General features: G+C 34.3%; 2 protein-coding genes across 10 annotated transcripts in view; one reads left to right on the forward strand and one right to left on the reverse strand.

Annotated features, from left to right (window-relative positions):
- Window positions 1-24406: 24406 nt before the first annotated feature.
- LOC123526518 (tyramine receptor Ser-2-like) lies at window positions 24407-112807 on the reverse strand. 9 transcript variants are annotated; one of them, XM_045305708.2, is made up of 3 exons: window positions 112496-112807; window positions 27645-27875; window positions 24407-26773 (listed from the first exon to the last, which is right to left on the reverse strand). In XM_045305708.2, exons 1-3 carry the CDS (start codon window positions 112689-112691, stop codon window positions 25665-25667), a joined length of 1536 nt encoding a protein of 511 aa, XP_045161643.2. In that variant the 5' UTR covers window positions 112692-112807; the 3' UTR covers window positions 24407-25664. The 9 variants fall into 9 exon arrangements, with proteins under 9 accessions (XP_045161643.2, XP_053378988.1, XP_045161639.2 ...); XM_053523013.1 differs by lacking the exon at window positions 112496-112807 and adding an exon at window positions 95083-96029; XM_045305704.2 differs by lacking the exon at window positions 112496-112807 and adding an exon at window positions 90211-90697.
- A 30748-nt stretch (window positions 112808-143555) lies between these two features.
- Window positions 143556-144179, forward strand: part of LOC128548264 (uncharacterized) — a 3444-nt gene continuing 2820 nt past the window's right edge. Inside the window, exon 1 of the mRNA XM_053522748.1 lies at window positions 143556-144179. This exon is cut by the window's right edge and continues 2820 nt beyond it. Within this exon, the coding sequence (XP_053378723.1) occupies window positions 143747-144179 (433 nt within the window). The 5' untranslated portion in view covers window positions 143556-143746.

The following is a 144179-nucleotide window of genomic DNA, read 5'->3' on the forward strand; positions in this document are numbered from 1 at the left end:
ATCCCCTTTCTAAATTCCAGTTTGTTTAGTTTTGCCCATTGTTTTCTCGTTTAGGGCAAACCCATTATTTTAACTGGGAACCATACGCCGCTTTTCATTGAATTACACACTAATGTACAATTGAAGGTTCCATGTGCACCGCCGTATGAACACATCTGCAGATGTCCCTAAATGGTCTTTTGGGGTACTTTTAGCATGTGTAAATGTTGAGTTCTGCTCAACCCGGGGCTAGAGGGCGTGGACGGTAGCATACATTTCCACTACCGTCCATGAACAGGCTCAATCAAACCGAGCCTGCAGCATTTTCATGTTTGTTGTGTTGAGCGACCTGTAGATGTTCCAATGGCTAATTAAGCCGGACAAATTAACCAAACTTTCCACAATTTTACGTTGAGGCTTTAATAGGTTCTCAAAAGGTTTGTGGGTCAGAATATTTTTACAACAATGTCAAAATTGCTCTTGTGCCATATTTGAATAAAAGACGCTTCCTGCAAAAAGAACTGTGTATTTGACACAGTGATTGCTAAAATTCGTCAAACTCCCCCATCAAATACTTCACCATCTGCCTTTATTCTTTCGGCTACCATAGCAGCCTAATGCGTACCATAAAAATGGGGGAAGGGGGCGGGGTCCCATTTCATTGCTTTCGAGGGCATCACACATGGTAACGTGAGTGCAAGGGCAATATACACACAAGGAGTTCTATCTATGACGGAAGAGCTTTGATATCTCCCAAGAAACCTGTTCTTGAGATCTTCCGATATGATTAAGCAGTATAGTCACGTTTCTCGTGCATCACAACCCGCAAATATTTATACAAGTTCTAGCACATTTAATCCAATTTTAAAGTCAAATTCTGTACGTTGTGCGCGACCTTTACGGACGTTTATGACTTTTGATTTTTCTGTGTTTACGAGTACTCGCCATCGCTTACACCAGTCATGCATTTGGTTCAGCATTTCTTTAAGATCTGCTTCCGTTTTGGCGATAAGGACTATATCATCCGCGTAAAGTAACATCGAAACAGAAGCGTCATCTATCTTGACCCCAAGGTCAAGGCTGTTGATTTCGGCTACCAGGTCATTGACAAAGACCGAGAAGAGCGTAGAGGAGAGGTTATCTCCCTGTTTTACCCCATTATCGCACTGGAACAACACTGTAAATCGCTGTAAATAATGGAGGTTAATGACACAAAGGAGGAAGTAAAAGAAGTCAAGTCAAAGGTAAATGAATTGGAAAGCAGTATTAACTACCAGGCAGAGCAACATGATGAGTTTGTAGATCTACAAAATACTAAATTCAGTAGAATAAACTCTGAATTTGATGAAATGAAAAAGCAAATCTTAATATTAGAAAGGCAAGAAAGAAAGTATAATCTTCTTTTCTATGGATTCAATGAGCAAAGTGAGGAAAACCTGGATGTCACCATGAGATCTTTCTTTAAAGATAAACTGAATATTAGTGGAGAAAGGGTAGACAAAATGCAATTCACAAACTGCCATAGAACACCATATGAAGGAAATGGTCCTAAACCTATAATAATAAGATTTCAGTCATTTAGTGACAGAGATTTAGTATACTCTAAATTTTTAAGTCCAGTTCTCAGAGAGGAAAAAAAGAGGATACTTACTGACTTACCAATTGAAATGAAAAGAAAAAGAGCAATGCTAGCTAGAGAAGCATATAACATAAGGAAAAATGAAGGGATGAAAACTAGGATTATGGAGAAGGGGCTCTCTGTATTCGTGGAAGTAAGGAGATCTGCAGATGACAGTTGGAAAAGAAGAGACATTCACTGAATGCTTACTGACAGTTACACAAAATGAAACTCAAACTTTATGTACATTGTCATCTGAAATACATGTATGAAATGGGCAACTTTAAGTACGTTTTATAATCTTATTTGTGATAGCCATGCAAAACTTTGGCGATCGTGAACTACTTGTTTGTTAATCTAACTTATTTTCAGTTACTCTTATTTATGTCACTATATAAATACATGTACATAGTTTAATGCTATAGGATCAAACAAGACTAAGACGAAGAATTTGCAAGATCGTCCTTTTTGGCACGACCCACCAAAACATAGATAAATTTAGAAGTCAGTTTTGTATAATTAATCATGAAAGATTAGTATGACTATTTAAGGAACTTACCATTGCAAGTTGTGTAAATATCCATTTGTTTCATTAAAGTAATAACACACAGATTAAAGGTTACACCAACACACGACTCACTCATTTTGTAAATCTTATTTTTAATTATAAACAAACGGATACATTTGCATCCGTATTTAAATACTAGTTTTGTCTATTAGTGTTAAGTCGAAGAATATTTTTATTGAAACACGTAACACGTGGTATAAATATTTACACTACAGTATGTTATGATAGTATGTCGCGGATCTAGGTCATAAATACAGGTAACCCAATAAAATTCAAGCGACGCTATTCGTTGTCGAAATGAAGGTGTGAGCAAAACAACCAATCGAAAGCTAGCAGCAGTGTAGATATATGTCAAAAGTAAAGGATAGTTTAATAACTTTACACGCTGTCACCTGTTGTCACAACGAAGGTGTGAGCGGAATAACCAATCAAATTGCTGTAGTACTTTATAGGCCAGAAAGTAAAGTATAGCTTAATAGAAAAAAAACTCCTGGTACCGGATAGTTTAGATAGGTTAAAATATTATAGCATAAGACAAATCTTATAAACACTTGTTTCAAAATAACCGTAAAATTTGTTAAGAAAGTGAAACCGATTGTTTCGTTTTGACAACCAACGGAGAATTTACTGTTTGTTGTTTATTGTTGTTTACTACTTTCATATTAAGTTGTGTTAGTAGTAGGGGCCTACATTGAATTATTTTGAAAAAAAAACTCTCATAATATGTAAACGTAGAACTATACATTGTCAGTCAGTATTTATATACATTTACAGTTATCCGCGTTACACCGTATAGTGGATAACTGTTGTCCTGTCATAGCTGCATTACAAAACATGTAGAACAAGTTTTGGTATAGCCAAAGGCGTGGCTTTATGCTATATAAATAGAAGTAATAAGGGGGGTATTCAGTTCTAGCGAGATTTTTCTGGAGTCACCTTCTACTTTTCAACATGGACGAAAGAATGGAGAATATGATACAGGATAAAGTTCAGCAGGCATTTACGATGCATAAAACAGATATGTTGTCGGAGATGGAATCCATGTTCAATAAGATAAGTGAAAATTCTAACAGTTCTCAGTTAAATAAAATATCTGGTATTGTGAAGTCGTCAGTTGGACAAAAATTTAAGAGAAAAAGCAATGAGGAACAATTTAAAATTAATGAAAGTATTTCATTAAAGTTAGATGAAGCATCTGAATCCAACAATTTGCAAGAGGCACGCTCAAAAATCGCGGAAGGTAATTGTTTTATTCATATAGTAGAAAGTTTACATTTGAAAGTTTTGATTCTTTTATCTTGTACATGAAATTTGTGTTAGCACGATGTCGAGAATATTAAATACTATCAAGGACAATTTGGTGCATTTGCACTGAAATTTGCAGAAATTTATCGAATATGTATAGATATACATATCTTATAAATCAGAGAGCAACGTACCGTAGTGGTAAGTGTATTGGCTTAGTAAACTAGAGTTCTAGAGTTCGAGCCCGGAGAGGGAAAATAAAACTTATATATATATATTTTTTTTTCATCTATAAAATAAATAAATAAATAAAGCAACATCTGGATTAATTTCTAACCTAAACATCATGGTGGTTTTTATTAGACAATAAACAAAAATTGGACAAAATGATAAAAGTTCATAGAAATGTTTTATTTTGTAGCGAAGACCATGATAACACACAGACAAAAGCTGATAAGATTGGCCGATTCGTCCGAGCTAGGATGGAAACTCGTAAATGAATATGAGTCAAACCCTCTAGCCAGTGATTCGGACGACGAAAAGCGTATATACAAAGCAGAGGCACGGGCCAACCGTAAAGCTAGAGCGGAAAAGGTTAAGAGACGATCCCAGTTTAGGACAGCACCTTATCGTAGGATCGAGCCTAGCAGAATTGATCAAAGCCCACGACAGCAAAACCAAAGTCAGCAAAATTCAAGACGTTTGCCAGGGTTATGTTTTGCTTGCGGAAAACCAGGTCATTGGAAGGGATCACAAGAATGCCCAATGACCAATACTAACAATAAGATAAGTACTTATTTTTGCAATAAGATTTGTAAGCAAAGTTCGGAAAACTTTTCAGGTGTCACCAAAGGTTTAGAGCAAGAAACAAAAGGTGAGAATCTTTCGAAAATAAGTTTGATAATAAGTCAGAAGACTTTCAGAATTCCGGAAATGAAAGAGATCAAAAACAGGTAAAATCACCAGTAGGTAGGCTGAAAGAATGTTTTACCGAATGGGAAAGCGCAACTAGCAGTCTTTTTATCAAAATATTGTAAAAGAAGGTTACAGACTACCTTTTAAAGAAATACCTAGCAGCGTCGTGTTAAAGAATAATAAATCGGCTAGAGAGAATCCAGAATTTGTTCGTACAGAAATTAAGGTTTATTACAGAAAGGTGTCATATCAAAAACAGAAATCTTCCACATGTAGTAAATCTCTAACTGTAGCATATGGTAAATCTGGAAAACCAAGGTTGGTTCTAGATTGCAGACATATTAATCCGCATTTGCACTTGTTTAAAGTCAAGTTTGAAGATGTTAATGTGGCTAAAGACATTTTTGAAAATAGTTCTTTCTTATTTACATATGATCTAAAAGGTGCATACCATCATATTGATATTTTTGAAGAACATAGAACATATTTAGGATTTTCATTCGAAAACACATTTTATGTATTCAATTCCTTGCCATTTGGAATTCGAACAGCAGGCCATATATTTACGAAGCTTTTGAAAGTAGTTGTAACAGTATTACGTGAAAAAGGTCACCGAGTTGTAATGTTTTTAGATGACGGTATAGGTGGAAATAGAGATTATGAGACCGCAGTTAGGTCAAGCAGATGTGTTCAAAACACAATAAAGTCATTTGGTTTTCTTTTCGCAGACGAAAAATGTCAATGGCAACCGACACGGAATGTCGTATGGCTAGGTCATGTAATTGATATGAATAAAAATTTGTTATTCATAACGGAAGAACGAATAAGGATTTTAGAAATAAGATAAAATCACTTGTTTTGCAAATACGATTGGATAAATGCGGAATAGTACCTGTCAGATTTTTAGCTTCAGTAGCAGGCCAAATAATCTCTATGCAAAGTGTAATCGGTAATAAAGTGAGATTATATACAAGAGAGTTGTTTAAGTGTATAAACGCAAGAGCTAGCTGGAATGCACCGGTAAGGGTATCAGAACAAGCAGTAGGAGAACTGCTGTATTGGAAAGAGAAAGCACGATCACTTAATGAAAAAGGGAAAGATTTAAAGTATTTCCCTAAGAGTGATTTTGTATTATACGTGGATGCGAGTGCCACGGGGTACGGAAGTTTTCTAGAACAAGATAACCTTAGTTCATATGCCTGTTTTGTTAATGACAATACATGTTTCCCGGAAGCGGAATCGGAAGGTAAGTGTAACAGTGTAAATGTTACAATCAAGAAAACATTAGCTTTCCCGGAAGAGAAAGTATGTGTCCCACCGGAAGTGGAGAGAGAAATGATACGTATGTCCCCGGAAGTGGACTCAGTAAGGAAAAATAGTTTCCCTGAAGTGGAATTAGAAGGTAAGTGTAACAGTGAAAATGTTACAATCAAGGAAATATTAGCTTTCCCGGAAGAGAAAGTCTGTGTTCCACCGGAAGTGGATAGAAAAATAATACGCATGTTCCCGGAAGCGGACATAGTAAAGAAAAATAGTTGTCCGGAAGCACACACAATAAAGAAGGTAGATTCGATTAACAAAAAATGTTTAAAATTTCCATGTAGGGAGATAATAGGAGATTGGTCGCTTGAAGAACAAAATAAAAGTTCTACGTGGAGAGAGTCTGAAGCTGTATATAGATCAATGAGAACATTTGCAAGTACCTTGAAAAATTCACATGTTACGGTATATTCAGACAACAAAAATGTAAAATCAGTTTTGTTAAATGGTAGTAGAAAAGCAAACATTCAATCAATTTCAATTGATTTCAATAATATTTGTCAAAGAGAAAATATAAAAGTAAATCAAGAATGGATTCCCCGAGAAAGCAATACTAGAGCTGATTTTTTAAGTCGGTGTACAGGTAGTGATGGTTGGGAAATATGTGATGATATTTTCCACACTTTTGACCTAAAATGGGGAAGATACACCATAGATAGGTTTGCTTCTAACCTGAATAATAAATGCAAGAGATTCAATTCGAGATGGTGGGTACCAGGCACAGAAGCAGTTGATGCTTTATCGCAGAAACTGGTCACATGACATAAACTGGATAGTTCCGCCACCAAGATTGGTTATGAAATGTTTAGTAAAAACTCTCGAAGAGAAAGCTAAATGCACATATATACTACCAAAATGGACAAGTGCGCCATATTGGCCATTATTGATAGACAACAGAGGAAATTTTAAATGTTTTATTAAACAATATATAAACCTGAGCAGGTCACATGTTGTAAAAATGGGGAATGAAAACCACGGATTGTTTTCACGTTCTCCATTAGCATTTGATATGATTGCCTTAAATATTGATGTATAAGGAAAAAGTAAATTTATGTGAAGTAACCAAATAACATCTAGTTTACATGTAAAAGATATAGACTGTAATCATTCATACAGTATTATTTTCAACAGGTGTTGGCTTAAAGAACGTTCTTAAGCGGAAGTGCGAGGATGCTGGGATTTCTTCAGACGCTCACGATTCTACTCTTAACAAGATGTCAAGTTATTTACTGCAATCTAGAGCGGACAGTACAGTTACAAAATATAAAACTCATACAATCAGTTCCAGCGTTATTGTCAGGAAAACGACTTTATTTCCATGCCAGCCGAATCTATATGTGTAGCGATGTATCTGACTCACCTACTTGACACGGGAAAATCAGACAATGTAGTTACAGCAGCATTATATGGTATAAAGTGGGCGCACAATTTAAATGACTGTAATGACCCTACAGAAAGTAAACTAGTGAAAACTTTACATGACACCGCAAAACGAATTGCTTCAAAGCCAGTTAACAAGAAGGATATAGTTAGCAGCGAAATGTTACAAACTTTATGTAAAATTTTTGCTGAAAGTTCAGATGTTGTAGATGTAAGAGATCTTGGTATGATAATGTTAGGTTATTCAGGGTTTTTAAGGTTTAATGAAATCAGTAATTTACACTGCAATGATATAGAATTCAAAACAGATCACTTAGTCTTAAAAATAAGAAAAAGTAAAACGGATATATATAGACAAGGAAAGGAAGTCTTGATTTCAAAAGGTTCATCAGTAGCTTGTCCGTATTCACTTTTAAAAAGGTACATGCTTATCTCGGGTTTAGAAAATAATACAGAGGATTTTTTGTTTAAACCCGCCTTTAGATCAAAAGGCAAAGCATCACTTATAAAGAAAAACAAGAAATTGAGTTATACACGAGCAAAAGAATGTATAGTCAAGAAGCTTAGAGTTGTCGCTCCTGATCTTAAGTTAGGAACACATACTTAAGGGCTAGTGGAGCAACAGCAGCCGCAAACACACCCGGGGTGAATGACAGATGTTTAAAGCGTCACGGTCGTTGGAAAACGGACCAAGCCAAAGATGGCTATGTTGAAGATTCTTTAGAAAAGAGGCTGTTTATTACAAAATCTTTAAATCTATAATTGAGTAGAAACGTGATTTATCTGGATTTTTTGAAAAGATTCTCTATACTTTGTATTGTCTATAAATCATTCTCGCACCATGCACAAAAGTGTTTAGTCTTTTGTTATAATAGTTATTGTAAGGAAGCTGAGAAGGGACTGTTTGTTTTTCGCTTTGTGCCTAGTTTTCTCTGTACAGTATTTAATTGTTTAAGATGTATTGTTTACGTCACAAGTTTTGTGGCGTTCCTGACAGTCATCTGTTTCATTTCTTCCATTTATTTTTTTACATTAGAAATTTAAGTTACCTATTCCCTTATCGCTTTGTTAACTTTCTACTTAGTAGTGGGTATTGGATACACTCATTTTTCAAATTACCTAACAGATGATCATGTAAAGATTTTTTCGCAAAATTGCCAGGGTTTGGGAAATACTAAGAAAAGAAGAGATCTATTTCATTTTGTAAGAAAGAAACAGTATAATATTATTTGTTTGCAAGATATACATATAACAAAACAGATGTGTAATTACGTAAAGGCTGAATGGGGGAACGATATATATTTTAGTCCATACACCAGTAATAGTAGGGGTGTAATGATACTTTTACAGAATAATTTCGAACAGAACGTGGAAAACATCTTTAAAGACGAACATGGAAATTACCTTATTTTAGATATAAATATTTATAAACATAGGATGACCTTAATAAACATATATGGTCCAAACGAAGATAAACCAGAATTTTATGAAAATATTAAACAGAAAATGTATAATATTGGAAATGATCACATCATAATCTGTGGAGATTGGAACCTGGTTATTAATCCTACTTTAGATTATGAAAATTATAACTCAGTCAATAATCAAAGAGCTAGAAAAGTTGTCACTAATCTTATTGAAAATGGTGGTTTTGTAGATGTTTGGCGAATTCAACATGAAAATATAAGGCAATACACATGGAGAAGATTAAATCCAAATAAGAAACAGTCAAGACTCGACTTTTTTTAATAAGTGACAGTGTTATAAATTTTGCAATAGATTCAAACATCACTCCTGGTTATAGGTCGGACCATAATGGCATAACTTTAACACTAAAATTTAATGATAACCTACGGGGAAAAGGTTACTGGAAGTTTAACAATTCCCTTTTAAAAGATGAAAATTATATTGTATTAGTTAAAACTACGTTAGCAAATCTAATTGAACAACATAAAACCGAACGAAACGAATTAAATGCGGATAATACAAACGATAATTCTTTCAAATATCAACAGGTTCAATTAAATATCAATGATCAACTATTTTTAGAAACGTTTTTAGTTATACTTAGAGGTGAAACTATAAAATATTGCTCGGAAAAAAAGAAGAGAGAACGTAAAAGAGAAATAGATCTAAAAAAAGATATCGAAAATTTAGAAAAATATGTCAATGAACATTTCATGACTGTAAATGAAAATGCAATTAAGGAACTGCAAGAGAAAAAGTCTGAATTAGAAACTTTAAGACAAAAAATCATAGATGGTGTGATGGTAAGGTCAAGATGTAGATACGAAAATTTAGGAGAAAAGCCATCGAGCTACTTTTTCAACCTCGAAAACAGAAATTTTACAAACAAAACAATAAATAAACTTATTGATGAAAACAATGTTCACTATACTAATACTAAAGATATTTTAAACTTTCAAAAAGGTTACTATGAAAAGTTGTATAAAAATTATCTGAATGTTGAAGAAACGCCACTTGTAAATATCATTGGAAATAATCCAAGGGAATTAAGTCCGTCAGAGTCTTTAAAACTAGAAGGTGAATTAGATATAAGTGAATTAAGCAAATCCCTTAACGATATGAAAAATAACAAAAGCCCTGGGTTAGATGGATATACTGTTGAATTTTTTAAGTTTTTCTGGAAAGACATCGCATATTTTGTTATGAGATCATTAAACCACGGTTATAATATAAACAACTTATCAGTAACACAGAAACAAGGGGTCATAACCTGTCTTCCAAAACCAAACAAAGATAGATGTTTGATAAAAAACTGGCGACCAATTTCTCTTTTAAATGTGGTTTATAAGTTAGCATCAACAGTGATAGCAAATCGATTAAAACGCGTCTTGGATAAACTTATTCATCAAGATCAAAAAGGTTTCGTAGCCGGTAGATTTATTGGGGAAAACATCAGACTTATTTACGACATCATGTTTGAAACTATCTCTCAAAATATACCTGGCTTGCTGCTCTCCATAGATTTTCAGCAAGCATTTGACTCAATCTCATGGGCATTTATACATAAAACTTTAGATTTCTTTAAGTTTGGGAACTCATTTAAGAAGTGGATACGTTTATTTCAAAATGGGAGTGAAACATGCATTTTACAAAATGGTCACCTCTCTGATTTTTTCTTCCTTGAAAGGGGTTGCAGACAAGGAGACCCAATTTCTCCTAACTTATTTATTTTGTGTTCTGAGATGTTAGGGCTAATGATCAGACGAAATAACAGTATTGTCGGTATTAATTTGCCGTATAAACAATATAAAATCAGTCAATATGCCGATGACACCCAGATGTTTTTAAACGGGTCCGAAGAATCGCTAAGACACTGTTTGATAACACTTAATAACTTTTATACAATGTCAGGTTTAAAATTAAACATTGATAAAACAAGAGCCTACTGGATAGGTTCATTAAGAAACTCTGCACTTAAGTTATGCACTGATCAACCATTAGACTGGAGTCAAGAACCCATTAAAATACTTGGTGTCTGTTTCTCTGCAAATGTTTATGATATTTGGAATCTGAATGCACCTGAAATTTTGCTGAAGTGTAGAAACATACTTAGTGTATGGTCAAAAAGAAAACTTACCCTTTTTGGAAGAGTAAGTATTCTAAAATCCCTCGTCTTATCTAAGTTCGTCTACATATTTATATCACTCCCCGATCCCTCGGATGAATTTATTAAACAATTAGAAACTATTGCCTATAACTTTTTATGGAATAACGGACCAGATAAAATAAAAAGAGTAAACGCAGTCAAAAATATAGAATCCGGAGGACTGAGAATGGTAAACTTCAAAGCTTTTATTATAAGCCTTAAAATTAGCTGGATAAGAAGATTAGCTATTTTTAACTGTGATACATGGAATTCTCTTTTGACATTTTCATTTGATAAGACTATTTCTTTAGGATCGCAATATTCAAAAATACTCGCTATGGAAATACAAAATCCTTTTTGGCGAAATGTTCTTAATAGCTGGGGTAAATTTATTGAACGGTGTGAAATCAGCAACTTAGAAGACATTCTGTACTCACCTTTATGGTATAACCACCATTTCAGAAATAAAACGGAATACATAGAGAATTGGTATCGTAATAATATCGTATATGTAATAGATTTACTTGATAATGAGGGAATGTTTTTGAATTTAGAAAGTCTGAAAATAATTTTCACAATAAATGGAACCTTTTTAGATTTACATCGCATTATTTCAAATATACCCATAGACTGGAAAAACAAAATAAGGCAAAACGCAAATGATATAATTCAGTATAAAAACAATATGTATTTAAACCCTTATCTAAAAAAGTTGATTGAAGAAAGGAAAGGGAGTCGTATTTTTTATGATACATTTGTTGATACGAAAAGTATAATGGTACCAAATAAATGGATACAAACAATGGGAATTACCGAGTCAGAGTTTAAGGAATACTGTAAAAATCTACAGACAATAAAAGAAGTAAAGCTAAAAGATTTTCAGTTTAAAATAAATCAACACATACTTGTTACAAACACGTTTTTATATGTCATTAAAAAAAGCGACAGTAATATATGTTCCTACTGTAAAAATCAGAGAGAAACGATTGAACATTTATTCAATCTATGCCCATATGTTCAAAATTATTTAACAGAAGTGAAAAATTGGATAAAAAATGAATATGAAATAGTCTTAAATATACAAGAAAAGCAATTTCTTTTCATATGCTAAAGATAACTATAAAGGAAATTTTATATCTTTGCTACTTAAATATTACATTTATAAGTCGAAGTTTAAAGAAAATTGTGTACAGTGTCTAAATATTCCATTGTTTATTCAATATTTAAAACAAAAATTCATAACACTGAAATATATAGCTAAACTTAACAAAGAGTATCAAAAATGTGATAAAAACTGGTCAAAACTGGTTCAAAAACTTAATATATGACCAAACCTTAATACGTAGATTTACAGATTTGTATAAAAATACTTACATTTGCTACTTTTCAAATTACCCACACCTAATGTAAAATAAAGGGTTTATATTTGAGGATATCAGGGAAAGGTACCCCCCCCCCCCCATTTTTTTTATCTCAACCTCCCCACCTTTTTTTTTTTTTTTTTTTTTTTTTTTTTTGGGGGGGGGGGGGGGGGGGGGCCAGCAGCTTTTCTTATTTCTTTTTCAGTAAAAAAATTTTGAGGTCCGTCTGAGGGCCACCTCCATACAAAAAAATCCATTTTATCTTCGAATTATCTGAGAAAGTCCAATATGTATGGTTTTGTTTTAATATCAAGTAAATATCATGTGTATCATATATATCATATAATTATGCATTTATGCATTTACTGTGTATGTACTTGTATTTGCTGGAGTTTAGAAATATACATTGTTGAACTATATAATCTCATAGTATACATACATACTGTAAGGTTCAAAATATATATTGTTGTATTGTATTATTTCATAATTTCATATTGTATATTGTAACCATATATATTGTAAGGTTAATAGGTGGATGGCTCTCCGACCCCTATTATACCAGTTTACGGGGATAATAAACGGGGTTACCATTTGGGCCTCAAAAAAAAAAAAAAAAAAAAAACTCTGTAAATCGCCGAATAATACGTATGCAGGACACTGTGTGGCTGTATATACTCTTTTATAGAGTTGTATAGTTTACCGTCTATTCATTAGCATCTCACGGTCTATACAATCAAAACATTTGCGGAGGTCGATGGAAGCTGCAAATACTGAGTTATTGTCCCTTGTAATACTATCTAAAGTGAAAACATGGTCTTCACATGAACAGCCTGCTCTAAACCCATTTTGCTGTTCGGCTAGAATATCATTGTCGTCAAGACAAGAAGTGAGTCTCTTGTTAATAAAGGAGCTGTATAATTTGCTGACACATGACAATAAACTGATACCCCTATAGTTTATTGGTAAACGAGCGTCGCTGGCTGGATCTTTCAGGACTGGACAGATTATAGAATTCCGCCATACTGTAGGTATTATACTGGTGTCCATTATCAGTTGGAAAAGCTGCTGTAATACTAATATAATGTCGGGGAATTTCAGGACATCGCATGGTATTTGATCAAATCCGCATGCGGGCTTCGACTTCGACGTCATAACGATGTGTGTTATTTCATTTATGGTTATGTTACAATTTAACTGCTCATTTTGAGAGTATAACGGGTCTAATAGATTCAGTTCCAGCAGCTGCTTATGAACCTTGTTGAGATCGAAGAATTCCTCATCAAAGTCAGAATTATCGCTAGTGTTATACAAATTTTAAAAATCTGACCGCCAACGCTCGAACACAGACTCTTTGTAACGACATACACGCCCGTTGCATTCTACGTTTTCTCTACAGGTATACTGCTTTTCTGTCTAGGCTCAAGTTTATTTACTTCATTCCAGATTTGTTGATATGTCTTTAATATCAAGGGCAATCGCCGCCCGGTATTGGCGTTCCGCGGTTCGCAGTTCCTTGTCAAACAAGTTTCTTGCCACTATATACTCCCTTCTTAAAGCATTTCTCACCGTTGGAGCACCATAACATTTCAAAAACAGTTTTTCTTTTGTTCTTACATCACCCCACTGCTCTGACAGACGTTCACTCCAATAAGGCTTTTTGTTCTTGTATTTGTTCGTAACGTGTTTAGAATCTCTAAATGTAGGTACAGAGTTATTCATTTCAGTTAAAATGCAGGAGCAAATGCTTATCATAAATACAGTCGATCTGCGTTTGGTTTCTCTACACCTTTCAATACTTGATTTATGGCCGGTTGCAAGACAACTATAAACTAGAGTTACGCGATAGTTATTGTGATTCGCTAATCAAACAAGTTGCATGAAACGCCTTCTTGGGTAACCATTACAATTCTTGGCCAAGATATGGCTGGGTTGCGCGACGGTAATGATTTCTCAGTGGAAACGTCTTGTACAAACCTGGTTGTTAGTAGGTTTATCGCCGAGTCAAAGCATATTTCAATTTATATACATGGTTTGTTTTCAATTGTACATGAGATAGAAAAAGTATGTGTGTGTTTGATTACCTGGATATGTTTGAGGAACTTTAAAGAGTTTAAATATAGTAATATTATAACAATGATGTTACCATTTCGGTCAAAGCCCTCTCCTGAAACAATATTTTCGCATTGTTGCGTTTGCTTTCTATGATCTTATTGTACTCTACAAGCTCTATAAAAACTTTTTTCTCATAAGGAGAAAATAAAACGCCCCTTTGCCTAGGCATCTTCAGTTACTCGCCATGAGAAAACCAACATAATGTATTTGCGACCAGCATGGATCCGCGAAGTCTGGTCAGGACCCATGCTGTTCGCTTTCAAAGCCTTTTACAATTAGAGAAACCGTTAGCGATAGCATGGATCCTGACCAGACTGCGTGGATGCGCTGGCTGGTCTGGATCCATACTCGTCGCAAAGCCACAATGTTGGTTTTCTTATGGCGCGGTTCGTTTGTTTCCAAATGAGCGTGAATTTTGAATAAATCGGTTAACAATAATCAGTGTATTATCTTATTATCCAAATCTGGAACATGTATATTATTTCATGGGACAGACTTCTTAATTGTCGTGAATTAATCTTTGTGACGTATGTTAATTTTTTTTAAAACATAGTTATTGTTATACTTATAACTTGTGTATATTATGTTTATTTAAGACTTATATAATTTGAGGCCTGTTTGTCGGAGAACATTTAAGTAATTCTGATATGTGCATTTTTGTATAAATGTATAATTATAAATTGACTGTATGATTGTGTAGATGTGTGAATGTATATGCAATTTAACTGAAGGCCCTACTGGAAATAAATTGTATAATATTTGTATTTGTACACTATTGCCCTGTTTTTCAACTATTAAGTAAAGACTTAAGCTCCGACTTAAGCCGTGTCGGATATATTTACAACGCTTAAGTCAGCACGTGAATAACGGGGATCGACAAAAGTTAAACCTTTGATTGAATTTTTCTACTTTGAGCGGTGTCAGCAATGGCTTATCTTTCTATTGTTATTTTAAACCTGGAGCATAGGTGGTTTAAGAAAAGATGGAGGCGGAATATTTAGACATGGACTTAAATTTCCAGTATGAAGTTAAAGCAGAAATGTTGAGGAGGGAGGGAATGATACGAGACTGAGCAAACCCTTTCGTTATGTGCGACGATTTGGACTTTTGGATAGATTTCGTCTCAGTAAAGCTAGTATTAGAGATGTTTTACTTTATTAAAAAAAACTTAAACCAACGGCGACGCCGACGCCGACGCTGACGCTGGGGCGAGTGCAAAAGCTTTATTTTTCATTCGAAGAGTCGAGCTAAAAATGTAACAGATTCAACTCTTCAATTTTAACTTAACTAAATTCGCTACGTTTGTATACACGTTTCAAAATATATGTGCAAGCATAAATATATAAGTGCATGTAATTAATAATAATCACATGTAACGCAAAAAAAATATAGTTGAACATATATATATATATGGATACGCACGTCTACATATACACGTCTCCTTTCAATGACGTGTGGATTTTGAAATTCATGCATTTGCAAGTGCAGTTTGAGTACCTATACTATTAATTTAAATTTACAAATGCATTCCTAATTACAAGTGCATACTGCACGTGTTTTGTACATGAAAGGTGGGACATTTAGGAATAATGAAAACAATAAGACAATGAGCAAACATAGGAATGCTTACAAGTAGTCTTACCTTGAATTAAATTCACCTTTCTCGGCATTTCTTTTTCATTCATTAAACGGGCGCTAGTGCTTTTGTGTTTTAATGTGTCTTTGTATTTTTCTATGATTTCTATGAGAATTTCTTTTTCGAAAGTAGTAAATCACCAAAGTAACACGTTTTATATATGTAAAAATACTGCGAAACTGTCCGATGACTGTATCTACATGTTCAAATGGCCGGTTGCAAGACAACTATAAGCTAGATTTAAGCGATAGTTATTGTGATTCGCTGATCAAACGGGTTGCATGAAACGCCTTCTTGGGTAACCGTTACAATTCTTGGCCAACATATGGCTGGGTTGCACGACGGTAATGATTTCTCAGTGGACACTTCTTTTACAAACCTGGTTGTTAGTAGGTTTATCGCCGAGTCAAAGCATATTTCAAAAGTGGTTTGTTTTCAATTGTACATGTGGTAAATTAAAGTATGTATGTGTTTGATTACCTGGATATGTTTGAGAAACTTTATAGTTTAAATATAGCAATATTATAACAATGAAGTTACTATCTCCGTCAAAGCCCCCTCCTTCTGAAACAATATTTTCGCATTATTACATTTGCTTTCTATCATCTTATTATTCTCTGCGAGCTCTATAAAAACTTCTTTCCCACAAGAAGAAAATAAAACGCCCTTTTGCCTAGGCATCTTGAGTTACTTGTATTAACAAGAATTTTGTTGAATTAATGTTATTTGAGCCGCGCCATGAGAAAACCAACATAGTGGCTTTGCGAACAGCATCCGCGCAGTCTGGTCAGGATCTTTGCTGTTTGCTTTCAAAGCCTATTGCAATTAGAGAAACCGTTAGCGAACAGCATGTATCCTGACCAGACTGCATGGATGCGCAGGCTGGTCTGGATACATGCTCGTCGCAAAACCACTATGTTGGTTTTCGCATGGCGCGGTTCTTTCGTTTCCAAATGAGAATAAATGTTAAATATTTCGGTTAACAATAGTAATTATAAATGTATTACCTTATTATCCAAATCTGGAACATGTATATTATTTTATTGGACATACTTTCCTTTTTGCACATTTAATTGTCGCGAATTAATCTTTTCGACGCATGGTAATTCTTTTAAAACATAGTTATTGTTATACTTATAACTTGTGTATATTATGTTTATTTAAGACTTCTTTAATTTGAGACCTGTTTGTCGAAGAAAATTTAAGTAATTCTGATATGTGTATTTTTGTATAAATGTATAAATATAAATTGACTTTATGATTGTGCAGATGTGTCAATGTATGAAATTTAACTGAAGGCCATACTAGAAATAAGTTGTATAATCTTTGTATTTGTACACTAAGTATGTAACCTCCAGAAAATGAAATTAGTATTATCATTACTATTAATTTTATAATGCTATACCGTGTATACACATACACCCACTATACATGTGAATGCTTAAATAAACATGAATCGCCGATCATCCATTACTCAATTGAGTAAGACTAGAAATTTTCATGCGCAACCCATTTGACTCCGGGATAATCTGTAGATTATAGGTAGATAACTCAACCCGCCGCTCAGCGTTGATCCGCGAGTTATCGGATGATCTGTCCTGCAACCGGCCAATAGTGTGTGACCAAGGCTTAGCTAATACATCGCAAATATACCCGCCGAGTATTAGTAAAAACCCGTTAGAAAACAAGGTTGAGCGATGGCTTAACTAATACTAGTTTAAGCCTTTCTTAGTGCTAGAGTTGAAAAACTGGCCATAAGTATGTAAGTTATAATGTAACCTTCAGAAAATAAGTTAGTATTATTATTACTATTAATTTTATAATACTATACCGTGTATACACATACACCCACTATACATGTGAATGCTTAAATAAACATGATTCGCCTATCATCCGTTACTCAACTGAGTAAGACTTGAAATTTTCATGCGCAACCCATTTGACTCCGGGATAATCTCGAGATTATAGGTAGATAACTCAACCCGCTGCTCAGCGTTGATCCGCGAGTTATCGGACGATCTGTCCTGCAACCGGCCAATAATGTCTAATAAAGCCGACCGTGATAAATCACTAGCAATGAAGTCCACGGGAATTCTTTGCAGATTGTAACGGGGAATGCTAATCCGCTCGTGAATGTCACGCGTTTGGCCTACACTGTCACTCATTGACGTGTTTAATTCCGTGATAAGTATACTATGGTCCACAATGTAACTGATGTCATTGTTTTGCAGTAACTGTTGATTCTTTTATCACGAATCCACAGCCGATTTGTGTTATCAAATTGTCTTATACGTCTCACCCGGAGATCGAACTCTCAGACCCCCGATTCATTGTTTTTAGTTTAACCTGAAGTCATTTACAAAATATTAACAATTATGAATTTAATCTATTGATTGTACAGACACAACCCGATAGTTTGGCATATACACCTGTAACAGTGGTTAAACATTAGTCATCAAGATATTATTTCCTCCAGAAGGTCAGAGACCCATGAGGAATAACAAAGCATATATACAAATATGGCGAGACAGTAAATATGATATAACCAAAAGGCATCATTACATGTGATTATATAATTAAATTATCACTTTTAGACATGCGTTCTATAATAACAACGTCAACAAATTAACACATACATCGTATTTATTATAACTACACGTTCTTTTTATAAAGTACGTAAGCGGGTATAACTGATAAGAACTATATGTTTCCAGCTGATGTAAGAAACTTCAACGGTCATATCTTTCTTTACGATTACAACTTGAGCCGTGCCATGAGAAAATCAACATAGAGGGTTTGCAACCAGCATGGATCCAGACCAGGCTGCGCATCCTCACAGTCTGGTCAGGATCCATGCTGTTCGCTAACAGTTTCTCTAATTACTATAGGCTTTGAAAGCGAACAGCATGGAATGCGCAGTCTGGTCTGGATCTATGCTGGTCGCAAACCCACTATGTTGGTTTTCTCATGGCGCGGCTCATTTAATCTGCAAGGATGATTACAAATAATGAAACATTATTTACTTAAACGGAAACAAAAACAATATATAGAAAATTATCCGTAACAATATGACAGAAGTAAAATATACAGAAAAAGAAACATTGTCCGAACGAACGTATACATTCTATAGAGTTTCTATAATTTCAGTCCTCTCATCCGTTTCTGGTGATAATGTCTTCAAATAGAATTTTCCAAGTGACACCTCAGACCTATTTGACTGCATTTTACTTTAAAATTTGATTAAATTTAAACAAATGCTTCGCTTTACGTATGCTATTTAAGTCTTTTCAACCGATTTATGACAAATTAATTGCTGCAACGCATTTTGATACAATTTGTTTCATTTCGCTGCATTCAGTATTTAGATAATAAATTAAAATGAATAGCGTTGAAAGCTGACACCAGATCGGAAGAGAAAGGACAGAGTTCGATATTTTGTGAAATCAATTAAAGCCTGTTTCATTTACAAGTTCTTTTGTTATGAACGATCGGATATTAAAAACCAGAAAATATAATTAACATTTTAATCAAATGACGTTTTGGAGATGGTGTAATATGTACAAAAAATATATTTTGAATAAATTTATAACAATATACAATCAATAAACTAATGATAAAACTTTAAGAATTACTAAGGGGCTAATACTTGTTGTTTTCCTTTTTTATACAATTACATTGTATGTTGCCCGTCGAAATATCATTATGAAATATTTGAAACATTAAGGCTCTATATGAATGGCAAAACCAATTTTTACTCTCAAATAAGCTTACTGATTTATAAATTGAAAGCTATTTTTACTGCCATAAACATTGTCGAAAACAGCATTTAGTTTCGTATTTTTTTATTTTGTCCAAACAAACTTTTAGTAGCCTCAAATAACCAAGGCAACTGTCGTCAGTCCATCAGTACCATTACCATGGCCTTACAAAGTAAAGAGTTAGATTAAAATTTACACAGTCAATCTTCGTTCCCTCGAACTCGACGGGATTGACAAAATGTGTTCGAGTTATAAGTAGTTCGAATTCGGGCCAGCGAGCAATATACATTATACAGCGACTTTGCCGGGACCTGACGATGAGTTCGAGCGAACGAAGTTTAGCTGTAGCTGGCGGGTGGTTTTTAATTTGTATATGATCAGAACAAGCCTACCCCCCCTTTGTGCTGTTATGGTAATATCATGTCATTCAATACATTAAATTTTCAATGTTTGCCTTTATGATTTAAATTGCACCATCATTGCTATTTGCATGATATAATGTAATTTATTTTCAAAATTCGGAGTGCATTATGAATCAGAATACAGTGAAGTTCAGAAATTCCTCGCTTATTTATCTTTTCGCCTCTATTAAAAATGATTAGGCGATAAGCATGCATTGCAATTCAGACGCTTTTCCATCACTGCGCATCGCTTTCATTATGTTTCTTTTTTCAAATGCTCTGAGTTGTATTGTTTTCAGTGTATCAATAGCTATTAGATACCAATTTGTGTATTCATGAAATGACCATCATACGAAAGACCCGTGGTAACATTTCAATTTCATTATTTCACGATTTCTGCTTCATGATTTCACGATTTCCACTTCATGAATTCACGATTTCTGCTTCCTGATTTCACGATTTCCACTTCACGAATTCACGATTTCACGAAAAAAAAAAACTTCATGATTTCTTGATTTCACAATTTCACGATTTCTTGATTTCACGGATTCACGAAAAAAACTTCACGATTTCTTGATTTCATGATTTCTTGATTTCACTATTTCCATTTGGCCAATCCATTCCGTTACTCTTCATTCAATGAAGTGTAAACGTAATGAATGGTCTGGGTTACAGAGGATGAGTTTATACTCCTGCATACGTCTGTGTGGAGGTTGGGGAGGGATATTGGTGCCTGTAACAAGACACTTTTGGGTACTTTCAACACTAAAACATGTATGAACAAAAAAAGATGCCCAAGTAACTTTACTGTTTTAGACAATTCCACAATATATAAGTATGTTTATTATGCCCCCTTCATTTATGGTGACGGAGCATTTAGCCTTGCAGTTGTTCGTCCGTCATTCCGTTATTTTGGAATCCATCTTTCCGTCCATAGACACATTGGTTTCCGTTCATTTAAAAAAGAATGCTTGCATGGATTGAATTTATATTTTGTATATATTTTCCACGCCTGTAACGTAGTAAAACGTCTAAGCCGCTTTTTTACGTTTTAAATGGCCCTCGTGGAAAGGCCGTACTCTTAATCAACTCAGTGTGCATACCATTTACACAGCAGGTGACAATAGCTTACATGTGAATAAGATGCATCGCTTTTCATTTAATAGAACAAAGATGGGGAGCTTTCTAAAACCGAAAAAGGGACTGGAACAATTTCACATTTAAAGCAATATTGCATTATAAAAGTATTGTTTGTAAGTCTATTTCCTCATCAGCTGAGGCATGTTTGGCCAGTTTCCACTTTCAATACCTAAACCTGGTTGTACAAATATATAACACGCCATCTTACATGTAGCGAATATTACCCGCGGTTTTCTTCGTCATACATTAGTCATGTGACTAATAAGTCGCGAAAAGTTGAAATTGTACTATAATAATGAAATCGTGAAATCGAGAAATCGTGAATTCTTGAAGTGGAAATCGTGAATTCGTGAAATTTAATGGTGAAATCGTGAAATCATGAAGTTTAATGGTGAAATCGTGAATTCAGGAAATCGTGAATTCGTGAAGTGGAAATTGTGAAATCGTAAATTCGTGAAGTGGAAATCGTGAAATCGCGAAGTGTTTTCGTGAATTCGTGAAATCGCGAAATCGTGAAGTTTTGTCGTGAATTCGTGAAATCATGAATTCATGAAGTGGAAATGGTGAAATCAGGAAGCAGAAATCGTGAATCCATGAAGTGGAAATCGTGAAATCATGAAGCAAAAAGCTTGAAATAATGAAGTTGAAATGTCACCACGGGTCTTTCGTATTTTACTGATACTAATTTTCCTTGTCTAAACATATGAAGTGTTAACGTTCTTTCACTGTTTTAGTCCTAATTATCACATTAGTATGTATAAATGAACATATAAATGAACATGTCCCGTTAAATTATTTTGTTATTGATATAAACGGTTGCAGGCTATAATTCCTATATATGGTTGTTATGACTCCCCGGTTCAGCTGTGTTCTTGGAAACAATGCGTTGGCAAGCAGCAATGATACAGAATTATTTTATTACAGCGTCCATTGTTGTTTAATTGGGACTCGTTATATTGTGGCTTCTATTTCTTGTTGAGATGTTTTGAATGATAAACACATGTACTCTTAAATTGTTGATTCATGAATCTGTTCAAAACTGGATTACACAGGCTGTTCGCTACGATTTCAAGGTTGTCTGGAAGCTATTGCCTTTTTTATGAGAAGGAGAGTTGGTTAATGTTACTGTATGAACAGTCCCCTGTTAACAGCACGTTATACAAAGTAATTCAATTTAAAACTGGTGACTTGTTTCATTTTATAAGTAACTGGACTACTATGTCTGTCTCAATCAAAGGACGAGGCCACATAGCATGCTACCAATAAGTTTGCATTCGGCATTTACGTCGTTATTTCATAGTCAAATAGTTATAGTTTGTTTCCAGTAAAACATTCTAACACGACCAGCAAATAACCTACATACATGTAGAGCAAAATCTATTTCGGGTTATTCTGCAATACTAGTAAACCACTCGCGTGCAATGACGTCATCCGATCCAGGCGCGTAGCACGGTCATAAAAAGTAGTTACCACTTTTTCTAACACTTTTTATACTAGTTTGTCGTGTTAGAATCGAAATAATAAGTACCCAAGTGTGATTTGTTGTAGAGTAACCCGAGTTTTTCGTTCTTATGCGAAACAATACATCACTCAAGCCTACGGCCTTCGTGATATATTCTTACGCATAAGAACTCAAAACTCGGGTTATTCTACGATAAACCACGTTTGGGAACTTGTTATTTCTTAAATATTCATTGAATTAAAACTTGGTGTTAATTATAACACATGATAACACTGATAACTGTGTATCTTTGAGTATCTTACAGTCAAGAATGGCACTTTACTGTTACTTCGTGCATCGCCTTTTCGAGATAACTGGCGTTGTGTAAAGTTTCTGTTTAAGTACTAGTTATAAGCAGAAAGGAGTCAGTTTGATTGAATACCAAAATGTTTAATGAGGACCTTTTCCCAGCGCAAGTCTGTCAATAACCGATAGTGAATTTTCATGTCAAAAGAGATAGTGTTAAAGTTCTATTATTCTTCCGCCATTAGTCCCTTATGATTGAGTGTTAATTGTTGCTCATATATAAACGAACACGCAATACAATTATATAGTTGTTGCGTGCTATTATTGCTAAATTCTATTTTTATTATTCTTGTTCCTAGCGTTTACCGTGTTGCCTGGAAACAGCGTGATGGCAAAGATAAATTTGGAAGATTTGGATATTTATGGTGGTTTTATAACATACAGATATTGTACTGTCCAGTTTTTGTTCCCTCGGGACGCAGCATAGCATGACAACAACAACAATGATTTTATTATGACTATTTATATGATGAACAAATTTACGTGCACAATGCAGTCCTATTATACTACCTTTCTTTCAGAGTTAATGGCTTAATGTCATATTGAATATTATGCATTCGCCTAGGTTCAATGTGAACTGGCAATGTATTGATTGATCGACATTGCGCTAGAATTTGTGTAAGGCACATACATACCTGGCATGCATCTTCGTGCAAAACGTACATCGGTGGAGAATGTTGTATTGAAAATTTTAAGTAATAAGGGAACTCACATTTCTCATCAAAGTGAGAATCCAGTCAGAGAACGGTCAAGTTCATTTTGTCTAGAAGACAGCTAGTATCTTGTATCCCACTGAAAACAAAATGATAACTAGCTTCGCAAAATCTTCTTGCAAGTTGAAATATAATTGAGCCGTGCCATGAGAAAACCAACATAGTGGCTTTGCGACCAGCATGGATCCAGACCAGCCTGGGCATCCGCGTAGTCTGGTCAGGATCCATGCTGTTCGCTAACAGTATCTCTAATTCCAATAGACTTTGAAAGCGAACAGCATGGATCCTGACCAGACTGCGCGAATGCGCAGGCTGGTCTGGATCCATGCTGGTCGCAAAGCCACTATGTTGGTTTTCTCATGGCACGGCTCATATGGCTTTGGAAAATCGTACCTCGCTTGGGAAGTAGAAATATTATTTTAATTATTTATGTGAGGAATCCATCCAGCTGGCTTGCGGAAAATCTGGGGTTCTATCCAGGTGGCCTTCCCTGCCAAAAACAATGCTTGGACGGGTACCTTGAGCCTTCATCCAGCATCAAATGTTGGTAAAGTCACTATATAACTTAAAAATGTGTCTGTGTGACTCCAAACACAACAACTACACTGAGTTGCATTTTACTCAAGCTCTTACACGTATGCAAAGAGTATCTGTTGTGAGGTCCAATCTGAACACAATAGAACATAGCGCAGGTGGTGCATGAACAATTCTGAAAATGCCTGGACTGAGCTTTTGATCACACCGGATGCGCTTTTCGAACTTCAAGAAAACGCAGAAATAACATCTGATTATCGGTCGCTTGCTGAAATTGACCTTAAATAGTTAACAAATGAACAAAAAACTTGTAAATATTTATTCGTTTTTGCAAATATTGCATACAAGTCCAAAGCGTAAAAAATAAATAGGTTATTCATAAAAAATGTAATATAATATACTAATAACCATATGATTGAGCATTGTTGTGTTCTGAGATACTGCAAAACTTAGACCAATAGACAAAATTGCAAACAAGCAGTTTCACATTTTAAGCACTGTTTGATTCACCCGCTCAGCTCAATTGGTAGAACTCATAACTTCCAATCGAATGGTAATGTTCGATGATATATTATCTATGTAACTGGCTGAAATACGTTCATTCTTCCTCCTCTCATGTGAGGAAGTTACTTGCACGAGTCCAAGGACAATAGTTGATTTAACTACACTGTTGTATATTACTGAAATTTTGAAATCTGATTTCTGTTTAAAAGGGTCCTAAATTCAATAATTAAACATAATATTAAAAACCAGCGAATGTTATGTCGATAGTTCATTCGATTGCGTTATATATTTATTATTTTTATTTTGTAATACAGCCCTTTTTCTTTTTCATAATCTTATAAACGGATATACTCTCGCCAACTTTTGACTTTTCTGTTAGTACCTTTAAGACTAAATCATCTTTGTTTATTAAAATAGAAAAAGTGGACTCTCCACAGGTCGCTCAACACGACAAAATCGAAAATGTAGCAGACTCGGTTTGATTGAGCCTGTACGTGAACGGTAGTGGAAATGCATGCTACCGTCCACGCCCTCTAGCCCCGGGTTGAGCAGAACTCAACATTTACACATGCTACAAGTACAAAAATAATTTAGAGACATCCACAGACGTGTTCATACGGCGGTGCACATAGAACCTTCAATGATACACTTGCATGTAATTCCATGAAAAGCGGCGTATGGTCCCCAGTTAAAATAATGGGTTTGCCGTAAACGAGAATACAATGAGCAGAACTAAACAAACTGGAATTTAGAAAGGGGATCTGAGGTTATGGAGTTGAGAAATCAAAAGAATGATGACAACTGCAGTAACAAGTAGCTGAATAATTGTCCCTCATTACCCTGTTCTTTTTCAATATCAGGTTCACATATACCATCAATCACATTCAAACGCTTTGTTGCCAGTATGATAAACACGAGCATATGACTATTTCAATTCTGATCAACTGATTAAACCACAACTATTATCTGAAGATTGGTTCTTTAAATAGATATCTAAAGGATCGCTTGTACACAAGTGTGAAACTAGCCATTTGTACACAACGTATTTTCGATAGGATTTTTATGAATTGCTACTTAGATTGAACACATGTGTTTTCCAAAAGCAAAATAATCTTTTGAATCCAACCTTAAATCTTTGGTTCATTAATCCATACACAATAGGATTGCACCCGCTGTTTGCATAACCAATTAGTAACGTGAACATGTGGAATTCCCTGGGAACACTTCCATGAATGTATATAGATAATAACATACTTATACAATATGGTAACCAACATATCACAAACAAAACAACAACAATTATTAATGAAAATGCTAATCTTATTTCCTCTCGTCTCCTAATTCTTGTTGGAGATCTTAATTTCACACTTGTAGGTTTCTCTGTAACTGACATTTTGTCATTCCTTCTTACAGTATCTGTGCATGAATCCAAATTTACAGAGGGTTCTTTTGATATCTCTGAAACACTCCTTCTTTTCCATCGTGGATGCAACAAATTTGTGTCAATATTATTTTGCTTTTCTGTTGTGGGACTTTCCGGTCTGACTAAAGATTTCAATTTTTCTTTATTCTGATTTCCCTCTTCGAAAAGTTGATTTCGTCGTGGGCTTTGCCTACCTAGCTGGCTTATCAAAGCGGAATTGGATTCGTTGGAAGAGTCATCTGACAAACTGTCTTGCATTGGACGTTGTTTTAAATCTTTGTGTTTATGTTCATCATATTTATCGTCATACTTTGGTATTTGTAATTGAATATCAGCATGTGCATGATCTCTTTTGATATTTTCCTTGCTTTCTGTATTGTTATTGTTACCTAATTCTGTAACAGCGGTTGATGTACTTAAATCTGATTTTCTAGCGTCAGTCATATCATATTCTTTGTCCTCCTTTTTCGACTGGTATTCGTAAACACTGTTATTAGGAGAAGACATTGTAGCACGATATGTAGATCTAACTTTTCTTCTACTTTCTCTTACTGACCTAATAATGCAGATATTGCAAAAGGTCATGACACCGAACGGTATTCCGAAGCAGCAACCAATCATGAAATAGGCATACGACTCATAGTTAACCCAATCGGCGAAACAGAAGGAATGCGTAGGTGTGTACACATATTTTGACCAGCCAAGAAGAGGAGGCGATGACAAGAGAACAGCACAAGTAACGGTCGCTGAAAAGAGAAATCTATATTGTAATAAAACAATTATAAATCACATAACCCGAAAGACAAACATATTTGTTAAATCAGAAGTTGTGCATAATAAACAAATGGCATGCGTTATGCCTCGATGATGGCGGTCGTTATATATCATATGTATGAGCCCATGCGTAAAACATGTGAGAAATCGCACATAACAAAATGTTAGACATACAGTTTTGAATACCAGGTGTGTTCCATAACGGTTTAGTCTCCTCAATAAATTGTGTCATCACGCAATGATATTTATACATTACAACGTTTACATTTAATTGAAAACCCATTTTATTTCAGGAGATTTGCTTGTATCGCTGTTATAGTGACCTGTACACAGGACCCATTGAAATTGAGATTGAAAATTATACAACTTTATCCTTCAGACAAAACATGTAAACCACAAAATTATTACATTTGGCCTAATGGGTCGTGTAAAGGCTTATATTTCAATAAGTATATATAAAAAATGTTTCGTGTCTAAAGAGTCAGATGCATATAAAATATATTGCTAGGTTTATCTATCTAAAGAAACAGTAAGGTGCCGCCGTGGCCGAGTGGTTAAAGACATAGACTTCAATTCACCTGCCCCTCAACGATGTTGGTTCGAGTCTCGCTCTTGGCGTTGACTTCTTCATGTGAGGAAGCCTTCCAGAAGGTTGGTGGTTCTACCCAGGTGCCCGCTTGTAATGCAATAATTCAAGGAGAGGCACCTTGAGTCTTCCCCAACCATTAAAGCTGGAAGGTCGCCAAATGACCTATAATTGTGTTGGTGTGAAGCCAAACCCAACAAAATAAATAAATAATTAAAAGAAACAGTAAGATGACGCTCATCTGCATGTTGACTTACCAATTATCATTAAGATAGCATTTCTAGTTGTATAAATGTCTTTGAACTTTCCCGGACGACAAACCATGAAGAATCGATTTATTGAGATGTTGCATAGGGACAAGACGCTTGTAACCAAGGTGAGCATGTTAATGAAACCAACTGCTACGCACGCGGTGTTGGAGAGCATCCAGTAACCTTCGATGATTGTGAATACAGTCAACGGCATGTTCACAGTAGCGACCAAGAGATCTGAAAATAGTTTGAAAAATGATAAGATGTATGATATTGAAGGGAATGATCGTTCATTGTAATGTTATATATATAATTCTCTGTTAAAATTGTGCAAAACCTTTTTATGCAATAATAAAATAAACAGTACTATGTACTCCGCTTTCATTACAGGAGTCAGCACCGTGACTGACCAATTGTACAACCACATTACTGATATCAGCATGAAACTAGAGCTGCTTTCGAGAAAAGCAAATATCTCCCACAACAGCCTTATCATCTAAATAGTAGTATATTATGAATCAACCATGCACCAAGAGCACAACTGCCTAATCCTCTAACATAATTAAATCTTTGAGACATAAAGGATCCATATACTACTATTTACACTAATAGTATATAGTTCCTTTATGTGCCCAAGACCTAAGCGAGTTTGGTAATTCAAGGGCTATAATTCCAAAGTGCCTCAGCCGATTTGGCTAGTTATCGAATTTGGCCGAGGACTTACAGGAACACACATTTTGTTCAAGTTTAGTGAAGATCAGATGAGAAATAATCGACTTAGAATACGGACAAGATTTGTGATAGACAGTCAGACAGACAGACAGACACCCAGCCAGAAGTAAATCAATGTCTCCCGCGACACTCTGTAGTGGGAGACAAATTCTAAAAACGCTGTAATCGTCTCCTGCTTACGAACTATGATAAGTATACGACAGAAAAAGTCATGTAGCACAAACATGGATTCTTCAAACAATAGCATTATTTGTATTAATGTATACACTACTGCCGTAATCACAACAATACATAAACAAACTAAAGCATGCTATTCGATAATGTTAGGGAACAAACAAATGCACGGACATAGTGGGGTATCGCCTTGAAACGGTCAGAGGCAAAACATCATCAAGCCTCACTCTTGATCCCCACCGAACAATAACAAGTTCAGAGAAATCCTGCAGAAACAGTTAAAAGTGACTGTATGTGTACATGTACATTGTTGAAGATACGTCACTAAATAAATTAATGGTTTCAATACCTTTGTTAAATTGAATAAAAGCAAGCCTAAAGAACCATCATTTCTTTACATATTTCCTGTACTCAATGCCTTTGTATAAGACAGAGCTTCATGCGACACAGCATTAAGGGCACGTTCAAACAGCTCAAAGGAGGGCTGTCACAGAACTGCTCGGTATGGATGCTTTCATCCGTTCCGTCAGATACATTCACGTTCAACTAACTCTTTAACTTGTGGTTTGTCTCAAACCCTTTTTTAATATTCAACTCAAAATGAATTTATAAATTTTGTGTTTTGCATCGTTTTCAATAGTATTTCAGTTATGCAACGGGAGTGGGAAGGAGAGGGGCAGTTTTAAGCTAACTATTGTTCCTGGATCTCCGTACTTACTTTTTCAAACATATTCAGAAGAATAAGAAGCGAAGGACGAAATTACTTCAGAAACAATGTCTATAATCAAATCGTCGTAGAGAACATACGCTCCACTCGGGGACCGAACTCAGGACCCTGTGATCCTATACTCTACGTTGTTCCTACTAAGCGCAGCGGGTAGGGATTCATCTAAATGAAAAATATATTTGAGCCGCGCCATGAGAAAACCAGCATAGTGGGTTTGCGACCAGCATGGATCCAGACCAGGTCAGGTTCCATGCTGTTCGCTAACAGTTTCTCTAATTGCAATAGGATCTGAAAGCGAACTGCATGGATCCTGACCAGACTGCGCTGATGCACAGGCTGGTCTGGATCCATGCTTCTCGCAAACCCACTATGTTGTTTTCCACATGGCGCGGATCATATACAATACTTATATGAAAATCACCTATCTTGTTCCATTGTTTTATATAATATAATAACGTTATAATACTATGTACAGAATGGCAAATAAAAATAAAAATGCGAAGGTATCCGTAAACTTTGTAGTATATAGGTGTTGTTTGTGAGAAGTATGCACCATTCGAGCAAAATACGGAAATTCTGTCTGTAAAGCAATGTAATGCTTCATCAAATTACAAACAGTACTTCCAACAGCTTAAATCAGAGGGATATGTGATCTGTAAACGTGAATATACTAATAAAATATTCACTGTATCAAAACAGAGCATCTTGTGATTAGTATATCAAATTGCACGATCCTCATTCTGTCGAGAACAAAACAAGTTCAAGTTAAACGCATGTAAAAGAGAAACACTGCTTTCATAGTTAACTAGATCTAGTTTAGTATCTAAGCACACTAGTTTTTATATTTTTGTTTGCCGTGTCATAGCAGAAATTTATTCATTTCACTTGTCTATCGTGATTTCTAGATGTGAAGTCTTGTTTTCATCAAAGTGGTCTGTGTAAGCCGCACAAAGTATCATATAAATAAGCAGTATACACTGAATAATGTTTTCATAGCATTTCTGTTTTGGTGATAAATAAAAGTACAAGAACACTTTTATGAAAAAGCAGATAACGTTTGCAAACTTGTTTCTGTAAACGATACATAAAACAACGAAATGGGTATTTAATTTCAACAGTGTATACAATTGACTGTACGTCACACAAACTGAGCGTTTGTAGTCATAACGCACCCTTTATGAGTATTTTTATATTTTATGGACCTGTATTATCTGACTTCTGAAAGGAATCCATTATACCATTTAAGTTTACGACCTAAAACTTGTGATATGTGTGGTATATATTTTATATATTATTAATTTCTACGATGACTCGCAGTTTTTGCACTGTGGGATTTTTCCGTCTGTCGTTTATATTTGAGCCGTACCATGAGAAAACCAACATAGTGCATTTGCGACAAGCATGGACCCAGACCAGCCAGTGTATCCGCGCAGTCTGGTCAGGATCCATGCTGTTCGCTAACGGTTTCGATAATTGCAATTTGCTTTGAAAGCGAAAATCCTGACCAGACTGTGTTGATGCGCTGGTTGGTCTGGATCCATGCTGGTCGCAAATACACTATGTTGATTTTCTCATGGCGCGGCGCATGCAATGGTTGCATGTTGCCAGTGCGTGTTCATACATTATCAGTTTGAGTTGCCGAGTGAACAAAGACCCATCTGGTTAGCATGTTCAGAAAAAAATAAATCCTTATAGTGAACAATCTGTTTAGGATAGACAGTTCGGATCGTGTAAACTTCTTAAAACTGGAGTTAAACACAACAATGTAATAATTGATTCGTTACGATGGCAGCCTTCTCCCGAGCCTTTTCATGGGGTGAACCTCTCACGCACCTAACACCGGCTGGAAAAGAAATTTCCGTATATAAATGGACTGTATGATCCTTATGGATCAGACATATAATAACATATTTTTTTTTATCAAATTGACTGGCTGCCATTACGTAAAGGCTTATACATGTACGTATTGTTCTCAAAGTAAAAGGACAAACATTTTTGAATATTTACATTTCCATTTTTAGACATTTTCACACGGGTAAACAACTAGAGCTTGTAAACTAAACAGTGTTCACATATTTATGAATTCAAGGTTGAAATGTTCTTACATATGCATATAACTATAACTGCAGTATCCTAATGTATGAAGTACGTCTTAGATATTGTAAAAGTGGTACGACAGTCTTGGTCATGTGAGCTGCCTTAATTGAAGACTTGTTTAAAACCTCTAACGTCTTTAGTTGATGTCGTGATCTGTTTTCTGAACGACGTTTTGGTTGAATACATCCATAATCGCATATTAAACGGTTACAGAATATATTTTTCACTGTTACAGTGAAATATCTTTTACCAAATGAGAACAAGAAAGAATAGGTTGACAAGTGAAAATGTTACATGTTATTTTCTGCATAGCACAACACACGCAAAACTTACTGACGTTTGACCCCATAGTGTGACAATGACCCTAAAAGCTATGGTACTGGGTGTGTCTGATTATGGGGAATGTTTGAAAATCACTGTGCAAAGTAATAGTAAAATCATTTCATAGATGACAAAGTTACAGGCCAGACAGGAAATCAGGACAAACGAACGGACATACAGACGGACGGACGGATGCTGCAGTTATTATATTCCACCCAGCCTATCGATTATTGGCCGGAGGAATATTCTTCGATATGAAAGATGGGGGCATAACAAGATGTTTCAGATGTTTTGCTAGACAGGCATTTTTTAAATTAATTTTATATTTATCTGTACGGATACACAGGAAATATCTCGCACATACATATTTTAGCTAGCTAACGGATTGATCTTCCACGTCAACGTGAGAAAATATTATGTTTATATAAAATAAGGCGAAGCCGACCAACCGTTTTGTAATCACAAAAGATGTTTTGAGGTAAAATAATCAAACTTTATGAAACTTAACCTACTGCTATTTTCTCACGATTTGAACATCTCCTCTCTTAAATATAAAATTATTTAGCGATTTAAATTTTTGACCATTTATATCATAAAATCAGTAAAATATAGCTTATTTAAACAATATTGTCATTCTTTGTTTTTTTTTTGTTTTAGAAAACTTGCACTTAATTAAAATTCTAACACGACCAGCGAATAACCTACATACATGCAGAGCAAATCCCTTATTCTGCAATAAACCGCTCGCGTTCAATGACGTCATCCGATCCAGGTGCGTACCACGGTCATAAAAGTAGTTACCATTTCTTCTAACACTGTTGATACTAGTATGTCGTGTAAGAATCGAAATTACAAGTTCATTAGTGTGATTTATCGTAGAATAACCCAAGTGTTTCGTTCTTATGCGAAATAATATATCACTAAGGCCTACGGCCTTCGTGATATATTCTTACGCATAACTTAAGAACTCAGAACACGGGTATTATTCTACGAAAAACCACGCCTGGGAACTTATTATTTCTTAAATATAATTCTAAGGTTATCCTCTAACTAATATCTATTGACAAATAGCTACATCATCTACAGATAGGTAGATTCATGTTTGGGGTACTTCACAATTCCCGTCACATGCATCCTTCAAATAAATTCTGGCTACTAACTTATTAGACACAAAGCACATAATCATGTCTAGATATTTGACTCCATTCGTCATATTCTTTATTTCATGCGTATTTAACAATTTTCCTATTTCTGTAACCCTTTTTTCTGCTAGTCTTCAAACATGCCTACTGATGTCTATTATTGATGAATCATGACTTCACGTTTCGTTAATCGTAACTATCACTTGTTTATTATCTACTCGTCATATTATTCTTTAAAGTGATGTAAAATTAAATCCAACGTAAAAATCGATATGTATGTATACGCTAAAATAGCGGTGTACAACCCAACAAGTAAAAAATAATATGTGATTTTAATATAAATCTTATCTTTAAAGAAACGAGGCGTTGTTAGATTTGTAGAAATGTATTAGTTTGAGACAATAGTAAAACGATTTTAGTTTATCAACAATGCAACATCCTCTTAATGTCAGAAAGTTGACATTTCTATTTATCTCTATTTTATTACTTTTAAGTCCATTTGAGAAATAAGCTACATTTCCCTGACTGAATGCGCAGGAAAACTCCTTTATTGGGTAATAGCTATATTAATTAGAAAGAGAGATACTTTTATAAATCGGGAAATTCTACTTAAAGGTCCAATACTAAGGAAAGTGAACATTTTAATTTCTTTTAAAAAGCACAGAAACTATTTCATTTTATTGGAAAATGAAAGTTGGTATGTAGAAATTCGAAATAAATCGCAGTATATGTACAATTATTTTTCTATGAAGTATGAAGAAAGTTAAAAAGACCTGGGGGGTCATTCTGTCGATTCATTGAAATTTCAACATAATACACATACATTTCTTTGAGTTCCAAAGACCTTCTGTAAATTTTGGCCTGCCAATCTTCATTATTTAGTGTCTTGCAGAAGTCTATGCACTGGCTATGAAAAAAATTGCCAACTCACTTTCCCTTAGTAATGGACCTTTAATCTAATCCCCAAGTGTCGTCAAGGCGCGCTTAATCAGTACGGCCACTGGCACTTTTTTTTAAACCGCTTCAACCGCTGATAAATTGCTTTGATATAATTACTCTGATTACTGTCCGTGTCATAAACGTATTATTGATACAAATAGTTTTTTGTGTCGACACGACGCGCAGTACGGCTACGAGCAGTTAAAAAAAAAAATAAAAAAATAAATATATAAAAAATAAATAAAAAAAAAAACGCTTCAACGGATGATAAATTGCTAAGATATAATTACTTTATCTAATAACTGTCAGTATCATAAACGTATCTTTGACACAAATGGTTTTCTGTCACAATTTAGTATTTTAACAATGCGATACTTTACTTTCGCATGTTAAAAGAACATTTCTGTCCAGCATTCGCTAAATTCCCCGTATCAAATTTTGTTTTATATTCTAATTGTAGTTTTAGTTGGGTTTTTTTTTTTGTATTCTTACCATAATTTTGGTAATTAGTATTTTAACATTTTGATCTGAAGCAATTTCAGCCTACTGGTGAATTGCAACTGAAGTCAAAGAAATAAAAATACCGCCTCTACAAAAGCTTCTATTGTCCATTTAAAATCGTGTTAACATCAACATGCTCCCTTTTCTTATGTCTTATTACATATTCAATTGCACCATTCCAAATGTAGTTAAATTAACTATATTCATCCATCTTCAGTGCAAATGTTAACTAAATATTTCCGTGTTTGTATCTCACGAGATAGAAAAAAATGTTGACGAGCTAGAACACTATTTGCCTGCTTTACACCGGTTTATATCTCTCTAACCCAAAGACATTTTATTTAAGGTAATGCACACGTGACGAAACTCGGCAATTTCCGTATGATTATTTCCTTCATTATGTAATTCGGCATTCTTCGGGCATAAATTCAGCTGAACGCGCACGAGACTTGCCTTAAAAACTGAGGAGAGCCGAAATCGCATGCGGAAATTACGTAATTGGCGGTCCACTACCTAAATTAAGGCGGTTAGTATTCCTTGATTATGTTTCATTATAACTGAGCTGTGCCATGAGAAAACCAACATAGTGGCTTTGCGACCACCATGGATCCAGACCAGCCTGGCATCCGCACAGGAACCATGCTGTTCACTAACGGTTTCTCTCATTGCCACAGGCTTCGAAAGCGAACAGCATGGATCCTGACCAGACTGCGCGGATGCGCAGGCTGGTCTGGATCAATGTGGGCCGCAAAGCCACTATGTTTTTTTTCTCATGGTGCGGCTCATATTATAACGAAAACGTCCTAGACACAAAAACATTTTTTCATACAAACAAAAAAATATTACCTGCGACAGAGAGACCGAGGATGAACATATTGGTGACTGTCCTCAAGGCTCGAGACCTTAGCACCACTATCCAAAGTGACACATTGCCAACAACACTTAATGTGATGATAAACGACAACACTAAAGTCTCAACAACTTTTGTTCCTGTCGAAATTCTACCGTTGGTGTCGTTCGCAACGTCAGATGTCGTCGTCATTTATATAATTAGAAGAACGTGTTCTGATCTGATACCAACTCTTCGGACATCCAAATGATTATTAAACTCTGTTTAAAGCGATAGTTTATGTATAGATATATTCAGTGTGTCTAGAATTACAGTAATAAAACGGTTAGCCCTGATAATCCATTTTGTTTTATTAATTTGTCATTTGTAGAGATGCTCATTGATCAGATCTATTTTATCACACACTAGTAAATTACATTCCTTACTTACAAGAATCAAATGCTCAGTAACTTAGTATTTTTCACGTGCATATTGCCACTTCATTAGTCCCATGCCATTAACGTGCATAAATACTACATATTACAACATCTTCCAGACGTAACTTTATCATTAATGTTTTTATATACCTGATACTCCGTATCACACCTAAATATCCTTTATAATTCACGGCTGCAAAATAAAGACCTTGTAAAAAATATTTCAAATATATCAAATAACCACAGCAATATATTCTAATTTACTGGTTTTTCTCGATATACAAGTTGACTGCGAACTCAACAGCGCATAAAATGATCAGATAAAAACTGACTACCTCGACACTATCTGTCACTATTATACAAATCTTTCGGTAGCTTAGTTCATCCTATTTTACGCAAGAAATAACAGTAAATGTTCACTATCCCCCAGCCGCTTGATCTTTAAAGCTTCAGTGTCGTATCTATTTACTTCTTTACTTCAAATTCGCGAAGCTGCGCTGAGTTAATGTTGATATTGGCTTTGAATGTTGTATATCATAGCAAACTTCATTTGAACGCTCTGTCATTCATCGGTTTTACTTCAACCATTTAACGAATCCCCTAATTCTAAAATTGTATTTGCATTAAATACGGACACAGTTGGAGTTTACCGCATTTTACATTATCATTTGTCTTCCTTTGCATTTAGATTGTTTGTAATATATTTGAGCCGTGCCATGAGAAAACCAACATAGTGGGTTTGCGACCAGCATGGATCCAGTCCAGCCTGCGCATTCGCGCAGTCTGGTCAGGATCCATGCTGTTCGCTTACAGTTTCTCTAATTCCAATAGGCTTTGAAAGCGAACTGCATGGATCCTGACCAGTCTGCGCGGAATCCATGCTGGTCGCAAACCCACTATGTTGGTTTTCTCATGGCACGGCTCATTTGTTTTTAAGTTAGCAAACATCTTCAGTCATGTGTTGTTTTCTAAATTAATACAAATATAACGAACTTTCCGCATATATATCATTTTTGTTTCGGTTTATTATATACGAGATTGATTAACGTTGTTCAAAACAGTCATATATCTTCATTAATCTCGAAAAGTGTATACTATAGACCCAAATAATATGAACAATTACTTCATATACAACATTAAATCTTCATTATCTGTAACCTTCATTCAGCCAGCAAAATAGACACGATCAATTGATGTGAAACGACTGAGCTACACAAATTAATGATTATCTTGATCTAATTAGTTGAGGTTACACTAACTCCCATTTCCTTTAGAGAATAATTTCAAATGCATACCTGTCTTTATTTCTATTCTACGATCCTTTAAAGCCAAATTTGCTCAGGACTAGTGAGCATAATACTTATGCATGTGGACTAATACAGACGATGTTTTTGTAAATGAAACAAATGTTCTTTGAAAAGGTCTTCATCTCAATTCAGCAATATTTGACATAGATTATCGAACATGAAACTGCATGGTTTAATATTAAATAATACTGAAACTAACACAAACATTGCCATCCAGAGGGTTCGAGATTTCAAATTTTCTAAAAGAATATTAAATGTTAAAAAGTGAGCATACTTAAAAATGCAGAATAGTTTAGATTCTGGAATTTCGGTATGCTACGTAAAATGTGTGGTGACCATACTGTTTCTGAAGTATTTTCAGAGATAGTGATGCTATGTTTATTCAAAATATGAATTATAACTAGATGCCGGGCAACATGTCTGACCCATAACTGTGACCTTGACCTTTGAAATAAAGTCCGTCTGATTGAGTTAAACATTCATGCCAAATATAATCAAGATTTCTCATGCATGTCAAAGTAATGGGCCGGACATGACATTTGAGCTCCAACTGTGACCTTGACTTTTGAGATAAGAACCTGGGATTTGCGCATGACTTTCACTGAGGTTAGCATTCATGTCAAATATAAACAATATTGCTCCATGCATGTCAAAGTTATGGTCCGGACAAACAAATCCGGACGGACGGATGCAAGCGTGCACGCATGTACGCACGCACGCACATATACAGAAAAGCCATTTTCGCTTCCGCAAGCGGGCTCGACAAAAACTGAAGGGAAAATGTCCAAAATTATTTCACCACAGTACGAGGTAACATAGAATAAATCTGAGCAATAAATTGTTGAATATATTTTAAAATATGACGTTTAAGGCACTCACTTAACGCACACTGTCAGTAAACATCAAGAGTAATATTGTATACTTATTTCTATAGAAACGATACATTTAAAAGGAAAAGGGGTATTTTATTGAAAACTATTTGTGTATTCAACTGGCTATAAATCCCAAAATTGAGCATTTATAGTTATAACGCATCCGTTTGAAGGTATCTTTTAATGTATCCTGTACTGTCTAACTTCTGAAAGGAATCCATTATATTACTTTCATTATTTTACTTTTAGTTAACGACCTTGTAAAAAAGAAAATGTTAGGTATTTAAAATGTATATATATTGACGATGACTCAAACGCATGCCTGTATATACGTTTTGATTTGCTATGTGAAAATACAATATCTGATGAAAATTGTCAACTTTTTACATTAACAGTATGTTATTACTAAGATTATACCGATTTATCTATTTATTGAAATACTTTTAAATACGTATTTGGCGATTTAACCTGCATATGACCGCTTTTAGAAACTCCTCTTAAAAGGAAAATGTAGATAGAATTAGTAAAAAACGGAGCTTAAAATAATATTGCCAGTGTAGGGTATTTATTTAAAAAAGAAAAGAAAACAATCAATACATTCTGTAGTTTCTTTTTGATTGGAGTTTATAAATTAATAATACAGTTCTAGCTACTATATGTGGTTCGAGTTCAAAATTCCGACATTTTTGTTCGATGTCCGTCTTCATTGTCAAGCACGTATGTCTGAATATTTGATTAAATCACTTATTGCAATCAACAAAAATCGGTCTAACCAGTGCACTGGTGATAAATATGTACCCATGACCCCAATAACATAACAAAACTCGCTGAAAAGGATCAGGGACCTGTAATGCTCGCACTAGTATAATAATGGGGTTGCCAACTCGAAGTCCGTGCACACACGTAATAAATAATCGTTTATTGCGCTTCATTCCCCGTGTTAAGTAATTTTGTCAACAATTCTGTTACAGTACTTTGTATGTTTGTTGGAACGTGGCTAACACTAAAAAATATATGCGTATTTGTAAGATCCTAAAACACTGAAAATAAATACCAGCTATAACATTGTGTTAGGATTTGTATTAAGTGTATCTTGACAATTAAATATGACCTTGTGTTTTATTACATTGTTGCAATACTGCAATTCTATTATACTGCCCATGCTGCAATACTGCAATCCTACTGCATTGTCCATGTTGTAATACTGCAATTTCATTGCATTGCTCATGTTGCATGCAATACTGCAATTCTATTACATTGTTCATGTGGCAATACTGCAATTTTATTACATTGTTCATGTTGCAATACTGCAATTCTTTTACATTGTTCATGTTGCAATACTGCAATTTTATTACACTGTTCATGTTGCACTACTGCACTTCTATTATATTGCTCATGTTGCAATTTTATTACACTGTTCATGTCGCAATACTGTTCATACAGATTAACTTTTATAGTCTGAATTTCAAAACACGAGAAAGAAAAAGGACAAATCCAGAATTTGTTTTATTAAGTATCAGAAACAAAGTTTAGTATGTTATTTAAAAGAAGTAGTTTTTATTTGATTTTGTCAAAATTTTTACACTTTCATAGGCGTTTCTTTTTTGGCTTTATGAAAGTGTGTAGCAGTATGAACATGGTCTTCCTTAAGTTTGACTTTAAATATTAATTTACCTAATTATGAATAGACTGTAAATTAAGGTCCCTCATACATCAAAAGAAAAACTTCAGCATATTTATGCTGTTGCAAACCATATAATGTAGATACGATTTTTATAAACTTATACACTGTATATGATATGTTAATTTCACACATTATGCAGATATATCAAGTTGTGAAAAGCGTACATTACCATAACATTGAAAGTGTAAATGAAGCATCAAAATTATCACTACATCAAAACTGCGCCGCGACTTATTTAACAAATAATCAAGGCCTTCGAATGGTTTGTCGTCCGAGTTCAGATGCTCAGGATTTGAACCAAGAAGGCGTTAGCTCCAGTGGTTTAAAATCCAAACATCTGAACGGTAAATTGAACGACAAACAACAAGAAGGCATTGATTATTTTCATTCTTACATATTCATTGAAATATTTTAATAAAAATTATGCTGGACTTCATTTATCCGAGCAGTACTGAACCGGCCTCATGCTGCGATTTGACATCATAATTGACGTCATAATGTTCTCTCACCAATCCATGCATCGCAGAAGCTTGAACTCCTTTGTTTAACTGGCCATGTTAGAATGTATGTTATATTTTATTATCTCTGTCTCGACACCCGGAATGAATGATTTTGGCTCAAGTAGTGCAACGCCACTGTTGCAGAGCGCTTCTTTTAAGTCCCGGGAAGTGGTAGCTTGGAGCCATTAGCAAGAAGACAACTTTGGTATCGAGTTTCTTAATTTGCATATTTGATGATCAGCGAATTTACGTAGTTCGGCAAGCAAAGTAATCTGTTAAAATTACTAAGACAGATTGCGTTAGATATTTTTTATTCATATGACAAAATTAGCATAATATGTTTATTTCGATTGAAGTAATTCATTTTATTCATCATTAAGTTAATCACTTCGTTCTATACCAAAAACGTTTGTTTAGGATGAAAAGAAAAAACGTACTTGACCGACAACTAAACGTCGCCGAGTGTCAGTAAGTGACGAAATGTGTAGGAAAACCCGTTACAGTTAACAGCTTTATTAATCAAGCCATAACAGATATATTTGTTTTTACGTTTAATGATAATCTCTTGATAAACACGTAATTAAACATAGGTCTGTTTTATGTTATTCAAACAATAACCTTGATCACTAGGACGTTGTTGACTGAATTTATTACATAACTTGCAATTTCCGTGTTGCAGTTAATAAGTATCATAAAAATTGAAATTTACCTTAACTTTAGAATTATGGCCTTTATTTCTTTCATTAAAACACCTGTAAATAACTCCTTTACGAGCTTGATGGATGGTCTTGTTTTCTGTAATAAACATTTTTTTTTATAAGTTTGGGTTGACTAAAGGTGAAATACAGCTGGTCGAAAATAGGAAAACCTTGTCCCCATGTACATAAAAAAGTACATAATCGTCAATAAGTGCGTTGACAATTTCATTAACATCACTATAATCCATTTATAGGTATCTTATTACATGTATTCAGTCTCGTTTAAAACTGAAACAATATGCATTGTATGTAATTATCCGCATAATTAATTTTAAACTAAATTTCTGTGTTTCCGTTACTTCAGATTAAACATAATTATATTGACGAGCTGGAATAATATCTGGCTTGTTTAAATACCTATATGGAAATTTCTCTGACGGTATTTTCATAAGTAAGGAAGTAAGAATTCATGTATTCTGTTTGAGTAGTTTGAATTGCAAATATGACTGAACTGTCTAAGCCGGTAAAAAAAAAATAACATGGAAATATTACCTGCTGCCGAGAGACCTAGGATGAACATATTGGTGACTGTCCTCAAGGACCGAGACCTTAACACCACAATCCAGAGTGAAGTATTACCGATAAGACTAAACACGATTATTATGCACAACACTAGAGCCTCAATTGCCTTTGATCCCGTAGATGAACTATTATCGGCGCCGTCGGGACCGTCTGAAATTGTCATCATTTTTCCTGTAACTTTAGGAATGTTGTGTGACACCCACTCGTCGAAAGGCCGAAATGATAATAAACTGTTAAGTATGATAGATTTACAAATAGATAAATACGGGTATGCAGCAATCCTATGTTGGTCATATAAACAATCTGCATTAATAATCCTTGCTTGGTTCATTGATTATCTGTTATAATGTCCATTGATTAAACATATTTTTACTCACGATGCTACCAAACAAGAGCGGTTATTGACATTTACGAACTATCACCTCCTAAATTGTATTTAACAACAACGTGCTTTGATCAACATCTTAACGTACATTAACTGCAAATATAACATGGTGCTGTATCAAAAAAGTAACACTATTAATTTCACGCCTTTATGTATACACATATTCATATTATAGATGTTTAGTTTAAGCTTTTATCCAAGCAGCGTATGAAACTGACTACATCGACACAATCTGACACTGTATACAAATCGTTCAGTCGTTAAATTCATTCCATTTTACGCAAGTGTACCGGAACGATTTTTTTTCTTTACATCAAATTTCTACTTTAATGTTTTATTGTCGTATACATTTACTATTAACATCTCCTATGTCAGTTGCAATGCAATACTGTTATTTCCACCGCGTTTATTTGAAATTTCGTTATTTTGTTCACCATAGCAGAATTATCATCAGTTAATCTGTTAATATTTAACGATTTAACAATTCGCTTAAGTCTAAAATAAACTATAACAGTTCAATTATGCGTTTGGCGCGTAACATAATATCCTTTCACTTTACTTTTACAACTTACTTAGAAATATGTGTTTTAATATATTCCTCCTTGAAGGCATATTAGATAGTTACTTCCTGATACAAAGATTTTCTTATAAACTTCATAAAGGATAAACATACGTATCAAACATCAACAACTTAAATGACAGGTTACGATGAACACTCTTAATATACCAACATCCATTTGAAAAACAGATAAAATGAGAGTTTTCCGTCGCATGAAAAGTACAACATACAGTAAAACTTATGTTTACTTTATTGTGTTGAACAGGAAGAAAACTTTTAACAAATTTTGTAACAGCCTAACACCGTCGTTACAAAAGAATCTTGTTCTGTTATCAGATAAACAGTCCGATATTAAGTGAAAAATCGACTTGAATTAAAGACGTTGTAAAATAGAAAAAAGATCTAACAGATATTTTTGTTTTGTTGATATATAACACTAGCTGAAAATTATCTCTCAAACGAGGCAAAAAAACCCAAACTTTTCCGCTGCTAAGTTTCGCATTATGGATTCTTTATTTTTTCACAAAAAAAATCATATTTCTAAAATATTCCTATTGTCATACATTGCAGAAGTTACTGCAACTAAGTGTTATATACCCTGCAACTCTTAAAACGAAGAAAAACAGCATTTCAGGATGAGATAGGCATATCACAGAACATTAAACGTATAGAAGCATGAGGGGAAATCTTTGACGATTCGTTGAATACGATGTTATTAAGTACATCAATTAAACCTGTTTGTTGTATATTTGCTGATCTTATGGTATCCTGTACATGCCTTATGTGACTTACAAGGTCATGTCGGGGTTACTGCACCTTATTATGTCCGTTGTCATGCCGTCATCCTATTGTGACGAAATTTGTTGTGTTTATAAAAACAACTCGTGTCATGTCGGATCAGGTTTATCAAATAAAAGTCTGTTAATTAAGAACCTATTAAGTACTATGTTTTGAAATGATATTGGACAAAACATTTGTAAAAATAATTTTAACGAAGAAGTTTATAATTATTTTGAGATTGCCTATGCTAAATACAGAATTTAATCCGCACTTATTAGTAATTTATGTATCCCTTTTCAAATTTATGTGACTTTTTAGGTAAGTACGAATATAAAACTTTTTTACCTTTTCACCACGAGCGATAACATTTCATGTAGTTTTTTAATATTTGCGACGACACTCACATATTAAACATTATAATTTACACGTTATAGTACGCAAATAAAATATATTAAAATATAAGTATTTACTAGTCTTAGAGGCAGTTCAGAAAAATAATTTCTAATATCGTAATTGCTGAAAGTTATACAATGCCCCGTTTACAAGCATAGTATTTTTAATTCATATTTGTATTTTTTGTAACATGTCAAAATCTAAGTATTTCTAGTTTTCGTACCAGTTACAAATTAGCTCACAGGTAAAGCGTACTGGTTATGTTCAACAGATATTTTGTTTTATTTTTACACCAAAAAAAAAATAGGTAGGTCAGGCTGTGATAGGTCTTTAAGATACAATAACGGTTCTGTTATATACTTAGTATTATGTAAGAAATAATAATGATAATTTTGATTTCAAAGGTAAAATGGTACATATTCAAACAGTGCTGTCGTTTGATAGACAGTTATAAACGGGGATTGGTGATTTCTTAGAGCGAATGTGCCGTTAGGAAATTACTTTCATGATTTGAATGGTGTAGATATGCTGTACTGTTTGCCGAGCGTTAACTTCGTATTCACGTGTTTTAGTGCAATTTAAGAGCTCATAGACAGAAAAGCACTCTTTTGCAACCTTTGTGTGCCTTTTTTGTCATTTGGAGGTGATGCCCCGAGAGAATTTCTGAAAAAAATCTCTTTACATCCAACAGATTGACAGGGTCTTCTACATGTAATTCTTGACCATGAGCTATGTGTTTAAGTGTACTAGAATTAGGGATCAGTAATACAGTGGTATATATTGTATTTGAAAGAAAAGTGGATGACATATTTATAACGCTACCGCTGCTCACTCACATAAAAAAACGAAATGATAAACATTTCAAAATATATGATCATTTTCTGCAGGAAATGTGGGGTATTTTCCTACCCTCTGTAAAATGCATTGCATAAACTTTGATAAAGGTCGAATTTTCTGCAGTACTCCCACAGATAATTTAAAACACAATACAAATAATCTTCGGTTAAACTTTCAAAATTTATTATCTACAGTACGTAGTAAAATATAAAATGAAACTATTTTTTTTTTTTGCTTTTAAAACGATATAAATAAAAAGGAAATTTGTAATTTATTAGGATTTCAGTGTATTCATCAAGCCATAAATCACAAAATTGATCATTTATAGTGATAACACATTCTTTTGAAAGTATTGAAAGTATCTTTTTATGTACCCGTATCATCTAATTTCTGTCTCAAAAGAATTCATTTTATTACATAGTCTAATCCTCATCATTAATATTTAGCAGGTGTTTAATTCTTGCGACTCGTATACAAATATATTGATATATTGTTATTTGCATAATATTATAATTCATAAAATATGCTCCTGTGTGGTGGTTTCTTTTGTGATAAACTGAAGTGTGAACTTTGTCATCAGTGCACACGAAGAACGTTTTGTTTAAATTCATGTTCTACAAAAATTCACGTTTTTCATATACTAGAATAAAAAAAAAATGATTACACGTTGAAATCGATTGTAACTCCATGAATAACAATATTTTCCAAATTTGCCGATATTTTTCTTTGAATTTAACTTCCGTTTACTAAAGTCAATATTCATGTCTTGTCTTTTCAAATTCTTTAATTGAATCACTTTAACGCAACAAGGCCAAACACCATCTAGTAAAGTCAGCGCGTAATAGACTAAGTCACGTATGCATTGATTTATGTAGATGTTTAACGTTTGCTAGGTGATGACTGAATAACTCAGAAGAAATTTATGCCACATGCCAAAGAAACACTAGAGGTTGCCTCGCTTAGTTTACTTATCATATCATAAAGATTATAGAGTTATTTTCAGGCGTTATTAAAATACTACATTCAGCCCTATATTTAAATCATTATATCATTCAATTTGTTTAACTATTTTGCATTTCAAAATGTGCTTCTTAGTTCTTTGTGTACTAGTATGACTATTTTTATATGTTTTCTGTTAATATTCTGATTAGAAGCGAATAGAAGACTTATTGCAGCAGCTGAAGTCATAGTAATTCCCATTCACAACATAGACATTTGGTACTCATTTTTGCACTTAGTTAGAACCCTGCAATCAGACTCTTTTACTTTCATTAAATCAACTGTTTGACTACTTGACATTTTTAATATATTGCAAGACACTTTTGTATGAATTTATCACATTTTTGAATATTCTGATTCCAAGCAAATTTCAGATCCATGGTGAATTGCAACTGAAGTCGAAGACAGAAAAGTAGCGTCCCCACTTTCCCTCCAAAAAATCTTTATGACATATCCAACAACAAATTTCAGAGAATTTCGGTCGACTGAAATTAAGACACATACAGGACGTTAAGGCTACTTAAAAACAAAAAGTTCTAAGTTGGCATATCTAAGTATCTCTCTTTTATGGACCAAGCTTTTTTTAAGTCATTATATGACAACAAAGTTGTTCTGGGTGCATACTAAGTAAATACATTAGTCGGACTGATTAAATCGAGACCATAACAAAAACTATCATATAATCCCCAAAATAGTCCCCAAAGCGTGGTTATAAACAATGAAAAATGCATTTTACAAAAGGCCAATGAAAAAATGAAAAACCTAAATAAACCAATGTTTTGCAAAGATGATACAAACAGGTTTTATGATCTCACTTAATTCTGGTATCATTTACATTTTGGTATGATTTGCTGAATCTACATTTGGTGTTTGTTACAGTTTATAAGTATCATTACCATATTAACACTGATACTAAATTTCAAACTTAAATAGAATATTACATTCGGATCTTGATTATATTCGTTAAATCCCCGAAATACCCATAACGTTTTAATGCAACAGTTGGTGGTTTATGTGTTGCATTGTTAGCATGATCAATTTCATACCACTGTTGAATTATAGCTGAAAGGAAAGGGACGCTCCCCTCAAATTCTTTCATTCTTTTAAAACTTATTTGCATGATATAAACACCTGATTTATTTGTATTGTATATAAGTATCCCAAATATTAATTTTACAAACATATTTCAGGGATTACGTTGATGAGATACATTGTTAATGTTTAGCTTGCTGAGGAGGGTTTATAGCAATTTCTCTAAAAGTGTGTATTTATTTAGGCGGCTAGTGTTCTTTGGTTCTGTTTCAGTACTTGAACTAATATACAGGGACGGGTAAGATTACAAAAGAACAAATAATATATTACCTGCTGCAGAAAGACCCAGAATAAACATATTGGTAACTGTCCGCAAAGCTTGAGACCTTAAAACTACAATCCAAAGAGAAGCATTGCCAATAACACTAACGGCGATTATTATGCACAACACTAAAACCTCAACCGATTTTAATGCCGTCGAAATACTACCATCGTCGCCGTCGGTACCGTTTGAAATCATCGCAATTTATGTAACTAAAAGAACTACTCAGTCTTGTTTGAATTGTATATATGTGCTATTCTATATGTGGGATAGTGTTGAAGCTACATGAATGTTGTCTGATATCTACTTGTCAAAATTCCGTAACGATAATTAGCTGTTAACAGCGACAGATTCAGGTACAAATAATAACATATATCTGACAATAATACCGGTTATGCTAGTAATTTAAAAGGATTGTCCTGATATTCCCTGCTGGTTCTTCGTCCATCGATTGATTGAATCTATTACCCACCGACTTCTGAATCACATTTCGACTAACAAGAAAATAATAATACATAACCAAAATTGTCATCTCATACATTATTCACCTTATTCAGTGTCATTCATTTTTACACCACTGCCATTTGCATGATGCAAAATGTATACAACACAAATATTTAATGAATGGTGCACATATATGTCCACTTCAAGTTAAACATTTACTTGCAAACATAATGTTTAGGTTTATTGCGAATCACTAAATCTGATGTAAATAAGATTAACTTAGTTTTAATCCAAACAGAGCATGAAACTGGTTGCTTAAGTATATCCTATGTTACAGTGACTTTAGGCTACCGTTTGCATCATTGCCTGCAATCATTTCATCTTAATCACTTCATTCCCGCTACTGAATTATCATCGTGCTGTACATTATATAATAGTTCAGTTGTATTCAATGCCACTGATTTATATTTTATATATACCTTGGTGTTGTAACATGTTCACAAATACACTTTTAAGCTCACATTTCCGTATAGATTACACACATATGGAATTAAACACGTTAGTAGGCAGAATGACTTTTCCCGTAATATAAATACTTATATAAACTACTTCACAATCTGCACTGATATATTGTATTTACTTTCCATTCGTTTTCTGGTCCTGTTGACGTTTGTCCAATAAATACTTTACAAGTGTACGATCTAGTGCTGTGAAATAACTGAGCTACATAGATTAATGATAAGCCGATACTAATAGAAATTCAAATATGAAGTTTAACCAGAGACTGACATTAAAGACCTCTTACATTTTCATCATATAGTAACAAACTCAGGTATTTAATGAAGTTCTTTAATTTTCCCTAACGTTTTAACAATATCAATTTCGTGAAGTAGAAGTAGAGGAATTTGATAAATTATGATGTCTTTTTCTTTATAATTTGTAATCTTATCATTTATACTAATTCGTGGCCTTGCGTGTGAACAAATCTGTCAGGTGTTGCATAAGAGGAAAAAGAAAAACCAATGGGCATTTTGCACTGTGAAATAATTTCTTCCATCATGCTTTTAAATTATGTTGAAACAGATGATGCAGCAGCGCAATTAAATAATATGCTGAATGACGTGGCCGGTAAAGATGCACAAAACTTTCTCAGTCATAGCCGTAAAGGGAGGTAATAAAACAAATGGTTCAAAAGTACTTAAAACTGTGTTAAAGCAAAATTTTACCTCTATATCTAATATAACAATTACAAATAAAATAGAAATATAAAGTAATTGAAAATACTTCACATTAATATCAAAACATGTGGCAGATACATAATAAACAAAGCCATTATGACCATTTTAAATGTAGTGTTTACTGTACAAAAAAGGTTAAACATAAACTTTTGCATTTTCTTCTAAAGATACGATGCATAAACAAGCGAAATGGGTATTTTATTTTTCAGAGTACATAACAAATTTGAGCGTTATTAGTAACAAAACATCCTTATGAAAAGAATTTATCATACGGGTTTTAGTTTACGACCTCAAAACTTACTTTTATACTAAATGTTAGTTATATAAAATACTTTGAATATTTACGATGACTGGCAAAATTTGCATTTCATGACAGGACCAATTGTTGCATAAAGCACAAATTAACATACTTTCTTTGGTGAGACTTTTTGATAAATCTGGTATAATAATAATAATAATACCATTTAGCAACATACCGTGTTGAAACCTGTAGAGAATACTTTCGTTGGTCGTTGATTACAACAAACAAACGCTGATTGTATAGCTCGTAAAGAATTTTAATACAAATCACATAATTTACGCAAAAACAAATGAAAGGAAATTATTTCTTGAAAACTTCTTTTGCAAGAAAACATGTTCCATCGTTAAAGCGACAACTTAGCCTGTAACTCTGTAAGTGTTCTTGACGTAATAGTGTCAGATGCCACACTGTTATGACATCACTGCTAAAACTTGATACATATCTTTGGTCCAGTGTACGGACATAACCATGTGTTACCATGCCAATATTTGTTACGACCAATGAAAGTTACAAATATTTAGAAACGCCAAAAATTATAGACCATTTACATATTGACTTATTGTCATTACCTAACCAAATCGCAAACACACAGAGTTCTGTATGCATGGAGAAAACAGCTAAGGTTTATTAGTTTATTTCAGTCTCTTCCATTTACATGCTTACAATATAAAACTTGATATATACATACTAAAACGCAAGTAATTCATATTTGAACTACATGAGACTATATGTTTATAAAATTTCTACATATCACATATTCTTTCACATTTTACTATATCCTATCAATCTCTCATATCACATGTGTCATGTTTATTATAAAAAAAAGCATCAGGAGCATGGCAGCTAATGCAAGGGGCGTAACAAGCAATGCAGATCACCAGGAACAGAACTACAACATCCTCTCACACACCACACCGCGATTGTTGTAGCTGATAAGAGAATACTGCAGTCACTCATTGTATTTAACTCTCAAATCCAAAAACAGTTTTAAATTGTAACTATGTGCTCAAACCTGTCACGGAGAGTTGTTTTAATTACTAAGTTATAACTTAATATACATTGTCGCTAACTTTGCCTTTAACATTTTAGTTTATATTTAACCATCTTCTTATGTTTCGGAAAAGGAAGTGTTATTTAGTAAATGTTGGCAAACTCTTAATTGGATCATATGTTTGATTGTAATTAAATGTATAACACTTATTTACCTACTTTAGGATATATAATGAATTGTTATTATAGACTTTGACATATATACTGAGAAGGGTTTAAATGTTTTTGTACGTGATCGTATTTCATTGTATGTATACTTTTATCAAGCAAGGTGAGAGTTACAAACCAAAACAAAAACTTCTGTTTTTCTTACAAAACCGGAAAACGGAATTAAAACAGAGAAGATAGTACAAGCAAAATCTTTAGTAAATAAACAGAACGTCTTTTAAAGGTGATCGGAATGTTAATAGTCTCTTCTCACATAATTATTAAAGTACATAAGGTTAAACATATGGTAAATGTCATAAAAAAGTTAAAAATCCAACAATTAAGAAAAACATACTCTACCGTTCCAAAACAAGATAAAACTGATATCTCAAAAACATAGTTATTTCAAAACAATGTACCAGTCTTCTGATTTACCAGTCAGACATGATTTAATTTTAAAACTCGGTTATGTTTTTATTGTGTTAAAACTGATGATTTTGTTTCATTTAAACAATGCAACAGAGAATGTTAGGAAGTCCCTGCCTGTTTAAGATGAAAGTAAAAACGTATTTTACCGACGACAGCATGTTCTAATTTGTTCGAAAAAACAGAACGTTAATGTTAATTTATTGGCAAACTGCTTCTTAATGGTGCGTTCTTCATGATTCCCCCAAAACTCAGCAAGAATCCTGGTTCTTATTTCGTAATTTTTAACTGACAGGTTTAATTGGGAAGAGCTTGATGAGACCACAATCAAGTGATGAAGGCAATTTATTAATCAGACTCATTTTTTGTGGTGTACTTCACAGGAAGGCGGTGACATATTGATATTATGAATTTGTTTGACAACAACAATTTCATGGTCAATTAGGAAGGTCAGATTTTTTCACCCCCACATATTTGCCAAAGGGTAGGTAAGACAACTTACCTATACATGTATAATCGTCAAATTAAGGTACACAGAACAAGCAGACCATGAAGTTAATACTTCTTTCTCTCTATTTATCGAAAAAGCACCGTTTTTTAAATGCATGGTTGGGGAAAGTCTTATAAAAAATCTGAAAAATATCATCAAAGCATTGATAGAAACCTTTTTATATCTAACAAATACGAGCATTAAACTGACTATATAGACAGAACTTAGTTACATAATTTACTTACTCCCCGGGAGTCTTTTTCGTTTTGAAGGTTAAATGTGCTTGATCAACATTTCTGTACCCATAGGATGAAAAACATTAAAACGATACAAATAGCAGAGATTGACTGTATGCATTTGATTTCATCACTTTATTCCCGTACGTCTAAATTCACTTATTGTAGACATGGATCAGTTGGCTGTTAATGATTGTAATTAGATACTCTATGATAAAATTTTGATAAGCACAATCGCATTAAATTGGACTATTATAGCCATACATTTAATTTATTCATAAAATCCCATTGCAGTTCATTGTATTATGAAAATGAAAAAATGATACTTTCATTACGTAATAATGATATTTGGGAAATGCATTCATTTACTATATTTGATTTCAACGAATACTCAAGACCGCTGGCGAAATGCAACTAAGCCGAAAAAGGGAAGCTCTGTAACAGATTAAAAGTATAACACTTCAATAAATATTTGACATCAAGATTAGTCCTATTCCTGTGTCATATTTCATGCAAAGTACGATTAACTTAAATCTGATTTATATTAAGTTCATATCCCTATCATAACTTTAAGGTCAATTGTTTGTATTACATGACTGAGATGATAAATTTCGTTCAGATAGAGCAATATGTTTCTTGTTTGATATGTTTTATTGCCTTTTCTTGATATTTACATCATGCGTCGCTTGTTCCGTTTGAGTACTTAAATGTAAATATAAATTAAACTAATGTAAACAAGTGAATGAAGTATCGCCAAGCAATACGAAGTCCCCTACTGGAAGGCACCTAATTTCTCTATAATTGCAGTATAACATAATGAACTGATATCTGTCAATGATGTATAAACAATATTGTACTATATATACAATATAATAATATAACAAAGCACTTGGATTAAAATTTGCATATTTAAAAACGTACAGTTGTTTTCATTTGGAATTTTTTTGGCCGATTATACAAATGTTATCATAAAAGTTATTTATAGTAACAACAAAGTGAAATTAATCCTAAAAAAACAAAAACAAATTCTATAAAATGTAAGTCCACAAGAAAATCTTTACCAGGTAGAGATAGATAAAAAAAACACCTAAATATTGGATGTAACATGCATGTTGTACCACAGAAAAGTGGTCTCGTTTTTCCCCTACGGCCAGTAATAAAAAAGTTACAATGTAATCTATTTATAGTAACAACAAAGGGACGTAATTCTAAAAAAGTGTGCCTCATGGTGGTGAACATTTGTGCCAAGTTACATCAAAATCTCTCCATGCATGAAGAAGAAATGCTCCGGACAAAGTCATTCTTGAATTTGACCTTTGACCTCTAAGTATGACCTTGACCTTAGACCTAGCAACCTGGTTCTTGCGCAAGACAATTTGTCTCATGGTGGTGAACATTTGTGCCAAGTTACATTAAAATCCCTCTATGCATAAAGAAGAAATGCTCCAGACAAAGTCATTCTTGAATTAGACCTTTGACCTCTAAGTATGACCTAGACCTTTGAGCAAGGGTTCCGGGATTTGCGCATGACACGTTGCCTCATCATGGAGAACATCTGTGCCAAGTAAAATTGAAATCCCTTAATGAATGAGTTATGGACCGGACACGAAACAGACCCTGTTCATGCCATGTTAACATTTGACTACTAAGTGTGACCTTGACCTTTGAGCTAGGGGTCTGAAATTTGTGCATGACACATCGTCTTATTATGACGTACAATTTTGCCAATTGATATTAAAATCCCTTCATGGATGAGAGAGTTATGGACCGGACAGGAAGAAAGCCCTGTTGACCTTTGACCTCCAATTGTGACCTTGACCTTTGAGTTGGGGGTGCGGGTATTGCGCATGACATGTCGTCACATCATGGGGAACATTTGTGTCAAGTAATATTAAAATCCCTTCATGGATGAAAGAGTTATGGACCGGACACGAAACAGACCCTGTTCATGCCTTGTTAACATTTGACTACTAAGTGTGACCTTGACCTTTGAGCTAGGGATCTGAAAGTTGTGCATGACACATCATCTTATTATGAGGTACAATTGTGCCAAGTGATATTAAAATCCCTTCATGGATGGGAGAGTAATGGACCGGACAGGAAAAAAGCCCTGTTGACTTTTGACCTCCAGTTGTGACATTGACCTTTAAACTAGGGGTCCGGGTTTTGCACATGACACGTCGTCTCATCATGGGGAACATTTGTGCCAAGTAATAATAAAATCCCTTCATGGATAAAAGAGTTATGGACCGGACACGAAATTGCGGACGGACGGAATGACAGAATGACGGAGTGACGGAAAAGCGCATTCCTACAGTCCCCGAGACTGGTTTTCAACCAGTAGGGGACTAAAAAGAAACAAAATATTACCTGCTGCAGAAAGACCTAGGATAAACATGTTAGTGACTGTTCTCAAAGACTGAGACCTTAACAATACAATCCAAAGTGAAGTATTGCCGATAACACTAAACCCGATAATTATACACCACACTAAAGCCTCAACCGCCTTTGATCCTGCCAATATACTATCATCGGCGCCGTCGGCACCATAAGGAATCGACGTCATTCGTAAAACTTAACTCGTGTGATAACAGTTTAAACAGCGAGAGATGCATACACATATCGAGTGCTTGGTGCGAAACTATTGTAAGTGTATATAAATCAAGAACAAGATACAATAGTTTTCCGCCAAGCCCTCGATATGTCATTCGAGTAGACTTCCACTGATAATCCCGATTGTAATAATTCATCATCGTAAGAGATGTCCATTGATTAAATCTGCTTTTTTTCACTAATATTAGATAGCATTTTAATATTACAAAACAGTTATGTTTTCGACATTTATGAACTGTTCACTAATATAACATATTTTGCAAGTCGTATATGCAAACAACGTGCTTTTTTATAGCTAACGTGCTTCACAATTTTCCAAAAGTGACCTTAGCATCAATTTATTCGATTACCAAATGTTATGCGTGACATAAACTGCATCGTTTTAAATGTACTGCGCAATATATTATACATGTCTCCACTTCCTATTAGATATGCTTGCAAACTGATCACTTAAACTGACACAAGATTAAACACCAACAGCGTATATAAAATAATCTAATGAAAAGTGGTTACAGTGACACAATTAAATTGTTGAGTCATGCAAGTCATCCTATCGTATGCAAAATACATTCCTATCCTTTTCAAAATACAATTACCGAACTACGTTAATAACTTTTTCTGATGTTGATCCGTTTTCCTCAAGCAAGTTAAAATCGTTATTGTCGTTTGCATACATTTACTATTGTACTGTTGTTAATGTGCAAATATGTCCTATAGATACTTCCTTTTTATTTGATTTTACTTTTTAATTCTGCAGATATCAGTGTTACCATAGTACAATTTAAAGAATCACCGTATGTTTGAATTGTGTAGCTTAATGCAAATAAGAAGTTTGGTGTTTTCGCCTTTCTTAAATTTAGAGCTTGTTTTTATATAATCCTAAGGCGGTCAGTCAACTGTTCCTTCCCATTAAGTAGAACTAATGTCAAGATGTGCTTATGAGAGTTGCATGCGTTATCAAATCAATATTGCATCTTTCGTTGCAGTGTGTGTAAGAAGAAATAATGCTAGCTACCTCATGATTAGATTCATTGGCAAACTATTTTAGCAATTAGACGTACCAATCCACCTACCTACCTACCTACCTACCTATCTATCTAACCGATCGGTCAGAATTTATTAGGACGGAAATGTACGTAACAGATATTCGATTCATGTGTATTAAAAATATATATACAACTGACAACATCGACACTTTGTCACTGTATTGCGATCGATGAGACATTTAAAAGATCTCTATAAAAATGGATGTAAAAACCAAACTTCCTGAACGAATTTTGTCACGTTTACATCCAATTTCCAAGGAACAAGTTACTTCTCAGACATAATCAAAGGAAGTAAATGACTTATGTTTCCCATTGACATTCAGTTGTTATGAAATGATGGAGTCACCAGATGTATACCGTATACCGTAATATAGAAAACCTCAAATGACGTTAAACGTAAATGTTTGTAATCGTGTCAACATCACACACAAAAGTGTTTTGCAACGTAAAGAAGGTGGTGATTAAATGAATTACAATACAGGCACCAGATGCTCATGTAACAAAGGTCATGCTTAGACCGTCCTAGACTAGCATCAGTCGTTAGAGTCATTAAATGTAAAGCACTTGGCCATAAAATCAATCCTCTCTGATACCATTTTCTGAAAAAATTTACAATATCTCTTGCCTCTGTTGAGATGAGCCTAGAGAGAAAATGTTTTTCTGAGAAAATATCAGTGTCAGTATGAAGAAATTAATGTTATTACAGATCATTTGATCTCAACAGACTTTGTAAGTCTAAAACTGTTCTAAAGGATGGATGTTGCATTTTTACTTTTTGAGAGTATTTTCAGAACATGAGGCTAGACAAAAAAAATCTCAAGGATGAATATTCATTAAGAAATACTACGTTCGAAGAAAGAACGTCCACCACAAACAAAACCCCCATATCAGTGATTGTATGGATGTGTACATGATTAGCGTTACACTTAATATACATGAACAAAATAAAAGAAAGAAACGGACACACAAAGGAATAAAAGGGAGCACAGATTTGGAAAAGTCAGTTGCAAAAACACCACTTTGGAATTAAACCAGTAAAATATGTAGTAAGCCTTCCTCCTAATCCTTCCAATTTTTCAGAGTTGCATGACAGTGCGAATAAAGACGTGCTGGCAAAGTATGTACAATACAAAATGTTCTTGTTCCTATAGCATGAATAGAAGTGGGGACAAAGATGAGCTGATATTTACAATACTAAGTATGTTGCTGCAAGACACAACATGAAGCATACTGCTGCTAACATCATTTTTGAAAATATTAGAATTTTCTAGCCCCTTTGTGGCTATTTCATTAACTCCACCATGTTTCTTTCCATTTAAAGTAATACATTTTTTTATCATTAAGTTTATCACTAAAGCAAAAAGTCGTTCTATACCAAATACATTTGTTTGGATGAAAAAGAAAAAACGTACTTGACCGACAACTAACGTCAGCCGAATGTCAGTAAGTCATCTAAAATGAAAGACGAAATGTGTAATGCGTTACAGTGCTTAGTTATTACATAACTTGCAATTTCCGTGTTAGCCCTACAATAGGTGAATGTTGCAGAATTTGGTATGTGTGATTGTAGGGTCTAGTACACGTTTATTAAATGTAAATGACCTATGTAATTAGATATTATATGTTCCGTGTTTCTTTTGTGTATGGGCCGGAGGCCTTATTATGCAATAAAGAATGAATTGAATTGAAATAACAAAATAGTGAATAAATAGATAAACTGCATAAACTGCATATTAAAACTGCTGTTAATAAGTATAATGAAAATTGAAATTTACGTTAATAAAAGAATTATGACCTTTATTTCTTTCATTTAAATACCTGTATATAACTCCCTTAAGAGCTTGATGGATGGTCTTATATTCTGTAATAAGCATTTAGTAAAAACGTTTGGGTTGACCACAAGTGAAATATACAGCTGGTTGAACACAGGAAAACCTTTTCCCCACGTATATCAAAAAGTACATAATCGTCAATTAGTGCGTTGACAATTACATTACCATCACTACGATCCTTTTTCGGGTGCATCAAGTATTCAGTCTTGTTTAAAACTATATGCATTGTACGTAATTATCCACAAAATTAATTTTAAACACACATTTCAGTGTTTCCGTTACATGAGATTAAATATTTGTTGGCGGGCTAGAATATCAATTATCTTGCTGTTTAAATACTTTTATGGAAATGTCTCTGACGATATTTTCATTAAGTTATTGTATTCCGTTTGAGTAGTTTGAATTGCAAATATGACTGAACTGCCTAAGCCGGTAAAATAAAAAGAGAAATATTACCTGCTGCCGAAAGACCTAGGATGAACATATTGGTGACTGTCCTCAAGGACCGAGACCTTAACACCACAATCCAGAGTGAAGTATTGCCAATAACACTAAACCCGATTATTATACACAACACTAAAGCCTCAATTGCCTTTGATCCATTAGATGAACTACTATCGGCACCGTCTGAAATCGTCATTTGTCCTGTAACTTGAGGAATGTTGTGTGATACCCACACGTCGATAATTCGAAATGATAATAAGCTGTTAAGAGTGAAGGATTTATAAACAGATAAATACGGGTATGCAGCAACCCTATGTTAGTTATGTAAAAGGTTTGAACTGATAATCCTTGCTTGCTTCATTGGTCATCAGTTGTAATGTCCATTGATTAAACATACTTTTACTCACGATACTACAGAACCAGAGCGGTTATTGACATCATATATTGTATTAAACAACAACGTGCTTTGATCAACATCTTAACGTAAATTAACTGGAAATATAACATCGTGCTGTATTAAAAAAGTAACAATATTAATCAACATTCATATTAGATATGTTTAGTTTAGCTTTTATCCAAACAGCGCATGAAACTGACTACACCGACACAATCTGACACTGTATATAAATCGTTCAGTCGTTAAATTCATTCCATTTTACGCAAGTCTACCGGAACGATTTTTTTCTCGTTTACATCAAATTTCATCTTTAATGTTGTATTGTCGTATATATTTACCATTAACGTCTCCTATGTCAGTTTGAAATGCAATACTGTAATTCCCAATGCGTTTATTTGAAATTTCCTTATTTTGTTCACCATTTTCGCTCAAGTCTAATATAAACTAGATCAGTTTAATTATGCGTTTAGTGCGTAGCATAGCATCCTTTCACTTTACTTTTACAACTTACTTAGAAATATGTTTTAATATATTCCTCCTTGAAGGAACATTCGATAGTTACACCCTGATGCACAGATTTTTTTTTATAAACTTCATAAATGAGAAATCTATGTATCAAACATCAACAACTAAAATGACGGATTACAATGATCAAACTTGAGATACCAACATTCATTTGAAAAACAGATAAAATGACGTCTCATGAAAAGTACAACATACAGTAAAGACTTCTGTTTACTTAACTGTGTGTCGTACAGGAAGACAAACATTTTAACAAATTTTTGACGCAGACATACATCGTCGCTATAAAAGAATGTTGTTTTGTTATCAGATAAACACTCCGATATTACGTGAAAAATCGACTTGAATTAAAGACGTTGCAAAATAGAGAAAGATCTAACAGATATTTTTGTTTTGTTGGTTGCGTAACACCAGTTGAAAATTATCTAAAAAAAAATTCCGCTGCTAAGTTTAGCATTATAGGTTCTATGTTTTTCACAAAAAATCATATTTCTAAAATATTCATATTGCTACACATTGCAGAAGTCATTGCAACTAACTGTTATTTACCCCGCTATCTTTAAACGAAAAAGAATTGAGATAGGCATACCTTACATGTAGTAGTGCTCTTGTTTTGGACTGAAAATTAAAGACACTGTCAATTATTTTATATATACAATGTACTTTTTTTACTCTGTTTCTCTGCCATTTTTCTTTATAAATAATAAATAGTAAAAATGTAGAATCAGTTAAATGTAGAAGCATTAGGTAAAATCTTTGACGATTCGTTGAGTACGGTGTTATTAAGTACATCAATTAAAACTGTTTGTTTTTTTTGTATATTTATTCGCTGATCTTACGGTATCCTGTAGATACCTTACGTGACTTACAAGGTCATGTCAGGGTTACTTCATTTCTTCCCCAACAGCTAATTATGTCTGTTGTCATGTCGTCATCCTATTGTGACGAATTGTAAAAAAAAAATCTCGTGTCTTGTCGGATTAAGTTTTATCAAATAAGACTCTGTCAATTAAGAACCTATTAAGTACTACTTTTTGAAATGATATTGGACAAAACATTTGTAAAAATAATTTTAACGAAGAAGTTTATAATTATTTTGAGGTTGCCTTTCCTAAATACAGAATTTGATCCACACTTATGAGTAATTTATGTATCCTTTTTCAAATTTATGTGACTTTTTAGGTAAGTACGAATATAAAACTCAAACTTAATGTTTACCTTTTTACCATGTGCGATAACATTTTAGGTAGTTTTATTATTTGCGAGGACACTCACGTACTAAACATTATAATTTTATAATTTACATATTACAATACGCAAATAAGATATATTAAGATATAAGTATTATCTAGTCTTAGAGACAGTTCAGAAAAACATTATCAAATATCGTTATCGCTGTTAAAGACTGCTATAAGTCATACCATGCCCCAACGATAACGTGATGTGTACAAACATAGGGAATTCAATTCATATTTATAATTGTTTTTTTTTTTGTAACATGTCAAAATCTAAGTATTTCTTGTTTTAGTATCAATTACAAATTAGCTCAGAGGTAAAGCATACTGTTTATATTCAAGAGAACTTTTCTAGTATGGGTTCGGAATTCAGCGACGGCAGTTCATTTTTGTTTTATTTTTGCACCGAAAAATAGGTAGGTCACTAGGCTTTGTTAGGTCTAAAAGTTACAATAACGGGTCTGTTAAAAGTCATACCATGCCCCAACGATAACGTGATGTGTACAAACATAGGGACTTCAATTCATATTTATAATTGTTGTTTTTTTGTTGTTGTTTTTTTTGTAACATGTCAAAATCTAAGTATTTCTTGTTTTAGTATCATTTACAAATTAGATCAGAGGTAAAGCATACTGTTTATGTTCAAGAGATATTTTCTAGTATAGGTTCGGAAGTCAGCGATGGCAGTTCATTTTTGTTTTATTTTTGCACCGAAAAATAGGTAGGTCACTAGGTTTTGTTAGGTCTAAAAGTTACAATAACGGGTCTGTTGTAGGGAATCGATCCCTCTTCGGTAACATGCGATATACCGAATGAGATATATACTATCGAATTAAAAACTGTGTACTTCTGGCACGTGCACAGAGCGTCTGACTTCGGATTTTTTGGAAGAATACGCTTTTTACTTGTGCCTAATAAGCGTCTACATAACTTGTCCGAACCGCAACGTCTTGCACATCTGTACAAATATGGACATATGGTATATATACACGTAGTGTGCACTTGTAAATAAAAGCACCTGGTGAGCACAGTTCATATAAATAAATATACCTCTCCTGAGGATGCGCCTATCCAAGAGAAATTACCTGTAATACAATACAATATGAGCAATGTTGTTTTTATTCCAAAACCTACCTTTAAATTGATAGGGAATTGATCCTACGCGTAGAGACGAAAATCGGGATCGATCCCTCTACGGTAACATGCCATATACCGAATCGAATTACTAGAGACAGTTCTTTTCAAATGTTATGGGATGAGTTGAAGTCGGATCGATTCCCGACTGAGGCAGTGCCTTATTTCATATTATACTTAGTGAATTATGTAAGAAAATAATAATTCCGATTTCAAAGATAAAATGGTACGTTTATGTATTTACGTGGAGTACAACTATTCCAACAGTGCTGTCGTTCGATAGTTATAAACGGGGTTTGGTGATTTCTTTGCCGTTAGAAAATTACTTTCATATTTTGAATGGTGTAGATATCTTGTTCTGTTTGCCGAGCGTTAACTTCATCTTTACGTGTGTTAGTGCAATTCAAGAGCTCAGGGTCGGAAAAGCGCCTTTTGCAGCCTTTGACGGCGTTTTTGTCATTAGGAGGTAATGCCCACGAGAGATTATTATCTCAGTTTCAGACAAAAATTCTCTTTACCTCCAACTGATTGACAGGGTCTTCTACATGTAATTCCTGATCATGAGCTATATGTTTAAGTGTACTAGAATTAGGGAGTGGTTTTCCAGTGGTAATTATTGTATTTTTGAAAGAAAAGTGGATGACATATTTTTAACGCTACCGCTGCTCAAATAAACAAGAAATATCTTTAAAAATGATGGTCGGCGAATTGTAATAAGGAAAGAAGTTTATGAATTTTTCATCTAACATTCATCTTTCATCTAACATTTTTCATATTGCAAAACTAAACACCGCACTTTAACAATTTAAATCGTTCTCTTTTAATTTTTCGCAAAGGTTTCGTAGGGTTGCAATTTTGTTTCGTTTATCCTTAGACTCCTTACAGCAGTAGTTTGATGAAGATTCATGAAGGGGTTCATGAGAAGAGGTCATTAAACGTGTTTATATTTTAGCTAAATTGGTCCCTATCCCCATTTGTAACAAAATAGCAGGAGACCTTACGATATTGTTACACATCGAGTTTGATAAAAATCCATTACATTTTAGTGGTTAATGCGAAGAAAGGCATATCTACTTTTAGCTATAGTGGTCCCTAATAGGGCCCAAGTTCCTATATAAATAAATTTGGAAGAGGACCTTATAATGATGCTCCAGATGCTTTAGACGCTGTATAAAGGCATTAATTCTAGTTTTACCTCTAGCAGCCCCTAAAAGGGGTCAAATGTCTCAGCTGAACAAAGTTGGCTGCGGGCCTAATAAAGATGCTACAAATCAAGTTTGATTAGAATACATGAGAAAAAATCAATTAAAGGATTTATTTATTTATTATTTTTATTTATTTCTAAAATAGGCCAACTGATCCCGCTTTAACAAATAGCATATTCGCTATTCCTGAATCTTTGGACAATGACGTCACACCTATAAAAAAGTGAAGGTCAAGCAAAACATAAAATTGTAATTATTTCAATATTTCTGTTTCATAAGCAAAGTTTGACCGTAGTCATATCACATAGATAAACTGTATGCAGCGTACCTTCATTTCAGTGTAATGAGATTCAGTCATTATATAGCATATATATAATAAAACAAATTTCAGCTGAGTTCAATATTTGCATACCATACTAAAGAAAAATATTCATATATAATAAATCAGTTACATAATTTATAACAAATATATCAAAGCAAACAAGTACTCATTTCAAGATGCAATCCGAATAAGTCACAAAAGTAAGAAACCTTTTCATATACAGACGACAATTGTAACAAGGAAAATCTTTTAAAAAGCACTTCTCTACATAAAAGACTCTTATCACACCCTTATTCATGTGATACCCAGACCGTATTCAGCTCTTTCTTTAATTTGATATATGTTGGTATTTGAACAGGTTTTTATCATATTTATTAAACTTACTTATCATTTTGAGATATATCAATATTCTTGCTAAATATACTGAGCCAAAGTTAGCTTTAAAACTGTGAACAGCGTCGTTTAGGATAAACGCTTTGTCTACATTTCACTCAGCGTAGCACAATCAACAGAGTGAAAGAAATTGACACTCTCGTCCAGTCAGGCAGAGTGTTGCATAAATCTTCCATTTTGATAAATTATCTATAATGCGTTATCAAGTAGTTTGATTTGCAAGCTGAAGTCACGTGGCATAGGTAACGAAAACGAATTTAGACGGCGTCGCCGAAAAAACGCAATGATGAGCATTTCAAAATATATAATCATTTTCTGCAGGAATTGTGATGAACTTTCTTACCCTCTGTAAAATGCATTGCATAAAGGTCGAGTTTTCTGCAGCACTCCCACAGATAATTTAAAACACAATACAAACAAACATAGGGTAAACCTCTACAGTACAGTACGTAGTAAAATATATAATGAGACTCAATTTTTGCTTTAGAAACGATACATATAAAAAGGAAATTTGTATTTTATTTGAATATTCAGTGTATTCATCAGGCCATAAATCACAAAATTGATCGTTTATAGTGATTACATTTTCTTTTGAAAGTATCTTTTTAAGTACCCGTCTCATCTGACGTCAAAAGAATCCGTTATATATGTACTATAGTATATTAGATCAAAATCTTTTTACATAGTCTAATCCTCATCCTCATCCATAATATATGGCAAGTGTTTAATTCTTGCGACTTGTATGCAAATATATTGTTGTTTGCATAATATTATTCATACAATATGTTCAAGTGTGGTGGTTTCTTTTGTGATACTTGAAGTGTGAACTTTGTGCACAGGAAGTTCGTTTTGTTTTAATTCATGATATGTAAAATTCAAATTTTTCATATACTAGAACAAAAAAAAATGATTACTCGTTGAAATCGATTATAACTCCATGAACAACAATATTTTCCAAATTTCCCCGATATTTTTCTTTGAATTTAACTTCCGTTTACTCAAGTTAATCTTCATGTCTTGTCTTTTCAAATTTTTTAATGAAATCACTTTAACGCGACAAGGTCAAAGCATCCAGTAAAGTCAGCGCGTAATAGACTAAGTCACGTATACATAGATCTATGTAAATGTTTAAGGTAGTGAGGATACGTTGTTAGGTGAAGACTGAAAAACTCAAACGAAATTTAAGTCACATGCCAAAGACACCCTAGAGGTGCGATATTTTTGTTTTCTCGCTTATTTAACTTATAAGTGTCATAAAAAATACTGTAATTTTCAGGCGTCATTAAAATGCTACATTCAGCCCTTTATTTAAATCATTAAATCGCTGTATAACTATTTTACATTTCAAAATGTGCTGCTTAGTTCTTTGTATAGTGGTATGACTGACTTTTTTAATAAAATTTCTGTTTTAAAGCGAATGACTTATTGCAGCAGCTGAAGTCAGAGAAGGGAAGCCCCCACCCCTCCAATTCACAACATAAACATTTGGTACTCATGTTTGCACTTAGTTAGAACCCTGCAATCAGACTCTTTTACTTTCATTAAATCAACTGTTTGACTAATATACATTTCTAATACATTGCAAGACGCATTTGTATGCATTCATCACATTTTTGAATATTTTGATTCCAAGCAAATTTCAGATCCATGGTGAATTACAACTGAAGTCGAAGACCGAAAAGCCCCGCGTCCCCACCTTTCGTCCAAAAAATGTTTATGACATATCCAAAAACAAACTTTCAGAGAATTTCAGTCGGCTGCAACTAAGACACATACAGAACGTCCATGCTACTATCATATCAAAAAGTTCTAAGCTGGCATATCTAATTATCTCTCTTTTATGGACCAAGCTTTTTAAGTTAATATGTAACAACAAAGTTGTTCTGTCTGCATACTACGTTTTTCCATAACAGATACATATGTCGGACAGATAAATCGAAACAATACCAAAGACTATCATATAATCCCCAAATAGTCGACAAAGCATTGTTAAAAACAATGAAAAATGCATTTTGCAAAAGGCCTATGAATGAAATGAAATGAAAAAAATGAAAAACATAAATAAACCGATGTTAAACTGCAAAGATGATACAGATTTCATAATATCACTTAATTCCGGTATCATTTACAATTTTTGGTATAAATCGCTGAATCTACACTTGGTGTTTGTTATAGATTATAAGTATCATAAACATTTGATACTAAATTTCACATTTAAATGGAATATTGTATTCGGATCTTTATTATATTCGTTAAATCCCTTGAAATACCCATAACGTTTTAATGCAACAGTTGGTGGTTTATGTGTTGCATTGTAAGCATGGTCAATTTCATACCACTGTTGCATTACAGCTGAAGTAAAGAAACCGGGGAAGCTCCGCTACAATGTTTTCATTTTTTCAAACTTAATTATTGTCCAATTTAATTGACCTGTCAAAACATGTCCCCGGCTTTCATGTTAATCTTCATATAGGCTCGAACAGAATATAACGAAAGCCGGGTCCATTTTTTGACAGGTCAAATAAATCTGACAATACATCATATAAACACCTGCATTTACATCCGTGCGCTTCATTACTTACATGTTTCATCTAGTTTAAGTCTGATTTATTTGTATTGTATACAAGTATTCCGAATATTAATTTTACAAAAATAATTTAGGGTTTGCGTTGCGTGAGAGTTTAGCTTGTTAAGGCCGGTTTATCACAATTTCTCTAAAAGTGTGTTTTTATTTAGGCGGCTAGTGTTCTTTGGTTCTGTTTCAGTACTTGAACTAATATACAGGGACGGGTAAGATTACAAAAGAACAAATAATATATAACCTGCTGCAGAAAGACCCAGAATAAACATATTGGTAACTGTCCGCAAAGCTTGAGACCTTAAAACTACAATCCAAAGAGAAGCATTGCCAATAACACTAACGGCGATTATTATGCACAACACTAAAACCTCTTTTGATGCCGTCGGAATACTATCATCGTCGCCGTCGGTACCGCTCGAAATCATCGCTATTTATGCAACTAAAAGAACTACTCAGTGTTGTTTGAATTGTATATATTTGCTATTCTATATGTGGGATAGTGTTTAAGCTACATGAATGTTGTCTGATATCTACTTGTCAAAATTCCGAAACGATAATTAGCTGTTACAGCGACAGATTCAGGTACAGATAATAACATATATCTGACAATAATACCGGTTATGCTAGTAATTTATAAGGATTGTCCTGATATTCCCTGCTGGTTCTTCGTTCATCGATTGATTAAATCTATTATCCACCGACTTTTGAATCATATTTTGACTAACAAGAAAACGATTCAGGAACGACTGTTGCATAAAGCACCAGTTAACATATTTTCTTAGGTGATCCAGAATTACTCAGACTTTTGATCAAATAATTCCATTTAACAACATACCGCGTTGAAACTTGTAGAAAATACGTTGACATGTTATAAATGAATGAAGAAAATGCTAATTTTGCAGTCTAAATATCTTTCTGACATTGCTTTACCTTCCACAAGATTCTGGCATTTTCTTACGATAAAAGGTGGTCATATGGTGACACCCTATATTTGCGTGGATGGTCAGTAGATTTTCATGTCGTTCTTGGCTAAAAATACGTGGTCGATAAAACAAATCGGTTATAGGGTTTTTATATTGTTATGAAAGAGACTTTATGTTGAGCCTTTCTCCAGATACGCAGGCAGATATTATAACTGCATTTAACAATACATCACGCTATCTGGATGATATTCTTAATATGGATAATCCGTTTTTTGGTCAAATGGTGGATACTATTTATCCTAGGGAGCTTCAGGTAATTAAAACTAACAATTCGGATACTGATGCTTCTTCATTTTTAGATTTACATCTCTCTATTTATGACAATATTATACATACCAAAATTTATGACAACAGGGATGATTTTAATTTTAGTATTGTAACTTTTCCCCATTTGGATGGGGATGTACCTCAGGCTACATCTTATGGGGTATATATTTCTCAATTAATTCGGTTTGCCAGAGCGTGTAGTCATGTCAAGCATTTCAATGAACGTAATCATAATTATAAATAAACTTCTTCAGCAAGGCTACCGTTTTACAAATTGCGTAAATATTTTGCTAAATTTTACTATCGTAATTCTGATTTAGTTTTAAAAAATTCAATAGTATTTAAAGACACTTCTGCGAGAAGGTATTTCTAAATCCGTTTTTATTGGGATTGGTTTACAAACTTCGTAAGATCTTGGGTCATGGTAATTTTCCAAATGTATTTGGTAAAATTATAAAACGTTTCATTAAAAGAGGTTACGACCCAAATGTTTTGAGACATACCGCATGTTTAGTGTTCAACCGTTTACAGTTAGACACTACGCTTCCGTCTTTGATTGTGTCTGACGGAAGAGGGGAAGGACTCTATGATAAGCAGTTTTTAAATCCTACCAGGACTGAACTGTTCTAATATCTGTCTTCTGGCCTGTTTCGTCGGGCCCTTAAGGGTGTTTCTCTTGTTGCTCTGTCTTCTGAAACGGCATTGAGTACATACGTTTTTGGTTCTAAAGGAAAGCTTTTTATATATTTATCACTAGCATTTTTGTGTTTTACATGCCATGCCTTTTTGTTTCCATTACGTATGATAGAGATTCACCTGGAGGGGATTATTTTTATTTACACTGTCCCGTGTCTTTGGAACATGGTGGGGGTAAGAGTGAGGTTGGGTGCGCACCATAAACAGGTTTAAGCTCCCTAGTGGTGTTTTTGCCACTGACCGTTCCAAGGCGGTGCCCCACTGTGTTCCTTTGTTTGTTCGTTTTGTCCTCATGTGTTGCTTTGTGTGTGAGCGCGTGTACATGTATGTGTGTGTGTGTTTGTGGTGTGCACGTCTGCGTGCTGTGGGTTTCGTTTTGGGGAGGCTGCGTTTTTGGTACGTGGCATTCCTGTTTGATATTTGTCTTTGTTTTTTTTTTGTTAGTGGCCCTCCATGGAAATATGTGGGTCAGTAAGGTAAATAGGGAGACTCGGCTAACGCCTCGCCCCCACATTTATCATACTGACCCCACATATTTCCGTGTAGTGTCACTAACAGACCCAATAATCAATAATGGCCGCCATTGCAACAAACAAACGCTGAATGTCAATACACATGATACAATTTACTCAAAAACAAATGAAAGAAAATATCTCTTGAAAATCTTCTTTTGCTAGAAAACATGTCCCATCGTTAAAGCGACAACTATGGAAGCCCTGGAGAGACAATTTATTTCCGTACTTCCCACTTCTGTCTTCTAACTTTTGCAATTCTCACTTCCAACTTCTTGACTTCCTACTTGTAACTTCCGCACTTCTGACTTCTAACTTCCGCACTTCTGACTTTCAACTTCCTGACTTTTGACTTCTGATTTCCAACTTCCACACTTCTTTCTTCCGACTTTTTGACCTCTTACTTTCTTCTTCTAACTTTCGCACTTTTGACTTCTAACTTCCGCACTTCTGATTCCAATGACAGCAGAAGTGTGGAAGTAGAAGTCAGAAGTGCGGAAGTTAGAAAGTAGGAAGTAGGAAGGCAAGAAGTTGGAAGTGAAAAAGTGCAAAAGTTAGAAGTCAAAAGGGGGAAAGTACGGAAGTCAATTATCCCTCCAGGGCTTCCATAGACAACCTATATATAACGATTAGTCGGTAGCTGTAAGTGTTCTGGACCGTAATAGTGTCAGAATGATGTCACATTGTTATAACATCACTGCTAAAAGTTGATACACATATTGGTCCAGTCACAGACATAACCATTTTTACCATGACAGTTTTTTGTTACGACCAATGAACATTACAAATATTAAGAAAGCCAAAATTATAGACCTTTTTCATATTGATTGACTGTCATTACCTTACCAAATTGCTAACATACAGAGCCCTATACGAATTTGATTATTAAATACTTCGTTTGTCAACATATTCACACAGAAAGATCTGATCTTGTAATTTATACGATTCCCAAATTTATAAATTCAGGATAAGCATCTTGGAGAAAAAGCAACATCCTTTCTTTTCGTATCGTAAGTTTGCAACTTGCTCGTGCTTCTTCTACTTAGATACTTTGGAAACATTTATAAGAATCACTAAAGTTTACAAACACACTGTAAATTAAATCAACTGATTCAAGCACAGTCGCACGTTTTCCTAAAAATACATAAAATGATATTTCCGTAAAACGTAAAGTTCACATAACAATAGAAGGGGTGTTTTAATAGACAGACTTTGTTCTTCAAGGTGATAATCTCGGTTGACCCAGAGATTAAAACCCTTTTGCTTCAAAAACTTTGTAAGTTTTCTTTATCGAAATTTTAAATTTAGAAACGAATTCATGCATTCATAACAACATTTTTTTTTACATTTCATCGTCCAATGATATAATAAATTGATAATATTTGGGAGTTTGTATCCACGTTGTCAATGTGAATATTCGCATAAAATATCATGCACAACTGCCTTCTCTTCAATAGTATCATGATCTAAACATAATAGAATAGAATAAATAGAGAATAGAATAGAATAGAACAGAATATTTTTTAATTTTCCCAAATTTTGGGCACTCTCGGGCATGACAATTTTGATATATACACAAAGTTTTAAAAGAGGCAAACACTTACACTACAAATCAATAGAAAAAAATATAACAGTAATACAAACAATTTAAAGCAATACTGGCAGAAAGTTTAGAAAAAGTTTTTAAAGGTCAGGTTGTATACGACATGTATAAAAAATATTATTCATACAATATGTTCAAGTGTGGTGGTTTCTTTTGTGATACTTGAAGTGTGAACTTTGTGCACAGGAAGTTCGTTTTGTTTTAATTCATGATATGTAAAATTCAAATTTTTCATATACTAGAACAAAAAAAAATGATTACTCGTTGAAATCGATTATAACTCCATGAACAACAATATTTTCCAAATTTCCCCGATATTTTTCTTTGAATTTAACTTCCGTTTACTCAAGTTAATCTTCATGTCTTGTCTTTTCAAATTTTTTAATGAAATCACTTTAACGCGACAAGGTCAAAGCATCCAGTAAAGTCAGCGCGTAATAGACTAAGTCACGTATACATAGATCTATGTAAATGTTTAAGGTAGTGAGGATACGTTGTTAGGTGAAGACTGAAAAACTCAAACGAAATTTAAGTCACATGCCAAAGACACCCTAGAGGTGCGATATTTTTGTTTCTCGCTTATTTAACTTATAAGTGTCATAAAAAATACTGTAATTTTCAGCGTCATTAAAATGCTACATTTAGCCCTTTATTTAAATCATTAAATCGCTGTATAACTATTTTACATTTCAAAATGTGCTGCTTAGTTCTTTGTATAGTGGTATGACTGACTTTTTTAATAAAATTTCTGTTTTAAAGCGAATGACTTATTGCAGCAGCTGAAGTCAGAGAAGGGAAGCCCCCACCCCTCCAATTCACAACATAAACATTTGGTACTCATGTTTGCACTTAGTTAGAACCCTGCAATCAGACTCTTTTACTTTCATTAAATCAACTGTTTGACTAATATACATTTCTAATACATTGCAAGACGCATTTGTATGCATTCATCACATTTTTGAATATTTTGATTCCAAGCAAATTTCAGATCCATGGTGAATTACAACTGAAGTCGAAGACCGAAAAGCCCAGCGTCCCCACCTTTCGTCCAAAAAATGTTTATGACATATCCAAAAACAAACTTTCAGAGAATTTCAGTCGGCTGCAACTAAGACACATACAGAACGTCCATGCTACTATCATATCAAAAAGTTCTAAGCTGGCATATCTAATTATCTCTCTTTTATGGACCAAGCTTTTTAAATTAATATGTAACAACAAAGTTGTTCTGGCTGCATACTACGTTTTTCCCATAACAGATACATATGTCGGACAGATAAAGTCGAAACAATACCAAAGACTATCATATAATCCCCAAATAGTCGACAAAGTATTGTTAAAAACAATGAAAAATGCATTTTGCAAAAGGCCTATGAATGAAATGAAATGAAAAAAAATGAAAAACATAAATAAACCGATGTTAAACTGCAAAGATGATACAGATTTCATAATATCACTTAATTCCGGTATCATTTACAATTTTTGGTATAAATCGCTGAATCTACACTTGGTGTTTGTTATAGATTATAAGTATCATAAACATTTGATACTAAATTTCACATTTAAATGGAATATTGCATTCGGATCTTTATTATATTCGTTAAATCCCTTGAAATACCCATAACGTTTTAATGCAACAGTTGGTGGTTTATGTGTTGCATTGTAAGCATGGTCAATTTCATACCACTGTTGCATTACAGCTGAAGTAAAGAAACCGGGGAAGCTCCGCTACAATGTTTTCATTTTTTCAAACTTAATTATTGTCCAATTTAATTGACCTGTCAAAACATGTTCCCGGCTTTCATGTTAATCTTCATATAGGCTCGAACAGAATATAATGAAAGCCGGGTCCATTTTTTGACAGGTCAAATAAATCTGACAATACATCATATAAACACCTGCATTTACATCCGTGCGCTTCATTACTTACATGTTTCATCTAGTTTAAGTCTGATTTATTTGTATTGTATACAAGTATCCCGATATTAATTTTACAAAAAATAATTTAGGGTTTGCGTTGCGTGAGAGTTTAGCTTGTTAAGGCCGGTTTATCACAATTTCTCTAAAAGTGTGTTTTTATTTAGGCGGCTAGTGTTCTTTGGTTCTGTTTCAGTACTTGAACTAATATACAGGGACGGGTAAGATTACAAAAGAACAAATAATATATAACCTGCTGCAGAAAGACCCAGAATAAACATATTGGTAACTGTCCGCAAAGCTTGAGACCTTAAAACTACAATCCAAAGAGAAGCATTGCCAATAACACTAACGGCGATTATTATGCACAACACTAAAACCTCTTTTGATGCCGTCGGAATACTATCATCGTCGCCGTCGGTACCGCTCGAAATCATCGCTATTTATGCAACTAAAAGAACTACTCAGTGTTGTTTGAATTGTATATATTTGCTATTCTATATGTGGGATAGTGTTTAAGCTACATGAATGTTGTCTGATATCTACTTGTCAAAATTCCGAAACGATAATTAGCTGTTACAGCGACAGATTCAGGTACAGATAATAACATATATCTGACAATAATACCGGTTATGCTAGTAATTTATAAGGATTGTCCTGATATTCCCTGCTGGTTCTTCGTTCATCGATTGATTAAATCTATTATCCACCGACTTTTGAATCATATTTTGACTAACAAGAAAACGATTCAGGAACGACTGTTGCATAAAGCACCAGTTAACATACTTTCTTAGGTGATCCAGAATTACTCAGACTTTTGATCAAATAATTCCATTTAACAACATACCGCGTTGAAACTTGTAGAAAATACGTTGACATGTTATAAATGAATGAAGAAAATGCTAATTTTGCAGTCTAAATATCTTTCTGACATTGCTTTACCTTCCACAAGATTCTGGCATTTTCTTACGATAAAAGGTGGTCATATGGTGACACCCTATATTTGCGTGGAGGGTCAGTAGATTTTCATGTCGTTCTTGGCTAAAAATACGTGGTCGATAAAACAAATCGGTTATAGGGTTTTTATATTGTTATGAAAGAGACTTTATGTTGAGCCTTTCTCCAGATACGCAGGCAGATATTATAACTGCATTTAACAATACATCACGCTATCTGGATGATATTCTTAATATGGATAATCCGTTTTTTGGTCAAATGGTGGATACTATTTATCCTAGGGAGCTTCAGGTAATTAAAACTAACAATTCGGATACTGATGCTTCTTCATTTTTAGATTTACATCTCTCTAGTTATGACAATATTATACATACCAAAATTTATGACAACAGGGATGATTTTAATTTTAGTATTGTAACTTTTCCCCATTTGGATGGGGATGTACCTCAGGCTACATCTTATGGGGTATATATTTCTCAATTAATTCGGTTTGCCAGAGCGTGTAGTCATGTCAAGCATTTCAATGAACGTAATCTATATATTATAAATAAACTTCTTCAGCAAGGCTACCGTTATTACAAATTGCGTAAATATTTTGCTAAATTTTACTATCGTAATTCTGATTTAGTTTTAAAAAATTCAATAGTATTTAAAGACACTTCTGCGAGAAGGTATTTCTAAATCCGTTTTTATTGGGATTGGTTTACAAACTTCGTAAGATCTTGGGTCATGGTAATTTTCCAAATGTATTTGGTAAAATTATAAAACATTTCATTAAAAGAGGTTACGACCCAAATGTTTTGAGACATACCGCATGTTTAGTGTTCAACCGGTTTACAGTTAGACACTACGCTTCCGTCTTTGATTGTGTCTGACGGAAGAGGGGAAGGACTCTATGATAAGCAGTTTTTAAATCCTACCAGGACTGAACTGTTCTAATATCTGTCTTCTGGCCTGTTTCGTCGGGCCCTTAAGGGTGTTTCTCTTGTTGCTCTGTCTTCTGAAACGGCATTGAGTACATACGTTTTTGGTTCTAAAGGAAAGCTTTTTATATATTTATACACTAGCATTTTTGTGTTTTACATGCCATGCCTTTTTGTTTCCATTACGTATGATAGAGATTCACCTGGAGGGGATTATTTTTATTTACACTGTCCCGTGTCTTTGGAACATGGTGGGGGTAAGAGTGAGGTTGGGTGCGCACCATAAACAGGTTTAAGCTCCCTAGTGGTGTTTTTGCCACTGACCGTTCCAAGGCGGTGCCCCACTGTGTTCCTTTGTTTGTTCGTTTTGTCCTCATGTGTTGGCTTTGTGTGTGAGCGCGTGTACATGTATGTGTGTGTGTGTTTGTGGTGTGCACGTCTGCGTGCTGTGGGTTTCGTTTTGGGGAGGCTGCGTTTTTGGTACGTGGCATTCCTTGTTTGATATTTGTCTTTGTTTTTTTTTTGTTAGTGGCCCTCCATGGAAATATGTGGGTCAGTAAGGTAAATAGGGAGACTCGGCTAACGCCTCGCCCCCACATTTATCATACTGACCCCACATATTTCCGTGTAGTGTCACTAACAGACCCAATAATCAATAATGGCCGCCATTGCAACAAACAAACGCTGAATGTCAATACACATGATACAATTTACTCAAAAACAAATGAAAGAAAATATCTCTTGAAAATCTTCTTTTGCTAGAAAACATGTCCCATCGTTAAAGCGACAACTATGGAAGCCCTGGAGAGACAATTTATTTCCGTACTTCCCACTTCTGTCTTCTAACTTTTGCAATTCTCACTTCCAACTTCTTGACTTCCTACTTGTAACTTCCGCACTTCTGACTTCTAACTTCCGCACTTCTGACTTTCAACTTCCTGACTTTTGACTTCTGATTTCCAACTTCCACACTTCTTTCTTCCGACTTCTTGACCTCTTACTTTCTTCTTCTAACTTTCGCACTTTTGACTTCTAACTTCCGCACTTCTGATTTCCAATTTGACAGTCAGAAGTGTGGAAGTTAGAAGTCAGAAGTGCGGAAGTTAGAAGTAGGAAGTAGGAAGGCAAGAAGTTGGAAGTGAGAAGTGCAAAAGTTAGAAGTCAAAAGTGGGAAGTACGGAAGTCAATTATCCCTCCAGGGCTTCCATAGACAACCTATATATAACGATTAGTCGGTAGCTGTAAGTGTTCTGGACGTAATAGTGTCAGAATGATGTCACATTGTTATAACATCACTGCTAAAAGTTGATACACATATTTGGTCCAGTCTACAGACATAACCATGTTTTACCATGACAGTGTTTGTTACGACCAATGAACATTACAAATATTAAGAAACGCCAAAATTATAGACCATTTTCATATTGATTGACTGTCATTACCTTACCAAATTGCTAACATACAGAGCCCTATACGAATTTGATTATTAAATACTTCGTTTGTCAAACATATTCACACGAGTAAAGATCTGATCTTGTAATTTATACGATTCCCCAAATTTATAAATTCAGGATAAGCATCTTGGAGAAAAAGCAACATCCTTACTTTTCTGTATCGTAAGTTTGCAACTTGCTCGTGCTTCTTCTACTTAGATACTTCGGAAACATTTATAAGAATCACTTAAAGTTTACAAACACGACTGTAAATTAAATCAACTGATTCAAGCACAGTCGCACGTTTTCCTAAAAAAATACATAAAATGATATTTCCGTAAAACGTAAAGTTCATCATAACAAATAGAAGGGATGTTATTAGATAGACAGACTTTGTTCTTCAAGGTGATAATCTCGGTTGACCCAGAGATTAAAACGTTTTGCTTCAATATCTTTGTAAGTTTTCTTTATCGAATTTAATTCAGAAACGAATTCATGCATTCATAACAACATTTTTTTTTTTACATTTCATCGTCCAATGATATAATAAATTGATAAATATTGGTAGTTTGTATCCACGTTGTCAATGTGAATATTCGCATAATATATCATGCACAACTGCCTTCTCTTCAATAGTATCATGATCTAGAACTGAATAGAATAGAATAGAATAGAGAATAGAATAGAATAGAACAGAATATTTTTTATTTCCAATTTCGGGCACTCTCGGGCATGACAATTTTGATATATACACAAAGTTTCAAAAGAGGCATCACTTACACTACAAATCAATAGAAAAAAATATAACAGTAATACCAAACAATAATGCAATACTGGCAGAAAGTTTAGAAAAAGTTTTGAAAAGGTCAGGTTGTATACGACGATGTATAAAAGTATGTTGATTAAACACAAAAGGGTGGTCAACCATTTAGCATATTGTGACCTATGATGATCACAAAATATCTTTTCAGGTTAAAAAAATCAAACTAAGTAAAAGTGCAAATGTATTCTTTGCTATTTTCTCACTCACTGAAGATGTTTGCTCATAACCCCTAGACGCAGTCGATTTAGCCAAAACAACGGAATCTCATGCCAACGGAAAAAGTTAATGATTTCCCACTGTCTGCCTTAAGGTAGGGCGTTGCAGTTATACGTCAACAAGTGCATGTCTTTTAAAAACTTTTTTTCTTACACAACCGGAAAACGGAATTAAAACAGACAAGATAGTACAAGCAAAATCTTTAGTAAATAAGTAGAACATCTTTAACAGGTGAACGGAATGTTAACGTAATTATTAAAGTACATAAGGTTAGACATATGGTAAATGTCACAAAGTTAAAAATCCAACAATTATGAAAAACATACTGTACCGTTCCGAAACAAGATAAAACTGATATCTCAAAAATATAGTTATTTCAAAATTATGTACCAGTCTTCTGATGGCACGATTTAATTTTAAAAATCGATTGTCTTGTTATGTGTTGAAACTGATGATATTGGCGCATTTAAACAATGTAACAGAGAGTGTTAGGAAGTCCCTGCCTGTTTAAGATAAAAGTAAAAACGTATTTTACCGACGACAACACGTTCTCACTAGTTCGGAAAAATAGAACGTTACAGTTAATATGTCCAAAATAATTTGACGTAAGGTACACGGAACACGCAGGTCATGAAGTTAGTGTGTGTGTGTTTTCAACAATTTTTTAGTCATGAAGTTAGTACTTCTTTTAAGTACTTCTTTTATATCGAGATGGATAAAAAAGACGTTTTTTTTCTAAATGCATGGTTAGGAAATGTCTTATAAGAAAACAAGAAAAATATCATCAAAACATTGATAGAAACCTTTTTATATCTAACAAATACGAACATTTAACTGACCATATAGACAGAATTCAGTTACATAATTTAATTACTCCCTGGGAGTCCTTTTCGTTTTGAAGGATAAATGTGCTTGATCAACATTTTTGTAACCATAAGGTTAAGAGAAAACTTTAAAACGACATTTATTGCAGAGGTTATAGGCATTTTATTTCATCGCTTTATTTCCGTACGTCTAATTTCACTTATTGTAGACATGGATCAGTTGGTTGTTAATGATTGTAAGTAGATACTCTATTATAAAATTATGATAAGCATTATCGCATTAAATTGGACTATTATAGCCAGATATTTAATTTATTACATTCATAAAATCCCATTGCATTTCTTTTTATGTGAAATGTATGATGATTTTGTTTTGTTCGCATATATATATGTAATAATGATATTTATGATATGCATTCATTTACTATATTTGACTAGAAGTAATGCTAAAGACCACTGGCGAAATGCAGCAAAGCCGAAAAAGGGACTAAAACATTTGACATCAAGGTTAGTCCTACTCCTGTGTCACATTTCATGCAAATTTCGATTACCTTAAATCTGATTTATATTAAGTTCATATCCCTAACATAAATTTAAGGTAAATTGTTTGCATTACATGACTGAGATGATAAATTTCGTTGAGATAGAACAATATGTTTCTTGTTTGATATGTTTTATTGCCTTTTCTTGTTATTTACATCATGCGTCACTTGCTTCCGTTTGAGTACTTAAATGTTAACATAAATTAAACTAATGTAAAAAAGAAACAAAATATTACCTGCTGCAGAAAGACCTAGGATAAACATGTTAGTGACTGTTCTCAAAGACCGAGACCTTAACACTACAATCCAAAGTGAAGTATTGCCGATAACACTAAACCCGATAATTATACACAACACTAAAGCCCCAATCGCCTTTGATCCTGCCGATATACTATCATCGGTGCCGTCGGCACCATAAGGAATCGACGTCATTTGTAAAACTTAACTCATGTGATAACAGTTTAAACAGCGAGAGATGCATACACTTATGTCATTCGAGTAGACTTCCACTGATAATCCCGATTGTAATAATTCATCATCGTAAGAGATGTCCATTGATTAAATCTGCTTTTATTTCACTAATATTAAATAGCATTTTAATATCACAAAACAGCTATGTTTTCGACATTTATGAACTGTTCACTAATATAACATATTTTACAAGTCGTATATGCAAACAACGTGCTTTTTTATAGCTAACGTGCTTCACCATTTTCCAAAAGTGACCTTAGCATCAATTTATTCGATTACCAAATGTTATACGTGACATAAACTGCATCTTTTTAAATGTACTGCGCAATATATTATACATATCTCCACTTCCTATTAGACATGCTCGCAAACTGATCACTTGAACTGACACAAGATTAAACTCCAACAGCGTATATAAAATAATCTGATGAAAAGTGGTTACAGTGACACTATTCAATTGTTGAGCCATGCAAGTCATCCTATCGTACGCAAAATATAATCCTATCCTTTTCAAAATACAACAACCGAACTTCGTTAATGACTTTTTCTGATGTTGATCCGTTTTCCTCAATCAAGTTAAAATCGGTATTGTCGTTTTCATATATTTACTATTGTACTGTTGTCAATATGCAAATATGTCCTATAGATACTTCCTTTTTAGTTGATTTTACTTTTTAATTCTGCAGATATCAGTGTTACCATAGTACAATTTAATGAATCACCGTATGTCTGAATTATATAGTTAAATGCAGTCAAATAAGAAGTTTGGTGCTTTCGCCTTTCTTAAATTTAGAGCTTGTTTTAAGATAATCCTAAGGCGGTCAGTCATCCGTCCCTTCCCATTAAGTAGAACCAATGTCAACATGTGTTTATGAGAGTTGCATGCGTTATTAAATCAATATTGCATCTTTCGTTGCAGTGTGTGTAAGAAGAAATAATGCTAGCTACCTCCTGATTGGATTCATAGGCAAACTATTTTAGCAATAGACGTACCAATCCACCTACCTACCTACCTACCTACCTATCTAACCGATCGGTCAGAATTTATTAGAACGGAAATGTACGTTACAGATATTCGATTCATGTGTATTAAAATATATACAACTGACCACATCGACACTTTGTCACTGTATTGCAAACCGATGAGACATTTAAAAGATCTCTATAAAAAATAGATGTAAAAACCAAACTTCCTGAACGAATTTTGTCACGTTTACATCCAATTTCCAAGGACCAAGTTACTTCTCAGACATAATCAAAGGAAGTAACTGACTTATGTTTCCCACTGACATTCAATTGTTATGAAATGATGGAGTCACCAGATGTATACTGTAATACAGAAAACCTCATATGTTACGTTACACGTAAATGTTTGTAATCGTGTCAACATCACACACAAAGTGTTTTGCAACGTAAAAAACTTAAAACTTATCAAACTTAAAATCTTGGACAATTTATTAATCAATTTACAGTATCAAGACTTTTACGGATATTTGGTATTCCTTACTGATGATCGAATTTCTGTATATCGAAATGTAATAAATACGAGTTTCTAAGGTGGTAGTCAAATGAATTACAATAAAGGCGCCAGATGCTCATGTCACAAAGGTTATGCTTAGACTGTCCTAAAGGATGGATGTTGCATTTTCACTTTTTGAGAGTATTTTCAGAACATGAGGCTAGACAAAAAAATCTCAAGGATGAATATTCATTAAGAAAAGCTACGTTCGAAGAAAGAACGTCCTCCACAAACAAAACTCCCATATCAGTGATTGTATGGATGTGTACATGATTAGCGTTACACTTAATATACATGAACAAAATAAAATATTAGATAACGAGAAAGAAACGGACGCAGAAAGGAACAAAAGGGAGCACAGATTTGGAAAAGTCAGTTGCAAAAACACCACATTGGAATTAAACCAGTAAAATGTGTAGTAAACCTTCCTCCTAATCCTTCCATTTTTTCAGAGTTGCATAACAGTGCGAATAAAAGACGTGCTGGCAAAGTATGTACAATACAAAATGTTTCTGTAAATTTAGATACAAAGTAAGCCTAACAACTATAAAGTTATGTACTGAGTTCTTTTAACCAGAGCAAAATAGGCTTCTAGAGCATAATAAGCCTAGAAGTGACTAAATGATCATTAACGGTTTTTTAATGTTGAGCTGAAACTACTTGGAGGACCCTCAGGTTAGAATTTTGCCCTGGCCATCACTTAGAGCCTGGGAAATCGTTTCATGCTGTCAGTTTTAGATAAAAATGCTTATTCTAAGGACTATTTACAAGTATAATCGTCATTAATAACGAAAAACAAAATATATTATACTTATTCCATTATCAAAATTGTCCGACTCAAAACTGTCATCTTTTATTAAAAATAAACAGATTTCACAGGTCCTGGATATTCCTGTTCCTATAGCATGGATAGAAGTGGGGACAAAGATGAGCTGATATTTACAACCTGTTTCTGCAAGACACAGCATGAAGCATACTGCTGCTAACATCATTTTTGAAAAAATTAGAATTTTCTTGCCCCTTTGTGACTATTTCATAAACTCCACCATGTTTATTTCGATTGAAGTATTACATTTTATTCATCATTAAGTTAATCACTAAAGCAAAAAGTCGTTCTATACCAAATACATTTGTTTGGATGAAAAAGAAAACAAACGTACTTGACCGACAACTAACGTCAGCCGAATGTCAGTAAGTCATCTAAAATGAAAGACGAAATGTGTAATGCGTTACAATGCTTAGTTATTATATAACTTGCAATTTCCGTGTTAGCCCTACAATAGGTGAATGTTGCAGAATTTGGTATGTGTGAAGTGTAGGGTCTAGTACACGTTTATTAAATGTAAATGACCTTTGCTTCACACATGTAATTAGATATTACATGTTCTGTATTTCTCTTGTGTATGGACCGGAGGCCTTATTATGTAATAAAGAATGAACTGAATTGAAATAACAAAATAGTGAATAAATAGATAAACTGCATATTAAAACTGCAGTTAATAAGTATAATAAAAATTGAAATTTACGTTAATAAAAGAATAATGACCTTTATTTCTTTCATTAAAACACCTGTATATAACTCCTTTACGAGCTTAATGGATGGTCTTATATTCTGCAATAAGTATTTTGTAAAAACGTTTGGATTGTCCACAAGTGAACAAGAGCTCGTCGAACACGAAATCCCCCCCTTGATGCATTCAGTAACTGCACAAGGAACAGAAATTATATGCTCACTGTAAACAAAAGTTCTACCATTCTGGTTTAATCTGACCTTGACCTGTAACCTATTAACCTAACGAGAGATTACAGAGTGATCTTGGCGCCATCCACTGAGCCATTTTTGAATGTTCCAAATTTCAAGACTAGCTCAAGGTCAAAATCAATGTCAAATTTCATTTCAGTAGAAAACAATGTTTATGTGGTCCAGATTTGAAAGCTGTGGCTTGAGAAATGTGAAAACAGGTCACTAGATTAATTTCAAGATCAAAGATCATTTCTGTAGACAGAACTATGCATATGCTTCAAATCTGAAGGCTGTAGCTTGAGAAGTGTGAAAGTAGGTAATAGGTAAAAATCAATGTCAAATTTCAATTCAGAACACAAAAATATGCATGCGGTCCAAATTTGAAGCCTGTAGCTTCAGAAATGTGAAAGTAGGTCACTATGTCAATCTCAAGGTCAAAGTTCATTTCGGTACACAAAACTATGCATGTGGTTCAAATTTGAAGGCTGTAGCTTGAGAAATGTGAAAGTAGGTCAATATGGTCAAAATCAAGGTCAAATTTTATTTCGGAACACAAAACTATGCAAGTGGTCCAAATTTGAAGCCTGTACCTTCAGAAATGTGAAAGTAGGTCACTAGGTCAATCTCAAGATCAAAGTCCATTTCAGTACACAAAATTATGCTTGTGGTTCAAATTTGAAGGCTGTAGCTTGAGAAATGTGAAAGTAGGTCACTAGGTCAAAATCAAGGTCAAATTTTAATTTGGAACAAAAAATTATGCATGTGGTCCAAATTTGAAGCCTGTACCTTCAAAAATTGGAAAGTAGGTCACTAGGTCAATAACAAGGTCAAAGTTTTTTTCGATACAAAAACCTATGCATGTGGTCCAAATTTGAAGGCTGTAGCTACAGAAATGTGAAAGTAGGTCACTAGGTCAAGATCAAGGTCAACTCATGTCAAGGTTCATCTTGCCACTCAGAACTATACATGTGGTCCAAATTTGAATGATGTAATTTATGGACAGGAAGGTTCTAAGTTTTTTCCCTATATAAGTCTATATGAACCATATGACCCCTGGCGGGGCCATATTTGACCCTAGATGGGTAATTTGAACAAACTTGGTAGAGAAACACTAAATGATGCTACATTACAAAATATCAAAGCCATAGTCTTTGTGGTTTGGACAAGAAGATTTTCAAAGATTTTCCCTATACAAGTCTATGTAAACCATGTGACCCCCAGGGCGGAGCCATATTTGACCCTAGGGGAATAATTTGAACAATCTTAGTAGAGGACCACTAGATGATGTCATATACAAAATATCAAAGCCCTAGGCCCTCTGGTTTTGGACAAAAGGTTTTTCAAAATGTTTTCCTATATAAGTCTATATAAACCATGTGATCCCCGGGGTGGAGCCATATTTGACCCCAGGGAAATAATCTGATCAATCTTGGTAGAGGACCACTAGATTTTGCTACATACCAAATATCAAAGCCCTAGGCCCTATGGTTTTGGACAAGAAGATCAGAAACCGTTTTAACTGTTCCTGGCCAATGTGACCTTGACCTTTGACCTAATGACCTCAAAATCATCAGGGGTTATCTGCTGGTCATGGCCAACCTAACTGTCAATTTTCCTGACACTAGGCCCAAGCGTTCTAGAGTTATTGCCTGGAAACCATTTTACTGTTCCAGGTCACTGTGACCTTGACCTTTGACATACTGACCTAAAAATCAATAGGGGTCATCTGCTGGTCATGACCAACCTCCTTATCAACTTTCATGACCCTAGACCTAAGCGTTCTTGAGTTATCATCCGGAAACCGTTTTAATGTTCAGGGTCACTGTGACCTTGACCTTTAACATACAGACTTCAAAATCAATAGGGGTCATCTGCTGGTCATTACCAAACTTCCTATCAACTTTCATAATCCTAGGCCCAAGTGTTCTTCAGTTATCATCCGGAAACCGTTTTACTATTCAGGGTCACTGTGACCTTGACCTTTGACATACAGACTTCAAAATCAATAGGGATCATCTGCTGGTGATGACCAACCTCCCTATCAATTTTCATGATCCTAGGCCCAAGCGTTCTTGAGTTATCATCCGGAAACGGATTGGTCTACATTCCGACAGACCGACCGACCGACAGACCGACCGACTTCTGCAAAACAATATACCCCTCCTTCTTCGAAGGGAGGCATAAATATACAGCTGGTTGAAAACAGGAAAACCTTGTTCTCACGTATATCAAAAAGTACATAACCGTCAATAAGCGCGTTGACAATTACATTACCATTACTACGATGCCTTTTCGGGTGTCTCATTACATGTATTCAGTTTCGTTTAAAACTAAAACTATATGCATTGCACGTAATTGTCAAAAAATTAATTTTAAACACACATTTCAGTGTTTCCGTTACATGAGATTAAATATTTGTTGACGGGATAGAATATCAATTATCTTGCTGTTTAAAAACTTTTATGAAAATTTCTTTGATGGTATGTTCATTAAATAAGGAAGTAAGAATTCATGTATTTCGTTTGAGTAGTTTGAATTGCAAATATGACTAAACTGTCTAAGTCGGTAAAAAAAGTAAAATGGAAATATTTCCTGCCGCAGAAAGACCTAGGATGAACATATTGGTGACTGTCCTCAAGGACCGAGACCTTAACACCACAAATCCAGAGTGAAGTATTACCGATAACACTAAACACGATTATTATGCACAACACTAAAGCCTCAATTGCCTTTGATCCCGTAGATGAATTATTATCGGCGCCGTCGGCACCGTCTGAAATCGTCGTCATTTGTCCTGTAACTTGAGGAACGTTGTGAGATACCCACTCGCCGAAAATCCGAAATGATAACAAGAGCCATGTTAGACATGGCCAATCCCCCCGCCGGGCATATTATAATTGAAGGCTAAAGTTCCTGGCAAGTTAGTGTCTGAAAGTATTGATGTTGGGGAAAGCTTTGAAGAACCGTTTAGTTGTGGTCCACATCAGGAGTTTTAAAGATGTGGAAGAAAGTATAAGTCAGTGGTGAGGTGGTTTACTGCTAAATTTTATTAATTTTCATGAACAGTATAGCTATGATGTTTTTCTATATGGCTACTGTAAAAAGAAAGAATGGGAAGCTAACAGGGAACAAGAGTGCCAGAATGTCACAATATACGCCCGTCACAGCAAATTTCTTTCTCTAGCAGCTGTATTTGCAAATGGAATTTTAATTTTGTGGTTGTTTAGTAATCATTGTAAGTCATTTGTTTTTCGAAGTACACAAAAAAAAACTCTTTACCAGGTAGAGATATCTTAAAATACACCTAAAATTGGAAAGTAACATCCATGTTGTACCACAGAAAAGTGGTCTTGTTTTTTCCCTATGGTCAATTATAAAAATGTTACAATATAAGTTATTTATAGTAACAACTAAGGGAAGTTAATCTTAAAAAAAAAAAAAAAAAATTGAAAGTCCACACAAAAATCTTTACCAGGTAGAGATTGGTCAAAATACACCTCAAAATTGGATGTAGCATGCATGTTGTACTAAGAAAAGTGGTCTCGATTTTTCCCTACGACTAGTAATGAAAAAGTTACAGTAAAAGCTATTTAAAGTAACAATAAAGGGAAGTAATTCTAAAGAAGGGAACTGCGCATGACACTTCGTCTCATGATGGTGTATAATTGTGCCAAGTTACATCAAAATCCCTCCATGCATGAAGAAGAAATGCTTCGGACAAAGTCATTCTTGTATCTGACCTTTGGCCTCTAAGTATGACTTTGACCTTAGACCTAGGGACCTGGATCTTGCGCATGACACTCTGTCTCGTGGTGGTGAACATTTGTGCCAAGTTATATCAAAATCCCTCTATGCATGAAGAAGAAATGCTCCGGACAAGGTTTTCATTCTTGTATCCTTTGATCTCTAAGTGTGACCTTGACCTTAGACCTAGGGACCTGGTTCTTGCGCATGACACTCCGCCTCATGGTGGTGAACATTTATGCCAAGATATATCAAAATCCCTCCATGCATGAAAAAGATATGCTCCGGACAAATTTTTTTAAGAAAATATGATAAAGGGGAATAACTCAAAAAATAGCAAGGTAGAGTTATTGTTCTTGCAAAGTGCACTTTCTCCCAATGTGTTCTATCAGTGTATGAAGTTTGAAGAAAATCCCTCTAGTACTTTTGGAGTTATGCTCCGGACAATTTTTTTTAAGAAAAGATAAAGGGGAATTACTAAAAAAACAGGCAAGGTAGAGTTATTGTTCCTGCACACTGCACTTTCTCCCAATATGTTCTATCATTGTATGAAGTTTGAAGAAAATCCCTTCAGTACTTTTGAAGTTATGCTCAGGACAAACTTTTTTAAGAAAATAATATAAAGGTGAATAACTCAAAATATAGGCAAGGTAGAGTTATTGTTCTTGCACACTTTACTTCCTCCCAATGTGTTCTATCAGTGTATGAAGTTTGAAGAAAATCCCTCCAGTACTTTTGGAGTTATGCTCCGGACAAAGATCGTTTCGGACACACGGACGGACGGACGGACGGGCGCACGCACGGACGGAGAGCATTTCTAATATCCCCTTCGCCTTTGGCGGGGGGATAAATAAACTGTTAAGTATGATAGATTTACATATAGATAAATACGGGTATGCAGCAATCCTATCTTAGTAAGGTAAACGATTTGCATTAATAATCCTTGCTTGGTTCATTGGTCATCCTTTGTAGTGTCCATTGATTAAACATATTTCTACTCACGATACTACAGAACCAGAGAGGTTATTGACATCATATATTGTATTAAACAACAACGTGCTTTGAACAACATCTTAACGTAAATTAACTAGAAATATAACGTGGTGCTGTATTAAAAAAGTAACAATAATAATTAACATTCATATTAAATATGTTAAGTTATAAGCTTTTATCCAAACGATTTGTATACAGTGTCAGATTGTGTCGGTGTAGTCAGTTTCATACGCTGTTTTGATAAAAGCTTAACTAAACATATTTAATATGAATGTGTTGGTTTTCACATGGAGCGGCTCAAATGATCTACGTAATCAAACATCAACAACTTAAATGACGAATTACGATGATCAAACGTGATATAACAAAATCCATTTGAAAAAAAAAAACAGATACAAAAATTTTTTCGTCTCGAGAAAATAACAACATACAGTAAAAATTTTGGTTTACTTTATTGTGTTGAACAGGAAGACAATATTTTAACAAATTCTGACGCAGCCATACATCACCGCTATATAAGAATGTTGTTTTGTTATCAGATAAATGCTAAAAATCGACCTGAATTAAAGACGTTGTACATTTGTTTTTGTAAAATTGAAAAAAACAACAAAAAAAACAGATATATTTTGTTTTATTGGTGTGTAACACTAGCTGAAAATTATCTCTCAAAAATAATAAAAAAAAAACTTTCCGCAGCTAAGTTTCGCATTACACAAAAGTACTCATATTTCTAAAATATTAATATTGCTACACATTGCAAAATTTCCTGCACCTAACTGTTATTTACCTTGAGGAAAACAGCATTTCAGGATGAGATAGGTATTTCTTACATAACATTAAACACACTGTCGATTATTCCTTTTAACTTTAAAATATATACTCTGTTTCTCTCTCACCTTCCTTTAAAATTTCATGGCAAATCGGCGATGACTTAAGCATTGCTAGTCATATAAGAATTATAAATAATATATGCTAACGATTTGTTAAATGTAGAAGCGTGGGCGAAATTCTTTGACGATTCATTGAATACGATGTTATTAAAGCGGCATGCCTCCAGATCGTTTTCGACAACAAAAAAAAATTATTTTTTTAGATATCTTGAAATAAATGCTATATTACTTAAGAAGGCTTTAAAACTTAATTACTGACAAACTTTATGTTACAGAAACACATGAGAATTTGCTGTTTTTTTCTACTTTTTACGATGAAAATCGAAAAGCGTTTGTCACGCTTTTACTCCAGGTAAACTGTCTAGATTATAAATATCTATATTTTGAATTCATTATGCACTACTTCAGCTATAGCACTATTGGTTACGACGGCAGGAAAATGTTTTTATTGCCGCGGCGGTCCGGGGTTCGATTCTCGGCGCGGTCATAGTTTTTTCTTGATTTGGAACTTTTAAAATATTTTAGAAACAAAAATTCATATTCTAATGTTCATAATATGACCAAACTTCAATTTGAAAGAAAGATTTTTTTAGCCAAATCTGGAGGCATACTGCTTGAAGTATATCACTTGAATCTGTTTGTTGTATATATATTCGTTGATCTTACGATATCCTGTAGATACCTTACGGTACTTACAAGGTCATGTCAGGATTACTTCTTCGCTAACAACGTAGTGTCCGTTGTCATGTCGGAATCCTATTGCGACGACTTCTGCAGTGTATAAAACAGCTCGTGTCGTATCGGATCAAGTTTATCAGATAAAAGTCAATTGAGAACCTATTAAGTACTACTTTTTGAAATGATATTGGACAAAACATTTTGTAAAAATGAATTTAAAGGGAAAGGCAATGTTGTTTTGATGTTAATTCCATCTGCTGGGATTTCTTTAATCATTTAAAGAGAATTTCTACAGTTTTTTTTCCTATCATAGAATTTGTGCTGAAAACAATGAACAAATAAAAACAATGGGTCACCAGGCTTGTTTTTGTGAAAAGTTGTTTTGAACACACCCACTATTGCTGAAACTGTCAGCGATTTTTCAACATTTTAATAATTTTCTGCTTATTTATAAATACCAACCAAAATATGCACGAAGACAGCACAATAGCGTTTATTCTTTATACAGATTTTATTATATACTTATTTGATATCATAGTCATATTTGTAATACTATATCATTACAATAATTGATACAAATGAAAAAAATATCTTGTTTCGTATTTACTTTTGTAAACTTTTTTCAACGAAAAATACCCATAGTGAAGAATATTTTTTTTTAATTTTGAAAAAACTGTTTCATAGATTTTTTTCTTGTATATAAATAATTGTATTGTGAACATAAAAATGGCTAAAAATATATTGGTCACCAGACTAAATTTTATGTTAAGACTGCTTGAATAAATCGATCATATGAGCCGCACCATGAGAAAACCAACTGAGTGCGTTTGCGACCAGCATGGATCCAGACCAGCCTGCGCATCCGCAGGCTGTTTCTCTAATTGCAATAGGCTTTGAAAGCGAACAGTATGGATCTTGACCAGATTGCGTGGATGCGCAGGCTGGTCTGGACCCACGCTGGTCGCAAACGGACAATGTTTGTTTTCTGAAGGTGCGGCTCATATGTACTAGTACACTAGATCAAAATCTTTCTATACATAGTCTAATCCCCATCCTCATCCAAAATATATGGCAAAATTGTTGCAAGTTGTATGCAAATATTTCGTTATTTGCATATTAATATAATTCATAAAATACGTTCTTGTGTATTGTTTTCTTTTGTGATACTTTAAGTGTGAAGTTTGTTATCAGTGTACAAGAAGCTCGTTGTGAATTCATGTTATATAGTTTTATTTTTACTAGAAAAAAAATTTGAGTACACACTGATCGATATTTTTCTTTGAATTTAACTTCCGTTTACTAAAGTTAATATTCATGTCTTGTATTTTCAAATTTTTTACCTGAATCACTTTAACGCGATAAGGTCAAGTATCATCTAGTAAAGTCAGCGCGTAATAAATTTAGTCACGTCTACATAGATTAGGGAAGTGAGGATACGTTGTTAGGTGATGACTGAAAAACTTAAACGAAATTTAAGTCACATGCCCAAGAGAAATTAGAGGTGCGCTTTTTTGTTTTCTCGCTTACATTACTTATAAATGTCATAAAATAACTGTTATTTTCGGGCGTTATTAAAATACTACATTCATCCCTAAATTTAATTCATTTAATCACTGTATATCTATTATACATTTCGGACTATGCTGCTTATTTCGTTGTATACTGGTATGACTAGTTCTATAAGTTTTCTGTCAATATTCTGTTTTGAAGCAAATATAAGAATATTGCTGACTTATTATTATTATTATAATTATTATTATATACCACATTTATGTAGCACTCTTTTCATATAAAATACGTTCAAAAGTGCTTTAAATAAAAGCATATATATAATGTTCGATAAAAATGGTAACTGAACTACTATCATTTTACAATGAATGTAAAATTGCATTACGGTAATAAGGTACATAGCGTTTTAAATTAAAGGTAAGCAAATCAAAAACAAAATACAATAACGTACACAATTAACTGACCTATCAATCATACAGGTTAGAGCAGAATAGAACAGAATGAAGATATCTAACAGACAGAATTGACCAATATTGTGCCCGTGAAATGCAGCACAGCATGCAAACCGTCCCGGATGATTTGGTCAGTCCCCACATGCGCGATCCGGAGAACATAATTATATCATATATCCCACAGAAAAAAAAATCAGTTTATATTAATCTGTCACATTAGAGTTATTTATTAGTGATACTGACTGGCCGGCAAAGTACCTACATTATTCTACCAGATATTTAGTGAGACTATTGCAGCAGCTGAAGTCAGTGTAAAGGAAGCCCCATCCCTCCCATTCACAAAATAAATATTTGGTACTCATTTTTGCACTTAGTTATACCACTGCAGTCAGACTCTTACTTTCATTAAATCACCTGTTTGACTAATTGAAATTTTTAATACATTGCAAGACGCTTTTGTATGCATTGATCATATTTTTGATTCAAAGCTAATTCCAGATCCACGGTGTACTACATTGAAGTCGATGACAGAAAAAATACAGCGCCCGAACCGTTTCTCAAAACATATTCATGACATATCCAACATCAAACTTTCAGAGAATTGCTGTCAGATGCACTGTCTGTCATGGAAGCTCGGACCAACAATAAAGCATCGCAGCTAGCCAAGAGAATGCAGAACCTGAATATAACCTGCAATTCAGTGGATTACATCATATTGTGGACTTTCAGACAATGAAGAGGCACACCAACTGGCTAAACTAGGACCTTTTCAGAACAGCCAACAACACCTGTGAGGTACAAGGAGAAAGTCACCATCATCAAGGCACTAACGAGACCAAGGATGCTTTTCATCTCCATGATGGGTCTGAACAAGTAATACTGACCAGGCTTCGCTAAGGGCGCAACAAGCTCAATGCTTACTTGTACAAGAAATACAGACTGGCACCATCATCAACTTGTCCATGTGGTGAGGAAGATCAGACTACGGAGCATATACTTAAGCGATGTAAAAGGCATGACCAGGAGCGAGCTGCGACTGGGCCGACAGATACCTCAATCCACCAGAAACTGTATGGAGGCATTGGGGATCTGCGGCAAACCACAAGTTTCATCGTGGCTACTGGCCTGACAGTGTAGTTGCGAACGAAGAAGAAGAAGAGAATTTCAGTCGACTTAAACAAAGACACATACAGAACGACCATGCTACAGTACTATTATATCAAAACGTTTTACGCTGACATATCACATAATTATCTCTCTTTTATGGATAAAGCTTTTTTTAAGTCAATATGTAACAACAAAGTTGTTCTCGCTAGATACATTAGTCGGACAGATAAAATCGAGACCGTAACAAAAACTATCATATAATCCCCAAATAGTTGTTAAAGCGTGATAAAGCGTGTAAAACAAAGAAAAATGCATTTTACAAAGGCCTATAGACTGTTGAAAAAACAACAAATAAAACGATGTTAAACTGTAAAGAGGACAGACAGATTTCGCAATATCACTTAATTCCGGGATCAGTTACATTTTTTGGTATAAACTGCTGAATCTACATTTGGTGTTTGTTACAGATTATAAGTATCATTATATTTAATACAAGAATTCACATTTAAATGTAATATTACATTCGGATCTTTATTATATTCGTTAACCCCCCCTGAAATGCCCATAACGTGTTATTGCAACAGTTAGTGGTTTATGTGTTGTTGCATCTACTTCCGTTTTTTTTTAAACTTAATTTCATGATATAAACACCTATGCGCGTCATTATCTACTCTACATTTCGTTTACTTTAAATATATGTATATAAGTATCCCAATTATTAATTTTACAAAAATAGTTCAGGGCTTACGTTGATGTGATTCATTGCTGATGGAGGGTTTATCTATTTAGGCAGATAGTGTTCTTCGGTTCTGTTTCAGTTCTTGAAATTGGTAAGATTAAAATAGAACGAATTATATATATTACCTGCTGCAGAAAGACCCAGGATAAACATATTGGTAACTGTCCGCAAGGCTTGACACCTTAAAACTACAATCCAAAGAGAAGCATTGCCAATAGCACTAACGACAATTATTATGCACAACACTAAAACCTCAACCGCTGTTGATGCCGTCGGAATACTATCATCTCCGCCGTCGGCACCGTTCGAATTCATCTCCATTTATGTAACTAAAAGAACTACCCAGTCTAAATTGAGTTGTATATATTTTGTGCTATTCTATATGTGGAATAGTTTTTAAACTACATTAATGTTGTCTAAAATCTACTTGTCCAATTTCCGAAACGATAATTAGCTGTCAACAGCGCCAGATTCACGTACAGATAATAACATGTATCTGACAATAATACCGGTTATGCTACTAATTTAAAAGGATTGTCCTGATATTCCCTGCTGGGTTTCTCATCACCTTAATGTCCGTCGATTGATTAAATCTATTATCCACCAACTTGTGAATCATATTTTTACTAACAAGAAAATAATATTACATAATATTACCAGAATTGTCGTCTCATATATTATTCGCCTTATTTACTGTCTTTCATTTTTATACTTCTGCCATTTGCATGTTACAAATTGTATACAACAGAAATACTTAATGAATAGCGCACATATATGTGCACTTTAAGCTTAATTTTTACTTGCAAACATAATGTTAACGTTTGTTGAGAATCACTTAATCGGATATAAATAAGATTAAAGTTTTAATCCACATGATACTGGCTGCTTTAGTACATCCTGTGTTACAGCGCTATCGTCTGCATCATTACCTGCAACCATTTCATCTTTATCACTCCGTCCCGCCTTCTGTACATCATATGAGCCGCACTAAGAGAAAACCAACATAGTGCATTTGCGACCAGCATGGATCCAGACCAGCCTGCGCATCCGCGCAGTCTTGTCAGGATCCACGCTGTTCGCTAGCGGTTTCTCTAACTGCAACAGGCTTTGAAAGCGAACAGCATGGATCCTGACCAAATTGCGCGAATGCGCAGGCTGGTCTGGATCCATGCTGGTCGCAAATGCACTATGCTGGTTTCCCTATGGCGCGACTCATATAATAGTTCAGTTGAAATCAATGCCACTGATTTATGTTTTTATATATACCTGGGTGTTGTAACATGTTCGTCAACCGCAACTTACAAGTACACTTTTAAGCTCAAATTTCCGTATAGATAACACACATATGGAATTAAACACGTGAATAGGCAGAATGCTTTTCACCCTTAATATAAATCCTTATATAAACAACTTAATAAGAATTCCATCCACTTGTCTCCTCCGTAGCCAATTCATTTTCTGGTCATGTAAACGTTTGTCCAATAAATACCCTACCAGTGGTGCGTCCCAGTGCTGTGAAATAACTGAGCTACACAGATTAATGATTACTTTGATTTAATAAACCGATACTAATATTACTATGAAGTTTAACCAGAGACTAACATTAAAGACCTCTTCCATTTTCATCATATTTAGAAACTCAATTAGTTAATGAAGTTCTTTAATTTTTCGTAACATTTTAACAATACCAGTTCCTTAGCAATAGAGACATTTGATGAATTATTATGTCTTCTTGTTACATGTCTTAACTGTATAATTTGTAATCTTAATGCTTTAATGCTTTTAAATTATGTTAAAACAGAAGATGCTGGAGCACAATTGAATGATATGCTGAATGGCATGGTCAGTAGAGATGCACAAAACTTTCTCAGTCACAGCTTTAAAGGGAGGTAATAAAACTGGTTCAAAGATACTTACTGTAGTATATCTGATAAAACAATTACAATAAATAGAAATATACAGTAATAAAAAAAAAATCATACTAATATGAAAACATTATAAACTTAGTCATTATGACCATCTTAAATGAAGTGTTAAAAGTTAAAAAATAAGCATGTGCATTTTCTTCTAAAGATACGATACATAAACAAGCGAAATGGGTATTTTATCAATCAGAGTACGTAACAAATTTGAGCGTTTTAAGTAATAAAATATCCTTTTGAAAAGAATTCATCACACGTGTTTTAGTTTACGACCTCAAAACTTACTTTTATATTAAATGCTAGCTATATAGAGTTAATATTTTGAATATTTACGATGACTGGCAAAATTTGCATTTCATGACAGGTATGATTGCCGCATGAAACACAAATTAACATACACAGAGTTTTCGATCAAATAAATCTAATTTTATTTAGTAATATATCGCATTGAAACCTGTAGAGAATACTTGGACATGCTATCAGTTGAATGCACGAAAATGTTAATTGTATCAGTGAAAGCAACATTCTTACTTTTCTGTATGATCGTAAGTTTGCAACTTGCTCATGTTAGAAATAAATACATTAATACTGTTCTAAGAGTCAATTACATGTAAAAGTTACAAACACAACTGTAAATTAAATCAACTGATTCAAGCACAATCTCACATTTTCCTGCATAAATATATAAAATGATACTTCCGTAAAACGTAAAGTTCATCATAACAAGTAGAAGGGATGTAATTAGATAGATAGACTTTGTTCTTCAAGGTGATAAACTCGGTGGCCTCAGAGCTTCAATATTTTTGTGAGTTTTCTTTATCGAATTTAATTCAGAAACGAATTCATACACTCAAAACAACATTAGTTTTTTTATGTTTCAAAATCCAATGATATAATTAACTGATAAATGTTTGGTAATTTATAACGCGTTTTCAATGTAAATATTCGCATCATACACAACTGCCTTCTCTTCAATATCACCATGATCTAAAGTAGAATAGAATAGAATATCTTTTATTTCCAATTATATCTCGGGCATGACAATTTTGATATATACGCAAAGATCCAAAAGAGGTATCACTGACACTACAAATCGACAGAAAAAAAATATAATAGTAATAATAATCAATTATAATGTAATACTGGCAGAAATTTTTTGAAATAGTTTCGAAAAGGTCAGGTTGTATACGACAAGGCAGAAAAGCATGTTGATTACACACAAAAGAGTGGTCAATCGTTTAGTGTGTTGTGACCTATGATGATCAATAAATATCTTTGGAGGGCAAAAATCAAACTAAGCAACAGTGAAAATGTATTATTTGCTTCCTTTTTTCTCAAGCACTGAAGATGTTTAACCTAGACGCACTCGTTTAAGCTAAAACAACGAAACTTAATACCAACGAAAACTTAATGATTTCCCACTGTCTGTGGTAACATAGACGTTATCATGTTTTAGAAAAGTAAGTGTTATTTAGTAAATGTTGGCAACCACTTAAGTTGAGCATAATTTTGTTTGACTGCAATTTTATATAACACACTTAGTTACCTACTTTATGATATTTAAAGAATTGTCATTATAGACTGTGACATAATATGTTGAGAAAGGTTTATTAAAATTTTAATGCTTATGTACGTGATTGTATGTCATTGTATGTATAAGTGAGACTTACATACCAAAATAAAAACTCTTTTTTCTTACACAACCGGAAAACGTACTAATATAATAAATGGACTTAAAACAAACAGGATAGCAAAATCTTTATTAAATAAACAGAACGTCTTTAACAGGTGAACGGTGTTTCTTCTCACATAATTATCAATATACATAAGGTTAGACATATGGTAATTATGAAAAACTTTCTGTACCGTTCCAAAACAAGATAAAACTGATATATCAAAATTATAGTTATTTCAAAACTATGCCCCAGTCTTCTGACGGCACGATTTTATTTTGAAATTTGGTTACTAGTATCTTGTTGTGTTGAAATTGATGATTTTGGCTCATTTAAACAATGTAACAGACCAAGATAAAAGTAGAAACGCATTTTACCGACGACAGCATGTTCTCACTAGTTCGAAAAAAATAGAACGTTAACGTTAATACGTATGTCTAAAGTAATTTGACGTAAGGTTCACAGACCAAGCAGACGATGATGTTAGTACTTCTTTCCCTATTTATCGAGCTGGATAAAAAAGCGTTTTTATGCATTGTTAGAAAAAGTCTCATACGAAATCACGAAAATATCATCAAAACATTGATAGAAACCCGTTTATATCTAACAAAATACGAACATTTAACTGTATAGCACGTAATTACGTACTCCACGGGAGTCTTTGTCGTTTTTGAAGGATATATGTGCTTGATCAACACTTATATACTTATTATGGTAACCACAGCATAGCAAACATCGATTAAAAACGATACTATAACTGCAGAGATTGTAGGCATTTGATTCGTTACTTTATTCCCGTGCGTCTAATTTCACTTATTGTAAACATGGATCAGTTTGCTGTTAATAATTGTAATTAGATACTCTGTGATAAAATTTTGATAAGCATCATCGCATTAAATTGGACTTTTATAGCTATACATTTAGTTTATTACATTTATAAAATTCCATTGCAGTTCATTTTTATTACGAAAATGAAGTACATGATAGTTTCTTATGTAATAATGATATTTGGGATTTGCATTCATTTACTATATTGGATTTGGAATAATACTCAAGACCACTGGCGAAATGCAACTAAGCCGAGAAAAGGAAGCTCGTAATAGATTAAAAGTGCAATACTTGAATGAATAGTTGACATCAAGATTAGTCCTATTCCAGTGTCATATTTCATGGTTTAGTTTAAATCTGATTTTTATTGAGTTCATATCCCCTCACATAAATTTAAGGTCAATTGTTTGCATTACATGCCATATGCTAAATGTCGTTGAGATAGAATGTAATATATTTCTTGTTTGAGATGTTTTATTGCCTTTTTTTTGTTATTTATATCCTGCGTCGCTTGTTCAATACTTAAATGTAAATATAAAATTAAACTTATGTAAAAAATGAAACAAAATATTACCTGCTGCAGAAAGACCTAGGATGAACATATTGGTGACTGTCCTCAAGGACCGAGACCTTAACACCACAATCCAGAGTGAAGTATTACCGATAACACTAAACACGATTATTATGCACAACACTAGAGCCTCAACCACCTTTGATCCTGTCGATATACTATCATCCGTACCGTCGGCAACGTAAGGAATCGACATCATTTGTATAACCTAACACAAAAACAGCGGCGCTTTCGACATTTATAACTGTTCACTAACATATCATATATTACAAGTCGTGCATTCAAACAACGTGTTTTTTATAGATTACAACGTGCATCATCATTTTCCAAAGGTGACCTTAGTCTCGAATTACTCGATTACCAAATGTTATGCATGACATAAGCTGCATCTTTTTTCTTTCTTTTTTTAAATTGCGCACTGATAGTACACACATCTCCACTTCCTATTAGACATGCTTGCAAACTGATCACTTAAACTGACACAAGATAACTAAATTCAATTTAAACTTCAACAGCGTATATAAAATTATCTGATGAAATGTGAATACACTAATGCAAAATACAATCCTATCCTATGCAAAAAATAGTAAATAGAATTCTTTATTAACTCCACATGGGAAGAGTACATGGTATGTTATGCATGCATATATACACTTAACTTAGAGTAATTATTTAAAGTACAATTTTCTCTTTTTAATGTTTTCCTCGGGCAAGTTTAAATCCTTATTGTCGTTTTCACATATTTACTATTGTACTTTTGTCAATGTGCACCCTTCCTTCCTTATTTGTTGATTTAACTTTTTAATGCTGCAGATCTCAGTGTTACCATGTCCATATTACAATTTTTCGAATCGTCGTATGTTTGAATTATATAGTTAAATGCAGTCAAATAAGAAGTTTAGTGGTTTCGCTTTTCGTTGTTTTAATATATTCCTAGAGCGGTCAGTCTTCCGTCGCTTCCATTTAAGTAAAACCAATGCAGTGTCACGATGTGTTTATGACAGTTGCATGCGTTATCAAATCAATATTGCATCTTTCGTTGCAGTGTGTATAAGAAGAAATTATACCAGCTACTTCCTGATCAGATTCACTGACAAACTATTTTAGCATGTCTTCTCTCGCAATAGACATACCTTTCCACCAACACACCTACCTACCTACCTACCTACCTACCTTCCTACTTATCTATCTAACTACCTACCTTACATACCTACCTACTTACCTACCTAACTACCTACCTTACCTAACTACCTACCTTATCTACCTAACTTACCTACCTACTTACCTACCTAACTGCCGACCTACCAAACTACCTACCTTACCTACCTACCTGCCTTTCTATCTAACCGATCTGTCAGTCTGTCGTTCCGTGTTTGACACCGATAGTTCGGTTGGTCAGCCTGTCTATCTGTCTATCTGTCTATGAAACCGATCTCTATCATATTCTGTTAAATTCTGATTGGTCCGACGGTCTGTCTTATATAAAGTTAATCGAGTTTCATGAGAGATTTGTTTTTAAGTATTTTTCATATAGAATGCATTCAATATATACTGCTACATTAGAGAAAGGCTATTGTTTGAAAGGAATATCATAAATGTATTAGAACGTACGTACGTACGAAACAGTTTTCGCAAATTAAAGTTTAGGCGTATAATTATGATCTGACGAAAACTTAGCACATCGACACTTTGTTACTGTATTGCCTATTGACGAGAATTTCAGATAAGATAAAAACCTAGATGTAAAAACCAAACCGAAGGAAATTTCTCAAGTTTACATCCAATTTCCTCAAATCGTTTGATCTTATACTCTTTACTGTTGTATCTTTACTATTTTATGTTAATCCGGATTGTGTACTACAGTTTCCGCGGAGTAAATTTTTGTAATTTCATAACACTGCACATCATAGTAAAAGGTCATTTTTAATTTTGTTTGTGCTTCAGTGGAAGAAACTATCGAATCGTCTACTGTTTTATACTATCTAAGTAGGAGTGTGGCACATTACATGCCGTTTAAGTTTGCGTTAACTTTAGAACTTACCTAGAATTGAGTTTTTATTATTTCGCCCCTTAGATTTGCAAACATGTACATCCTTGTGTTAATTTCCACACTAAATAAAACTAACATATCCTCCAAAAATTACAATTTTCTATTTTCCTACTGGTCCAGGGGTGATTTGTTATAATTATGTTTTTATTTATCCTAAGTGCTATGGCACGCGCGAGTGAAGCATTTTTTATTCTAATATGCTTGCCTCTATTAAAACACTCTTACGCTAGAATGACGTCACGTTAGCGTGCGATGACGTCAACGTTTTTTGTTGCGACAAAGAAAGAGCGCTTCTATATTTCATCTACTGTTTTAGATTAAGGGCATATTAGAATCGAAATAATTGATACTTTTTTACACTCGGGCGGTAATACGTCGTACAAATAATTCTAAATGGGCTGCGCCCTCGTAATATTATTACGCCCGACGTATAACCGCCCATCGTGCATAAATAGTAATAAAACACTCTTTTGCAATAATTTTTTTTCTTAATTAAACGTAAAATTGATTTATTTGAGCCGCACCATGAGAAAACTAACATAGTGCGTTTGCGACCAGCATGGATCAAGATCAGCCTGCACATCCGCGCAGTCTGGTTAGGATCTATGCCGTTCGCTTTCAAAATCTATTGCAATTAGAGAAACTTTTAGTGAACAGCATGGATCCTGACCAGACTGTGCGGATGCGCAGGCTGGTCTGGATCCATGCTGGTCGCAAATGCACTATGTTGGTTTTCTCATGGTGCGACTCAAGTTGTATTTGATTTGTTTATGAATTTCATTGTCAATTACAAATAACAATGAAAGACGAAAGAGGTAGAATGGTAAGCAGATATTCAATATTTCCATTCACTGACCTTTTATTTTACTGCCTCTGCCGTCACACAAATGTTTATTTACCCGTCTTCTTCCGGATTTACTATTTGTTAGTTTTAAGATCATTTTTCCATACACTCGGGGCTTATATGTCCTACTTTGAATGGCCAAGTGCTGTGACATAACTGAGTACACAGACTAATGATGAACGTGATTAAATCAATCAAGACTATTAGTCAATCTTATTTATACAGGTTGATATTGCATATTGTCAATTTAATTCATTCTTCTTTAATTACATAGGGACCGGAAACTCCATGTTTTACATTTTTGAATTTCATATAGGATACGTGCCGTCATCTTAATGTGAGCCATCCCGCTTTTTATTTATGCCAGTTTTGTGAATTCATTTTATGCTATTGAACAAAGTTATAATAATTGTATGATATTGTATGTGCTTATTTAAGAAATAATAAATCTGTTCCTGTATTTTATCAGTTAATAAAATATGGACAGGAGTTTGGATGTGTAATAATGCTACGCACTCGTGATTTAATTATTCGCACCTGAAAGTCTGCTCATATTTTATTAACTAATAAAATTATTGGAACATATTTATTATTTCGATTCTAACAACGCAAGAAATTCGCATTTTGCAGTACTATATTTTCAGCGTAATACGTCATTCGGATCATATGCAGTTACAATTTAGTCCCATGGTTAGAAAGTGTTTAGCCAGTGGAACGTAAACATACTTGTTCCTTTTTTATAAGATTTTGAGAAGTATTTATAAACTGGCTATCTAAACAGCTTGCAAATTATTTATGAACAGAATAATCAAATTAGGCTAGTTGACCCTGTCTTACGAGTTACAAGCTCAACTTAAATATGACGTCACATCATTATGACGTCATACATTATGTTAGACATTTATGACGTCACCGCTGAATCGTAATTGAGTTAACTGAATTTGTCGTAGAGATCAAAACGTGTTTTACGGTCATACACATAAGTCATAATGGCTTTCTATCATAACTATGTTTTTGAAATGTTGTTTTCAACCGTTTAGCCCTGAAATATTTCGTATATAATGGAATATAAGTAGAATCTCTTATGTCACAATCGTAGGGGGTGAAATGTAACAGCCAACCATATTTTATCGCAGATTTATCTATAGGAGATTCCGCTATATGTTTATATAGCGGTTGCTGCGGATCATGTTAGAATCGTACGTAATAAAAAGTAAATAAGCTTTGCATTGAAAAATACAGAACTGTACTTTAGTGGAATAATATTGCGACACAAAGCTATTTATAATCGAGATTACCGCCTAAAAGACTTAAATGTAGAGCAAAACTACGTATGCATAACAAATCAAACAGACAAAAAAAGAAGTTTATTTGTCTTTATTGGCAAGAGTGATAAAAGTACACTTAACACAATTTCGGGATTAATTAGGCTGCATAGAATTACATTCCCTGTAGAGTAAACATTAATTGGAAACCTGTATATATTTACGCAAACTGATGCTGACCCGAAGTTAAGTTAAAGTCAAGTGTAGTTCATTGTCCACAAAACACAAGGTTAATACTAATACCAATATATCGATAAAGCACAGAACCATCCGTTTACAGCATAATTTACCATGTATTCCCGGGGCTTTCTGGTGGTATATAATGTATAAAAATTGAAACTAATCATAATTTACCATGTCTTCCTGGGTTTTTCTGGTGGTCTATAATGTATAAAAATAGAAACGTGTGTCTCCGGAAATGCCGCTTGGTCCCCAGATAAGTTTAACAAAACGTTCCAACTAAGGTAGCAGATGGTAGTTTCCAGCCACAGATTCGAATTGGCCATTTTCTTAGAATCAGGTGCCAGACAGTCAATGGAGATGCATGTCTTGGTCCTTAAGGTAGCAGTTGGTAGTTTCCAGCCACAGATTCGAATTGGCCAGGGTCAAAATCTGTCATTAGAGATAAAACCTTGAAGTGAAGGCTGTTTTGATGTTTGAAATATTTGTTGATGTGAGTTTGTGATTAACAAGTTTAAGAATGGTATGTTGCAGAAATTCTGGCAGATACGAATGTAAGCTTGATGGCATCATTTTCATTTAACTGCTTGAAATGCATATATACCACTATCAGTATTGAGCGTCTCGTGAACTGTCAAATGTCATATAGGCCTCACACAGTTGAAAATAGTGAAAAAAGTAATCGGTTGACAGGTATTTTTGTCCAGCTCTGCAAGTAATACTTGAAACTGAGTACAGAATGCAAGTGGCCATTTGGCTCTATCATTTCTCCTTACATTTTAAGGCCAGTTGGAGATATGGCTAATTTGGGCTGAAATGTCATGTATTTTCGCGGGCTGAAATTGTCTTTCAGGTGGCTTGTGGATTTAAAAATCTATGCTTTGTATGAAGTTTACTATGTATTTTATTTCTTCTTCAATTAAGATGTAAACCGGTATCTTTTTATTTTCAGGTCTGCATCTCGTAAGATATCGGAAGCCGTCTGACTTGGCCACATCGCTCGGAAGTCCGAAGTACTAGAAAAAACCGCCATCTGCTACCTAACTATTTCTGCCACCATCAAGATAATCTGGTTCCCGTCGTACCGCAAACAGTACCGATATTATACTAGTAGTGAAAGGGGAAGGAACTCCAGACTACCATCAAGGTTAAAGGTCAGTAATTCAAATCCTTCTTTGTTTCATATAAAAAACGACAACTTCATGTCGTCTTTACGTATCTTTAGAGAACATCACTTTTTCCTACACCAATTTTTCATGAAAGTTCTATCACAAACTAACGAAAAAATGAAAAGAAAATAGGGGGTTGAATAGTTCCTAGTGAAATGCCAGTCAGTTGTGGTCTGCTACCCTAAAAATGGCGCATATTTGCTCTCCTCCGCGCAATAAACACCTACTTCCGGTTTCGATCTGCAAAACTTGCCATGTGGGTTGTATGAACATGAAAACCGTCCCATTTCATGCAGAATGTATTCTAGTAGCGAAAAAGTGTGATGAAAGCACTCGTTCTACACGAATTTACGCAGAAAATGGGAAAATTAGGATCTATTTATTATGGACTTCTTTCGACTACACCACGGAAGCACATTTTCGACCGAATTACTGACCTTATTCCTATAAGAAATGTTTCTTATCAAATTTCACACCATTTTCATCTCTATTTCCAAGAAAGATGTAATACCAAACATATTGCCAAGTTTCATTGTGAAATTTCGAGATTTTAGAGAAATATAGACATTTAATAGAAGCCACCCCCTACCCATTTAAAGGGCTAAATTTTGGACTTATGGACCTTTTATTGTATATTTTGGTAAAAGTTCCACTCTTTTGCATCATTTTTCACTGGGATTTTGAAATATCATTCATTCCATCATGAATAAGACCCAGAAGGATGCATTTTGTGCATTTTCTGACATTCTGGAGACAAAGTATTGGCCTTTTAATCCCAGAAATCGCTGCTGAAATAGGCGCATATACATAAAATAAGGTCAAAATTCAAAAAATGTCGAATTTCATTATTATTTTGCACTGGAAACACTCTTTTATATCATATACAACCGATTTATGGCTATAAAGACTAATTGCGATGTGTCTCGAGAATAGTCTTATTTCAGCTCTTATAGGTTAAAGGTCAGTAATTCAAATCCTTCTTTGTTTCATATAAAAAACGACAACTTCATGTCGTCTTTACGTATCTTTAGAGAACATCACTTTTTCCTACACCAATTTTTCATGAAAGTTCTATCACAAACTAACGAAAAAATGAAAAGAAAATAGGGGGTTGAATAGTTCCTAGTGAAATGCCAGTCAGTTGTGGTCTGCTACCCTAAAAATGGCGCATATTTGCTCTCCTCCGCGCAATAAACACCTACTTCCGGTTTCGATCTGCAAAACTTGCCATGTGGTTGTATGAACATGAAAACCGTCCCATTTCATGCAGAATGTATTCTAGTAGCGAAAAAGTGTGATGAAAGCACTCGTTCTACACGAATTTACGCAGAAAATGGGAAAATTAGGATCTATTTATTATGGACTTCTTTCGACTACACCACGGAAGCACATTTTCGACCGAATTACTGACCTTATTCCTATAAGAAATGTTTCTTATCAAATTTCACACCATTTTCATCTCTATTTCCAAGAAAGATGTAATACCAAACATATTGCCAAGTTTCATTGTGAAATTTCGAGATTTTAGAGAAATATAGACATTTAATAGAAGCCACCCCCTACCCATTTAAAGGGCTAAATTTTGGACTTATGGACCTTTTATTGTATATTTTGGTAAAAGTTCCACTCTTTTGCATCATTTTTCACTGGGATTTTGAAATATCATTCATTCCGTCATGAATAAGACCCAGAAGGATGCATTTTGTGCATTTTCTGACATTCTGGAGACAAAGTATTGGCCTTTTAATCCCAGAAATCGCTGCTGAAATAGGCGCATATACATAAAATAAGGTCAAAATTCAAAAAATGTCGAATTTCATTATTATTTTGCACTGGAAACACTCTTTTATATCATATACAACCGATTTATGGCTATAAAGACTAATTGCGATGTGTCTCGAGAATAGTCTTATTTCAGCTCTTATAGGTTAAAGGTCAGTAATTCAAATCCTTCTTTGTTTCATATAAAAAACGACAACTTCATGTCGTCTTTACGTATCTTTAGAGAACATCACTTTTTCCTACACCAATTTTTCATGAAAGTTCTATCACAAACTAACGAAAAAATGAAAAGAAAATAGGGGGTTGAATAGTTCCTAGTGAAATGCCAGTCAGTTGTGGTCTGCTACCCTAAAAATGGCGCATATTTGCTCTCCTCCGCGCAATAAACACCTACTTCCGGTTTCGATCTGCAAAACTTGCCATGTGGGTTGTATGAACATGAAAACCGTCCCATTTCATGCAGAATGTATTCTAGTAGCGAAAAAGTGTGATGAAAGCACTCGTTCTACACGAATTTACGCAGAAAATGGGAAAATTAGGATCTATTTATTATGGACTTCTTTCGACTACACCACGGAAGCACATTTTCGACCGAATTACTGACCTTATTCCTCAAGGGAATATCAGAAGAACAATAACATAAGCAATGTTAAGTGAAATGACGTCATAAACATTTCAACTTTTGATGTACTTTTACTAAATACATGTATGTTGTGTCATACAATAAGGTCTAAAACTGTTACTTTGATACAATAAAACAATTGTTGGCATATAAGTAATCTTTTATGCTGTGTTATTGCGAAATCTTTATTTATCGTGATTTCAACCGGTCTAATCACATATAATGGTAATTTGGCTTGCTTAACGGCGTCAAAATATGAGCCGCGCCGTGAGAAAAACCAATAGAGTGTGTTTGCGACCAGCATGGAGCCAGACCAGCCTGCGCATCCGCGCAGTCTGGTCAGGATCCATGCCGTTCGCTAATGGTTTCTCTAATTGCAGTAGGCTTTGAAAGCGAACAGCCTGGAATGCGAATTAAGCTGCGAATGCGCAGGCTGGTCTAGATCCATGCTAGTCGCAAACGCACTATGTTGGTTTTCTCATGGTGCATATATACATATTATTCGCAGTAAGGTCATAAATTCTGACCGAAGGTCTAGCTGCTTGCCACTTTCTAATTCTAAAACAGTTTGCTTTGTAATTAGTCAACTTATCACTCATTTGTTACCCAATATTGCGCCCCAACCCCTTTATACACAAGTCTCTTTTACCTTTTCCCCTACTACACTTGCACTAATCAATTCTAGACGAAAAAATGTAAAAGTGTTTTTCTTTCTCTTACAGCTTTCCTACCTGCCTGCGGATTGTTGGTGGTTCTATAAACGTGCCTGCCAATGCCAGTAATTTAACTTAATGTGCAAGTCGTGTTTTTTTTTTCTCCACAGTATAAAGCTCAAAGTACGCAATATATAAATATAATTGTGCCAAAGTGGCGTTAAACCAAACTAAAAAAAATAATATAATAATTGTACACCCCACAACTCTTGATATACTTAGATGCAAGTATGTGCAAATTATTTGTACAGGGATTAGACAAAAATGAACGTTATTATGTATGATGCACTTTATCTTTTTATCAAACATTTTGCTTTCCACTCATCTTCACATGAACAAACGACCATTGTGTATAAAACAGACAGTTTTCCCATGATTATATTTCAAGATTAAAATCTGAAAGCTGACATTGCAAATATCTTAACGTTTTACAAAAGCTGTGTTTAATGGAAACCATTCATTTTTTTACTTTTAAACACTGTTAATTTTCGAACCAATGTTACACTGATGAACTGCGTGTTTCCAGACCACGCTTCTACGAACAGAATTACTAATTTTCGGATTAGAGTCCCGTGTATAGTAGACTGGCTCCCGTCCCTGTTTGTTCTTATTTACATAAATCAGTTTTCTTCATTTAGAGGGAAGTAACTCCAGAAGGTTGTTTCAACATTGACATTTTTTATTTCCCCTGGCTCCAAACATAGTTCAGCCATCAGATAAAACTGTGCTATTTTAGAGGCTTAGAAATTTCTTATGAAATGTTTCCAGTATTAATATAAAAAATTACCATGCAGCCAGGGAGCCAGGCTACGTGTATAGGAGCTGTACACTTTTACCACACTAAACACACATGGAGATTGTTGAATTAGTGCATTTTCTATTTCTATTATATCTTGCACTCTAAATAAGAACCGTCTGGAAGAGTCGCCAAAATGGGTTACCGAAATAATTAATAAACTTAAATTGACACCACTGTCAAGGGACAGGACGTGACCTGGTTGCACACTTACTTCGAGCGAGCGAAATAAGTTGCAAACTTGCAAAATGGCGGATATTTGCTATAATTATCGCACGTTCGCTTGTTTCTTTTTTCATCTGTTAAGTGTGTTCATATGGTATTTTGAACTCTACGGATATGTGCATGCATTAGATCTATGTCTACGTCACACTCGGTTTTAAGTTTAGCTTCGTAGACTTCAAAGTTGTCGAAGTTACTGAAGGTATAAAATGGTCATATGCATGTTTTGATATTTGAACGGGCATGTTCCTAGTCCTTTTATAATGATTACGATCAAACTAGCCTGTTCTAGTACTCTTAAACGAGACAAAACAATTGATTGTGAACATTTCATAAAAGTTCTGCATATTCATTGATGATTGTATACCCAGATAAATCTTGTTCAAGCCCTTTTTTGTTGCAAACTTGTACAAAAAGTTATTCCAGACGCAAACCTTTACTTTGAAAATAGTGTCAAACAAGTCGATTGTTTTTTATGTACATGTGATCAGGCCTAGAGTTGTACATTTTGTGCAGTATCACGCGGCCCTTTGCTGTTTTAAAATAACAGTTTATTTGATAAAAGCCTTGTTATGTTTTTATGTGTGGCAGTGTATTCAAAAACCTGTCACATATATTCACCATTACGATACAATGTGTATTGTGCAATAACTAGACCCCTTATCGCAAATGTCAATGTCAGAGATACCTAAGTTACATTTCTTTTATTGTTAGTATATGTAATTTCTTCCATTGTATGGAATAAAGTTACCTGTGTTTTCAACAATATCCCCACTGATAATTCAAAGCACTGAAAGTGCTGACAGCAAGGGGCTCATTGCAGATCAGGGATGTCAGTTGGATAACATAATGTATATACTCAGTAATACCTGCCTATTAAGTACCGCCATTAAAGTCAGATACATTCAAAAACGCTCTTTGTTTTGTTGATTTCATGCCGGATTTCAACAGACTCTCAGTAAGAACCTATAGAGTGTGAGTCACGACTCGTGACAACTTTTTCACATAAACAGGGCCCGTATTCATAAAGAATCTTAGATAGAAATATATCTTAGAAGTCATCATTTTCTAAGTATTTCTCATTTTTGACTTAAAATGTGTCTTAGAAACATTTTTGCCTAAGAATTGTTCTAAGAACGAAATCTGGCTTAGAAATTATCTTAAGTAGGTGATTTTTCTCTTAAAATTTAAGACAGGTAGCCACTTATCTTAACTTTTAAGAATTATCTTAGAAAAGTAAAAATAAAATGGACGCCAATGACCGCAGTTAACAGTTTTTCATGAATTGCATAAAGCTTAATTTAACTTGTGACGGGCTTTCCGCGTCATAGGTAGCACCTAATTTCATATTAAATATAGGCATAGAAATGAAACTAAGAAAAACATTTTCTTATACTTTTTTCGCTAAGATTTTTCTAAGTCGCTTTATGAATAAGAACTTAAGAATTTCTCTTAGCTAAGTCTAAAAAAATAAGATAAGAAATATCTTAGAGTTGATTCTAAGATTCTTTATGAATACGAGCCCAGGTCAATGGCCGAGTGAACGTCACTGGAATGAGTAACAGAGATGGGCTCCGCAGAGCTGAACGCAGTTAAAGGAGATATCAATATTCTGATGCGCTAGACCATGACTAAGACATGATCACTCGTAATTACAAACTTACAGAAAAATCAGATTAACATAAACGCTATCCCACAAAATCAGCCATTATACTTACTGTACAATAATAACAACGAGGAGAGGACTACACAATAATCAAAATCTCGACAACTTTCTACCAGCTAATACAAAAATGTTCCTTTTTGTGATACCAGTTTATCACCATTTCTCTAACTGATTTTAAGTTAAGTACTTCTTCAATTGTTTCTTTGTTTTTGTAGTTAATAATATCCAGCCAGAAGATATGTAAAAAAATAAAACCAACAGAAAAATATATTACCTGCTGCCGAAAGACCTAGGATGAACATATTGGTGACTGTCCTCAAGGACCGAGACCTTAACACCACAATCCAGAGTGAAGTATTACCGATAACACTAAACACTATTATTATGCACAACACTAAGGCCTCAACCACCTTTGATCCTGTAGATGAACTACTATCGGCGCCGTCGACAACGTAAAACGTCATTTGTATAACTTGAATGTTTGTCGTATACCCATTTATCGAAAGTCCTAAATAATGATGGATTTACATACAGAAATCGTCCGTGTATATCACAATCCTACGTTCGTCATGTAAACAGTGTACCCTGATAATCCCGGCATGATTCATCAGTCATCTGTTAAATGTCTTTTGATTAAATCTATATTTTCGCCCACAAGTAAACTATATATTGTTACTTTCAAGAAAATAATCCTTTATAACAAGCAAGGTTATTGACATTTACGAATTGTCATCTCATACATCATATGAGCCATGCCATGAGAAAACAAACATAGTGCATTTGCGACCAGCATGGATCCAGACCAGCCTGCACATCCGTGCAGCCTGTCAGGATCCATGTGTTCGCTTTCTAAGCCAATTGCAATTAGAGAAACCATTAGCGAAGAGCATGGATCCTGATCAGATTGCGCGGATGCGCAGACTGGTCTGGATCCATGCTGGTCGCAAATGCACTATGTTGGTTTTCTCATGGCGCGGCTCAATTATATTTCAAATCATCTATTGCGAACAACGTGATTTGGAAAAGATCTAAGTTAACGTTCATAAAACTTACATGTAACACTGTATTCTAACTCATGTTGTCACATTTTTGTTTGCATTATTCAATTACATTGTATTTGAAAAATTACCGTATCACAAATAAATCAAATAAGAAAAAAGCATATAATTTATTTTTACTGCAATTTCCTATATGTCAAATGGGATTTATTTAAACTGACGACGAGCTAGCTAAGTTTAAATATCAACATGTTATCTGTAAGTAAATAAAATATAAATATTTTCTTGATACGTTGGTTTACTCATCATAAATAATAAACATTTTTATATTGTTCTCATCAATCGACAAACTATTATAAATAACTAGACTTAGTTCAACCTATTGTGCCAGGATTTGATACGATGTTATTGGGTACACTAATTAAATAAAATCTTTATTATATTCACGATGGTCTCCTTTGTATATTTATAAGGCAATGCAAGATTACTATTCTTCCTCAAAAACATCATCATCTTTTTGTCAAACTGTGACGCATTCGATGGGGATTAAAACTTGGCGTACGATAACGACAAAGCTATTTAAAACTCCTTATCAAAATGACACTGGGTAGGACGTTTGCATAAACGACAAGTTAAACTTTATGTAATTGTCAGTTATGGGTGTAACGGATGTTTCAACATAATTGCAATTAGATTCTAGTTAATCTACCCAATGTCAGGAATTCCAATACCAACGCCTGATGCTATGACATTTTTTTTCAAGTCGCTTATTCAATAATTAGACGATGGCCTGCATAAGACCATTACTTTTCAGCTACAAAATATACAAGTCCGCTTCAAGAGTTTACTACATAATAATCTCCATTTCCCATTGTTAGCACTAGTTATAAAAGACAGTGTAAATATAATAAATCCACCATGGGATAAGCTCTAACATTTGTATCAAAATACCAGGCTGAATAAAGTATTTATTTACCAATAACTCTGCCACCTCAAACTATTCAGAACCACCTTACTTCTATCTAGGCATAAGCCGATACATATTCTAGTTAATTTTCAAATACGAGTTTCAAGGCCCGTATGCTATCACTATTAATACATCACCGACAACCTGGGAATTAATTAACAATTTCTCAACAGTCGTTCAGTCTCATATGTCCTATGTATTACGTATAAAGAGAGTTATTGTTACAGTATCACATAAAGACAACCTGGCGTTAAAAGTTAATGATACCTTTATTTTATACAATAGTCGGATAAGGCTCAACGAGCTATATTGTTCGTGTCTAGTATCTATATATAAAAAAGGTTTGTTTAAAACTGCAAAGCAATTTATTTTGTTATAGCTGAGTTACACCACACCCTTATATATTGGTGTTATTATATCGTAAGCGTCGAGGCTCCAGGTGTAAAGGAATTTAGGTTCTAAATAAAGATGTATTTTTCTGAATGTTTACGATTATTCTTCCCCATCAAAAGTCACAGATGATAGGTAGCTCGTATAGGGCGCGCTAAAGGTAGCAGTTGGTATTTTCCAGCCTTAGATGCGAATTGGACAGGTCAAAATTTAAAATAAAGGTAAGTATCAAAACTGACAGCCGAACTGAACGGAATTAGTGCCCTGAAGTTGGTCAGATTCGAAACTACGAATGTTGATTACTGGCTCTATGTGCAAATGTCAAAACAACAGAGACCTAAATCAAGAAAGAGTACTGAAAAAAAGTAATAGGTTGACAGATACTTTTATTATGCAGAATAGGTACAGGAGAGGCTTTTGTTCAAGGCACTGTGCTTTGTTGGACTCCTGCTTTTCCCCTAACATTTTGCCACAAGACCAAATATGGCAATATTTTGGAAAAATTGTCAATATTTTCTCGAACCCATGTTTCACTATTAGCTACCTATGGACTACAGGGTCTTATAAATGGCAAATATTTCTATTGGATTTTAAGAAAGCATACAAATACATGATTACTATATGCTTTATTTCTTTCAAATCACATTGTTTAGTTGATTTCTGCTTAATCCAAGTAAGACGGTCTCCGACCGGCTTGCGAAAAGTTCCAAAACTGGCATCTGCTACCAAAACGCTAGTACCTTCTCATAACATTGCTGCTGTAGCAGTCATTGTAGTTTCGATTAGCGTATACTATTTTATTTTAGCGCGATTGTGATGAAGCTTTAAGCTTATTTGAATCACTTTCGAGTCCGCTTCTTTAAAAAGCAGTACTGGAGTCATATGAAAAGTCATGGTCGTTTCCCCAATGGGTCTCGAACCCATGACCCTTGGGTTGAGGGTTCGAGCCCCATTGGGTCACGACTATGACTTCTCATACGACACCAGCATTGTAGCAGAGGACTTGAAACTTAAAACGTTGCGGAATGTCCCTTGTATGTAGTTAGTTTGGAGTTGCTTGCGGAAAACAAATGTGTAACGCGAAATCAAGAATATTGTATGTATCTGACCCAATCTCCTTCGCAGATGTCTCAACTTACAGGAAAGCGACCTCTGCCATCACAAACAATTATATCAAGATTGTTCATTTTTTTCAATTGGATTATATTTCAAAGGTTTAAAGCTAATATGGTTGGTAATATGAAAAACAATCCACAAATGTTTTTAACATTCAATTGTCATATTTGGTTAACTTATAAGAAATTCAATTTTGAAGGTAATTAGATAAATTTACATTTGGGCAATGTATCAAAAATAGAAAGCGGAAATGTATTATCTGGGTCATCGACGCACTGTGCTGCTATTCGAATCTAGACTGCATGGCTAACAGAAAGGAAACAGACGGGGTCAAAAAAGGGAAATGATAATGCATTTGAGCCGCGTCATGAGAAAACCAACATAGTGGGTTTGCGTTATCCGCTCAGTCTGGTCCGGATCCATGCTGGTCGCAAACCCACTATGTTGGTTTTCTCATGGCGCGGCTCATTTACATGTACGATAACAGCAGTTCTGGAAAATACAATAATTAATATTTGATACATGTTCATTATTTGGTGGTCAATTCAAAATGCATGTATATTTGGTTAATTCTTAACAGTTTGGCAAAGGTAAAGTAATATGATTGCCTTTATAAGACTCAATAAATCTCAAGAGAAAAAAAAGAAAATAATAATTGAATAGCTTTCCAACGGAAATGTTATTTTTATAATCACTTGATATTTGTGACGACTGTAGGGAGTCTAGTTCCTGACCAAGTTAGAATAACTGAAATTCTTAAATCTGTTACCACCTGCTTAAATAAAGCGGCATTAAAAAATATAAACTCCGTATTTTCCGTTCTCACAATAAGTCCGGCATTTTACCAATCTGAATATCTAAAAGATGTCTTAACCAAAGCGGTTTCTTTTCCAGATGTACAGATTCCTTTGCACTGTAATTCATTTAAAGCAGTTAGCTTTGAAGGGAGTTTCAGCTGATATTTTATGGAACAAAGTGAAATTAAACAGTAATTTTATCAGGAAAAACGATACCGTGTTATCTGAAAAAGTGCTTTTAAAGATGGCGCCTAAAACAACTAGACTAAGTGACAAATCATACAAACAGAGCCTCGCCTATTTCTAAACTAGTGCAAATCAAAATATCACAAGACTCATATTGAAGTGCAAACTTATGATTTGAAACGGGACTATTTGGAATAAATATACAACGAAATAGACTTTTTTTTCAAGAAATCTACAAATACATTTTTAAACATTTAGTATGATTCTAAAGAAATATCCACTGCCGAAAAAACTGCCAGTATCTAATCCGTTATAAAAAATACGCTTATTTGCAACGTATCATTGTTTATTTGCTATAAGCAGTTTGTTGAAGGGTAACTAGCACAACACAGTGTCTACAAAAGACATATAACATAATGTTTAATTCACCTCTACTGATTGTAGATTTAGTAATCTGATCATGTAAATATTTCTGAAAAATCATCATTATAATTGTATTTAATTTACAAAATTTGTAAATACTAAAAACACAAAATTTCTCTTTCTTAATTATTCAATGTCTGCACCGGAAGAGCATGGATTGGTGGTTTTGAATGGGTGTCATGAACATGGTGCTGTATAAATAGGATCAAACAATATGTCTATATCATTTCAAATTCGAAAAGAAACTGCGCTAACTTCCATTATGTGCCTTAAGATGACAACGATTAATATTATGTTCTCTCAGTTGAACTGCTAAATTCTAAAACGAACTTGTGAGACAGGATTAACAATTTACGGTTTGACAATATATTTACATTCTCCCCATTCGTTCTATTGAAAATTTCGACATTTATTTTGGATAAACCGCAACAAGAAAGGCGCAAATAGGTAACGCTGATTAGTGATACCGTGTCGCATTTTAAACGACGTCCACGTGATATCAGGGAAAACGTTCTTTAAATTACGTCGTTTAAGTTCCGTCAAGACTGACTAGGAAGCTGATTATCATTTTAAATACACCAAACTTTGTGCAGTTTAAAATGTGAAAAAAACTAGTTTATAAATGGAAAGAACAATATAATGTAAGACAAGACAAGACAATGTTGTACACATATTGGTACATCGTTATATACAAACAAAATAATAAATGTAATTCGTATGAATCAGTGAACTAAATACATATAGTAGAAAAATATATACAGTATTTTGTGAATATTATGGAATCGTCTAGTTAAAGCCAGACAATTTGAATGAAATATGCGTGTATACATTTCTATAAATATTATACACTAGATGAAGAACAATACTGACGTTAAGTGGAGAATGAAGCAGTTTCAGATAAAAATTCAAAGATAGCATGGATTCAGTATTAACTGCAAATAGAGAATGAAACAGATTTAAGTGATAAAAGTATGGATTACTACATTTAAGGTGTCGTTACTAGGGAAGGCAATCCGTAGATGAATTCTATACTATTTTCTTAACTAATATAACTAACAAATATTTGACCCTTTCAGAGTGGTTTCAAAGGAAAGACCTTTTTAATGAATTAATACACTCGTCACGTCCTTACCAAACAAAACGACCTTGCGTAAATGAATAAAATATTACCTGCTGCAGAAAGACAGAGGATGAACATACTGGTAACGGTCCTCAAGGCTCGAGACCTTAACACCACTATCCAAAGTGACACATTGCCAATAACACTAACGGCGACTATTACACTCACTAGGAAAGCCTCAACCGCCTTTGTAGCCGCCGATATGGGTTCATCAGTGTCATCGGCACCATCAGTGATCATTGTCATTTATTATGTTTAAGAAAACGTGGTCTGATTGCCACTCGATCGATAATAATCAGTATACTCACAAGTAGATAAGTATCGTCCGACACACCTAGTGCGCTAGTCAGTTGAACGAAGAAATATCTTGAGCACTGTTTACTATCCAGAGAAAACAGTATGACTACATACCAGTTTGACATAAAATGATGAAAAAAATATCACATACTAGCACTTCATTGAGAATGGCGTGATTAAACCAATCCTGTTTAACAAATGAACGTGTTTAATTTCCACCTTTAACAAGGCTGAGTTATTAGAAAAGAGTCACCGCGTTGACAGTATCAGTTAACATCACAGCAGTCTCAAGTTGTACCTCTTATTTTAGTTTATCTACATATATAATCTATATAATTATTCAATACTTTTTCATCGTACGTACAATACTAGAAACACTAAAACTTTGTACAATAAATATTTTAATTCAAGATATAAATCTGTTGATAAGCCAACATCCTCATCAAATGTTTACCCTATAATACACTATACATAATGTATACTCATCTCACTGTCTGAACCCAATTTTCGAGTTTACGTTAATTTTTCCCTCGTCTTTTGATCGTTATCGTATATTTATCATCCCGATGCAATTTGCAAATCCTATATCATTTTAGTTGCACTACACATTTCTACAATATGACGTATTTCAGAATTCCTTAAATCTTTGAATTTTCTTCACTGGTTGAAATTCATTTGAATAACAAATATAACATATTAAGTAAACAATCTTCTAGTTGGTTTATTGGGAAGTATGATCTAGAACATTCGCATGTTCTTTTCGCAGCTATCTTTCCGCTTCTCATCGGGTACACGTCTTCATCACTGTTTTGAATATAATAACGCTTTCTTTTACATGTATCATTTTAAAAAACAATTCCATCAGTACCTTCTGCCACAATATGTAAGTTTGTCGCAGAGCAAACATGATTCTGTTATACCTTATGTCCGAAAAATGTTCATTAGCATACACGTATTATTGTAACATACACAGTTTAGCAATGATAGTCTGAATTCCTAGATAACATATAAAAATGAACAAAATGTTGTCTGACTTACAATCAGCTTTAAATCTTTGATAGTTATCACGTAACGCGCGAACAAATTATAACTACTGCTTCTGTCCGAGCGAAATATCTAATACCTTTTTCACTTGAATTCTCCCAGTGTTTATTCTTTAAATATGAGCCGTAGACATAATTAATCAGTTAATGTCATTTGAACGTTTGACATTTGACGGAACCTGATTTAACAATATCACAACAAAGATTAGTATCTATCACAAATTAATCAGACAGTTCACTACTGCTTCAATATAAGTATAGGTGAGACATTATTGTGCCGCAGCCATAGAAGTATTTGTTTACCTGCGATAATTCGACTCCGAGGTTGAAAGAAACAATTCACAAGATACAAAAAAGGAAAAATGACTGAGTAGCAAAAAGATACAAACGTATAGCGGAACAAAGGGATTCATACTGAATATTTGCTGATTAACTCTTGTTCTGAATATAGATTCTGGTACGTACGAGTTATGTATGTATTTAAAAGCGGTGCCTCATATGCTACTCAGGACAAATGACTGAGTAGCAAAAAGATACAAAAGTTTAGCGGAACAAATGGATTCATACTGAATATTTGCTGATAAAATTCTGTTTTGAATATAAATTCTGGTACGTACGAGTTATGTATGTAAAAGCGATGCCTCATATGCTACGAACAAAGCTGGATCTACATGAACGGTCTTAACACTTGTCATGCTGGACACGATTTATTCTGTCTTTGCGGCCAGTGTAGATCATGATCAGCCTGAACATCCGTGCAGTCTGATTAAGATCTGCACTGTTCGCGATTCAGTCAGTATCTTTTTGATAAGAACCCCTTTTAACAGCAAATGGCACTGTCCAAATTGAAAGACGGACAAGTTAATTATAGCAATTTACTAGGGTAATGGTCGTACGCAAATATTACTTGGTTAGAATCGCAATAGGTATTGAAAGTAAGGTGACGACGGTGAGCAGGCTGAATTGACAACTGCTACTACAGCATCTGCTGCTACTGATACTTTTGCTACTAGCATGGTCCCCCACGGTACCGGTGCACTTAACGTAAATGACAAACAATAAACAAATCATAACTTACCTGAACAAATTATGACTGCCTGTTCATTCACCTGTATTCTTTTATTTCTTTATTTAGTCCCAAAACACATCTCCCAAACTTTGAACTGTGACCTCTGAGAAATGTCAATAAACAACAACATATTGAAGAGCATATTGGGAAACAACTCAACGTAACCGGTGCAACAGTAAATAAGTAAAATATAGAAGACCAGTCTTGCAATAATTACATCACACACTTACAATGTCTCAATCAGTCACATAAAATGTTTTAACTGTTAAAATATTGATGTCTAACAGATGAAATTTAACCTTAACAAGAAAATCAACAGCAACACTGGAACAGTCAACTTTATGCAATTTTACTTAATTTTCCTCACAGCGAGGGCACTTGAAATAATCATTTCTACTCAGAGCTCTGACTTTTGAGCAAGTTTTTAAGTGTGTACAATGGCCACAAACATCAAATTTCTTGCAATTACAACACTTCTCTTCTTCAGAAATTTCAGATTCTGAGTCAGACTGAGAGTCTTCTGACAGAAGTGGAATAGGTCCGCCATACTTGGAGGTTCCAAATGTACTTGGCTTTGAAATAGGCGCTGTAGAAATATGTGGTTGTGCACACTTGGAGCTTTTTCAGACTTTGTGCATCCAGTGTTTGGCTGACTTTTATTTGCTTGAGCTACAAGAACATCTTGCACTGATTTTTTATGAAAAGCGCCATATAGGAAAGTGGAACAAACTTCTTTTTTGGTTTTGATACCGGCTTAGTTATAGTCCTTGACTTGAAAAAGCTGTCTTCCGTTTTTGAAGAATTAGAGAAGTTGTCTTCCATTTCTGAAGATTCAAAGTTGGGAACAGGTTGACTGTTGTCATGCTGAGGACCTTCTTGTGTGGGTTGGGATTTCTCGGCATAAATAGTTGATGATGAAATCTGAGAATCAACAATAGCCTGTCTGTCAAAAGGATGAATACCAGTTCTTCGAAATGCTGAAATAAGATTTTCTGCAGAAAGCGCTTTTAAATAAGGTTTGCTAGTAAGACTTGCAATCTGGTACTTTGTAACATTCATGCCTGGGTTTCTTTTCATGAAGTTCTGACATTCGGAGTAGTACATTGATTTGAAGGGTCCAAACATCCAAAGGCTGCGTTACATGGCTTGAGCGAGGAGGAAGTACGAATAAAAAAACCTTGTTCTTCTTTGCCCAGTCAGTCAGAGAAAGAGAGGTATGAGATCTATGTCCATCATAGAGGATCAGGGATTTGGATCCATCAATATTTCTAGTAAGATTTGCATAAGCTGCCGAGTGGTTCTTCAAATAATTCTCAAATATACATGTATTGGACCAGCCTGTATTGGACATTTCACCGGCAGAACCAGGGCATGCATCATTCACAAATTCAGGATTCCAACGTTGTCCTTGAAATACATAGTAAGGATGTATGGAGTTGCCTAAAGCATTTCCAGAGGCAATGAAAGTTACTGTTTGCGATTTTGATGAAGTTGGCTAGTGTTTTTTATCACAAACAATTTTAGGTGGAGAATGTTCAGATCTGACACCTGTTTCATCAATGTTGAAAATATATTGTGGTTTATCAGTCAAATCATTATCTGTTAAGATAGAACCAAGCTCATTGTAGTAGTTGTTGAGAGCTTCCCTGGAGGCAGACTTGGTACGTGCAATTGACAGCTTCTGAGGTTTCTTTACACACAAACAGGCCACCTTTTCAAAAGACCATAACACCAATTATCACTCAGGGACTCTTTGGCTCTAACTTGTTTGCCTAGAGATTTTGCATAATCCCATGTCATATGCTGGATTGAATATTTGTTTTAACCATAGCCGATACTTGCCATATACGTAATGTGGTTGACAAGTTTCTGTTCTTCTACATTTGAAAAGATATTGTCAAAACCAATATGACACTCAAGCGGTACCAGTCCTAAATGCCTGTCTTTTAATGTTGACTCTGGAACAGCATAGTCCCTGGCTGCCCTATAAACTGAAACACCCTTCCTAGTTGCCTCAAGTGCTCTCCTAAGGTTGTCTCGATCATACTGCAGCTTCCTTTTCTTCGTAGGAAGACCATGCGAAAAAAGAAAAGCAATCATAACCAACAAACTCCAATTTAAACACAGGTCTGAATGGCGTTCCATACTTTTACTTTTTCCAGCCAAAACTTGTTACCATGTTGTCATGTGATTTTAATAAATGACTAAATGACGTCAGGAGCTGTCAGAACTGTCAAACTTGTTTTTGGAAAGTGCACAAACAAACTATATTTTTGTGAGGAAAGGGAAAATTCGCAAGGATATTTGCATGAAAAAAGTGATAAATTATAAGGTATGTGTAAAATTACTCACCAGAAATCGGTCCATATCTCTTTTTACGGTTGAGTAACGCGAGTTACTAGAGCGTGTAAAGTAAACAATCGGCAGGTGGCGCTGTGCAATGATATCACGAGATTTGTATTTACACCGGTACCGTGGGGCCACCAGTATCACAGAGTGGGAGTATACTACTGCCAGTTACACGTATTTGCTTCTGTACTGCTGCTACTGCTACGGCCAATTTCACTTTTATAATACTGCGTCTGCTGCTACTGCTGCTGGTACTACTATTACTGTTGTCTATTACAGCTACTGCAAATTTCCTTTTTTTGCTACGATTACTACTGTCGTACTGCTACTACAACTGTATTGCCACTGCTGCTGCTGCTGCTGCTATTACTGATATTGCACCAGCTAATTTCACGTTTTTGCTCTTGCCACTGCCACTGGCAGTTACACGTTTTTGCTACTGTACGAGTGCTTCTGCTACTGCCAATTTCACTTTTTTGCCACTGCTGCTATGATTGCTGCTGCTGCTAATTTCACGTTTTAGCTACTGCTACTGCATTTTCTAATTTTGCTACTCCTATGCATCTCATGTATCCATTGCGAAGAGGGGAAATTACATAAGATGCGATTTTCCGCAGTCAGATTCCACAGAGAATATAAGCTTCAAAGAGATGTATTTCCTTTTTACTTAATAAGCTGGTGAGACTTTGTTTGTTTGAGCATAGATTCCAGCGAAGGCAAACATTACGATCAATCATGTGAAGTTTTTCCGTAGATCTAGTCAGATGACAAACCAGTAATACTATGGCAAAGTGGTCATTTATTGACTTTAGTGACGTAGGTCCATGCTAAGCGTCTCCTTGGAATTGTTTAATACATGTACATAGCGTTTCCATGCCGTTTTTCGACGAGGGGTGTTCATTCCTTCATTAATCAGTTGTCCTTTTATGACCACTTCGGTCATGATTGAAAAAAGTAAAACTTCTGAATATAAGTTTTTGGATGCAGCTAAGGAAAATAAACCGGTTGAACTGGTGTGTCCTCATACCTGAACTATGTAGACTAGATAAGTCAAGCTATCAAAATATAGTATGTAAGACTAAAATGTGTATGTCGAAAATGTTGAAAAATACTATCTCGTTAATAACACAGACAGAATTCATAAGCCAACAATGACAATAGCCCATCTGTTTTCCCTGTTATTTTGTTCACATTTATCCTTTGGGTTTATCGTGATAATTGATTAACTTTTCCTTTTTCTTGATCTGTCAGGTGTGTAATATGTAACTTCACGCAACATCGTCGTTATACTCTTAGATTGTTTATGTAATTTTTAAAGATTTTACGTGAAAAAGCAAACACATTAAAAAGCTAAAGATAAATGGTGTTAAATAGTTTTCACTGAGGCAGCATAATAAAACAAATATTTCTTTATATTGAAAAATTTCATGCTTTGGTGCAAATTTCTTCACAGGTACGAGTATATATTATTTATTTAACCGCGGTGACCTGATAACAGTTCAGTAAAAATCGTTGAAAAAAGCTTCGAGCGGAATAAAACAAAACATTAAAATTTTATTTAATTTTGATTGACAGGACCTACAGTCATCTGAAACACTACAATTCTTTACGCAACAAATAGACATTAGAATACTTTAATGTTGTTAAGAAACAATATATCCCAAACAGTGATTTGTGGTTGAATAAGTTTAGACGCAAAGGAATTAAATGTCGAGGGCGCAGCCCAAGTGGTATAATAATACGTATCTAAACGAAATCAAGATTTTTATTCACAGCAAATTACCGTTCGAAATGTAATATTTCGATTCTTTTTACGGCCGTCACACAATACTTAAAAAACTCACTTATCATTAGTATTAATCACTGAAATAGAATTTTGTTGTAGCCCAAATGTGTATTATCATGTGTTATTGAAATAAAATTATTTCTTGCGAAAATGACTGTTTATTTTATGCTAACTAATGATATACTGTATTCTATCAGTTAAATATTTTCATATTTCATCACTCACACTGTGAAAATATGAAATCTATATTTTCACACTGTGAGAGATATAGCTCCGCCCCCTCATTACATTGTGTATGAATTTTAAATTAGTTGCTTAAAACAGGATGAAAATTGTAGCCGCATTTTGTTCTTTATAGTATATTTCTCGATTCAAATTATTTTACTTAAAGAGAATTTCATATCGTTATGCAGCAAAAAATAAAACAAAATGGAACTTTATGTTGCATGCGTCCTTATAACGTCACAGCACGTCAGACGTCATGTCTGTTTACGCGCGTCTGTTTCCCGCGCTGAGATTAAAATAGTTGCAAAATGCACATCTCAACGTAATTGAACATAAAATAAAAAGAAAATTTGTTTGTTTTTCGTGAAAATAGAATATATCTCACCTCGAAGTGAGAAAATTTTCACATTTTCACTCACGCTACGCGCTCGTGAAAATATTTGATATTTTCTCACTTCTCAGTGAGATATATTCCATATTCACTCAAAACAAACAAATATCCTCTATATATCACTATCTTAGTATAACCTTACAAATCAGGAAAAGTATCGTAATATTTCATATAATATTAAGTATTTATTCATTTGGTTTATTATGACAAGTGTGTTCTTTTCAATTTTCTTGATCTGTCAGGTGTATAATGTGTAATTTTACGCAACATTACTCGTTATGTTCGTATTTTGTTTATTCAATTTTCAGCGATATATCGTGACACAGCAAACAAAGTGATACGCTATATTTATATGAAAAAAATATGTTAAAATATGTTCGACTGGCGGATATTAATATGGATGTTAGGGTTACAAGTTACACATTTCTTTATCTGTCATGAACAAACTTAATCAAACCAAATCTGCTGTTACGTCCATGTACTGTGCATTATGCTTCCAATGATCTTTTCGTATATCTTATTTGACATTGAAGTTACTTTAGTTCATTTCAAATATACATGTATATACACAAACATTATGTTTCCGCTTCATAAAAAGTGGTCGGCAGAATATCATTTGTGTTACTCGGACAGTCTGTCTATGTCTATGAACCAACATGATTGAGCACCTTGCTCACGGCGTATTGCTGGGAAACTATAACAATTATGAAGTCTTTTAGTACCACTTATTGTTCTTTTATCTTTATTTTTAACTGAAAAAAAAACAGGAAAAATAAGAAAGAAAAAAAAAACAACAACACAATTTTGAACCTCAACGCTTCACAAATTAGTAAAATTATCTTTTAATTTCATTTCTTTAAATTTAAGGCGAGATTGATATTAGTATAAAACTGTTGTCTGTATGGACAAACATTACTTACTTTAAATTAAATGAATGTAGATTTGATAGGAAACTGTAAATATATAAGCGATTTCATATTACACTTGTTTAACGTTCAAATATTAGCCAAAGACTTAGACCAACTTCTGTATAAGTACCCCACTCCACAATTCATTGTAAATTCTATCTTAAGTGCATCTTAAAGTCAGTGATAATATAATAGCTGTAAACTTTAAAGTATTTGGAAAATGCAGGTTGTTTATTTTAGAGTTATCAATTTCATCATATACTGAATGTTCAGTCTTAAAATGCAGTGCTGCTGCAGGTAAGAGACCTTCCTGCAGTGAATAATAAAATAAATATGGAAGGAATTATAAACTTCAAATATGGTCGATTTTTTTTTAAAGAAAACACGCATGTCTCCAAAAGCATTTAATCTTTTCGAAGCATTTTTAGGAAAAATAGCAAAAGTGAAAGTGAAGATTAACATAAAAGGTATACTGAAAGTGACAAGTTTAGATGTATAGACGTAATGTTTAACATCAAATGGCAAAAGTTCAACGAAATTCCCCTTTTCATTATATCAAATTTGAAATTGCCTTATATTGATTTTCAGTCGATAGTCAATACACGTATTTTATCTAAAGGCAACAAATCTGTTCGAAGGGAAGAGGATGCTCAGCGTAGTACATATTTTAAAATTCAATGTTGTTTTAAAGTGCTTCTGCCAATGATTTTGTATCCATTTTAAAAACAGAAGGACATTTAACATGAAATGTGAACACGAACTATTTACGTTTTCAGTTTAATTTCTTCCGGCCGAAACATGGCATTTAATGTCGATACTCCGTTAAATCAAACTCACACGCACACTCGTAAGAGAAAACCCAACGAACAAAAATGAAACATATCAAATCATCGCAAGATATAATTCTATTTATCCTACCATTACGCATTTATCAGGCCGATATCTGCCTGCCGTGTAAACTTGAGGTTTATCCGGTCAATACAGGTTTATATGCAACTGACGGACTACTTTTTCAAGTATATGTGCTATAGGCAGTGTAAACTGGGCCAAGGGTTCGAAGCTCAAACATTTTATCATTTTACGAGGACACCCGCGGTAAAAAAAAAACATTAAAAAAAATGGTTGTCTCTATCCAAGTAAACCCAACACGGAATGGTACGGTGACGGTTTTTAAAGTCTGGGTGAATCGACCTTGACTTTGTGTTTTTGGGCGTTCACTTATTTTAGTTAAAAATCTACACAAATAACCAGATTTAATCTTGACTTTGTGTTTTTTGGCGTTCACTTATTTTAGTTAAAAATCTTCACAAATAACCAGATTTAATTAGTCGTTGATTGTAATTATTGGATCTAAACCATTCATGGTGGAAGGAATTTCATTTATCTCACATTTTCTTGTACGGAAACGTAGTAAAATTTAAGTCTCAAGCGTGGTTTTCGGCTGTATTTTATCCGAGTCAAAACCATTTTGCTTGTTTTGTACACGAATGCCCTGTTAGCACCGATGATTTATAATACACAGAACTTCAGAAGGCAAAGTATGAGGTAATAATGTTTTATTGTAAGGAATCATGTGTAACTGGATCAAGCCTCGGGTGGATAAACCTTTCTCCAACTCGCTGGATAAACTTAAGTTAAGAAAGACAGTAACCTAATATTCTCTATTTATATTCCTACTACACCCTATTTCTGAAAGTCCCCAAAATGCGCATTAAAGCTGTGTTTTATTAGAACGTGTAAATAACATTTGTAACAAAACAGTGGAGCAGAGTCTGATTTTACTAGACAATGGTAAAACATCCCGTAAACTGAGTGTGCCTTACTGATTACTAATTAAAAAACCGAATTTCAAAATATATAATGCACTATTTCTTCTGAGTTGTATTTTTGTTTGTTTTGATTTTTGCCCATAAAGTAGAAGGACTGATAACTATTTAAAACAACATTACCTGCAGCAGATAGACATAGGACGAACATATTGGTAATAGTCCTCAAGGCTCGAGTCCAAAGTACAATCCAAAGTGACGCATTACCAATAACACTAAATGTGATTATTATACATAGCACTAAAGCCTCAGCTGCTTTTGTTCCTGCCGAAGAGTATTCGTCGGTGCCTTTAGCACTATCAGACGTCATGGTCTGATACAAACTCATCGAGTATCTTTTGAGTAACAGCAGCGCAATTTCACATTAAGTAAAGTTAATCTTTCTGACTATTCTATTAGGTCAACGGTACTTTTGTAGAGGCATCCACTGTTTAAAAAACGTTTCAGACCACTTTTACTTTCTAGAAATAATAATACGATTGTACAGTTAGACATTTCATAGTCATATACTAGTATCATCTTGTAAATGACGTTCTTTGATAGATCTTTTATATCCTTGTATACAATTTTCTTATCATTTTTACATACATATATTTGAATACTGTTCTTTACCATCTAGGTATATAACTGAACCAGTCGTTTTTCTTTACTTTTCTTGCTTTCTTCCTTGTTTGATCTTTATTGCTTAATTTCATGTAAATTTATATATATTATTATATTATAATTCGCACAAAAAGCTACTGACAGATTCCTACATTAATTTTTCGGTTCTAGTCATTTCTACCGATTTGTATTCATCAAATACATAAATATCTTAAAATTCATTTCCTACATTCCTATTTAGTTATGTCAACGTTCGACGTAAGACCAAATATTGTAACCTGGATGAGCTACATAAGTAGATGATTATCGTCCACTAATTAGTTACACGGATGCCGATAGTATAGGTATAATTGAGACTCTATTGGTTCGGAGTCCCAATAGGGAAGACGATAAAGTGCATACGGAAGTGTTTGTCCGCGCTATTCAATTTGACCTTAAACTGAAGGCAAATTAATTAAATATTTCCCTAGATAGAGACATAGTGTATCAACTGGAATTGATAAGTCACGGCAATATATTGAACTATTTGAAGACTAAACAGATGAAATAAATGAGCTGCCGTCTGGTAAGAATCCATCACGATCAATTATTTTCAATCACATTGACACAGATCGTGTCTTGTATGTCGACATGCTAACTTTTAAAACACACAAAAAGTGCCTCTGCTTTATGCAATCGCTATTGTGTCCGTCTGTACATTTGTACGATCATATGTTCAAAAGATTGTTCTGTTAAGTATTTGCATGCACATAAAAACGTTTGATTTCAATGTATATAATTTGGAAGACTGAAAAGATTTACATAGTATCATTTTTAGCGGAGTTATGAAATGTGTGTTCTCTCTTTGTCGCCACCCATTGATTTGCAGCTCTAAATTCACATTGGTTCTAATTGGATGACTTCTAGTGGACGGACTGTTCTGTTGTTGAAATGATTGCAAAAACATGGAAACTGGTAAAGATAAAAAGCGTTATGGTGTCTTTAAACCTGTACGATTCAATTTATTAAAAGAACATTTAGAAAGACGATTACGCAGATATGAAATGATAGATTACATTGGCATCCTGTGGAATTTTGTAGAAGTTATGTCCAATTCCTGGTCAAAATTTTCCCTTTCGTGTCCACTTCGGTTGTGAATGGAAATGACGTTATATAGCCTTAAACACACTTTGTATAGTTTCTACGGATAGGAATATGTAGACGCATGGTGATTAGTGACATGTTCGCTTAAATGTATATATGTGCAAACTAAGGAATATTGAAACTACCACTTAAGGCGAAACGGATGAAGAAAACATTCATTGTCCATACTGGGGTCGAATGTCTGTGTTGAAAAAGATATGAAACACAATAAAACACGTTTGTTTCGTTAAACATATTTTATTGTCGTTTTACACTTATATCTGTTCATTATTTATTTCTTGCATCATTTACGTGACTTACATACTTCCAATTTGAAACATCTCTTTTGAAAAATGAGCTGTTCTTATTCTACTCGCTTTTCAATACACGTACAACTTTTGCATCCGCCGTCATTTCGATTCGAAAAGAAAGTGTAAGGTTCACATAAAAATTTGATTTTACATTTATGTGATACGCAAACACAAACATATGTAGTGATTCACTTATCTCTACATTTTGCAAGCAGAATATTATCCTAGTATATCCAGAGACACTAGGAATAAATTATTTTACTGACAGTTTTAGTTTTATTTTGTATATTGCATAGAAATTCAAAAATAACTATTTATTGAGGATCGATACAATAGGCGGCAACTCATAAGGCTAAAACACAATTTTTGTGATCACTCTTCAGACTTTTATAACAATGCATATTGTCAACATTTCTGCTAAAGGTTCAGATATACGATAACGTAAATCAATAGGCCATCACGCCGCCAAATCACAAATAAATAACAAAATTATTCGTTTCAAGTTTATGAGTAATCAAACGCATCACCTTATTATAATTACATGGCAACGTCGGAAGATACCAATGCAAAACGCATAGGAAAGGCGTCAGATCTGTGTAGAATACAATATAACTCCTCCGTTAAATTTTGAATAAATTTTAACGTGTTGAGAAGCATCAGAATGTTTCGCGTGCACTAATTTATAAATGGCATCGCACATTTGGTACAGGCCATTCACAAATAGCGTCCCAAAGATGACAGCACCGGAGATATCAAAGATATAAAAACGCCGACGGCGGGCAAATGAGAGAAATATCTGAAATGGTATGATGCTGCAACTATACAAAGGACTATATACTTATCACCGACTTTTAAATGCCACGAGTACCTGTGTGATAAAATCCACGGATTTCGAAAGTGTATTGCAGGGAATATTATTAGAAAGCGCGAGCATTACGTTAAATGGTAAAAAGTAATTACGTGCGCCGGTTGCCGTTAAAAGTGCAGTTAAATGACCAGGTATTCTGTAGCGTGATAAAAAATTACCGCACTCATCCTGCCAATAGATTATTTCTGTCCCTGGATAAAGGTTGCATTTTCGTACGTGCACGGGTTAATGTACTTGTGGGATTTTGTTTTATATTTCAGTAAGAGACTAATGGGCCCGTCTTATCAATATCGTAACTTTACAAACAAAAAAACTTGCGAGGTGAATTCCTTACGAGAATAAATATGATTCTCGCAAACCATTTTATCATCGTTATCATAAATCCGCATATCTCAATCCTCTTACTTTTCTCATAACTGGTTAAACACAGTGACGTAGACTATATTTTTTGACGTTGTGTAAATAAAACGAGCAATTGCTTAAAAACAAACCAATTAATCTTAATAAACATTCAATATTACCTTATAGGCATATTTTACAATAACCATTTTTTTTACGCGGACCGGTAGAATGTTCCAAAACACACTTGTATGTGTGAGTATTTATTCACATGTAGAAACTTTAAAGTTCAGATGATATTCAGGTGTTCGTCTGTGTGAATTTGGATTGGTTAAAAAGCAATTTTTACACATGCGTATCCAGGAAGAACTGATGTTGTGTAAATGAACGAAGTTCAGTGTGCATTTTTCACTTTAGTTTGAATAAATTGTGTTACAATATTTTATTATCTCGGGATTTATCCAATTCAATTTGACCCAAAATGTAGGAAGTAACTGCCCGGAGATTTACCATTTTAGATATAGATCTGTCTAAACGTCCTGAAATTGGTTTATCGTATGCAATTGTAAAAATGTTTCATTTTCGGATTGAAGTAAAAATGTTAAACAATAATCAGTTCTCGAAAAATCGTTTGCGAGGGTTACTGGGCTGATGCTTTAGACTGGTTTGGTCTGTAGCAAATCTAATAGGTTTTCATCATTATCTTCAGCACAGCCGTTGGTTTATAATTGTATAACAACTGTTTTAATACAGACATACGTTATTTTGTCATCCTTTTATCAAACAAACTAGATAATTACATCTTTCACATTTTGAAATATTGCATTTTTGTTGGTCATTTTGACAGCTCTACTTTCACTTTCATTTTGCAATTTTTGCATTGTTTTGAGATGTACATGGTGTGTATCAATTTTAACTCCCGAGTACCTGGAGACATATATTAGACATACAATAATCATAAAAGTTATGACCAAATACTTTTGAAAAAGATGTTTGATATCTTCTACAAAATAGAACGTGAACAGCCAAAGTACATGTTATATAGCACAAAACATGTTGTTCAATAGTGAATAACCTGTATTGAAAGTTCCTTCTACCTATTATGAACATTTGGTGTATTATTTATGGCAAACGTAGGCCTATGTGGCGTAAAAACTAAAACACAAATGCAACCAAGGATAGGTTTCAAAAGGCTTTACAAGAACCTTAAATGTAAAATTAATGTTCATCTCCAAGACATAATTTTTATTTTATGCTAGCTGGTGAAATACTGAAAAATATCAGTGAGACATTTCTCTATATCACTCACAGGGTCAAATTTCTTTTTTTTCCAGAAAAAATATCTCCCTTGAAATATATTCTTCAATTACTTCCCTTTGTTGCCTTAATAATTACTTGTACCCCATGGTTATCCTTATTTTTAAGCCATACACGAGTTGTATACTGGTAGATAATCCTGTATACAACAAGGTAACTATACTCAAGTTTTCAAAAGAAATAATGGTAATACTCTAGAAATATTACCTTCAAGTTGGTGAACTTGCCATTCACGCATGTGTGTGCTTCCTCATCTTTTCACCTGTTTGCTATCGTTTGGAAGATTTTTCTGGCGACAGCACATTTAGCTGGTTGTTGTCTTGGTGAATTATCACTAGACATCAACTCAACCTTACGTAATATGCATCATATTCGTCGAAGTACTTTCCCAGCCAGTTGTCCGAGTTGTATTCAACCCAAATTTAGCGGCATAATTTGTTATGCTATGCAGCTCCAAGATTAATATTTCCTAGCTACTTCTATTGAATCTATGATAATATTTAATTCTGCAGCTTGATTTACCTAGGTCTTTCTGTTATTCCTCAGTTGTTAACGTCTTTCGTGTTTTTTTCTAATGTGACCTTCAACACCAAAATCATCAAGGGTCATCTATTGACCACATGTAAGTATTCCATTAAGTTAAAGTAAAGTAAGAGCAGTCGTTATCATTTAGATATTAAGCGGAACTATTTTCAGTCTCGCTGTCTGTGACCTTGGCCTTCGGCCAACTGACACTTAAAAGATGTGTCATTTACTGACAAAAAATTATATCGGAGTCCTATGAAATTTGCAGGCAGTTGGCCAATGGGTTCTTTAAGTATTGAGCCGAAATCATTTTCAGCCTGGCAGTCACTGTAACCTTTGAGCAATTGATCTGATCTGAAACGATCATTTATTAACACAGCCAGTAATGATGAAGTATTAGGTCTGTAGGCTAAAGCGCTCTTAAGGTATAGAGCAAACACTACCTTCCGTCTCAGTGTCAGTATAATCTTGGCCTTCAACTTACTGATAAAACCCCCAAAAACAATGGAGTTCATTTACTGACCACAAAATATCTTCCTATAATGTTTAAAGGCAGTAGGCCAAAACACTCTTAAATTATAGATCAGAAATTGATTTCAGTTTCAAAATTATCTTGGCCTTGACCTTTAACTTCTTGACCCCTAAATCAATAGGTGTCATCTACTGACTACTGGCAACCATCCTATGAAGTTTAACTACTGCTGGCCCAAGTATTCTGAAATCATTGATCAGAAACCATGGCCAAGACCAACAATGAGCAAAACAATATGCCACTTCTTCTTTGAAAGGGACACACTATGGTCTTTTGACCTGAATTTCCCGCTATGTGATGTAAAGAGACAAAAGAGCTCTTGACAAATTGTCCATTAATAGCGGTAGTATTTTCATCAGTCATATTAAACTGCGACTACACAGCATATATTTATAATTAATAACAATTATTTTATGACTGATTCCTATTTAACACAATGATTAAGTGGTGTAGCTTAAAACATACAAAAAAGGAATCTGTCGTTTTCAAACTGATTTTCATTTATAATTTTAAGATAAATTTTCACAAATCCCAGTTCTGCTTTCAGTTCCGTAAATATATACCTAAAACTTTTGAAATAGAAATCAATTAAGATATATCTAACCTATCAATTAAGCTTATTCAATACCCAGCTTTGCCACTTTGATACAAGGATAGTAACATGTTGTTACCTTCACGTGTGACTTTTACCTCTTGAACTAGTGACCTGAGTTGTGTACTAAACATGTCGTTTCGACGAGTTAACAAAGTGCTAGTTTTATGAAAATCATGCCAGTCGTTATTAAGATATGGAGTGGGCACACATTTAGGCTATTCGGATTTCTACCTGTTTTATACCTAAACGTGACTTTGACCTTTGACCTAGATACTTGTTTAGTGCATTCTTCATGTCATGTCGTAGACACAAATTTATTTAAGCTGTTTAATCTTACACTTGTGAGTGTGACCTGGACCTAAAATGCCTTGAATAAGCGCTCTGCATGTTGTTCTGATTGGTTTCTTTTAAAACTCTGCCAAACTGTTTTGCCAATACAGATTGGACACAAATTTAAGTTATTAGACCTCTGACCTCCAAGTGCGACATTGAACTTAAACCTAATGACATGGGTTATGCAATTAGCTGCGTGTTACCTTAATAAGGTAAACAACTGACGCTTTATTTGTAAATCAAAATCTAAGCTAATGAGGAGAAACGATGCGGATATAAATTAAAGTATTTGACATTTGACCTCTACGTGTGACCCTATCTTAAAACTGAATAACTCGGGTCACGAGCTCTTCGCGTTGTACTGATGAGATAAACATTTGGTGCTTATTTTTTATTTTTAATTTTCGAAGTGGCTTAGACAATAAGGAGTGGAAAAAGCAAATTCGAGCTTTCTGATTGCCCGCCCTTTCAGCTCAATAGGGAGAGCGCTGAACTACGGAACGCTGGGTCTTGTGTTCGATGCCCGGGCGGGGCGTATGTTCTCCATGACGATTTAATAAAATACAGTGTGTCTGAAATCATTCGTCCTCAACGTCTGATTCATTTGGGGAAGTTGGCAGTTACTTGCGGAGAACAGATTTTTACTGGTACAGAATCCAGGTACACTGGTTAGGTTAACTGCCTGAAATACTGTACAAAAAACGGCGTAAAACCAAAAACAAACAAAACATTTTGATAAAGACATATACCTAATGAACTACTGGTATGAGTTACTGTACTTGCATTTGTAAAAAAACTTAGTGACAACTTCCTGGTTCCATATATGAATTCAAGAGGGAGGAAAAAACTAAATGGCATTTTTGTCAGATACCATTGCGAATATTTACCTCAAATTTGATTGGGAACCCAATGATGTCTGTGTCTGTGTTGAGCCATGCTGTTGTTTGAAGTCAAATACAATTCCAGGAATCTGTGTTTAAGGTCTTGTGTAAACACTGTCCACTATTTGTTACAAAAAAATGTCATTGTTTAAAAATGTTTGCAATACAATATCATGGGTAAAAAAGGCCGCTTTAGTGCTAGGACTGGTCAGCCCGGTGTCAGTATAATGTGACTTGTTGGGGTATCATGCCACGTGCCTACGGCGTGATATTCCAGTGAGGCAGCACTATAAAATTGGGCATTGTGCTCACTGCTACAAGTAGACACCGTCGTTTATATGACTGAAAAATTGTTGAAAAAGACGTTAAACCCGAACACACACACACACACATACATGTAAACGCAACCAATCGGGGATGTAAGCTATAAACCTACCAACTGAGAACTTCTTTATTACTGTAGCTACAGTTACTATATTTCTATCAACTCTTATTCTTATGATCTTAAAATTATCCGAGGCTTTAGATTAAAGCTATCTCCAATTGTTAAGCAATGAGATTTTTCACATTCAGAGCGGGGAATTTTGTGTTTAAACCAACTGAGGTCAATGTGTAACAAACCGGGTGTTTGTGTATAGACGAAATGTGGAATTGTGTGTTTCAACAGAACGGGGAGTTAGTGTAAAGACTAAATGAGGTACAAGTGTATAACTAACCGGGTACTTGTGTAAAGTTGAAACGAGGAACTAGCTATTAAAATGGTCAATGCGGAAGCTCCTGTTACATATCATATATATGAAAAAAGACAACCGAGGGACTTAATTTGATTTGATGGGTTTTACGCCATTTTAAACACTATTTCAGTTATGTCAGGTGGGCAGTTTACCCAACAATCGTTACTGGAAAGATCAAGTACTAGTACTCAAGCTGTCATCTTTCTTACATAAAGAGACCTGGTCGGTAGCAACGATTGAACCCATGCCCCTTAATCAGTGAGTACTTACGGGTGATTTTAAGTCAGCGATTCTAACCACCCGAAAACAGAAGCGGTCAGACAATAGAGAAAGTTCTATATTCTGTATGAAGGTACATGTAGCACGTCAATCATTCGACATTCAATCAAAAATTGTCTATGTCAAATGTTAACATTAAAATAACTTTTTATGACAAGACATAGAACAATTGAAGAGCAAACCAGACTCATGATGCAGACATGATAAAGCACAAAACAGTATCTGGTTTTATCAGTTGTGTGCTTAAAACACTTTCCATTGCCTACAGCAACTTTTGAACTTCGATATTATAAGCTTCTTTCACTGGTTGTAGGTGCAGATAGGAATATCCGGCCTCGAGGGTAACTGTTTATGCGGTAACGAGGCTCTCTGCCGAGATACCGCCTAAACAGTTACCCGAGAGCCGGATATTTCCATCTGCACCTATAACCAGTGGTAGAATCTTTTTCTTGCATACCGGTTTCAAGAAATAATAATAAAAATAAAATCAATTGAACAGCTTTCTTTTTTAGAACTATTTCTTATGGCAGTGTATTTAAACAAAGCGCGGGAAACCAACGTCCGTAAACAGGAAAGACGTCACGACGTTTCAAAACAAACAACAATGTTTAGTTCTGGTTTTGTTTTACCAGTTGCAGCGTAACGTTATGAATTTTTGATAAAATAACGTGATTTGAATCGAGAAACATACTATGAGGAACCAATAGGAACTGTCAAGATATTGAATTTTCATTCCGTTTTTTGAATAGAATATAAATTACTACACAAATCTTTTACATATATGTAGTTCTTATACGTCATTTACAGCACGAGAGTCATCTTACACCACACCGGGGTGTAAGATGGACTTTTCCAGCGCCGGTAAAGATACCGGAAATCCCCGTCTGGTTTGCAAGAATAAGTAATATTGTATGTTTTAGTTCCTTCTTTATGTTTTAACTAAAAAAATTAATTAGGCATTCACAAATCTCAGGGCGGATACAGCATTTGGTGTTAGGGGTGCAAAATATTTGTAGTAGAACAACTAGGAGGGTCCGTGGGCATGTCCCCATCTCCCCCTCCCCAACCCACCCCACCGGAACATTTTGAAAACAATAGATCCATCTGGTGCATTCTTGGCGTTCTGAGGTGCTGTTTTTGGTATTGAAAAAGGACAGGTTTTATGATAAAATCAACCCAAATAACATGCTACGTATAGTCCATGTTTTAATGACTCGTCAGACTTATTCTTGCTTAAGTATCTCGGAATGGAATTTCTAAGCCCGATTTCTGAGGATTTTTATGGGGAGGGGTTACTAAAGTTTATTAACGTAAAATAAAAAGCTTTATAGGAACTCATGCAAACTTGTCGGACTTTTATTGTGCGAGCGTAGCGAGCAAGAAAAATTGCAAAAGACAAATTGCCTATGCGAGCATAGAGAGCGAGAAAAAATGCATATTTATATTTTCACCCAGAACAAATGATGAATTACCTATGCAAGCGTAGCGAGCGAGAAAAAATTCCCCAATCCCTGGATCCGCCCTTGAATCTGTGCTTAGCAGACAGTTTATTTTTCCTTCAATTCTATTCGTTCAAAAGACAGAATTAACAGTCAAACATCTAAGTTTGGTTCCTTTAAAAACCATTCGGAATAACGAAATCATGCATACAACAAAAACACAGACAACTTATTTGGATAATCTCCCAATCGGCGTAATATTCAGTATATTTTTCAGTTGTTGTGTTCCTACATTTAATCTGTGTTTTATTATATATACATTTTATACATTATCATGATTTAAACTATAGTACCGTTTGCTATTTAATAATGATAAGTTTCAAAAAGATAAGGCATTACAAAAAATGACGTTCCCAGAGTAGGATATCAACTCATAACTCAGGCTTGAGACGATAACAATAGTAGTAGGTAATTAATTTGAATAAGATAGAACTGAGGCAAACACATGACTCTAAATCAGGAAGAATGACAGAAACAAAGCATTTATTTTTATTTGCGCTTTTCTCTCCGATAACAGGTTAACGAAAACTTGATTTTCTTAGAAAAAAGAATTTTGCGCTTATTTAAATGCAAAGTAAAATTTTAGGTTCGATATGCGGAAACAGGAAATAAAAATCGGGGAATCCTAATTCAAACTCCGCAATGACTCGCTGTCCCTGACTTTTGCATGAAAATCGTTATTTCTTGCCCGGGAAAATAGCAATCAATATTAAAAAAAAACTTACAGCATTTCCAGTCATAGTTTTTTTGTTTCCAAACTATTTTCCCTTATAAAGGTTTTGTTTAAAATTTTATCTTTTTTTAGAAAACCAGGCTTCAGTAAAACGTTGACTTTACATAGTTAATCTTTCCAATTTTGTGAAGGTCGTGTGTTCGAATCCCACACTCGGAAAGTCTTTTTCCCAATTTTGTGACAATTTTTCCTTTAAAAACTGAACATGATTTAATTGCAAACAAAACTATCTGGAGTTTCGGTCACGAAAATGTATATAAAGTAAAACATTACAAAGGTAGGAGAATGAAAACTGAAGCAACAGCTGAATTTACCGCAAAGTTTATCAGTACTATTTCAAAACAAAATACATGCAGCAACGGAATGCTCGTGTAAAAATCGTTCTGACCAAGGAAGATTAAAATGAAATCAGTCATAGGTATTTTAAATTCATGACATTGTTGTTTTAATCAAAACATTTATATCGTAAGTATTTTTATGATTATTATATATTTGTGTTTCCCTCAATGCTATTAATACCAGTAAATCATACGTATGCCACTGTCAAAACTAAAGATAAATATACTTGCACCCACAATAAATACTGCGTTTATGTGTCACCGAATAGGGAAATGCCTTATTTTGTGTCGATCAGTTACATGAGTAACTGAGTGAAGTATGAAATAACCATATATGTAACAATGAATAATATCGTTATGTATTTAAAAGCTTTATATTCAATAAAATCCTTCAATCGCAATAAAATTTCTCTGTTTTCAAGTTTCAATCAAACGATCAGTACATGTATAATAAATTGTGAATTCATACGATGCGTTACATATTGTATTTTCTAATACCTCGGGAACTCATTTGTAGAATATTGTGATTGTTTCTATTTCATCAGCACTGTCAGTCAATAACTTTCGATCTTTATTTCCCCAAAATACCACATAAAATGCTACCGCAATAAACGCACGGTGTGATATATCGCTGAATGAACAAAACTGATAAGCAGGTGATTGATGTCGTTCCCACCCCGTCCAACAAACAAAATTTCTTAAAACGTTGTTTTGATCAAATTGAACTTCTACGGACCTGAAGTTGAAGAAAATATCATGCGGAGATATAATTGTATGTCATACTCATACTTATTGTAGAATGATCGGAATGTCAGTGACAGAAAAAACTCATTTTGGTTAATAAGCACATGCCATGTAAAAATTACCCTTTGTATGTCAGTAACGCACTGAGACTTTGAGCTTTCAAACTTTACACGTCAATGGTTTTTTTTGTAACAACTTCATAACTTTTATAATGCTAAAAGCGACAGTTTATAAAGGTTTATAAAGGTAAGACGCTTATTAAGATATAGCAAATTCATGATAGTGTGCTTCAGGTTGCAGAATCTGGGGACAATTTTTCTGTAGGATATATCTGTTCGTTATGTGAACATCAAATTTTATTTTGTTTATTTATTATTTTTTTTTTGCATGAGAATTGTTTTGCTGTGATTCCCATGTGTTTAATTGATGTCTCACGGTTTCTATATTTTTTGCCAAATGATCCTAAACCCGTGCAGCCGCAGCATTATCATTTTATTTGAACCGTCGTAAACTACAATTATTTCGGACATGTACAACACACTTTATGGCCTATGCTTTGTTGAAACATTTTTCTATCATGAATTTCTAGACTTGGCGATCGCTAAACAAAAATCGCGCAAAAATAGCATGAAATTCCCGTGTCAAGGTAAATGCACAAGTTAGCTATGATCTAGGCTTTATAATTTCCAAGTGTTTAAACAGTTTTAAGAATGTATTGGAGTCAGATCCTTGTGTCATTTTCTTTGATGTGTAGTAGATAAAATCAATCAGATAATGTACTAATGTTATGATTAATGTGGTCTCTAAATTTGACAAATACTTAATAAAATAAAACTGTATTAAACTATTTCGGCTTTGTAGTATTCACAACTCTCCAACATACATAGATAATTGCGTAACAAGTTGACAGCTGCTTATACATGTATAAACATCGTAGGAGGTAATGACATAACAAATGCTGTTTCAAATGCAGCGCAGGTTTTTGAGAGGTATTAGTATCTTTTTTTTACTTTTGGGACATTTTTACATCATAGATTTCAACACATTGCGATTGCTGAACAAAATCAGCGCGACAATAGCATGAAAATCCTGTGTTAAGATAATTGCATGAGTTAGCTACTGTATGATATAGGTATTTTTTCCACGTGTTCTTAATCAGTATTTTAAACGTACAGGAGTCAGATCCTCATATGCATTTCTTTGATGTGTAGTAAATAATATCAATAAGTTAATATTCAAATGTTGTTGTTCTTTTTTTTAACAAATAACGAAACTGTATTAAAATTCTCTGGCTTTGCTGTATTAATTACTGTTGAATTTACATAGGCAATTGCATTATGAGCTGAATATATGAACATCATTGGAGGTAATACTACATTTATTTTTTCAAATGCAGCACGGTAATTAAAAGGAATTAGCATATTCACTCCGGGAGAACTACGTTCCAACGCAAGTCATGTCTCAACGATATCATGTGACATATCTCAACGATTTCTGGCTACGGTATCGCTCAATATGACACGGTTTATATTATTTTCATATGTATCAATTACTTTTATTATATTTACTTATGTCTTGACTTGAACATTTATTCAGATTCTAAAAGTAATCGCATAAATTTATTAAAACATTTAAATTTTAAAAGCAGTTGTCTGTCATTTAGAAAATAGAAGCATTTTACTATTTTCCAGAATAAAACAAATATACAACACTTTTTCAACAGTATTACTTACTGACAGTCAATGATCGATTAAAGGCAATGCCAGTTTTAATCTTAGAAATATATCTCTGCAACGGCTTTATCATAAACGAACAATATTTATTAAATATCATGTCCCTCACTCTAACCGATGATGTTGCTAACTCTATACGCGACAAAGGCAAGCGTTACTGACACTCATCGAAGTATCGCTGCTTAACACATTACTTATATTCGAGTAAAATATACAATGTCTGTGACTGAAATCAGATTTTGTTCAAAGTATGTACTAGTATATTTATCCGTTTCTTTTATTATCATTTGACGGTTTCTCCAAGATATCTTACTAGCAATATATATGAGGTGGCGCGGAGTTGACTTATACTATTGCATGCGCACACCTTAATTATTATTAAGTGTGTAAAAAGATTCTTTTGAAGCACAGGGCGCAACTAAGAAACCTGAAGTAAGCATGTAATCGTAGGTTATTAGATTTGTATCTAGGTATATGCACGCGTTCTGCAGCGGAAATATAGAAATATTGCGCGACTTAATCAAACCGAGTCTGCAATTTTCACTGTTTGCCTTGTTCTCGGTGCTTCCGACGGATCTACTTTCCAGATTTTATTTATGAAGAATGAATGCTTATTTATCGATGCAAATCTAAAAATCTTTTTATAATTACTACATGTGTATAATTCATTATATCAATGAAAAAAATGTTCTTTAGCCCAAGTGGAACTGAAAATGTCCTAGTTAAAGAACTTAAAAACGTGACGACATCCATGAAACTGACGTCACAATTGACGACACGCACTCGAAATGAAACTGAAACGTCAATATCTATAAGTTATTGACATTGTTTTTGGATATAATGCACTTGTTCTGCAGCAGTAATATTGCGCGACTTTAGGAGCGCAATATTATCCGCGAAAGAACGAGTGCATATATCCACATACAAAGTTGATAACGTTTTTATTACATATCTACTATCAAGTAATTGCTTTATGTCTAAATTTTCTTTCTGCTACGGAAAAACAGGAAAAAGTACGAGAAGAATTTCTCCGAAAATCTAATAAACAAATCAAGCTGACGCGCATTCATATTTTCCGCAAGTTGAACCGTCAAATAGATGCCGCAACGTGCGCGGACGTCATGGACATCACGCGATTATTTCCACTTAAACGTTTAGAAAACATTTCTCTCTGATATGAAAGCGTTGTCCGCAATATGTACAGTTTCATAAATGGGAGAGCGGTGCATTTAATAGTGGCCCTGCCAAGGTGATAATAGCCCGAGGGCTATTATTTTCTTTCAGGGCCTTTTTTCACTCAAAGACACCTTTATCCCATCTATTTACCTGTTTATTACACGTGTACCTATAATCTTGTAAGAAAAATTTAAAGTGTATTATTCATTTGTTCAAGCATTTAATGGAGTTTTTTCAGTTTCTATACTATTTGGATAAGAGGCTATATGTTGTATAAAATCAAATGCCTTGATAGTTGTACTTTCTTACATAAAGCATAATTTAGGGTTGAAAAAAAATCATTTCATGAAGAATTACTTCGAAGTTAATATACGACTGGGTTGTGCTTTCTTGCCATTGTTATAATCGCCCGAGGGCTTTATTCCGAGGACCATTATGAAACTTGGCGTGCCATTGCGGCTAGAAGGCTTATTGACTTTTGACTTATTGGCCAGCCGTTTATTGACTTTTTTTATCATATACGTTCACTTCATATTTATCTTGGTATTTTCATTTTATATATTTTCCAAACACGTAATAGAATTATTTGTATTGCTTTTTATCAACAATGCCATCAATAGTTGACAATCGATCTGATTCAGCGCGCTTTCAATCGCCATAATAATGTTGCTTCATGACGTCAACATCAGAACGCGCTGACGTTCTGGTCCCGTGTTCACAAAACATTTTTCGGTCTCAGCTGAGTTTGAGTTTGAAATTTTAATATCAATTTTACTAAAACGACAAGGTTGAATTCCATCAAAGACTGGCCATCAGTACTGAATAGACACTTGAAAATAGTTATTAACTTAAAATTTAGTTTTAAACATGCCATTCAGATATGAATGACAAATAAAGTTTCATTATCAAACTCAGCTGAGATTGAAAATGTGTTGTGAACACGGGGCCTGGTTACCCGGGGCCGTTATGGTTATGGCGCCAGAGGCGCATTGCGCCATTATGGATACATAAACAGAATCCGTAATGACCGTTTTAAATGGCTTTTTGTTACTATTTATAGTAACGTATATAATCAGGAAAAATATTGCACGATCACGGTCCATTGAAACTCAATCGAAATGATTGTAGATATGTAATAAGGAAAAATATTTCTTGTACAACGGACTGGCGTTTCCGTCGACTTTACCCATGCCTGCAAAACCCATCTGGCATCCCCATGCGATGGCTCTCGTTCTGGTTATGATAACTTGCGCTGCTTTGATATTATATGGTATTGTATATGTGAAGTTAGACAATATCAGGTACTTTGAGACCTACTCTTCATCCTATTTATATGTAGTATTTTGTCGGTCTGAAATACGTTATTTTACGGAAAGGACATACCGTTACGCTTTAAACGATAAAACTAAAGTGGAACTTTGTTATTGTGCTTCACTTGAATGTAATGACGTCACTTCGGCTTACGGACGTTCATTTCCCGCGCTGTGGGTGCATGCTCTGCCATAAGAATGAGTACTGCAAATGAAGTACATTGTATTTCTAATTGCTTTTAAATTTCTGTTGTTATTTGTGAAATACGGTATGCAACAAAAATGATCTGTCAGAATGAAACGCTTATTTTTTTTACGATGTGCAAGAAAAAAATCAGTTATGTGTTAACGAACTCGACAGAAATATCCGTCCTGAGGGCACTTGCGCCTTGTATTGTTACGAGTTATGACGTCTCAGGTTCCTAATACATTTGCACGACGTAATAATAATTATTATATGCGGACAAAATGAGCAATACGTCTGCACATGGTGCCGAAAACATTTGTTACGAAATAGCTAATTTATGTGGAAAGTTCTTGAAGTAATGCTTTACGATCCTGATTATCTATACAGAATTGATTACCGGCGTACACATGTACGTACTATCTAATAAGTGTGAATGTATAAGCTATTTTATAACATTAATGAAGCGTTCTACGTCTCTCCGAGATAATTGTGCCATGAGAAAATCAACATAGTGGGTTTGCGACCAGCATGGATCCAGACCAGCCTGCGCATCCGCGCAGTCTGGTCAGGATCCATGCTGTTCGCTTTCAAAGCCTATTACAATTTGAGAAACCGTTAGTGAACAGCATGGATCCTGACCAGACTGCGCGGATGCGCAGGCTGGTCTGGATCTATGCTGGTCGCAAATGCACTATGTTTGTTTTCTCATGGCGCGGCTCAATTAAAGATTTTAAGGTTTGTGGTGACGGAATGCGCAAGGTGCCCCTCCGAACATTATTTCATATACGGACGGGCATCTTGGTAGAGCAAACGACCTTTTGCAAGCGTACTGGATGGATTTCTTACATGAAAATCCCACATCCAAAGCTAAAGTTCAAGCACATAGATGAAAAGGCAAAATAAAGGAAAAAGGCGTTTCAGTAAAACGACAAAGTAAAGGATATTCGAGTCACTTCACGACTTTTATGAATTATGTTTGAAAAAGAAAAGTAAAAGGGTGATGCAATATGCTGCATAAGTTTGGATTATCTTAGTAAATGCACAAGTTTCGAGAACTTAATAAGGAAATTGGGAGATGAAAACAACGCAAAATACTAGCAATGAAATTTTCAGGAAATGCGCGTGTTTAAAAAGGACGAGAAAGAAAGACATGCTGTAAAGTTTAGAATAATATAATTGTTATTTTCTTCCAATTATTAAAACCTTACAGGTTCTCTATCCGCTTTTAACGTAAAATGTAAACATTACATTGCATAACATGTATACACTTTTTCAAAACTGACTGTAAGAGTAAAGGTTCAGCTGAGCACCACTTTTGTGTAGGAGCCATCAACAATGCTTACAAGATTCCATGGAATTTGATATAAATGAAAGATACTTATTTCTATTGAAGAGCATTAACCTTACATTTTAATTTTCATGCTGAAATTGTACATGATTTTATTAATCCATTTCAAAGAATTTTACTCCACCCTGCGTAATACTATAATGTGTATTATTATAACGACAAATACATTTGTCATACTGACTAAATTGTTGTATCTTGCCCAGACGTCATCCAGTCATTTATGAAAATGTCAAAGAAATGTTCTCGACGTAAAGATAAGATGTACATAAGAATTTTCTACAAGTTCAAATGGTAATTATGATACTGAGACTTTGCAACACTGTATGTGAGACGTTGTCACATAATCTCTGTTATCGTTGCGGCCTTGCAACATTTATGTAGCTTACATATGTGTATTTGTAACTAGTTCATTGTATCTTGCAAAATGCTGCAAATAGCTAATATATCTTCCACACATCAAACTCATCTTTTCAGTTATGAAACGTAGAATATATACGCTTAATTACACATAATATATGAATCATCAAGGTCATTCGAAGCGACACCGTAGCTTCATCGTTGAGGTATGTCACATGATATCGATGAGACTTGACTTACGTTGGAACGTAGTTCTCCTGGAGTGATATTTCAGCACCGCGTCTGAAGTTGAAAGTTTGTTAAATGCGATGATTATATATAGAATGTATATTTTGAGTTGTGTTTCTGTGTATTATAATATTCTCAGTTTAACATGAGTATTGTCAATTCAAGTCATTAACTTAGAAATAAAAGCGCATAACACAATAAGCCGGAAAAGATATGCGGTAACATAAATATATAATACTGTCTTGTGAACGTAAAAAGATATTTAATTGGTAATTGATGAACTAATCAACATAATCTTTTCACTCATAAGCTTATAATGACTAAAGCATTATGTTAAATTAGTGAAAATAATTTAAACCTTTGTGTGTATGTACTACGAGTTGTATACAGGTAAACTGGGGAACTGCAGTAAATAGCGAAAGATACACACCGTTGTAAAATTCTGATTGTGTGTGAGATATGTGTATGACCAGAACCGGCGTACTGGGGAATAAATTTCTATCGCTCAGAATCAGCTCAAATTTCGAGGTATGACTAATTTGAAGGTCAGGAATAACGTGGTATTGTTAAAATGAACCGGGGAATTCCCCGGTTCGAGGCGTATCCCCAGTACGTTGGTGTGTATTCATACGAAATTACCCAGTTGGCAGCGTTTACAACCCCCCCCCCCCCCACACACACCAAATTTAAAACAGTCATTAAAATAACTTTCAATTTTGGTTATTCATTTGGCAGCCAAACTATTTGTTATGAACATAAAATATATTATCAATTGCTTGTTATTTCCGTGTTGTTGTTTTTTATTTGGGTGGGGGTTTGGTGTAATTGTTAGTCTTGCTTTCAATATCTGGGTAACAGCTTATTTATTATGAAATCTGTTCTTTTTTTTACCTTACTTTATAGATTTTACAGTATATGTTCATGTGCAACATGAACTGTAATTGATGGTTTCCTAACCATGTTATTATACATATTGTCTGTTTGGGCTAAAACGCAAGCTATGCCTCCAGTTAACTGTCCGGATGGCTAGATACTTCAGTGACTTAGGCTCAGAAAACAGACTATGGGTTGTTAGTTTATATAAGAGCAACGTGATAAAAACTTCTATTCGGACAGTAAATGATTTTATGATGGAAATAGTCTAGGTGGTAAAAATCCTGCACTGCTTCGAAGTAAATAGGGCACGAGTCGACACACATAAAAAACGTGACGAATGTATTGCAATAATATCAAAGAAGTTACCAAATGCTTCTACAATAATTAAATGAAATGAAGTTTTACCAGCATGTTCCTTAAATTGTGTTAACCTGAAAACGCAAAAAAAAACAGTGATAATTAAGCTTAGTTAACACTTGCTTCCGTTTCGTGTTGCACGGACTGCGAAGCGCGTGCCGCAGAACGTAGACAGAAGTCCACTCTTTCTCCACTGTTGTGCAACCTCTACACAGAAAATAAAATTTTACAAACGGATCCGCCGGATATTCGACAGAGCAGTTTAGTCGTGATTGCTCACAAGGGAGCCACCATTTTACTTACGATATCGTACATATTTATGAGACACCCGACCCTCTCGTAAATTTACGTGGATTTTATGTAGAAGGTTACTATATCGCAGCTACGCTAATTTTCATAAGATATCTGTCAAATTTATGAGAACGAGAGAAAGATACGAGAATAATTGTTGTAAGTAACTTGATAAGACGGGTCCAATGTGCCTATATTCAAAACACTTTTCACTTTTCACATAATTTAGGCGTACACGTTCCTTATGTTCTAAGAGATTTTCTACACATACAAGTACATATACATGTTTGAAGTCAAACTTCTCTATTAAAACATCCCCGATCGCCATATTTTGTTTCATATTAAGTACTGGTCGGACATCGCTTAAAGTAAGGACTTGTCTTATGTTTGAACCTAGTTCAAAGTGATTTCATGAAATAGCTTTCTGAAAGTTTACTCCTAAGTTATATCGTAAGTTCAAACTTGTCACAAAAACATTCGTGAAACGCCATCTTATGTGCGTACTCTGTTGTTAAGACTTAGTAACGAAAAAAAAGCAAAAACAAAATAACAATGATGTAATAGATATAAGAAGTTATATGCTAAATTTACATTTCTACAACATTAACAAAACTTTTATTGGTATAAAGTATGACACGCCAACATTGAAATAATTACAGATTACGAAAACCGTAGTTAAGACACAGAACAGGAAATGAATTTGCAGACTGCATCAGTATTCTGGTACTAACATAAGGTACCGAATAACTAATGTGTATGAGGAACGCATCTGATTTCAATAAAGTAATTGTAAATTTACAAATGGACTGGGTCTCGATATATTTCATACACAGCGAAAGTGCCACTCCATGTGATTACATACTGATATATTTGGAAAAACATCACAGAATATATATGTAATTCTCTTAGATGTTTGTTCTATTAAGATTACTGGTAAAACATTGCCTGAACTTTAAACATTTATTTCAGTGTTTCAGTGCACATAGTTTCTCTAGCCGTAATAAAACTCTGCTGTAACGTGTCATGTTTTGGGTAGGTCTTAAATGTTGGCTTCCATTTGCAATTGAATTGCCTGTTCTATTGATGTATGTAATAGAAGTTGTCAAATTAAGTATTTGACACACGTAAGGCAAGCGGGAATTAAATGGGTAAACCAAACATATATTTATTTGTATTTTATATCCTAAACAGTTTGAGAAGTCCTTAAAATGTGCCCAAAGTAAGAATCGGAACTGGTATTGGCTGAATTCGTAAATGTCTATCAATATATGCACCATGAAGTTGTTCTCTACAAATATTCTAAAATGTGATCTACATTACTTTATGAAATTTGATATATCATGCTAATCTTAAAATATATTTAAACAGCTGTATCACTTAAGGAATGATCCTCTTAACACTTTTACTCATTTTATCTCAGTGAAGAAACTATTGAACCAGACATTTACAATGTATCTTCATCTTATCTAAGCTGACCTAATCTAAATGTACGTGGATATTAGAGGAAATGTCGTACTGCTTGACAACGTAGAGTTGATTTCCTGATTACCTGATTTCCATCACTGAAGTATTCACAGTTTGTGACTCATTATTTACTTTACACATACTTTAGCATTTACGCAGTTTATTGTTCAGACGAAATTGGACTAAATTTTTTGACTGTTAGATAATTTACCGGTGCATTACTTTAAATTTGTGAACAGCGCAACTTTAAATGTGTAAGATCAATTGCAAAGTAATAAAAAACAGACAGGGTCAATAAAACTTCAAAACTTTGTTTAAAAAGGCAATATGGTCGGCACTATGCAAATACGTTCATTTTATTTATTAGTATTTGGATTTATATACAGTGACTCGTTTAATACAGACACAGTATTGAAAAACTGCAGGAGAATAGGCTCAGAACTAATTTGTAATGTAATTCCAAGCAATGTTCCAAACGAGGTGAAGTCAGTTCACCTTATTAATTTTAATGTCTCTGGTAGAATCATAGAAAAGGGAACGTTTTCATCGGATAACTGGGGACAGGTGAAAGAATTAAAAATTTCTGCAGAAAGAAGGTGGACTGAAAACCATGATACTGTGGAAAAATTCGATTCCTTATGCTTTGATGGATTAAAGAACCTTGAAAAATTGCACATAAGTATATCAACTTATATTGAGTTTACATCACATACGCTAATAGGACTCCCTAATTTAAAACTTCTGGATTTGTCAGGTTGTC

Source organism: Mercenaria mercenaria, chromosome 14 (genome assembly GCF_021730395.1).
Source record: "Mercenaria mercenaria strain notata chromosome 14, MADL_Memer_1, whole genome shotgun sequence".
Taxonomy (NCBI): domain Eukaryota; kingdom Metazoa; phylum Mollusca; class Bivalvia; order Venerida; family Veneridae; genus Mercenaria; species Mercenaria mercenaria.

Coding starts and splice junctions, on each gene's coding strand:
- LOC123526518 (XM_045305699.2), bottom strand. CDS start 41,511: ATGAACCAAGCAAGGATTATTAATGCAGATTGTTTATATGACCAACAT. Junction 27,876..41,150: donor CCTAGGTCTCTCGGCAGCAG/GTAATATTTCCA, acceptor AACTATTTTCAG/ATCTCTTGGTCGCTACTGTG. Junction 26,774..27,644: donor TGCTATCTTAATGATAATTG/GTAAGTCAACAT, acceptor TTCTCTTTTCAG/CGACCGTTACTTGTGCTGTT.